Raw genomic sequence first — 121,896 nt, forward strand, 5'->3', positions numbered from 1 at the left:
GTGCGGCAGCCCAGGCCAAGGGAGCCTGACTGAAGGCACTTTTGCTCCTGTCCAAGAGCCACCACTCAACTTCTTGCCAACTTACTGCAAGCCAGCTGGAACAGATGGTGCCTAGATGTCACCATCACCCTTTGTTCACCAGCTTGACAGGGAAGTGAACTTCTGCTCTCCAGCTGCGGAGCAAAGGGCACTGGAAGCACAGGAGGGTAGTTGATGCTTCATGACCACCAAAGCTCAGCCCTCATGTTCCACCCCAGCTCCGAAGTTGAGCTCCCTCTGAGCTGGGCTTTATCACTTCCTCAACACTGGTATCTAGGGAAGGAAGCTGGCTGGTTTCCACAGCAACAAGTGTCTCCTGAAAGCAACCACCACAGGGAAGGGCTCCTGCAGATCACAAACACCATGGAGGCAACCAAGGAGACTCTTTCTCATCCAGGCCCCACTTCCAGGCAAGCTTTTGCTCAGCCAGATTCTTCTTTCCCCTTTGAGCTCTGCACAACCTGTGACCAGGACACCAGACCTGGTGGTGTCTCCAGCTGGCTTCACCCTCAGCCCCAGCACTCCGATGGTCAGAAGCATTTTGGGAGAGTCAAGAGCTTTGCCATCTCCAGCCCCAAAGGGACTGCTCCAGGCCAGCACCTTGGCAAGGCAGCAAACAGCTCCCAGCTCTAGGCTGAACATCTCTCGCTGCTACCTGAACATCTCTCGCTGCTACCTGAACATCTCTCGCTGCTACCTGAACATCTCTCGCTGCTACCTGAACATCTCTCGCTGCTACCTGAACATCTCTCGCTGCTACCTGAACATCTCTCGCTGCTACCTGAACATCTCTCGCTGCTACCTGAACATCTCTCGCTGCTACCTGAACATCTCTCGCTGCTACCTGAACATCTCTCGCTGCTACCTGAACATCTCTCGCTGCTACCTGAACATCTCTCGCTGCTACCTGAACATCTCTCGCTGCTACCTGAACATCTCTCGCTGCTACCTGAACATCTCTCGCTGCTACCTGAACATCTCTCGCTGCTACCTGAACATCTCTCGCTGCTACCTGAACATCTCTCGCTGCTACCTGAACATCTCTCGCTGCTACCTGAACATCTCTCGCTGCTACCTGAACATCTCTCGCTGCTACCTGAACATCTCTCGCTGCTACCTGAACATCTCTCGCTGCTACCTGAACATCTCTCGCTGCTACCTGAACATCTCTCGCTGCTACCTGAACATCTCTCGCTGCTACCTGAACATCTCTCGCTGCTACCTGAACATCTCTCGCTGCTACCTGAACATCTCTCGCTGCTACCTGAACATCTCTCGCTGCTACCTGAACATCTCTCGCTGCTACCTGAACATCTCTCGCTGCTACCTGAACATCTCTCGCTGCTACCTGAACATCTCTCGCTGCTACCTGAACATCTCTCGCTGCTACCTGAACATCTCTCGCTGCTACCTGAACATCTCTCGCTGCTACCTGAACATCTCTCGCTGCTACCTGAACATCTTTTGCTGCTACCTGAACATCTTTCGCTGCTACCTGAACATCTTTCGCTGCTACCTGAACATCTTTCGCTGCTACCTGAACATCTCTCGCTGCTACCTGAACATCTCTCGCTGCTACCTGAACATCTCTCGCTGCTACCTGAACATCTTTTGCTGCTACCTGAACATCTTTTGCTGCTACCTGAACATCTTTTGCTGCTACCTGAACATCTTTTGCTGCTACCTGAACATCTTTTGCTGCTACCTGAACATCTTTTGCTGCTACCTGAACATCTTTTGCTGCTACCTGAACATCTTTTGCTGCTACCTGAACATCTTTTGCTGCTACCTGAACATCTTTTGCTGCTACCTGAACATCTCTTGCTGCTACCTGAACATCTCTTGCTGCTACCTGAACATCTCTTGCTGCTACCTGAACATCTCTTGCTGCTACCTGAACATCTCTTGCTGCTACCTGAACATCTCTTGCTGCTACCTGAACATCTCTTGCTGCTACCTGAACATCTCTTGCTGCTACCTGAACATCTCTTGCTGCTACCTGAACATCTCTTGCTGCTACCTGAACATCTCTTGCTGCTACCTGAACATCTCTTGCTGCTACCTGAACATCTCTTGCTGCTACCTGAACATCTCTTGCTGCTACCTGAACATCTCTTGCTGCTACCTGAACATCTCTTGCTGCTACCTGAACATCTCTTGCTGCTACCTGAACATCTCTTGCTGCTACCTGAACATCTCTTGCTGCTACCTGAACATCTCTTGCTGCTACCTGAACATCTCTTGCTGCTACCTGAACATCTCTTGCTGCTACCTGAACATCTCTTGCTGCTACCTGAACATCTCTTGCTGCTACCTGAACATCTCTTGCTGCTACCTGAACATCTCTTGCTGCTACCTGAACATCTCTTGCTGCTACCTGAACATCTCTTGCTGCTACCTGAACATCTCTTGCTGCTACCTGAACATCTCTTGCTGCTACCTGAACATCTCTTGCTGCTACCTGAACATCTCTTGCTGCTACCTGAACATCTCTTGCTGCTACCTGAACATCTCTTGCTGCTACCTGAACATCTCTTGCTGCTACCTGAACATCTCTTGCTGCTACCTGAACATCTCTTGCTGCTACCTGAACATCTCTTGCTGCTACCTGAACATCTCTTGCTGCTACCTGAACATCTCTTGCTGCTACCTGAACATCTCTTGCTGCTACCTGAACATCTCTTGCTGCTACCTGAACATCTCTTGCTGCTACCTGAACATCTCTTGCTGCTACCTGAACATCTTTGCTGCTACCTGAACATCTCTTGCTGCTACCTGAACATCTTTTGCTGCTACCTGAACATCTTTTGCTGCTACCTGAACATCTCTTGCTGCTACCTGAACATCTCTTGCTGCTACCTGAACATCTCTTGCTGCTACCTGAACATCTCTTGCTGCTACCTGAACATCTCTTGCTGCTACCTGAACATCTCTTGCTGCTACCTGAACATCTCTTGCTGCTACCTGAACATCTCTTGCTGCTACCTGAACATCTCTTGCTGCTACCTGAACATCTTTTGCTGCTACCTGAACATCTTTTGCTGCTACCTGAACATCTTTTGCTGCTACCTGAACATCTCTTGCTGCTACCTGAACATCTCTTGCTGCTACCTGAACATCTTTTGCTGCTACCTGAACATCTCTTGCTGCTACCTGAACATCTCGCTGCTACCTGAACATCTCTTGCTGCTACCTGAACATCTCGCTGCTACCTGAACATCTCTTGCTGCTACCTGAACATCTCTTGCTGCTACCTGAACATCTCTTGCTGCTACCTGAACAGCAACCAAGAGCCTTAAATCCAGTTCCCCTTGGCACACTTCATCTCCTCCACCCACAGCTGTCCCCTGCCAGGTCACAGCTCTGGGTTGTGGTGGTGACTGGAACAAGACTCTTCCTTCTGCCCTCATCAATGAAAGGGGAAACAAAACCCCTTCAGCCAGGTGCTGCTTGGTCCTCCAGGCACAACCAGGCTGGAGGAGAGCTGCAGATTCACAGACTGCATTGGGTTGGAAGGGAGCCTCAAAGGCCATCTTGTCCAACACCCCTGCAGGGACACCTCCAACTAGATCAGGCTCCTCAGGACCACAGCAAGGCAGATCTGGAATGGCTTACTGGCTTCCAGCACAAGCAGCGGCAGGAGAGAAACCTCCACAGCTCTTCTCCACCCATCTCCTGTTCATCTGCATGAGTTTCAGAGAGGTCCACACTCCTCCCTCCCTGCTGCTGGACAGAGGCTGGAGCAATCAGGCTTCTCTGAGGAAGGACACGAACATCTACACCTGCTGAACATCAACATGGAGAAAGACTGGCACAGGTTGCCCAGGGGGGCTGTGGATGCCTCCTCCTTGGAGGTGTTCAAGGCCAGACTGGATGAGGCCTTGAGCAACGTGTGCTGGGGGGAGGTGTCCCCGTGCCTGGCAGGGAGTTGGAGCTGGATGATCTTGAAGGACCATTCCATTCCAACCCAACCCATTCTATGAATCTATGAACATCCCCCTCAGCTGCAGGGGTGAAGATGATGTAATTAAGAAAATTAAATGGAATTTTAACAGATTTGACATCCAACAGGCAGTGGAAAAAAAAAAAAGCTTTATATTTTATTTCTTGTAAAAATCTGTCAACACATGCAGACTAAAACCAGTGTACGAAAGGTAGCCACCATCCTTTAAACAAATAACTCTACTTAAATAGAAGTGTCTGCAGTTGGCTGGTATAAAAATAAGATAAGTTTTGCCTTTTTTCTTTTTTTTTTCTTTTTTTTTTTCTTTTTGGACAGGAATCCATTCTCCAGTTCTCAGCTGGATGAACAAACACAGGACTCTAAACCACAGAGACAACGTGAACCTGATCCTTGTTTTGCCACCAGTTTTGATACTGCTAAGGTAGGATGTGCAAAAAAAGAAACAAAAAAAAAAATCCAGAATGGTTTCTTGATGCTCAAAAAGAGAGAAAAAGGAAAAAAAGAAAAGAAAGGAAGGAAAAAAAGAAAAGAAAGGAAGGAAAAAAAGAAAAGAAAGGAAGGAAAAAAAGAAAAGAAAGGAAGGAAAAAAAGAAAAGAAAGGAAGGAAAAAAAGAAAAGAAAGGAAGGAAAAAAAGAAAAGAAAGGAAGGAAAAAAAGAAAAGAAAGGAAGGAAAAAAAGAAAAGAAAGGAAGGAAAAAAGAAAAGAAAGGAAGGAAAAAAAGAAAAGAAAGGAAGGAAAAAAGAAAAGAAAGGAAGGAAAAAAGAAAAGAAAGGAAGGAAAAAAGAAAAGAAAGGAAGGAAAAAAGAAAAGAAAGGAAGGAAAAAAGAAAAGAAAGGAAGGAAAAAAAGAAAAGAAAGGAAGGAAAAAAGAAAAGAAAGGAAGGAAAAAAAGTAAAACAAGGAAGGAAAAAAGAAAAGAAAGGAAGGAAAAAAAGTAAAACAAGGAAGGAAAAAAAGAAAAGAAAGGAAGGAAAAAAAGTAAAACAGAAAGGAAAGGAAGGGAAAAGGGAAAAAACCCACAAAAAAAACCCCCCACAAAACAAAGAAAACCCCATAAAACAAACAAAAAACCCAACAGAAAACAAACAAAAGCTCCAACCCTCCTCCCCCCCACTGAAAACATACCGAAAACCAACTTATAGAACCAGAAAAAAAAAACCAAACCAAAACAGAACAAAAAACCCAACAGAAACCCAAATCCAGACCCAGAGCAGAGCCCCACAAGCAAGAGAGGAAACAAACCAAACCCAGGCAAAGAAAATAAAAAAAAAAGAAAGAAAGCAGTAACAACAACAGAAAAAAAGCAGGAGGAAAGCAGCCTGCTCGGAGCCTCAGAAATCTGGGGTTGCTTTAATGCCTCAGCTGCTGCTCTGCTGTTGCAGTGCCGTCAGTCCGTGGGGTGCCGGCCCTGTGCCGGCCATGGCTCAGCGGCGGTGCCGGCCGTGCCCCGAGCGGCCGCTGCCATGGTGCTTGCCCTTGTGGGCCCTGTCGAAGGAGCGGGAGCGCTCCCGCCGCTCCCGGTGGTGGCCTCGCTCGTGCCTGTGCTTCTTGGCAGCCTCCGAGTGCTCCCTGGATTTGCTCTGGGAACGGGAACGGGATTTTTTCCTCTTGTGGCCGTGCCTGTTGGTGCTCTTCAGCTCTTCCCTGCCGTGCTTGGCCTTCAGGTGCGGGGAGGAGCCGTGGTTGTGGTGGCGCCGTGGGCTGCCGCTGTGGCTGCGGGACCGGCTCCGCGACCTCGAGCTGTAGGTGCCCGAGAGGCTCCGACGGTTGTTGTAGCTGCCAGAGAGGGGGAGGAAGAAGCTGCAATCAGTGCTCAACAGCTTCCAGGTCCATAATTATTCACCACTGAAGTACCTAAGGGGCCTACGAGGAAGCTGGGGAGGGACCTTCAACAAGGGCTTGCAGTGACTGGGGGAGGAACAATGGCTTTGAGCTGGGAGAGAGGAGATTGAGACTGGAAGTTAGGAAGAAATTCTTGCCAGCGAGGATGGGGAGACACTGGCACAGGTTGCCCAGGCAGGCTGTGGATGCCTCCTCCCTGGAGGTGTTCCAGGCCAGGCTGGATGAGGCCTTGAGCATCCTGGGTTGGTGGGAGGTGTCCCTAGGGGCCCATGGCAGGGGTCGGAACTGAATGATCTTGAAGGTCCCTTCCAACCCAACCCATTCTATGAATCCATCTATCTTGAAGGTCTTTTATCAATGATGAATGATAGTGAGCAGGCCAAAACATGTCTAGGAGTTGATCTCATTTAAAAAAAGCCCAAAGTGTGGTGTCTTTTGCAATGGCTCCTCCACCTGGTCAAAGATCTTCCCCTCGACATCAGACTGCAAACTGGTTATTGCACTTTTGTCCTTTCCAGGGTCAGCAATGCTTCACTGAGATCCAAGTTGGGAACTTCCAACCTCAGATGTCATCCTCAAGACTCTTTGAATATATAAATGTATGTGAAGCCAGCAGCTTCCACTGAGTGACCCTGCACAGCTCCTCCTCTTCCTCAGTCACAGAATCAGAGAATCATTAAGGTTGAATAAGACCTTTAAGATCATCCAGTCCAATGTAACCCAACTACCATGACTACAAGAAGAGCCATCACACCCCACCACATCAGAGACCTCCTCCTATCCATTTGGAAGCTGCAACCCTATGGCACCTGTGCCAAGCACCTACAAGCTACCTGGAGTGGCTCCTTGGAATCACAGAAGGGACCAACCTTCAACATAAGACCACCATGGCCATTAACCCACAAAAAGCCCTGCTGAAGTATCCCAGAAGAAAAAGACAAACCTCCAGAGTCCCTGTTGTCTCCCCACAACCCCCCCAGCAAAAACCAACCCCCACTTACTGCCGCCGGGGAGTGTGAGACCGAGACCTTGACTTTGTCCTTGACCTCGACCGACTCATGCTTCTGCTGCTCCTACTCCTCTTGCTTTCTTTCCTCATGCTTGGGGGGAGGGGAAAAAAAAACCAACAGGGTTACACTTCTGAGGTGCTGGGTGTCCCCAGGAAGTAGCTCAGAAGTCCTCCTTGGCAGGAAGAAGCTTTTACCCACCCGTTGTAGGGGCTCTTTGAAGCCTGCTGCCGCTCCTCTGGCTCCTTTTTAATGGGTTTGGTATTCAGAAACACTGGAGACTTCTCTTCAGTTTTGACTTCTCTTGGGGAAGCTGGGAATTGAATTTGAGTTCCAAATGAGCAGTTTTATTTAGCAGGAACACATTTGTATCCTTTTTCACCTTTGCCAGTCCCTGTCCAAACCCAGACCAGCTCAACAGCTACAGTTTCACCCCAGCTTTCCACTTAGGAGCATACTCCCAGCACCCAGTAAGGTGCCCCTGGGGAGACACAGCTGCCAGCAGTGGGGAGACCACCACAGTGACCTTCACACCAAGCAGCCAGGATCATTTGAGAGCTCCCCCACCACAGCCCAAGTGGCACAGAAGAAAAGCTGCCCTTCTGGTCCTCAAGACTAAGATCTTACAGACCTTTAAGATCAATGAGTCCAACTATCATCTAACCCTACCCAGGGTGCTGCTAACCCACGGCCCTTCACCACCACATCCCTGCCTCTCAGAAACACCTCTGGGGATGGGGATTCAACCTGTGGCAGCATTTGGGAACCCTTTAAGTGATGAAATTCCTTCTAATCTCCAATTTAAACATCCCCTGCTGCAGCTGAGTCATTTCCTCTTGTGCTGCCACTTGTTACTAGGGAGAAGAGACCAACCCCCACCTGACTCCAACCTCCTCTCAGGAAATTGTTAAGTCTCAATGGTCCTATTTTCATTCAAACTCTTCTAACCCAGGCTCCCACCCCACAGGAGTAAGAAAAAGCTCTTGTTCTGACATTTGCCAGCTCAAAAAGTGGCTGCAAACTCAGAGGAATTGCTCTTGAGGAGGAAACTGCTACCAGTATTGCTTTCTCAGAGCATCCCTTAAGCTTCCTGAAGCAGCCATTTAAACAAGGGCCTCTGTTGTCACCTTCAACCACCATCTCTGGACCAATGATCAGAGAATCATTTTGGTTGGAAAAGCTCTCTAAGATCACTGAGTCCAGCCAGCAATCCAACACCACCATCGCCATTAAACCATGTCCCAGAGTGCCATGGCCACACCTTTCTTGAACACCTCCAGATTTACTGGCAGGCTCAAGAGATGCGTGACAGCAGCTGAGTCACTCTAATGCCAAGACAGCACTGAAACCCTCCCTCCTGCATTTCCTGACCACAAACTGTGGAAGGATGGAGTAAATCATCTCTTTTCCCTCTGTCTGCTCTTTCAAGGCATTGAAACTGGTTTTGTTTGAAACTAGTTTTACTCTGTGTTTTACAAGGTAGGTTTTTCTTGCTCCTTAGTTCTGTAAGACTCAACTATCTGGCAGCAAACTTGCCTTTCTTTTTTTTTTTTCCTTCTTTTATGACTTAGAGACAGTGATTTAGAACTTAAATAGTACCATGTGGAGTTTCTGCTTAGAAAGTAAACTTACATGGTTTAGATGCAGGAGAAAAGCCACCCAGGGTTGAAAGTGCTGGAGTTCCATCTGGATTCAAACCTTTTGCCTTCAGCTTAGCTTCCTGTAGTGCCATTTTCCTCTTTTCTACTTCTTTATCCAGAAATTCATAATTGGGCTGTGAAAGTAGCACTGTGGTAAGAAGCTAGACTAACTCAATTCATATTTTCATCTAATTTTTCAAGAATGTTTAATTCTCCTTTGCTCAGCTGCCCAGCAACATGACTAAGTTCTGTTATTTGTTCTCATGCTGCCCTCAGAGGAGTGGCCACAGGGCAGAGCCTTTCCAATTAAGAGATCTACATGAAGAGAGCTGAGGCAGCACTGAGCCTTGCCCAGAAAGAACAAAACAGCTCCTAGTTACCTTCTTTCTGGTGTAAAGCTTGAGAGTTGTTAAGCAGATCTCCTGAATCTCCTCTTCCGTGGTGCCAAAGAGCAAGAACCAGTGAGGACGGGTGGGGAGTGGAATCTGAAAGAGAAACAGGAAGAGAGATTAGGAGGAGATTGCAGAGCAGGCTTTTGTTTGAAAGCCTTGCAGTCATTAGCCAGGTTATCTGGGCTAACAGGCAGGCAGCAATACCCACCTGCAGAGCTCGAGCAGCCAGGTAAATGCAAGCACAAGCTATGGTCTCTGGCTGGAAGCGCACAAAGACATTTGTCCGGAGGCTGTCATTCATGTAATTCCTGAAATAAGGAAAGATGGGAAGGTTGGATCTCAGGTTTGCAGCTGTATTTAGAGGAGAAAAAAGACTGGAGACTCAATTGACTTTATTATTTTTTCTGTTATTAAACACTTGGGTCAGTTTGGATCAACTGCATTGGATCTTTACGTTTCTTGCTTCTGTAACAACCTATCATGGAATTCCAGGTTGGAAGGGACCTCGAGGATCATCTGGTCCAACCTTTCAACTTTTTGCAATGTTGTTGTCTGGACACCCCCATGGCCAAAAAAAAAAAAAAAGCTCTGCCACCCCAAAGCAAGTAGCAGTATGTAACAGTTGCTTTCTAGGCAGGCATGTTAAGTTATACAGAATCCCAGAATCGTTTTGGTTGGAAAAGACCTCTAAGATCATCATGTCCAACCACTGGCCTAGCACCACCATGGCCCTTAGACCACGCACCATGAAGTGTCCAGTGAGTTAAACAAGCACTTTTCATCTGCCCAGTTGTGTTTTAAACACCAATGCTCTTGATATTTAAAGACCAAGACACTTAAAACTCAAATGCAAGCAGGAAAGTGTGGCATAGCTGTAACCTACCAGTGTCCAGAGGCTAGATGCAACCTATGAAGTTCATAAAGACATTGCATTGAAATCCTACATGAGCCTTGAGTCACATTCACTTCATCCAGAGAGAGAGAAGCAGCCCATTTGCTCACTGAGCCTTGGAAAAAGCCCTGCACATTAGTAAAGGGGTCTCCCACTTGGCTAAAGCTACTGCTCTCCCACTAGGGTGGCACTGCCAAGCAGGACATGGCAAGAGCTGCAGGTAAAGAGCAGAGAGCTCCATCCATTTCTAAGTTAAACTGAGCTACAGGAGAGACAGGAAGAGCAGTCAGGAAATATTGACTCGAGAGAAAACCAGGCCAGGTATGGCTTTTAAGTTCAACATGCTGCATGCACTGCAATGGTCTTGTTTGTTTTGCACTCCAGTTTAGCCAAATGCTACATCAGCTACAGAAAAGTGACCCCCAGGTGGCCTTTAAAAAAACCCCACTTCTTACACAGTAGCTAGGCAACAACAAAATAAAAACACACGTAGAGACATTGTCAACAGTTAACTTCTGAAAGCAAATATACAAATCCTGTGGGCACCCCGCCAGAACTAGAAGATGCTGCCCGATGGATATGGACCACTTCAGTGAATCTCGGATGAGAGCTTGCACTGGGTTGGTTGGAGAGAAGGGCAGCCAAACAGGCCATCCCCAGGTCATGGGCTGAGGTGCAGAGGGCAGAGCTCTATGACTTACCATCAGGGACTACCCTTTAATTAAAGAGTAGAAAAAAGAACAAAGTTAAATTGAGTTCTCCGTGGGTGACGTTGGAATCAAGCCACGAAAATAGTAAGCAGAAACAAGCACCAAGATGTTTGCCATCTATTTCCAACTGCAACAACTTACATCTGATTGCTTTGCATAGGGATCAGCAGGCTTCTTATTTCTGCTACTATTTTCCTGGCTAGCAAAGAAATAGAAAATAGCAACTTACCAGGCTGTCTGTACCAGGGTTTGGTTACGTTCACATTCTAGGACTTGTAAATACATAACAATGATCTGAGGAAAAAAAAAGAGGGGGAGAGGGTAATTGTCAGTTTTGCCATAGAAAGCAACAAGGAGGAAGTAAGCACAATCAAACAGCAAGCCAGAGCAATGCTGTTTCCTTTCCTAAGATTCCACTGTAAGCTCACATTATCTAACCCCATTCACACTGCTCATTTTATCACTTCTCCATCATTTTCCAAACCAGGCACCTTTAACGTTGCCCAATTTCTACCACAGTCGGAAGCACTGTGGCAAAGAGCTAAACTACTAAGGAATAAAGAGAAGGATTCAGGTCATTTTGACACCTGTGTTTCCCCTCCCACACCTCACAACGAGGTCATCAAGGCAGAACAACGTTTACAGTTGGATTCTTGTTGACAACTCACCTTGTGTGGATGCTTGACATGAACACAAAATCCCAACTCCTTCAGTACCCTCCTTTCTGCTTTGATTACTTGATTTTTGGTGTTTATGTAGTTCTGATCAAGTATCAGGGGGCTTGGAGTCCTATAGTTTGCAAGAAATAAAATCAAAACTGTTTTGCATATCCAAAAAGAGTGGCATCTCTCTTTTCCCTTCCAACCAACTAATGGCAACAGAAACCGTTTTTTCAACTCCTGCAAGCAAGTTTAAGCATTAATCTTGTGCTGTCCAAGTTTAGATAAACTAGTTTAGCCTCTGCTTCTCACTAACTAGGGATTACATGGCCAAGACAAAACAAAAAATAAAATAAAAAAAAGAACCTTTTGCTATGGTGTGTGCAGACTATGCTGGCTCCAGCTGCTGGGATGAAGATGACAGTGAAGAGCTCAAAGAACCTTTACACTTCAGGAGAGGGGTGTAAAGGTGGAATCAGTGCAACACCTTTGCTAGGTGGTGATATTGAAGTAGCAAGGTTGTGCTTTGTAAGACTGCAGCTTCATGTGCACTGGAAGACAAGATGATTGAGATCTTCAGAGAACAAGACAGCCCTGCTGCTGTGACAGACGGGAAGTAAAGCAAAGATCATCACTTCCAAAACGTTTGACAAGATGCTCTCACTGCTGCACCTGCTAGCCAGAGGCTATCGTGGCACTCCTGCTCTTTGCATTTGCAAACCAAGAGTTCACTGCACAAAGATTCCCAACTCTAGCACTATCAACTCACAATTCCTTCCAAATCCAACACCTCAACTCTCCAAAGTATTTAGAATCATATAATAGCTTTGGTTGGAAAAGCCTTCTAAGATCATCAAGTCCAACCTTCAACCCAACACCACCATGGCCACTAAACCATGTCCCCAAGTGCCACAGCCACAGGTTTCTGGAACTTCTCCAGGGATGGGGACTCCACCACCTGCCTCAGCAGTGCGTTCCAGCACCTGACCACTCTTGCAGCAAAGAAATTTTTCCTGATGTCCACCCTAAACCTCTCCTGGCATAATTTGAGGCTATTTCTTTAACTCCAAGAACTTGCTGTGTGGTCTATGCACAAATCTCACACTGCATTTCAGATTTTCTTTGTCTGTGCTTAGGTTTGACCTTCCAGCACCCCATACTGTGGATTTGATACCATTTCCTCCGAAGACAGACCAGCTTTTGCCTTGTTTGGAACTCCTCACATATTCCATGTGCTTTCCAACACAGAAGAACGTTTGTGCAACCAGCTACACAGCCACAGTTTTGTTTACAAGCTGGATCTAGTCCAGCCCAAGCACTGGTGACCAAGTTATTAATCACCTTCAGAAGAAAAAAAGTACTGCAAAGCGGATTGAAAATCCAGCTTCTCTGCTCAGACAAAAGATTTCACTACTAACTCATCTTTTTGGACTCCATGCAAGTTCCACGAGTGGATCACACTGCCCTGATAGGTAAAGTACACAAAAATCACTCAGAACCCCCAAGTTTCCCCCCTCAGGAAGAAAAAGTTGATTTAATTACAAGCTGAAGGGCTTCCTGACTTCGATAAGCCACAATTCCTGGTATGATGGCTCCAGTCACTTGGAAGGATGCTCGTGGCCATTGGCCAAAGAATACAAGCAGCCACTCACTTCACTCACCAAAGTCTCCTGTTATACATCCCTGCTCTTCCCAAGAGACTGAGAAGCAGCTCCTGAGAGGTCTGAAACGAATCACTGCAGCTTCCTGGTACCAGAGGGTCCTGCAGTCTGAGTACAAGCCTTATTACTTCTGTCTCCTCAAAGATTCCAATGTTTTCCATGTTAACCACAAGTCCCTCCTCTCACTGATTGTTGCTCAGCAGGACAAAGCCTGTGGTTTCAGCTGCCCTAGGTATAACACAGCCACCAAATGGGCTTTGTTGGGTTGGGCCTTGTTCTCTCCACAAATTGCCTGGAAAAGAAAACCTTGTAAAGCCTCTTTCAGGTGACTGCTTCAGCAGAGGCTGTGACTATCTCACCACTCCAGCACTACAAAGTCTGTCTGAACACAATAGCCTGGAGTGACAGAACCAAGCTGAACCTCTTCAGATAAATAAAACTGATTCAATTCCAAATTATTTCAGCTACATTGGGGTTTGTAACAACATTTCCTCCAATACTGCTTTACATTTTACATTCACAGGACCTGAAGGCATCACTCAGAGTGAGTCTAGGCGTCCAGGCTCAGCTTATCTTGTTAGCAGCATACTTCAGAGGTGACAAATCTTGGATCAAACAGGGCAGCTAGGACTTCCAGTCTAAAAAACAAATCAGCAGTGGGACAACATGCGCCAGCAGATCACTATCTCCACACCTCTGCATGCTCTGAAAGCTGCCTACATTCAGTATTATGGAAACACAATAAGGCAGCTGGAAGTGCAAGAGCAAAGACTGTGAGCCTTAGGGCATGTCAAGTTTTCACTGTCCTTCCAAAGGGCCACAGGATCAGCAGAGTCTTTGGATCAGTTCACACTGTGGTTGTACAACTCTGACAGCAAAGCCATAGGAAACTTTCAGTTAAGACACTCTGAAGTGTGCTTTAGTCTCTTGTTCCACCTTACTCTGGTCACTTATGACACACAAATGTAGAGGTCTACACAAGCTGTGAAAACCAACACTCGACCCAGAGAGAATTTCCAGAAATAATGGCAAATACAGCCTTTTAGCCACTTAATGCACAAATAAAAGCCTGCAGAAAGCTTTACTGCACCTTATTGCTGGCAAAGGTCAGGTTCCCCACTGTTTAAGGGTTTATCAAGACAGTACTTTCACCATTAATACAAAATTTTGGTTTGCTTCCTCAGTAGAAGCCTCAGAGATTTCCTTTTGGAAAACTTTCTTATTCAGAATGAAAAATCAAGAGGAACTTTACTACTGCTTTTGCTGTACTAAGTTCTCAATCCAAATAATCATTTTAGGTCCAAAACCCAAACCAGATTAAAAAGCTCCTGAGTTCATTTATGAGCCAGAAGCTTCCAGGCCTGTAGAGCCAAGCAGTTACTAATTCTTAGTTTGAATCTGCTCTTGTAGATCAGCACTAAAGCTCCAGGGGAGACTTTAGAACAGAGGGCACACAGTGCCCATCCTGGTGACCATCCACCACTTAAGTCACAAAACTTCCTTGTCCTTACTGTGTAACACCCCAGACACTGTAACGTGTTTGTAGCAATAATTAAGTTACAAATGTCCTTCTTGTAAGTCCCTCTGGCAACCAAAACCTAAGTTCTCAACACAGCTCCAGCTTTGTTTGAGGCAGTATTAATGTTTGGTGTCTTTGGAATGTCTACCAATTTGGCATAGTGCCCTGTGTGTCATTTTGTTCACACAAAAAAAGTACTTTATATCATCAGTGTCTTGTTTCAAAGAGCAAATCTCTCTGCTGCCAGGCAGTGAGTTCTGTTTGTCTCCAGCATTGTTGAGTACAAGCACCATGGGTTTACAGCACAGTTTGAAGAACTCTTAAGCAGCGTGTGACATTAATTCAGGCCACTTCCCACACAACTGCACCAACCTGTTGGCTGCAAGAGAAGTAACAAGCAGCTGACCGAGCATCTCCAACCCAACCATTTGTGAGATTACATCAGGAGTCACATTTGGTTCCACTCTCAGGACTTCCTGCAGCTTTCAGGCACATTTCAGATCAGTCAAATCAACCACAAGCTACGTTCAACAGTTGCACTTGGCTCAGAACACAGATGTTTTGGCACACAGTGGTTTTGTTTCAAGAGCAGTACGTTCATAATACGAGCTTTTCTCCATGCACACAAATGTTTTACATGCAGTACTACATGAAGACCCAAAACGCTTGTCCAAAACACTTTGATTTCTTGCTTCTCAGCATTCAAAACACCACCTAGCAGTGACCCAGTGACCTGCAGGTCTTACAGATAGAATATTCCAATGCAACAGATACATAGAAGGGGCTTGCTTACATAGTAATTGATATAAATAGCTTTACAAATGCAAGGCTTAGGTCACCCTCATGTTTGGGGTTTTTTTTTTTTTTTTTTTGGTTTGGTTGTTTTTTTTTTTTTTTACTGCATTTAAACTGCAAAATATACAGAAAGTGGAACTAAGAACTCAAAACTTTAAAGAAACACAGTGAGCCTACTCAAGCTACTCAAACTTCATGTGCAGGGTTAAGTTTCGGTTAACAGAAATACTAGACTAGAGGCAAAGAAAAATAAATAAAAAGAAAGGACAGCAGCCTAACTGCTTGTTTCAAGTTCTGGGTTGTGTGTGAGAAACTAACTACAGCCTAAAGTGTTAGCTTCAAGGGGAGAAAACAAAACAAAACAAAAAAAAAATCAAAGAAATTAAAATAAATGAACAAAGATCAAAGCTAGTATTCTAAAATCCTGGACAGCAAAGAAAAAAGCTTATAACAAGATACAGGAGTTCTTCCAAATGGTTCACCAGCGGCCAACCTGTTAGTCCCCCGATTCCAGTGACCTATTCTCAGAGCACTGGCTTCTCCTTGGGGATTTTCCATACTTCACTCACTGTTGCCATGACGACAGCTTCATCTTTATGTACCACTCCACATCACCCAGGCTTTGGTAAATGTAGCTGGTCGCTGTATAGTCGGTTGCAAGGGAAAAAAGAGTTGAAGTTAATAAGGTGTACAGCAGATGGAATTGTAATCTTGTCAAGTACAGAAAAAAAATTAAAAAATGAATGATTTTACATCCTGCTTGTCCAAAAAAAAAAAAAAGAAAAAAAAAGGCAAGTCTGAATGTCAGACTTTTAGCATCTTTTAAGATTAGTTTCATGCAGATTCAAGTCAGAATCTCAGAGCAACAGTACCCATTTCTCCAGAAAATCATGGGTAGGAGCGCACGATTTCTCTGGACATGATGCATTTTAGGCACCATGTAACATGCACAAGTGACATTCTGATTGGGAACAGGCTAGCTGGAAAGATTTAAGTTCACAGGTTAAGTTCAGTCTCTCTGATCCTTCACACAGCACAAAGAAACAACTGATTTGCATCCTGATTGCAGAGAAAAAGCATTGCATGTGATTAATTAACCTTCACTGCCTGGACTGAGGCCAGAACATTACAAATCACTGAAGCAGCTTCACCAGCTCTAATAACCAGACTCCCTCATCATAACTGAGGTGAGAAACAATGCCCCTGAATTCAGGCAGCACAACTTGACCAATTTCAGGGCCACGAGGGAGAAGAACTTTAAAAATCAAAGGACAAAGCTAAGTTCCAAAGCATGGCACTGAATCACTCTTTTCTCTATAGCTACCTGGGAAAACACAAGCACAAGGCAGTAAAAGCAGAAGTTTTAGGTTCATCAGAAACAAAACCAGGATGAAAACACCAAGACACTGCTGATTTCGCTAAGGGATTTCTACTCTGCTCCTCCGAAGAGGTTACACAGCACTAGAGTTTAAATTCCTGCTGTAACCTGGTGAGACAGAGAAATCAAAACGTGAATTTGAGAACTGAGCTGAAGAATCAAGTCCTTTAGCTATTGATTAACTCACACTTGAAGCCATCAGCCAATATGAGCAAAACTACTCCACCACAGCTGACATCACCTCAGGCTGTAACACTATTGCGTGATAAAGTTAAAAGAATTTGGTGTTTAATAGCAACTTGGACAACTCCTTCCCTTCAAGCATCCCTTGACCCTTCCAACAAGTTAATGTGCTTTACAGGTGAACACACACGGCTTCACAGACAAAAACAGCAGCATGAGGCACTCACAACTGAAAGCAGTTCTACAGCTCAGCAGACAACGACCCAGGCCTGCACACGGATCAGGTGGGCTTACACTCCAACTTCACCAGCACAAGCACACAGCTCTCACTGCTGCCAATTAAAGATGCCTCCAGCTTCCAAGCCTCAAATACACATTCCCTGGTGAAGGAGAGTCATTAAAGCTGCAAACGCTGGAGGCCAAACCACACCTTGCTGCAGATACTTCCTAAAATGGCTTTTTCCTAAACGACAATACTAACATCACTCAGAAAAGCTCAGCTGTCATCTGTTAACTGATTCTTTATTACCACATAACTGCGGTTAGACAACTACATAGTAACAAAAAACTACCCAACAGTGTTAAGAGCCTGGAAAACACAGAGCAACCTACTAATTGGCTACTCAAACTAAGACTATCTTTCAAGAACTACAAGGCATTAAACCAAACCAAATCCAAACCAACGAGCAACAGACCTAAAACTACGATCACAGACGTAAAACTAGAGCCAAGACTCACGACTCGTGGCTAAATAACAAAACCAAATCTACCAAGTGAACAAAAGTAACAAGAGAAGAGTTCAGCACTGAGCTGTACTGCCTACATTGCAGCCAATGAGCACTCCCTTCTCAATTTTAGGTCGTTGAACTTAGCCTGGATAAATACTGTGAACTGAAAAGAACTGGCACTGTACATTAATGATAAAGAGTTGCTGATGTTCATTAACGAAGCTGATCTTACCTTTTGGCTCTTAACTGCCGCAAATGATGGAACACGTTGATCACGTCCCTTATACGGCGAGGTGCCTCTTCAATTTTGGATGCGAGATTGATGCAGGCCATAGCAACAATCTGAAAGGAAGCCCCGTTTCCAGAAAAAAAATTAATTTTTTTATCCTGAATTACCCAACTGAAAAACTCAACCCGTGAGCTAAAGGCTCTTAGAGAGCAGCCTGCTTGGCGTCTGGTGGCCCAGAACAGCGCCTAAAACGCTCGCCCCCAGCCCCAGCTCCCCGCCAGGCCGTATCCGCGCTCACCTCAAAACTGTGTTTGACGAAGGACTTCGAATAGAAAAACCGATGAAACAGCACCTGCCCCGTCGCCATCGCCACCTAAGAACGCAAAAGCGAGGAGGAGAAGGCAGAGCAAAGAGGAGCGGGCGTCAGTCCCGGCGGCCTCACCACCGCCGCCGCCATTTTGTGTCAGGCACCAGCTGGCGCCGCTCCCCCCCTCCCCGCCGCCGCCTCACACGCCCTGCCCGCCGCGCCACAATGGCGGCCGCCGCCCGCCCTGCCGCCCTTCCCTCCCGGCCGTGGCACAGCCGCCCCGGGAAGGCTGCGGGGCTCGCACTCACCTGCGGCAAGCGAAGGAGGATCCCAGCCGCCTGGATCAGCTCGCAGCCCAGGATGCGCAGGTCGGTCTCGCACTGCAGGTCCAGGCCGTCTTGCATGGAGGGAGTAGGCGAGAGGCGCTCCTCGGGGATAAGCGAGTGGTCGATCGTCAGCGACACCTCCGAGTAAAGCCGGTCGCCGATAAGAATTCCCGGAGCGACGGGAGGCGGCGGCGGAGGGGCGGCCGTGGTTGCGGCAGCGGTAGCGGTAGCAGCAGCGACTGTAGCGGCGGTAGAGGCAGCAGGCGGGGGGGGCGGCTGTGTAGCAGCGGAGGCCATGATGGCGGAGAACGTCCGCACCCCGAGCCGGCCACGCACAGACTAGCGCGGCCCGGCGCCGTGACGCAGCACACAGCAGCGCCTGCGCGCCGCACCACGGGAAACAAATAGTCCGCCGGCTCCGCCCAGGCCGGGCGCCGCGGCCTTGGAGCAACCGGCCGCAGCGGGTACCGAGAACGAGGAGCTAGGCTTGGGTTTGATCGGTGCTGCCATTCTCCCTTAGATACGGTGGCTGAACCCGATCGCGGGGGCTCTCGGTGAGATGAACGTGGCGGGCGCGGACCGGGCCGCTCGGTTGACGCCGGGAGGGGACCAGGCCCAGGCCCTGGCCTCGGTCGCATCGGTGGTTGCCTCGGGTGGGATGTGCCCTGACTGAAGATTCATAGAATTGTCAGGGTTGGAAGGGGCCTCAAGGATCATCCAGCTCCAACCCCCTGCCATGGGCAGGGACACCTCCCACCAGCACAGCTTGCTCAAGGCCTCATCCAGCCTGGCCTGAAACACCTCCAGGGAGGAGGCTTCTGTGACCTCCCTGGGCAAGATCAGCCGGCGCAGGGGCCCAGGATACGGCTGAGCCTCTGTTTCCCTCCCAGCGGCTCCACTGCAGCCGATCCGGCCCCCGGTGTGCAGAGGCTGGGAGTGGCAGTAGGAAATGGGGCATTAATTCAACATTTTTTCCATTATTTTTCCACTGCAAACCGCATTAAACGGTGAAAAATAACTTGCAGCACTCACAGAAGCAGAAAAAATGGGAAATGTGCTGTTAAAATATGGTTTAAAAAACATAGGGTTTAACTGGTTTGGGCATGGGGGTGTAGTAGGGATTTGGATGTTCATGATATGTCACACTTGGGGGGAAAAATCCTTAAAATGAAGAAAATAATAAAAAACGGTGGCTGTGGTGCAGCAGTGAGAGACAGTGAGCTGTGTGTTTCCAGGCAAGAAGCATACTCCAGGAAAAAAATGACTTCATTTATTAATAAATTAAAAATTAAAGCATTTATGGACATCTTAAGCCTTGTACAGAAATAAAGGTTGTCTCGCACATCACTCCGTGGTTGTCTTGTGTTGCTCAAAGGCATTGAGATCCTGAACCCCACAAAACACCACAGTTTGCAGACCCAGTTCTGGAGGGTTTTGCCTCATTTAGCTACTCAGCAGCACAGAGGATTAGGAGCTGCTTGGGCCACTATTCTCAGCTTTAATTGCTAGAAATGTGTTGTCTTCTCAGTCCTGACAAGTGATTCTTGTGTTTATTTGCTAAGGCTCTGATCTAAATGAACACATTAATTAGGAAAAGAGCTTCTCCCCTTCCACCTTCATACGCTTCATATCTTGAATGTGCCCCCGTAGAAAACTAGAAGACACTGTAAAGATTTTTAAGTTGGTGCACAGGTAAATAGAACCTAATTTCAAACTTGGATTGCCTACTGTGATCTTTTGTGTTGGCTTTATCTCCTAAGCCAAAACCAGATTTTTTTTTCTCACTTCTGATGGAATTGTTTTGGTAGGAACAGACCTTTAAGATCATGGAGTCTGACCATTAACCCAGCACTGCCAGGACATCACTAAACCACATCCTTCAGCACCACATCTCTGCCTCTTTGAAACCCCTCCAGGATGGGGACTCCCTGGGTAGCTTCGTCCAGAGCTTCTTCTGGGAAGAAATTGTTCCTCATAGAATCAGTCAGGGTTGGAAGGGACCACAAGGATCATCCAGTTCCAACCCCCCTGCCATGGGCAGGGACACCTCACACTAGATCAGGCTGGCCAGAGCCTCATCCAGCCTGGCTGCAAACACCTCCAGGGATGGGGCCTCAACCACCTCCCTGCACAACCCATTCCAGGCTCTCACCACTCTCATGGGGAAGAACTTCTTCCTGATATCCAGTCTGAATCTCCCCAATTCCAGCTTTATTCCATTCCCCCCAGTCCTATCACTACCCGATGTTCTAAAATGTCCCTCCCCAGCTTTCTTGGAGCCCCCTTTGGATCCTGGAAGGCCACAAGGTCACCTCAGAGCCTTCTTGTCTCCAGACTGAACAGCCCCAACTCTCTCAGTCTGTCCTCATAGCAGAGCAGCTCCAGCCCTCTGCTCATCCTCATGGCCCTTCTCTGGACACCTTCCAGCATGTCCATATTCCTCTTGTAACAGAGGCTCCAGAACTGGATGCAGTACTCCAGGTGGGGTCTCACCAGAGCTGAGCAGAGAGGGAGAATCACCTCCCTTGCCCTGCTGGCCACACTTCTTCTGATGCAGCCCAGGCTCTGGTTGGCTTTCTGGGCTGCAAGTGCACACTGACAGCTCCTGTTGAGTTTCTCATCCCCCAGCATCCCCAAGTCCCTCTCCTCAGGGCTGCTTTCCAGCCAGTCCCTGCCCAGCCTGGATTTGTGCTTGGGATTGCCTCGACCCAGATGCAGGACCCTGCACTTGGTCTTGTTGAACCTCATGAGGTTGGCTTCTGCCCACCTCTCCAGCCTGTCCAGGTCCCTCTGGATGGTCCAACCTAACCCTCCCTTGGTGCAACAGGAGGCTGTTTCCTCTTGTCCTATCACTTGTTCGTTGCGAGAAGAGACCAACCCCCACCTGGCTCCTTTCAGGGAGCTGTAGAGAGCAAGGTCTCCCCTCAGCCTCCTCCACACTTGCATCACAGGAGAAGCTGCGGTAGCTCAGCTGCTGACGACAGAGATGCCACATGAGATGAGTTTGCTTCCAGTAAAAGAGCTGCAAACAGTCCCCTAGGGCCTTGTCACTGTACTGTTTCCACTACAACCTTCCGTGCTGCCTGAAGATTACTCTGATAAAACTTATATCGCTCGCTTACAAACCGCACAAACGAGGTACCACGTTTTCACAGTGCTCCACTGCCCTCCCCAGCTCCCCTTAGGGATTAAAGCTGTCAGCAGAATGTCCCGACAGGAGCAGCTCGCCTGGGCTCTCCCTCAGGCACCGGCTGCCCTCTCTTCCTATGGGAGCTACTGGAAACGGGCCGGGGCAGTACGGACAGGCAGCAGGAGGGTGCTCTGACCGTCTCCCGCCGAGGAGGACGGCGGGGCGGCCCGGGAATTCCGTAAAGGCCCTGCGAAAGCCGTAGTGCCGGTGGGGCAGCAGCCATTATCTCAGCGCGGTCCCGGCGGAGGGGCACAACGGCCCCGACACGACTCCCCCCCCCCCCCCCCCCCGTAAACCCGGCGACGGTGGCCTCACAGCGCTTCCCGCCAGGCCTGGCCACGGCAGAGCTCTCTCCGCTGCTGCAGCCACGGCTGCGGGAAGCGGGCACCGGGAAATCCCCGGCGGTTGCACCACGTTGGCGTAGACTCTCCTCACTTCTGGGAAGAACCGCACCACACCTCGCTCCTTCCGCAGCCAGGCCGGCACTAACTCCCCACGGCACGCGAGCAGAAAGGAAAATCCCGCCCCGGCTAGCAGCGGCGCAATCCGATTCGCTGGCTCGGGATGAGTGGCAGGTCCTGCTGTCGCACCCCCGTCCGCCATGCTGTGTGGTGGGGCTGGCCGCGACCCCCCGCCCGTGTCCTCAGCTGTCCCCGCAGCGCAGCCGCGGCGCGGAGGTGCCTCCTGCAGCGCTCTGCCGGGCGGGACGGGGCTGGCAGGGATCCTCTTCTGCTGTCGCCGCCCCCGCCTCCACAGGGCCTTGTCTGGAGTCATGAGACTGCGGATGAAGAAAGCTGCAGCAGGGGATAACAGGGAATAGAATCCCAGACTGGTTTGGGTGGGAAGGGACCTGCCGAGGTCGCCCAGGCCGACCCCCTGCAGCCAGCAGGGACTCTGCAACTGGAGCAGGTTGCTCACAGCCCCGAACAACCTGACCTGCAACGGTTTCAGGAATGGGCCTTCAACCACCTCTGTGGGCAACCTGGGCCAGGGTCTCGCTGCCCTCACTCAGCATAAAGCATTTCTGTTGTACATGTAGCACACATCTCCCCTTTTTGAGTTCAAACCACCTCCCCTTGTCCTGTCCTGTCCCAACAGGCCCTGCTCACAACTCTGTCCCCAGCTTTCTGACCAGCCTCTTGAAGCACTGCAAGGCCACAAGCAGGTCTCCCTGGAGCCTTGTGTTCTCCAGGCAGAGCAATCCCAACCCTCAGCCTCTTCTGAGAGGAATCGCACAGAGCATCCCAGACTGCTTTGGCTTGGAAGGGACCTCAAGGCTCATCCAGCTCCAACCCCTGCCTTGGACACCTCCCGCCAGCCCAGGTTGCTCAAGGCCTCATCCAGCCTGGCCCTGAACACCTCCAGGGAGGAGGCAGCCACAGCCTCCCTGGGCAGCCTGTGCCAGGGTCTCATGCTTCAGCCCTGCCAGCATTGCTGTGGCCTCCTCTGGCCCTGCTCCAGCAGGTCCCTGTCTGTGCTGAGGGCTCCAGAGCTGCCCCAGCACTGCAGGGGGGGTCTGAGCAGAGCACAGCAGAGGGGCAGAATCCCCTCCCTGCCCCTGCTGCCCACACTGCTGGGGATCAGCCCAGGCCAGGCTGGGGCTGGGCTGGCAGTGCTCAGTGCTGGCTCCTCTCCAGCTCTGCACCCCCAGCACCCCCAAGTCCTTTTCCATGGGGCTGCTCTCCAGCCCTTTACCCCCAGCCTGGATTGATACCAGGGATTGCCCTGACCCAGGTGCAGCACCTTGCCCTTGGGGATCAGCCCAGAGGAGAGCCCACGGCACAGGGATCTGCTGCAGGGCACATCCTTGCTCCTAGCTAGCCTTGGTCTTCTCCTGCATGCACACAGAACTCTCAATCAGCATCATCAGGGCAGTGTGGACCTTGTGGGACAGGCAAGGAGCTCTGCAGGGGGGTGAGGTTGGAAAGCTGCAGAGAACACAGCAAAGGTATAATCTTTGTTTGTTTGTTTGTTTCCATTGGAGGATGAGCAAAGCTGATGGGAGCAGGAGGCTCACAGGACATGAAGTTACCTAAGCTCCATGCACCCCAGCCAGGCTACAGTCTAATAATTAATTGAGCAAAAGATCAGAGCAGTTCACCACTGCCAGGGTTTGTCTGTGCCAAGAGAACCTCAGATAAAAAGCACTGGTAAGAGAGGTACACATCCAAAATGTTTAAACAGGGACACACACACACAAAAAGAATCATAGACCTGTTGAGGATGGAAGAGACCTTTGAGATCACCAAGTCCAAGCACTCCCCTAGAGCTCACACTCCCACTGCTGCTAAGCCACTGCCACCAAAGCACATCCCTAAGCACCACATCCATGTGGGCTTCCAATCCCTCCAGGAATGGGCACTGCCAGCTGCACCCAGCTGCAGCCCACAGTGGCTGCTCTGAGGAAGAGGAGGCCAGGCCATGTCCACCTGTGAAGATATTAACATTTGAGGCTAGAGCCCTGTGCCTCAGCTGTGTGTGAGGCTGGCTGGAAGAAGCTTGAGAGGCTCTGGTGTCCCACAGGTTGTACTGGATGTGTTCCACCACCTCACAAGGTCACCAGCAGCTAGGGGCTGAGATGAAACTGCGGGCAGGCAGCTCTGGGAGGGGGTGAGGATTGCTTTGTGCCACCCAGAAGGTGTGAGAGCACGCAGAGGATGTCTCTGCTGGCAAGTGGCTCTGAGAAGCAGGTGGCTTCTGCTGTACCTCAGGGCTGACGCAGCACTGCTAGGTCAAACCTCAAACCTCACAGCCATGGAGGACCATCACACCTGCTCCTGAGAGCAGGTTGGAGCCAGGTGGAGGCTGGGCTCTGCTCCCATGGAACAAGAGATAGGACAAGCAGAAACAGCCTCAAGCTGCCCCAGGGGAGGTTTAGGTTGGACATGAAGAACAATTTCTTCCCTGAAAGGATTGCCCAGGCCTGGCCCAGGCTGCCCAGGGCAGTGGTGGAGTCCCCATGCCTGGAGGGGTTTCAAAGCTGTGGATGTGGTGCTGTGGTTCAGTGGTGTCCTGGCAGTGCTGGGGCAAGGCTTGGGCTGGGTGGTCTCAAAGACTTCTTCCAGCCAAAGCAGTTGTAAGGAGCAGGATCAGCTCTGCATGGCAGCCTGTCCAAACCCCAGGGCTGTGCTGGGGAAGCTGCTCTGCTCTGACAACTCCTGGCAGAACCCCACATGGCAGAGTGTGCCATGGGGCAGGCTCCCCAGACCCACAGCACAGCCTCTCCCTCAGCCAGAAGCTCTTGCAGCCTGTGCAGGGAAAGCCCTGACCTGGGAACCTGCTCCCCTTTGTCCTTGATGCTGACCTTCCTTGTCTGGGTCTCACAAACATCACAGCTGAGTGTGCTGGTGGCAGCTGGAGGTGTGTGAAGGAGGAGGAGGAGGAAGAGGAGGAGGTGGGAGTCAAGGTGTGACCTTGGAATAAGTCCCAGCAGAGCTGTTAGCACCAAGTGTGAAGAGGGGATGGGAAAGGAGAAGCTGTGTGCTGGAGGGCACAGAGCAGGGACAGATTTAGCTCTGCTGCACATGTGTCAGCGTGGGGAGAGGCCTGAGTTATTCTTAGGGCTTGCAGCAGGAGTCTGCAGCCCTGAAGGGCAGCAGGAAGGTGAAGCTGGGTGGTGTGGTGAGGACTCACCTCACTGCCAAGGGGCAGAGCCCTTCCCCAGCAGCCCTGGGAAGCTGGGGCGTACCTGGGGGGTACTTGGGGGGGTTCAAAGTGCTGCTGCTGCAAGGGCAGTGGCTCCTTGTGCTCACAGGATCAGAGGATACTAAGGGTTGGAAGGGACCTTCAAAGATCATCTAGTCCAGAGCAGGACCATAGACTCCAGCACAGGTCACACAGGAACACATCCAGATGGGGCTGCAAAGGCTCCAGAGAAGGAGACTCCACAACCTCTCTGGGCAGCCTGCTCCAGGGCTCTGGGACCCTCCCAGTGAAGAAGTTCCTCCTCATGATGAGGTGGAACCTCCTGTGCTGGAGTTTCTATCCACTGCCTCTTTTTCCTACCTCTGATGCTCAAGGTCTGCAAGCCCCAGCACCACACGTGGTGGCCTCACCCTGGGCCAGGCAAGCAGCACTGTGGCCAGCAGAATGAGCCCAGGGGAGTGTGTCCTGCAGAGCCTGCTGAAGGTGGAGAGGTTTTACCTGGGCACTGCTGAGCAGAGCCATGAGCAGAGCACTGGGAGCCTTGGCCTTGGGTGTGTGAAGAAGAGTGTGGCCAGCAGGTCAGAGAGGTTCTCCTCCCCCTTCACTCTGCCCTGCTGAAGCCACAGCTGGAGTCCTGGGTTGGGGTCTGCCATCCCCAGGTCAGAAGAGACAGAGAACCACTGGAGAGGGTCCAGGGGAGGCTCCAGAGCTGTGGGGGGCCTGGAGCAGGTCTGTGAGGAGCAAAGGCTGAGAGCCCTGGGGCTGAGAGCCTGCAGAAGAGCAGCCCCAGAGGGATCTGAGCAATGCTCAGCAAGAGCTAAAGGCTGGGGGGCAAGAGACTGGGGCCAGGCTCTGCTCAGTGGTGCCCAGGGACAGCACAAGGGGCACAAAGTGGACCCCAGGAGGCTCCATGTGAGCAGGAAGAGAAAGTTGTTTGGTGTGAGGGTGCTGGAGGGCTGGAGCAGGCTGTCCAGAGAGGTTGTGGAATGTCCTTGTGTGGAGAGCTTCCAACCCCCCCTGGGCATTGTGCTGCTGGGCAAGCTGCTGTGGGTGCCCTGCTGGAGCAGGGCTTGGACTGGCTGAGCTCCAGAGGTCCCTTCCCACCCCTCCATGCTGGGATTGGGGCATTCTTGTTTTCTGCCCACCCAGGTTGCCTGAGCAGCCCAGGTCTGGCCCCAGCCAGCCACTCCAGCCCCTTTGCTCTGAGCAGGAGGCAGAGGTGACTTTCCCAACCCAACTGCAGCTTTGCCACAAGTCCAGCCTTGGCCATGATCAGGCTGTGGAGCAAGTTTGCAAGCCCAGGAGAGGTTCCATGCTACAGCAGTAAGCATACTGAAGCCACAGGACCACATCCTGCTGCAGGGGATGGGGCTGAGGGGGTGACCACCTCCCAAACCATGATCTGATAGAGGAGAGGAGCAGCTGCAGAGCCTAGAAAACAGTGAGCTGCAAGGGGCTGGTGGTTTCACCAGGTGCTTCCTCTCATGCAAACATCAGGCAAAGCTTTCTCCCCTCCAGCCATTTGCATTTTCGAGTTTGCCAGGCAGGGCTGGCACAAGATGAGTCTGAGCAGGGCTGCTGACAGCAGGGCCTGGCCTCAGGTTCCACAAGAGTCACCAGAAAGGGCTCTTGGGCTCTTCAGGACTTCTCTGAAGTGTGGCTGGAAAGTTGTCCTAGGGAACAGGACCTGGGGCTGGAGATCAGCAGCTGGCTGAAGATGAGCCAAGGTGTGTCCAGGTGGCCAAGAAAGCCACCAGCAGCCTGGCCTGGGTCAGCAGGAGCAGGGAGCTGACTCTCTTCCTCTGCTGGGCACTGGTGAGGTCACACCTCCAGTGCTGGGCTCCTCACTCCAAGAAGGACACTGGGGGGCTGGAGAGGGCCCAGGGAAGGGCAATGAAGCTGGGGAAAGGTCTGGAGAACAGGGCTGGGGAGGAGCAGCTGAGGGAGCTGGGGGTGTGCAGTGTGGAGGAGGCTGAGGGAGACCTCATTGCTCTCTACAGCTCCTGAGAGGAGGCTGGAGCCAGGGGAGCTTGAGCTCTGCTCCCATGGAACAAGAGATAGGACAAGAGGAAATGGCCTCAGGTTGCATCAGGGGAGGTTTAGGTTGGACATGAGGAACAATTTCCTCCCCAAAAGGATTCTCAAGTCCTGACCCAGGCTGCCCAGGGCAGTGGTGGAGTCCCCATGCCTGCAGGGGTCTCAAAGCTGTGGTGCTGAGGGCCATGGTTCGGTGCTGAGCTGGCAGTGCTGGGTTGAGGCTTGGACTTGATCTGAGTGTTTCCTTCCAACAAAATGATTCTATGACTCCATGGAAGTGGTGTGAGGGCTCCCTGGGAGGCTTCTCCCCCTCTCCTGCTCTCCAGCAGAGGTCTGGCAGCACCACCTTGCAGTGCTCTCTGTTAACCTTTGGCTCCACCACCTACAGAGCTGCTTGGGGCAGTGCCCCAAGGGCTGTTCCCAGCAGCACCCAGCTCACAGAGCAGAGACACCACAGTGCTGAGGACAAGGTGGCCTCCTGCTTTCACTGCAGGGACTGAGCTGATGGTCTGTGAGCTCCTCAAGCATTTCTTCCTGCCCCTGCAAGCTTTGCTTCTACCTTTAAAGCCTTTCCAGGTGTCTTATTGCCTTCAAGAGGTCTTTTAGTCTATTTCTTGGTTGTTTTTTTTTAACTTCTCCAAAGGGATGACTCAAAGAACAACAATCAGGTCCACCAGGACCTTGCCTTTTCATCTCTGCTCCTCTGCCAGGAGCATTGTTTCTCTTACAGCATGGAAGTGAAATCTTCTCCTGGGCTCTGAGTCAGTGGCAGGTTTCCCACTGACTGCAGCAGAGTGTGGGCAGCTCAGCCTCTTGGAGCTTCTCCAGCACAGTGCCAGCTGGAACTCACTGCAGAAGGCCTCACCTGCACAAGATGATCCTGGAGATCCCTTCCAACTCTGGATTCTAGGAGTCTGTTAAGTGGAAACTTATTAGAAGGACATCTTCTGCCAGGACAGTAAATCAGGTGGCTGTGCCTGCAGCTCCTGAGCTGTCAGAGAGCTGCTTCTCTACCTCCAGACAGTCAAGTCGAGAGGGTCACAGAATGCACCAGGTTGGGAGAGAGCCTCCAAAAGCATCTTACCCAGCCCCCCTGCAGTGAGCAGGGACACCTCCAGGCTGCTCAGGGCTGCATTGAGTCTGATCCTGAGTGTCTGCAGGGATGGAGCCTCAACCCCCTCCCTGGACAGCCTGCTCCAGTCTCTCCCCACCCTCACTGTGCAGAATTTCCTCCTGATGTCCAACCTAACTCTGCAGTTAGCAGTTCCAAACCACTGCCCCTGCTCCTATCCCCATTGCCCTTTCTGAACAGTCCCTCCTCAGCCTGCCTGCAGCTCCCCAGCAGATACTGAAATGCAGCTCTGAGGTCTCCCTGGAGCCTTCCCCAGGCTGAACAGCCTCAGGTCTCATGGTCTTTCCCCATAGCAGAGCTTCTCCAGCCCTCTGATCAGCTTGGTGGCCTCCTCTGGACCCTCTCCCTCAGGTCCATGTCCTTCCTGTGCTGAGGGCTCCACAGCTGGACACAGTCCCGCTGCTGAGGGCTCTCCAGAGCAGAGCAGAGGGGCAGGATCCCCTCTCTCCATCTGCTGTCCATGCTGCTTCAGATGCAGCCCAGGATCCTGTGGGCTGCAAATGCACTGCAAGGTCCAAGAAGGTGAAAAGAGCTCCTAAGAATAGTTGGTAGTGGCTGTCGGAGAAGCTTTCAGGCTCTGCGTGAGCAGCTGCAAGCAGCGATTTGGCTCCTGCAGCTCTGGAGCAGGGGGAGCCTGAGCTGCGTCTCCTTGGGGCAGGCAGCGGCTCCGAGGGCCTCCGGCGGTGGTCGTTTGCCATCTAGCGGGGGGCTGCGACTCTGCACAGGAGCCTCGGGCTGGAGACTTTGTGTCCTCCAGCGCCGCAGGCGCAGAAGGGAGGCTGAGGCACCAAGACACCAAGACACCAACCTCCACCTCGCCCCAGCCTCCTCCCAGGGAGCTGTACTGAGCCAGAAGGTCTCCCTCAGCCTCCTTTCCTCCAGGCTGCACACCCCCAGCTCCCTCAGCTGCTCCCCCCCAGCCCTGCTCTCCAGACCCTTCCTCTGCTTCGTTGCCCTTCCCTGGCCCTGCTCCAGCTCCTCAGTGTCCTTCTTGGGGTGAGGAGCCCAAACCAGAACACAGTGCTGAAGTTAGTCTCAGCAGTGCTGAGCACAGAGGAACCTCTGGAGCTGACCCGGTCCAAGCCCTGCTCCAGCAGGGCACCCTCAGCAGCTTGCCCAGCAGCACAATGCCCAGGGGGGGTTGGAAGCTCTCCACACAAGGACACTCCACAACCTCTCTGGGCAGCCTGCTCCAGCCCTCCAGCACCCTCACACCAAACAACTTTCTCCTCCTGCTCACATGGAACCTCCTGGGCTCCACTTTGTGCCCCTTGGCCTGTCCCTGGGCACCACTGAGCAGAGCCTGGCCCCAGCCTCTTGCCCCCCACAGCTCCTTTAGCTCTTGCTGAGCATTGCTCAGACCCCCTCTGGGGCTGTTGATCCTGGAGAAGAGCAGTGAAGGTCTCTCAGCCTTTCTCCTTGGGTTTCTTCCATGCCAGGCAGTTTGGGAGCAGATGTCCTATTGCACTGCTGATGGAGCCACTCCTGCAAAGCCCTTTGCTACACTTTGGGTGAAAAAAAAAGCCATTTTCAGTGCCTGACTGCAGGAAGGCTTTGACACAGGGTCCCTCCCCCGGCAGGAGGCAGCACATCACTGCAAAAGCCACCCCAGGCTCCGGAAGAGTTGTTTGGCTTCAGGTAAAACTCGGTGTGGAAACACTCCAGGGGAGCAGGTTGCTCACAGCCACCTCCAGCCTGGCTGCAAAACCCTCCAGGGATGAGGCTTCCACCACCTCCCTGGGTGAAGAACTTCCTTCTAATGTCCAACCTAAACCAGTCCTGGTCTGAGATACCTGGGGGACATCTGAGATCACTCAAGCACTAGAAGCAGGGATCCTCTGGCATGCAGACACTTCCTCCCATGGAAGCTGTGTCCAGCAAGGAGCTGGAAAATTCAAACCACTCTCCCAGGGGGAGCTCCTGGCAGGCTGCTGGCTCACACAAAGTGCCAGCAACAGGTGAGAGCTTCTGCCACAGATGCCACACTGCAGACAGCTGTGACCTCTGCTTGGTGCTGCCCTGGCTGTCATCTGCCTGCTTGGTGGTACCTTCTGGAAAGCTACCTGGCAGCAGCTTGAGGATCTGTCCTGAATGTCATAGAATTGGCTTGGTTGGAAAAGCTCCATCACCCTCAGCCACTGCATTGCCCTTGTCAGAGACAAGCAGAGCAGCAGGAGGCTGTGAGCAAGCAGCTGTGGAGAGCTAACTCAGGGCAGAAAGGGAAAGCCAAGAGCAAAATGAAGCCTTCTGAGGAGGAGGAGAACTCCTCCTCTTCCACTTGGAAACACTCAGCAGAGATGGAAGAGCCTCCAAGAAACAGCTTTGAGTTCTTGGCTTCTCTTCAATTTCATGGAATCAAAGAATTGGTTGGGTTGGAAAAGGCTTCTAAGATCATCCAGTCCAAGCAGCAACCCAACCCCACCATGGCCACCAAACCCTGGCCCCAAGTGCCATGGCCACAGGTTCCTGGAGCACCTCCAAGGGTGGGGACTCCACCACCTCCCTGGGCAGCCTGCTCCAATGTTTGGGGTTTTGTTTGTCCACCTCCCACTAGCTCAGCTTGCTCAGGGCCTCATCCAACCTGGCTTTCAACACTTCCAGGCCTGAAGCCTTCACAACTTCTCTGGACAACCTGTTCCAGTGTCTCACCACCCTCGTGGGGAAGAATTTCCTCCTGATGTCAATAGCACCAACACTGTGGGTCCTAATGAATCCCAGCATGCTAGGGGTTGGTTGGAAGGGACCCCTGAAGATTATCCATTCCAAATCCCACTGCCAGGACAACAGCTCCCAGGGCAGGTCCAACAGGAACACAGCCAGGAGGGTTTTGAAAGCCCCCAGAGAAGGAGTCCAGGAGCTTGAGGAGACAAGGAAAATAAACCAGGTGCATTCCTCCACCTCCAGCTGTGAGTGTTGGAGGAAGAAGAGCAAGGCATCAGCAAGGTCTGGCAGAGGAGAGTGGAGATAAGCAGAGGGGAGAGTGTTCAGCAGCCCTCAGGTGGGACCCTGCAGCCTGGCTGGCCAGGACTCAGCACTGCCCTCAGCCTGGCCCATCCCAAACGAGCCCCTGGGGGCTCTGCCATGTCAGCAGTGAGGCCCAGCTGGACAAACAAACTGCTGCTGCCTGAGCACCACCTGCACAGAGGCAAAGGGCCCTCCCCTGGCCTTCTTCAAAGCACAACCACCACCACCCACCACCAATGTTTGTTCCCTTGAGCTGGGAGCCTCGGGGCTCAGCTCTGCTCTGCACCTCCTGACGCATGGACCTCCTCCTGCTGTTTACTCCTAAGGAAAGAGACTTTCCACTGCCCATGAGGGGAGTGTTTTGTGGTGATGCAGACTCTCCAGATGCAGAGCAAACCCAGAGGAGCTGCTGCAGGCACACAGAGTTTCCAGCAGCTGCTACCAGCAACTAGCGAACAGCACTTTGCCTTTGCCTCCTGACATGGAGGTGTTGCCATCCCTTCTCTGGTGATGGTTTGTAGCCATGGACCCAGGGATTCATGGAGTGCTTTGGGTGGGAAGGGGCCTCAAATATCATCCAGTCCCAAGGGACACCTTCCACTAGCCCAGGAAGCTCAAGGATTCATCCAGCCTGGCTTTGAACACCTCCAGGGACGGGGCAGCCACAACCTGCCTGGGGTCTGCAAAAGGAAGAGGCATCAGCTCAGCACCACCCAGGGGGTGGCCATGGGCTGCAATGCCACCACCTTAGAATCATGGAATTGTTTAGGCTGGAAAAGCTCTCTCAGATTGTTGGGTCCAACCTTCAACCCAACCCCACCATGGCCACCAAACCCTGGCCCCAAGTGCCATGGCCACAGGCTCTTGAACCCCTCCAGGGATGGGGACTCCACCACCTCCCTGGGCAGCCTGTGCCAATCCCTGACCACTCTTTCAGCAAAGAAATTTTTCCTCCTCCCCAACCTAACCCTCCCCTGGCACAATTTCAGGACATTTCCTCTCCTCTGTCACCTGAGACTAGGGAGCAGAGCCCAACCCCCACCTGGCTTCTTTCAGGGAGCTGTAGAGAGCAATGAGGTCTCCCTCAGCCTCCTTTTCCCCAGGCTGAACACCCCCAGCTCCCTCAGCTGCTCCTTCTCTGAGGCTAGCACAAAGCAGTGCCTGGTTTGGAGGCACCTCCTCGGATTCCTGTGTCCCCATGTCTGGCCTGCAGGGCAGGCAGAGGTGGCCTGACCATGTTGAAGAGGATCCAGAAGTGGAGGGCAGAGATCAGGCAGAAGGTGGCTCAGCATGTGCTGTCCTGGAGGAGACAAGTGGCTGCAGTGTGTGCTGGAAGCTGCTGTTGAGGGGCTGCCAGGAGCACCTTCTGAAGTCCTCTGTGCTCAGAAGATGGACAGGGCAGTTGGTGTAGAGGATCTCACTTGTAGGAGCAAATCAATCTGCCTGGTCTGGGGTCCTGAGACTCTGTGGCACTTGTCAGGTCTCCCCAGGGCTGAGATGATTCCCTGGTGGGACCAGGACCAGATTAGACTCACAGATGGCATTGGGTTGGAAGGGACCCTCAAAGGTGATCTTGTCCACCCCCCTGCAGTCACAGGGAGTGAAAGGACTGGGGTGAAGGGAACAAAACTTGAAGTGGAGAGATTCAGGTTGGATGTGAGGAAGAAATTCTTCCCTATGAGGATGGTGAGAGACTGGCACAGGTTGCCCAGGGAGGTGGTGGAAGCCTCATCCCTGGAGGTTTTTGCAGCCAGGCTGGAGGTGGCTGTGAGCAACCTGCTGTGGTGTGAGGTGTCCCTGCCCATGGCAGGGGGGTTGGGACTGGATGAGCCTTGAGGTCCCTTCCAGCCCTGACAGTTCTGTGATTCTTACTTTCCATTTTCCCACTTTTTCCTTGCTTGGTTTGCCTGCCCATAGCTGCCTGGAGAGGAGCAGCAAGGATTGGTTTCTCCTGGCTCCTCTCTGCTGTGTCCAGCCCTGGGCAGGGAGAGCAGACAAACCACAAGCAGCTCACAGGGGACAATCCCTGCCCTGCTCCTGCTGCCCACACTATTGCTGATCCAAACCAGGCTGCTGGTGGCCTTGTTGGCCACCTGGGCACAGAAAGTCCTCCCTGAAGTATTCCTCACTGCAAATCTGCTGCCTGGGGCTTGCTGGTGGGGAGAGAAGAGGTTTGTGTTTGTGCAGCTGGACAAGTCCAGGGCTTGTAGGCTCACAGGGTGTCAGGGGTTGGAAGGGACCTCTGGAGATCTTCCAGTCCAAACCCCCCCTGCCAGAGCAGGACCAGAGAATCCAGCACAGGGCACACAGGAACACATCCAGAGAAGGAGACTCCACAACCTCTCTGGGCAGCCTGCTCCAGGGCTTCCAGAAGCTCTGAAGGTGCCTTTGGAACAGGCAATGCCCCCAGGCAGCTTCTGACCCTGCTGGAGTTAAGAGGAGGGCCAAGGAGTTCACCCAAGGACTATTAGTCACCAGCATCAGGATGAATTAAGTCAACTTGTCAAGGAGAAGCAGGCAAGGTTATTCCCACGGGCTGCTGAGCCTGGAATGGGAAAAGCTGGAAAAATAAGGTCCAGGTTATTCCATGTGCACCCCTCCTGCCCCAGCACTGTGAGAGGTACCTCCAGGATTCTCCCTGGTCCTGAGGAGCACACTGGGGAGTGCTGTGTGCAGGGAAGGGGATTGCAGGGTAGAACTTCCCTGAAAAACTTCCCAGAACTGGGCTCAGCTCTCACAAACAAAGGCTGGGGGGGGCAGGGCTCAGTGTGCAGCCTCGGGGTCATGCTTCTAGGAAATGCAGTCAGGCAGAGTCCTGCTCTGAGCTGGAGCAGCAGCAGTGCTGCTGGGTGCTGGCCCTGCCCAGCTCAGTCCCTGCTCACTCAGGCACTTGCTGAAGCTCAGGGCAGCTTGGCACAGCCAGGGACTGCTGCTAGCAGGGAGAAGCTGATGGGAACAGCTCCTGCCAAGGGCTGGGGGGGCAGAAAGGCTCAGCCTGAGACTTGCTCCTGGGCACACCAAGGGCACTGCCACAGCTTGTGCCACACCTTGGGGGGCACGAAGGCAGAGGGGGCAGCTGTGGGGAGGAGCAGACAGCACAGGGGACCCTCAAGTGCCCACCAAGGGATTGCAGCCCATGGAGGGCATCTTCAGGAGCAAGCTGAGGGATCCTCAGGGTCCAGCCTCTTCCCTGGCTGCTGTCCCAGCAGCACTCTGTCCCTCCTGCCTTCCATCCCCATCCCTGTGTTCCTGAATCCAGTTCCCCTCTGCTGCTGAGTGCAGTCTGGGCCTTGCCCAGTGCCTGCCCCCAGCATCAGTGATGCCAGTGGTGCCATCCTGCCTCAGGGCTTGGGTTCCCTGTTGGTTTGTGGCACCACCATAGCCACTAAGCCCAGATGCCACATCCACACACTGCACAAACACCAGGTAGGGGCTGGGCTCTCCTCCCAAGGCACAAGTGACAGGACAAGAGGAAGTGGGAGTGCCCAGTGGCAGGCCCAGGCAGTGCCCAGGTGGTGCCCAGCAGCAGGCCCAGGCAGTGCCCAGGCAGTGCCCAGCAGCAGGCCCTGCTGTGCTTTGTGGAGGAGGTGCTGGGAGCTACTGATGCATTCGAAGAATTGCTGCTGGAAGGGACCCAGGGAGTGCTCCCAGGGCAGCTCTCCCTCCCAGGGCAGCTCTCCCTCCCAGCAGAGCTTTGCTCCAGTAGATGCCCTTTGGGTTGCAGCAGACAGCACTGGGAGCATCTGCAGAGGGTTGCTGGGATCCAGCTCCTCCCAGCACCACAGGGTCTCCCAGGGTGGTGCTGACCCATGGATGGAGCTGACCCATGGAGAATCAGCAGGGTGGAAGAGACCTCCAAGGTCATCAAGTCCAACTGATCACCCACCCAACCAGAGCATGGCACTGAGTGCCTATCGTGTCCAGTTTGGGCACCTCAATCCAAGAGAGATGTGGAGGTGCTGGAGCCAGGGCAGAGGAAGGCAAGGAAGCTGGGAAGGGCCTGGAGAAAAAAATCTGATGGAGAGAGACTGAAGGAGCTGGGGATGGTTAGTTTGGAAAAGAGGAGGCTGAGGGCAGAGCTCATTGCTGTCTACAGCTACCTGAAAGGAGGTTGTGGAGAGGCTGCTGCTGGTCTCTTCTCACAGCTAATTAGTGACAGAACAAGAGGGAATGGCCTCAAGCTGTCACTGGGTAGGTTTAGACTGGACAATAGGAAACCTTTTTTCCCATCAAGAGTGGTCAGGGCTTGGAATGTGCTGCCCAGGGAGGTGGTGGAGTCCCCAAGCCTGGCTGTGTTTGAAGGTGGTTTGGATGTGGTGCTTGGGGCTGTGGTTCAGGGGTGAGCCTTGTAGAGGAGGGTTCTGGGTTGGACTTGGAGATCCTGAGGGTCTGTTCCAACCTGAGTGTTTGTGTGGTTCTGAGCCCACACTCCTGTCCTCTTTGCAGAAGTGCTGCATGATGAGAGCAGGCTCCAGCCTCGAGGTGTGAGCCAGCCCCTGCCTGCCAAAGGCCTTGGGGTGTTCCTCAGGGTGCCAGGAGGGCGAGGCAGGGATGCTGAGGCACCAATTGTTCTGGGGTGTAACTTGAGGCCACGGACTCCCCCTCCAGGCATGGATTCCTGAGGGATGGATGGGAGGTGACACAGAGCTCAGGGTGGACAGCAGCTCTTCCAGGAAGGGCAGAGCAGTCTTCTCCCACAGAGGGCCAGAGGAGCCCCAGCCAAGATTTTGAAGGATGAGGTTTCCTACAGACCTTGTCCTGAATCCATAAAACTCAGATCTGGGAATTGCAGGATCAGCCAGGGCTGCATTTTGGTTTGGTTTCCCAGCTGTGGGCTCAGCTTTAGATCTTCAAACTCAAATTTATGTGTCCCCCTTTACTCCCAGGTAGAATGAGATTGGAGAGGAGGAAGAAATTCTTGGCAGTGAGGGTGGGGAGACCCTGGCACAGGCTGCCCAGGGAGGCTGGGGATGTCCCTTCCCTGTAGGTGTTCAAGGCCAGGCTGGAGGAGGTCTTGAGCAAGCTGGGCTGGGGGGAGGTGTCCCTGCCCCTGGCAGGGGTTGGAACTGGATGATTTTAAGGTCTCTTCCAACCCAAGCCAACCCAACCCAAGCCAAGCCAACCCAAGCCATTCTGTGACTCTGTGACAGTGTGCAGAGAAGCTTTGGGCTGGGAGCTCTCCTTGATGGCATCCTGGGCCATCTGTTCCTGTGTGACCTGCCCTGGGTGACCTGCTCTGCCAGGGGGCTTGGACTGGAGGATCTCCAGAGGTCCCTGCCATCCCCTGCCATTCTGTGACTCTGTGATGCTATTTTCCCAGCCCTGCTGGACACCCTCACTGCCCAGGGACCTTCCACCACGGCCAGGAGCAGCTCCTGTGCTGATTTCATGGTTGGCTGCAGGGCTTCCTGCCAGGGAGGAAGGAACCAAGCAAGGAATGCAGCTCAGCAGGAGCTACAAACACCTCCTGTGTTCAGAGAGCAGAAGAGAATTCAATCTGGAATCAGAATCACAGAAGGGTAGGGGCTGGAAGGGACCCTGAGGATCATCCCATCCAACCCCCCTGCCAAGGCAGGGCCACCCAGGGCAGGTCCCACAGCAACACAGCCAGGTGGGCCTTGAAAGTCTCCAAAGAAGGAGACTCCACAACCTCTCTGGCCAGCCTGCTCCAGCCCTCCAGCACCCTCACACCAAACAACTTTCTCCTCCTGCTCACATGGAGCCTCCTGGGTTCCAGTTTGTGCCCCTTGGCCTGTCCCTGGGCAGCACTGAGCAGAGCCTGGCCCCAGCCTCTTGCCCCCCAGCCTTTAGCTCTTGCTGAGCATTGCTCAGATCCCTCTGGGGCTGCTCTTCTGAGGCTCTCAGCCTCAGGGCTCTCAGCTTTTGCTCCTCACAGAGCTGCTCCAGGCCCCTCAGCAGCTCTGCAGCCTCCCCTGGACTCTCTCCAGCAGTTCTCTGTCTCTGTGGAACTGGGGAGCCCAGAACTGACCCCAGGACTCCAGCTGTGGCCTCAGCAGGGCAGAGCAGATGGTGAGCAGAACCTGCCCTGCCCTGGGCACACACTCCTCTTGCTGCACCATGGATGCTGTTTCCAACAGGATCAATAAGAAATGGTTTCTATATTTGCTCCAGAAGGAAACATGCAAAAAATGGGATTTATTTCCTTCTTTCTTTCTAAATCTCCCTGCTCTCATCCCAGAGAGGCTGCTGCTTTCTCTCTTTCTCCTTCCAGAGTCAGCTGCCAGGCCAATTTGGCTTTTGTTTGATTCCAAGATTTGATTGGAGGCAGGGGAAGTGTGGCTAAGCTCCTTACAGCACAGAGCTCTGTCCTTGGCCCAGCCCCCAGCCCCTCCCTGACTGCATCACTCTGCTGTGTCTCCATCACGCTGAGACTCAAAGGGAGGTTGTAAGCCATGGGGGAGGGCCATGACTCCACCAGTGCCCCATAAACACAGCCAGAGAACCATTCCAGTTGGGAAAGCCCTCTGAGGTCATCCAGCCCCACCAGCAACCCAACCCCACCATGGCCACCAAACCATGCCCACAAGTGCCATGGCCACAGGTTTCTGTAGCACCTCCAGGCATGGGGACTCCACCACCTCCCTGGGCAGCCTGTGCCAATCCCTGACCACTCTGGCAGCAAAGAAATTGTTCCTCCTCTCCAACCTAATGCTCCCCTGGCACAATTTAAGGCCAGTTGCTCTCCTTCTATCACCTGTTCCTTGGGAGCAGAGCCCAACCCCCCCCTGGCTCCAGCCTCCTCTCAGGAGCTGTAGAGAGCAATGAGGTCTCTCTCAGCCTCCTCTTCTCCAGGCTGCACACCCCCAGCTCCCTCAGCTGCTCCTCCCCAGCCCTGTTCTCCAGACCTTTCCCCAACTTCATTGCCCTTCTCTGGCCCTGCTCCAGCCTCTCAATGTCCTTCTTGCCCAAAACTGATCTGAGGTGCAACCTCCCCATTGCCCAGTGTGGGAGGACAATCCCTGCCCTGCTGCTGCTGCCCAGACCATTGCTGCTCCAGCCCAGGCTGCTGCTGCCCTTCTTGCCCACCTGGGCACCCCCTGACTCATCTCCAGCTGCTGTTGACCTTCACCCCCAGGTCCTTCCCACCTGACAGTTCCCAACCACTCTGCCCCAAGCCTGGAGCCTTCCTGGGGGGTTGTGCCTCAAGTGCAGGACCCAGCCCTTGGCCTTGTTGAGCCTCATCCCTTTGGCCTCTCCCCATGGATCCAGTCTGGCCAGGTCCCTCTGTAGATCCCTCTGCCCCTCCAGCAGGCAGAGCTGTGCTGGGAGGCACAACCCTCGTGGTGAGCACAGAGAACAGGCTGGACTCAGCAGCACCACCACTGCTCAACAGACTTGGATCCCAATTTCTAGTCCAGGTCATTCCTCTTGCTCCCTGTTCCCCAAGAGCTTTCGCAAGTCCCCAGCACCACTGCCCCCTCCCCAGCCCCTGCTGCTCTTCAATAAAGATCATTAAAATTAATTACTCCCCCATTCCCTCCTCCCCCCTTTTCATTCTTTTCCTCCCTCTTAACTTTTTTGGCCACAGAAATCTCACCTTTTGCTAAAGTTCCAGTTTTTCTAGGTAGGAAAATCCCAGCTTTCATTTCTCCTCAGCCTGGGAATGATCTTCAGCTTCATTTCTTCCCTTGCAAGCTGCTTCTTATTTGTTTGTTCATTGTTTTTTTCCTCCTCTCCTCTCCTCTCCTCTCCTCTCCTCTCCTCTCCTCTCCTCTCCTCTCCTCTCCTCTCCTCTCCTCTCCTCTCCTCCTCTCCTCTCCTCTCCTCTCCTCTCCTCTCCTCTCCTCTCCTCTCCTCTCCTCTCCTCTCCTCTCCTCTCCTCTCCTCTCCTCTCCTCTCCTCTCCTCTCCTCTCCTCTCCTCTCCTCTCCTCTCCTCTCCTCTCCTCTCCCTCTCCCCCTCCCCTCCCCCTCCCCTCCCCCTCCCCTTCCTCTCCCCTCCCTCTCCCCTCCCTCTCCTCTCTCCCTTTCAACCTTTTCTTTCAGCTCTTCCTCGATATTGGAATCATTTGAGGGTACAAAGGGAAATGAAACAAACTGGGAACCATTTGGGAGAAGTTTTGGAGAGGACAAAGCAACTTTTTGACTTCCACTCAGTCAGGAAAGGGGAATCAAAAAAAGCAGCAGCAAACAAAGAAAAAAAAAGGAGGAAAAAGAAATCCAAGGAGTTAAAGATCCAAGGAGGTGCCAAGAGCTCCACAGAGATGCTCTGCACCCACGTTTGGTTTGCTGGCACAGCCAAGGAGATGCCAACAGCTCCACAGAGATGCTCTGCACCCACGTTTGGTTTGCTGGCACAGCCAAGGAGGTGCCAGCAGTGGCTCTAGAGGTAGGTGGTGGCCTCTTGGCTCTCCCTCTCTCTGGCCTGTGCCACAGCCAGGCTGATGCACTGCAGCCACTCCTCTGCGTTCCTCTCATCCTTGGCCTTGAAGACGAAGGTCTTGGTGTCGGTGAAGATCTCAAAGGCCCTGGGCAGGCTGCGGTCCCTGCGCTTCTTGGTCACCACTCTGACACTCTGCACGTTGCTGAGCTCGATGGGACACCCCTCAGGGGCCTCCTGCTGCAGCACAAGGGAGAGAGAACCAAGCTGGTCAACCATGGGATGGTTGGGGTCAGAAGGGACCTTCCAAGGTCACCCAGGCCAACCTCCCTGCAGCCAGCATCACCTGGTAGAGCTTCTGCCAGGACAACCAAGCTGGGGAAGGGTCTGGGGAGCAGGGCTGGGGAGGAGCAGCTGAGGGAGCTGGGGGTGTGCAGCCTGGAGCAGAGGAGGCTGAGGGAGACCTCATTGCTCTCTGCAGCTCCTGAGAGGAGGCTGCAGCCAGGTGGGGGTTGGGCTCTGCTCCCTAGTCTCAGGTGATAGAAGGAGAGGAAATGTCCTGAAATGTGCCAGGGTGAGGTTAGGCTGGAGAGGAGGAACAAACTTCTTTGCTGCCAGAGTGGTCAGGGATTGGCTCAGGCTGCCCAGGGAGGAGGTGGAGTCCCCATCCCTGAAGGGGTTCAAGGCCAGCTTGGATGAGTACTTGAGCAACCTGAGCTGGTGGGAGGTGTCCCTGGCCATGGCAGGGGGTGGGGGTGGAACTGGCTGATCCTTGAGGTCCCTTCCAGCCCTGACAAGTCCCTTATTCTCTTATTCTCTGTTTTGTATGTTTATGAATTGTAAATACCTGCAAAGAGCTGTAAGTGTTGGAGGTTTGCTATGCTTACAGATACCTGCAAAGAGCTGTAAGTGTTGGAGAGTTTTTTATGCTTCTAAATTGCAGAGAGCTGTAAATATTGGATAATTTCTAATGCTTCTGAATTGCAGAGAGCTGTAAATAGCTGTAGCTGTTGGATGTTTTGTAGACATCCATTGCATCCCATTGCAGATGGTAGCTTTGCTTGCAAACACAGCTCTCAGCCTGAGCTGGGCACAGAAAGAATCATAGAGTCAGAGAATCAGAGAGAGAATCATAGAGTCATGGAATCAGGGAATCATAGAGTCATGGAATCAGGGAATCATAGAGTCATGGAATCAGAGAGAGAATCATAGGGTCAGAGAATCATAGAGAGAATCATAGAGTCATGGAATCAGAGAATCATAGAGTCAGAGAATCAGAGAGAGAATCATAGAGTCATGGAATCAGAGAGAGAATCATAGGGTCAGAGAATCATAGAGAGAATCATAGAGTCATGGAATCAGAGAATCATAGAGTCAGAGAATCAGAGAGAGAATCATAGAGTCATGGAATCAGAGAATCATAGAGTCAGAGAATCAGAGAGAGAATCATAGAGTCATGGAATCAGAGAGAGAATCATAGAGTCATGGAATCAGAGAGAGAATCATAGAGTCAGAGAATCAGAGAGAGAATCATAGAGTCAGAGAATCATAGAGTCATGAAATCAGAGAGAGAATCATAGGGTCAGAGAATCAGAGAGAGAATCAGAGTCATGGAATCAGAGAGAGAATCATAGGGTCAGAGAATCAGAGAGAGAATCAGAGTCATGGAATCAGAGAGAGAATCATAGAGTCAGAGAATCAGAGAGAGAATCAGAGTCATGGAATCAGAGAGAGAATCATAGGGTCAGAGAATCAGAGAGAGAATCAGAGTCATGGAATCAGAGAGAGAATCATAGAGTCAGAGAATCAGAGAGAGAATCATAGAGTCAGAGAATCATAGAGTCATGGAATCAGAGAGAGAATCATAGGGTCAGAGAATCAGAGAGAGAATCAGAGTCATGGAATCAGAGAGAGAATCACAGAGTCAGAGAATCACAGAGTCATGGAATCAAAGAGTCATGGAATCAAAGAGTCATGGAATCAAAGAGTCATGGAATCAAAGAGTCATGGAGTCAGAGTCATAGAGTCATAGAGTCATAGAATCAGTCAGGGTTGGAAGGGACCACAAGCATCATTCTAGCTCCAACCTCCCTGCCATGCTCACCAGAGCAATTAGCTACTGGAATGTGCTGCCCAGGGAGGTGGTGGAGTCCCCATCCCTGAAGGTGTTCAGACAAAGCTTGGATGTGGCCCCTGGAGCTGTGGTTTAGTTGCAGGAGGTGTTAGGTGTTGGACTTGCTGATCTCTGAGGTCTTTTCCCAGCTGGTTGGTGGATTCTGTGATTCTGTGTGCTCTGGCAATTTAATGCTGGGGGGTGGGGTGGTAATTTTCTAACCCATCCCAGGTGCCTTGGGGAGGGGGCTGGCAGGGGGGAGCCCAGGCTGCTGCTGTGACTCACAGATTTGCCTTTCCTGAAGAGCAGCTGGTTGCCAGCCAGGGTGAAGTAGCGAGTCCTCCAGCGCTTGATGAACTTCCAGCGGACCTGCTTCTCCTTCAGCTTGCCCTCCATCAGGGGCTGCCCTGCCTGGTTGACCTCTGGGGAGGGGAACACACAGCCAGGAGGTTATCTCTGCCCTCCCTCCCTAGAATCTTACAGCTTTGGAGGCTGGAAGAGATCTTTGAGTGGTTCGGAGAAAGAGTTGTGGCTGTGGTCAGTTCACCTTCAAACCACAGCAAGAGGATCACTATAACCTCCAAACCACAGCAAGGGGATCACTATAACCTCCAAACCACAGCAAGGGGATCACTATAACCTCCAAACCACAGCAAGGGGATCACTATAACCTCCAAACCACAGCAAGGGGATCACTATAACCTCCAAACCACAGCAAGGGGATCACTATAACCTCCAAACCACAGCAAGGGGATCACTATAACCTCCAAACCACAGCAAGGGGATCACCACCACCCTCAAACCACAGCAAGGGGATCACTATAACCTCCAAACCACAGCAAGGGGATCACTATAACCTCCAAACCACAGCAAGGGGATCACTATAACCTCCAAACCACAGCAAGGGGATCACTATAACCTCCAAACCACAGCAAGGGGATCACTATAACCTCCAAACCACAGCAAGGGGATCACTATAACCTCCAAACCACAGCAAGGGGATCACTATAACCTCCAAACCACAGCAAGGGGATCACCACCACCCTCAAACCACAGCAAGGGGATCACTATAACCTCCAAACCACAGCAAGAGGATCACCACCACCCTCAAACCACAGCAAGGGGATCACTATAACCTCCAAACCACAGCAAGAGGATCACTATAACCTCCAAACCACAGCAAGAGGATCACTATAACCTCCAAACCACAGCAAGAGGATCACCACCACCCTCAAACCACAGCAAGAGGATCACTATAACCTCCAAACCACAGCAAGAGGATCACCACCACCCTCAAACCACAGCAAGGGGATCACTATAACCTCCAAACCACAGCAAGAGGATCACCACCACCCTCAAACCACAGCAAGGGGATCACTATAACCTCCAAACCACAGCAAGAGGATCACCACCACCCTCAAACCACAGCAAGAGGATCACCACCACCCTCAAACCACAGCAAGAGGATCACCACCACCCTCAAACCACAGCAAGAGGATCACCACCACCCTCAAACCACAGCAAGGGGCTCAGCACCACCTTTGAAGCCCAGGCAGAGGATCACCTTTAGAGCACAGAGTGACCTCGAGCCACTGCTCTTCACACATGGAGCAAAGGAGGAGTCTCTCAGCCCACAGCTGGGTTTGCTTTTTCCCTTTCTGGTCTGTTTTTGCCCTGCTAAGCCAGGCCTTGGTGGAGCAGATGGACTGGAGAGCAGCCCAAGGTGCAAGCAGTCAGAGCAGTGCTGGGTTGTGATGGGATGGTGGCCTTGGAGCCCTTCCCAGCCTCTGGCAGAGGCTCAGTTGCCTCCTGGCTGGCCAGGCTCACACACTTCACCTGAGAGCTCAACCAGCAAAGAGGGTTTGGGGTTTTTGTTCCTTTTCCTTCTAGTGTTTGCTGCTGCCCGTGGGTGACCCTTTCAGAGGCCAGAGGGTTGTGGTGATGCTGAAGATCAAGGTGGCCAAGAGCAGCCACCAAAAGCAGCACCTGGGGCTTTCCAAGGTTTCCTGACAGCTTTTTTTATGGGGGGGGGCGGGGGGGGGGGCACCTCCTGGCTGGCAGGAGCCAAGCAAAGGAGGCAAACAGAGCTCCTCAGACCTGGGTGGAGAGTGTCCCTCTTCAACAGCCTTGTTTGTGTTGGCAGAGGGACAGGCTGGGGGTGAGGGGGGGCTGCAGCAGCTACTCCAGGAAGATCATAAATATTTCTGTCTCTGCAGGCAGGCAGCTCTTGGAAGGAGGTGGACTGAAGGAAGAGGAAAGTGGCCAAGGTTTAGCTTCCAGAGGGAATTACAACTGGGATTTGCAGGATGGGAAGGGGTCATGCTCTGCTCCTCACTGCTGCTGCAGCCCTAGATCATAGAATCACAGAGTTGTCAGGGTTGGAAGAGACCTCAAGGCTCAGCCAGCTCCAACCCCCCTGCCATGGGCAGGGACACCTCACACCAAAGCAGGTTGCTCACAGCCACCTCCAGCCTGGCTGCAAAAACCTCCAGGGATGAGGCTTCCACAACCTCCCTGGGCAACCTGTGCCAGTCTCTCACCACCCTCCTGGGGAAGAATTTCTTCCTCACATCCAATCTGAATCTCCCCACTTCTAGTTTTGCTCCATTCCCCCCAGTCCTGCACAGCAGCTCTGGGCTGAGGGATTTCATCCAGCCTGGCTGGGACAGAGGGAATCAGAGGCTTGCTTGCTTCCTACAGCATTTGAGGGATCTGCTGGTGGCCTTCCAGTGCTCAAAGGGGACCAGAAGAAAGCTGGGGACTGACTTCTGAGCAGGTCCTGTTGTGACAGGGCAGGGGAGGATGGTTTGAACTGAAAGAGGGAGAGTCAGGCTGAAGGAAGGAATTTGTTATGATGATGGTGGTGAGAGCCTGGCCCAGGCTGCCCAGAGAGGTGGGAGATGCCCAATCCCTACAACCATTCCAGGTGAGGTCAGCTGGGGCTGTGAGCAGCCTGCTCTAGCTGGGGATGTCCCTGTTAGCTGCAGGGGGGGGGTGGGCTGAGTGGGCTTGGAAGGTCCAAGCCTTTCCAGTCCTTTCCAGTCCATTCTCTGATGATTCTCTAATTTTGGTCACTCCACAATGGCTCAGTCCTGGGGGTTTGGGGCTGCAGTGGTATCAGACCCCCCTCAGTTGTGGGACAGAGCCACCTCTGCCAGTGTCCCTGAGCACTCTTGGGCTCTTGGAGGCCCTATCTTCCTGACAGGGGGCACAGACTAACCACCAGCTCAGACTTTTCTAGCTGTGCCTGAGTGGCTGGAATCCAAAGGAACTCAGAAGAACCTGGTTGGCCTTGCTCTGATCCCAGATGCAGAGTCAGGACCTGTCTGAGCAGAGGAGCAGGGTTTGTGGGAATGCTCTTCCTGGGGGGCAGGAAAAGCCAAGTGGAGATGATTCACAGCCCCTGGGGAAGGAAGCCTTTGCAGCCAGAGGAATGGATGAGCAACTTCCCACCCCCCCCAGCTGAATTCCCACCTTGGGTCCCTCCACCACGTTGCTTAAGCCTAACAGCCTCTTGCCTCACAAACTCCACCTCCAAGGATTGTCTGGCACCCAAAATCCTCCCAGCTACACCCAACCCATCCTGGATCTGGCATCCTAAGGGGAGCTGCAGGCTCCAAGGCATGAAGCTTTCCTCAGGCTGGAGGATAAATGGCATCTTGCAACACAGCAGACCAAAAAGTGCAACAAGCCCCAAGTTCAGCAAACAAAAGACAACAGCAGGAGAGGAATTTGCCTCTGAATTACTCCTGGAAGAAGAATTTGGTTGCTAAACAGCATTGCTGAGAGGCAGGAATTCCTTGCTTGTCTTTCAGAAGCATCTCAGATCTCAAAGGCTCTGGAATGCAAAGAGACTTTTGCAGTTCTCACCACTTCAGGGGTGAGAGGGAAAGGATTGGAGCTGGCAGAGGGCAGATTGAGGCTGGAGGTGCACAGTGAGGGTGAGGAGAGCCTGGCACAGGCTGCCCAGGGACGCTGTGGCTGCCTCCTGCCTGCAGGTGTTCAAGGCCAGGCTGGATGAGGCCTTGAGCAGCCTGGGCTGGTGGGAGGTGTCCCTGCAGCCTGGAGAAGAGGAGGCTGAGGGAGACCTCATTGCTCTCTGCAGCTCCCTGAGAGGAGGCTGGAGCCAGGGGGCTTGGGCTCTGCTCCTTAGGAGCAAGTAACAGGAGAAGAGGAAACAGCCTCAAGTGGCCCCAGGAGAGGTTTAAGTTGGCCATGAGGAACAATTTCTTCCCCAAGAGGTTTCCCAATCTGGCCCAGGCTGCCCAGGGCAGTGGTGCAGTCCCCATGCCTGGAGGGGTTTCACAGCTGTGGAGATGTGGTGCTGAGGGCCATGGTTTGGTGCTGAGCTGGCAGTGCTGGGTTGAGGCTTGAACTCCATCCTGAAGGTCTCTTCCAACCAAACCAGTTCTGTGATTCCCCTCATGGCCCTCCCTTATGAGCTCCTCCCCATTCTCAGCCCCACCAGGACCCCCCCAGCCCCAGGCAGAGGCCCCCAGGCTGGCACTCACCTGCTGCCTTCTCTGGGTTGTTGCACATGAAGCACTGCCAGGCTCCTGCTTCCTCACTGTAGCCAAACAAATCAAAGAACCTCACCTCCTCCAGCTGCATCTGCACATGCTCCAGGTCCTGGGCCAACAAGCAGAGAAACCAAACCCCCTCAGGAGCTGAACTGCTGCACCATTAAACCCTAACATCACAGAGGGATGCCCAGGAGGTGCCCACAGGTCCTCTTCTGTGAGGCTCCTGTGGGCACACCACTTGCCAGGGCTGAAGGTGCTAAGCAGGAGGCATCTCCAGCACCATCACAGTCATCAACTACATCAATTACATGGAGGTACAGAAATGCCTGAGCAGGGACTGGCACAGGCTGCCCAGGGAGGTGGTGGAGTCCCCATCCCTGGAGGGGTTCCAGGAACCTGTGGCCATGGCACCTGGGGCCAAGGTGGGGTTGGGTTGCTGGTTGGACTCAATGATCTTGAAGGGATTTTGCAACCCAAACAGTTCCATGATTGATGCATCCTCAGCAAGTTCACCAATGACACCAAGCTGTGTGGTGCAGCAGACAGGCTGGAGGGAAGGGATCCATCCAGAGGGACATGGACAGTCTGGAGAGGTGGGCACAAGCCAACCTCAGGAGGTTCAACAAGACCAAGGGCAAGGTCCTGCAGTTGGGTCAGGGCAATCCCTGATCCAGGCTGGGCAGGGACTGGCTGGAGAGCAGCCCTGAAGGAAAGGCCTTGGGGGTGCTGGTGAAGTAGAAGCTCAGCAGGAGCCAGCAGTGAGCACTTGCAGCCCTCAGAGCCAAGCAGAGCCTGGGCTGCAGCAAGAGAATTGTGGCCAGCAGGGCAGGGAGGGGATTCTTGCCCTCTGCTCCACTCTGCTGAGACCACACCTGGAGCTCTGGGAACAGTTCTGGAGCCTCTGTTCCAGGAAGGATCTGGAGGTGCTGGAAGGTGTCCAGAGAAGGGCCACAAGGATGAGCAGAGGGCTGGAGCTGCTCTGCTCTGGAGACAGAGAGTTGGGGTTGTGCAGGCTGGAGAGGAGAAGGCTCTGAGGAGACCTTCTTGTGGCCTTCCAGGATCTGAAGGGGCTCCAAGAAAGCTGGGGAGGGACTTTTGAGGGTGTCAGGAAGTGATAGGACTGGGGGGAATGGAGCAAAACTGAAAATGGGGAGATTCAGATTGGATGTGAGGAAGAAATTCTTCCCCAGGAGGGTGGTGAGAGACTGGCACAGGTTGCCCAGGGAGGTGGTGGAAGCCTCATCCCTGGAGGTTTTTGCAGCCAGGCTGGAGGTGGCTGTGAGCAACCTGCTTTGGTGTGAGGTGTCCCTGCCCATGGCAGGGGCGCTGGGACTGGCTGAGGTCCCTTCCAGCCCTGCCAGTTCTCTGATTCCATGATTTGATCCACAATGGCCAAGAGCATAGTGGTGCTGCTCTCAGAGGAGGAGAATGACCTGGGAGCTTCTCCAGCCTCTCAAAGAATCTTTCCATGGCCACAATGAGCCAAGTCAAGACTGGCAGGGAACAAAGCCCCTGAAATATCACTGCAGCAATCTTTCTTTCTTACTCTGTGCTCTGTTGTGCTTGCAATCATCCACTTGCTTCAGGAGGGGAAGCAGGGGAAGGAGAGCCAAAAGCCTAACTGGAGAGGAGAGGTTTATCTCATCCCCCCTGCTCCGTCATCCTGAGAGCCTCAGTGACTCTGCAGTATTTCCTTCTGCTCCATAAAGGCAGGCAGCAAAGCAAGGCAAGGCAAGAAGAGAGCCCCCAGTGCCTCCAAAATATGGATTCCTGTCCTGCAGGGCTGCTGAGCAGCCAGGCTGTGCTCAGGCACCAGGGGGGGTTCAGAAAGCAGTCCCCAGCCTGAGTCAAGAGCAGGGATCCACAGCCAGCTCCAGAACATGCCTTGGGCTTTGGGTTTTGCTAATGTGCACTTTGATAAAGAGCTGGGAGGCAACTCAAGGGGATGCTGTGGGGCTGGACATCTGGAAGGGCTTTGCTGCTGGCACTGGTGCCGAGCTGCCTTGGAGAAACATTCCTGGTGGGCAGGAAGAGGCTGCCCAGGGAAAGGCAGAAACGTGCTGGGAGTCAGCTCCACACCACACTGCCTGCCACAGGCATGCAGGGCACAGCCCACAGCCCACAACCTGCTGGGGGCTTGGAAGGGACCTCTGGAGCTCCAACCCCCTGCCAAAGCAGCGCACCCACAGCAGCTTGCCCAGGATGGACTCAAAGAAGGTGTGGGAAGGGACCATAAAGATCATCTGGTTCCAACCTCCCTGCCATGGACCACAGTGTCCAGGTAGCTTTGGAAGCTCTCCACACAAGGACACTCCACAACATCTCTGGCCAGCCTGCTCCAGCTCTCCAGCACCCTCACACCAAACAACTTTCTCCTCCTGCTCACATGGAACCTCCTGGGCTCCACTTTGTGCCCCTTGGCCTGTCCCTGGGCACCACTGAGCAGAGCCTGGCCCCAGCCTCTTGCCCCCCAGCCTTTAGCTCTTGTTGGGCATTGCTCAGATCCCTCTGGGGCTGCTCTTCTGCAGGCTCTCAGCCCCAGGGCTCTCAGCCTTTGCTCCTCACAGAGCTGCTCCAGGCCCCTCAGCAGCTCTGCAGCCTCCCCTGGACTCTCTCCAGCAGTTCTCTGTCCCTTGAACTGGGGAGCCCAGACCTGGACACAATATTCCAGCTGTGCCCTCAGCAGGGCAGAGCAGAGGGGCAGGAGAACCTCCCTTGCCCTGCTGCCCACACTCTTCCTCATCCACCCCAGGACACCACTGCCCTCCTTGCCCCCAAGGGCACACTGCTGGCTCCTGGTGACTTTGCTGTCCCTCAGCACTCCCAGGTCCTTCTCCACAGAGCTGCTCCCCAGCAGCTCCTCCATCCCCAGTCCTGCTGCTCCTCCCCAGCTGCAGGACTCTGCCCTTGCCCTGCTTGAACTTTCTGAGGTTCCTCTGCCCCAGCTCTTAGTCTGGCCAGGTCTGGCTGAAGGCAGCACAGCCTGGGGGGTCTCAGCCACTCCTCCAGTGTGGTCCCATCAGCAATCTGGCCCAGGGTCCACTCAGTCCTTCCATCCAGGTCATTGATGAAGCTGTTGGACAAGACTGGAGCCAGGCCTGACCCCAGGGGACCAGCACCAGCCACAGGTTCCCAGGCAGACCCTGCCCCATTGATCTCAATCCTGACCCCAGGGGGACACCACAGGTCCCCAGGCAGACCCTGCCCCATTGATCACAATCCTGACCCCAGGGGGACACCACAGGTCCCCAGGCAGACCCTGCCCCACTGATCACAACCCTCTGAGCTCTGTCCTTCAGCCAGCTCTCAGCCTACCTCACTCCACCTAGAGCATGGCACCAAGCAGAAAGGCTTGGAAGATGCCAGACCTAAGACCAAGAAGGGGAGGGTGCCTGGCCAGAGGGTTGGTTTTGGTGGTCTGAGCACTGCCAGGACTTGCTGCAGTCATTGGAAAGGTCTTTGCACAGCTGTTCTGGGGGGCAGGACAAAGTTCTGCTGCTGCTTTGTTCCCTGAGGGCAAACCCAAGCTGACCTTCTGGTGTGGAAACGTTGACTGGATCATGGCAGTTTCAAAACTGTGTGTCCCCTTCAGCTGAGTCTTCTCCCACAGGGCCTTCAGGACTTGGACAGAGTGACTCTGGATAGACAGCGGTTCTGCAAACAAGCTCTGCAGGGAAGATGGAGAAGAAGGTCTCAAACATTTTGGACTTCACCAGCAAGAAAGAGCATCCTGAGCTTGCAGCCATGAGTCAGCAGGGAGCAGCTCATCCCCTGGGAGGAGCTAGGAGCCCACAAGGATGCTCCAAGGGCTGGAGCAGCTCTGCTGTGAGGCCAGACTGAGGGAGCTGGGGGTGTGCAGTCTGGAGAGGAGAAGGCTCCAGGGGGACCTCAGAGCTGCCTGCCAGGACCTGAAGGGATCCTGCAGGAAGGCTGCAGAGAGACTTTTGCTGAGGGTGTCTGAGACAGGCCAAGGAGGAATGGTTTGGAGCTGAGGCAGAGCAGGGTTAGAGTGGAGCTGAGGAAGAAGTTCTGCAGTGTGAGGGTGGTGAGAGTCTGCCTGGGGAGGCTGTGGATGCTTCCTGGGGGTGTTCAAGGCCAGGTTGGATGAGTCTTGAGCAGCTGAGCCTGGCTGAGAGGAGTCCCTGCCCATGGTGGGAGGCTGGAGCAGATGAGCTCTGAGGTCCCTTCCACCATGAGTCATTCTGTGACTCTGTGAACACAGCCCCTTAGGGAAAACCTCAAGGATTTCATTTTCTTTGGGATTTTATTGGACAGTTGCATGTCTTGGAGGTCTGGGGCTCACTAAAGGTCATCTCTGCCAATTCCCACTGCAACCTCCCTGTCCTTTCTGTAGGGTGATGCAGGTCCAGCTAAACCTGAGCAGTAATGGCCTCTGGGAATCACAGAATCCTAGAGGGTTTGGAAGGGACCTCTGGACATCATCTAGTTCAATCCTGCTGCTGCCAGCCTGCCACTAGAGCAGCTTGCCCCAAGCTCCTCTTGCCCAGCTTGCCCCAAGCTCCTCTTGCCCAGCCTGCCCCAAGCTCCTCTTGCCCAGCCTCCCCCAAGCTCCCTCCTGCCCAGCCTGCCCCAAGCTCCTCCTGCCCAGCCTGCCCCAAGCTCCTCTTGCCCAGCCTCCCGCAAGCTCCCTCCTGCCCAGCTTGCCCCAAGCTCCCTCCTGCCCAGCCTGCCCCAAGCTCCCTCCTGCCCAGCCTGCCCCAAGCTCCTCTTGCCCAGCCTGCCCCAAGCTCCTCCTGCCCAGCCTGCCCCAAGCTCCTCTTGCCCAGCCTCCCGCAAGCTCCCTCCTGCCCAGCCTGCCCCAAGCTCCTCCTGCCCAGCCTGCCCCAAGCTCCTCCTGCCCAGCCTGCCCCAAGCTCCTCTTGCCCAGCCTGCCCCAAGCTTCTCTTGCCCAGCCTCCCCCAAGCTCCTCCTGCCCAGCCTGCCCCAAGCTTCTCTTGCCCAGCCTCCCCCAAGCTCCCTCCTGCCCAGCCTGCCCCAAGCTCCTCCTGCCCAGCCTGCCCCAAACTCCTCCTGCCCAGCCTGCCCCAAGCTCCTCTTGCCCAGCCTGCCCCAAGCTTCTCTTGCCCAGCCTGCCCCAAGCTCCTCTTGCCCAGCCTGCCCCAAGCTCCCTCCTGCCCAGCCTGCCCCAAGCTCCTCCTGCCCAGCCTGCCCCAAGCTCCTCCTGCCCAGCCTGCCCCAAGCTCCCTCCTGCCCAGCCTGCCCCAAGCTCCTCTTGCCCAGCTTGCCCCAAGCTCCTCCTGCCCAGCCTGCCCCAAGCTCCTCTTGCCCAGCCTGCCCCAAGCTCCTCCTGCCCAGCCTGCCCCAAGCTCCTCCTGCCCAGCCTGCCCCAAGCTCCTCCTGCCCAGCCTCCCCAAGCTCCTCTGCCCAGCCTGCCCAAGCTCCTCCTGCCCAGCCTGCCCCAAGCTCCTCTTGCCCAGCTTGCCCCAAGCTCCTCTTGCCCAGCCTGCCCCAAGCTCCTCTTGCCCAGCCTGCCCCAAGCTCCTCTTGCCCAGCCTGCCCCAAGCTCCTCCTGCCCAGCCTGCCCCAAGCTCCTCTTGCCCAGCCTGCCCCAAGCTCCTCTTGCCCAGCCTGCCCCAAGCTCCTCCTGCCCAGCCTGCCCCAAGCTCCTCTTGCCCAGCCTGCCCCAAGCTCCTCCTGCCCAGCCTGCCCCAAGCTCCTCTTGCCCAGCCTGCCCCAAGCTCCTCCTGCCCAGCCTGCCCCAAACTCCTCTTGCCCAGCCTGCCCCAAGCTCCTCCTGCCCAGCCTGCCCCAAGCTCCTCTTGCCCAGCCTGCCCCAAGCTCCTCCTGCCCAGCCTGCCCCAAGCTCCTCCTGCCCAGCCTGCCCCAAGCTCCTCCTGCCCAGCCTGCCCCAAGCTCCTCCTGCCCAGCCTGCCCCAAGCTCCTCCTGCCCAGCCTGCCCCAAGCTCCTCTTGCCCAGCCTGCCCCAAGCTCCTCCTGCCCAGCCTGCCCCAAGCTCCTCTTGCCCAGCTTGCCCCAAGCTCCTCCTGCCCAGCCTGCCCCAAGCTCCTCCTGCCCAGCCTGCCCCAAGCTCCTCTTGCCCAGCTTGCCCCAAGCTCCTCCTGCCCAGCCTGCCCCAAGCTCCTCTTACCCAGCCTGCCCCAAGCTCCTCTTGCCCAGCCTGCCCCAAACTCCTCCTGCCCAGCCTGCCCCAAGCTCCTCCTGCCCAGCCTGCCCCAAGCTCCCTCCTGCCCAGCCTGCCCCAAGCTCCTCTTGCCCAGCCTGCCCCAAGCTCCCTCTTGCCCAGCCTGCCCCAAGCTCCTCTTGCCCAGCCTGCCCCAAGCTCCTCTTGCCCAGCCTGCCCCAAGCTCCCTCTTGCCCAGCCTGCCCCAAGCTCCCTCCTGCCCAGCCTGCCCCAAGCTCCTCCTGCCCAGCCTGCCCCAAGCTCCTCCTGCCCAGCTTGCCCCAAGCTCCTCCTGCCCAGCCTGCCCCAAGCTCCTCTTGCCCAGCCTGCCCCAAGCTCCTCTTGCCCAGCCTGCCCCAAACTCCTCCTGCCCAGCCTCCCCCAAGCTCCTCCTGCCCAGCCTGCCCCAAGCTCCTCCTGCCCAGCTTGCCCCAAGCTCCTCCTGCCCAGCCTGCCCCAAGCTCCTCCTGCCCAGCCTGCCCCAAGCTCCTCTTGCCCAGCCTCCCCCAAGCTCCTCTTGCCCAGCTTGCCCCAAGCTCCTCCTGCCCAGCCTGCCCCAAGCTCCTCCTGCCCAGCCTGCCCCAAGCTCCTCCTGCCCAGCCTGCCCCAAGCTCCTCTTGCCCAGCCTGCCCCAAACTCCTCCTGCCCAGCCTCCCCCAAGCTCCTCCTGCCCAGCCTGCCCCAAGCTCCTCCTGCCCAGCCTGCCCCAAGCTCCTCCTGCCCAGCCTGCCCCAAGCTCCTCCTGCCCAGCCTGCCCCAAGCTCCTCCTGCCCAGCCTGCCCCAAGCTCCTCCTGCCCAGCCTGCCCCAAGCTCCTCTTGCCCACAGCCAGCCTGGATCTAACATTTCCACAGCACTGAGCTCTCCTTGCACAAGCTCCACACAGTCCCCGTCCCTGGAGCCTGCTGCAGCTGAGGGCACCTCAGCATCTCTGCCCCTCTCCTGTCTGCTCCATGACCTCAGAATTCAGCACTGCAGTTGCAGGAGGATCCAAGACCAGAGGATGGACTTTTCCCTCCTACAAGGCCTGGATTTCACAACAGGAGCAGTGTCCTTCCCAGGCAGGTTTCCTGGATGTGGATGTTCCTTCTCAGCAGACACCCAGAAGGCCTCATCCCACTCTCTGCCATCCAACAGATGTGCTGCACTCACACTCAAGGCAGGAATTTGCTCCTGGCTCAGGGAAGGCATTTTTGCAGCTCAGCTGCCAGACACAGCTTTTCTAAGGGGAGGAGGGGGGTTGTCCAAATGGAGAAGGAGAGGAGGGCAGCTCCAAGCAGCCAAGTGGCACAAGAGAATGGCTCAAGGAGTCCCTCCCTGGGGCATGTGGCTGCAGGGAAGGTGGCAGAAAAGGACAGGCTGGGCAGCCCAGGGATATCATCCTGTCTGGGGAAGGAAATCAAACCAGAAATGTCAGAACCAGAGAATTGTGTGGGTTGGAAAAGGCCTCTGAGGCCATCCAGTCCCAGCAGCAAGCCAGCCCCACCATGGCCACCAAACCATGCCCACAAGTGCCATGGCCACAGGTTCTTGAACCCCTCCAGGGATGGGGACTCCACCACCTCCCTGGGCAGCCTGTGCCAGTCCCTCACCACTCTTGCAACAAAGAAATTTTCCTCCTCTCCAACCTAACCCTCCCCTGGTGCAGCTTGAGGCCATTTCCTCTTGTCCTATCACTTGGTCCCTAGGAGCAGAGCCCAACCCCCACCTGGCTCCAGCCTCCTCTCAGGGAGCTGTAGAGAGCAATGAGGTCTCCCTCAGCCTCCTCTTCTCCAGGCTGCACACCCCCAGCTCCCTCAGCTGCTCCTCCCCAGCCCTCTTCTCCAGACCCTTCCCCAGCTTGGTTGCTCTTCTCTGGACCTGCTCCAGCCCTCAGTGTCCTTCTTAGAGTGAGGAGCCCAAAACTGCACCCAGGATCTGAGGTTTGGCCTCAGCAGTGCCCAGTCCAAAGGGACAATCCCTGCCCTGCTGCTGCTGCCCAGACCATTGCTGCTCCAGCCCAGGCTGCTGCTGCCCTTCTTGCCCACCTGGGCACCCCCTGACTCATCTCCAGCTGCTGCTGGCCAACACCCTCAGGTTCTTTCCCACCAGGCAGTTCCCAACCACTCTGCCCCAAGCCTGGAGCCTTCCTGGGGGGGTTGTGCCCCAAGCACAGCACTCAGCATTTGGCCTTGTTGAGCCTCATCCCACTGAGCTCAGCCCATGGAGCCAGCCTGGGCAGATGCCTCTGCAGAGCCTCCTGACCCTCAGGCAGAGCAACACTGCCACCCAGCTGGGTGCCTGCAGCCTTGAAACCGTTGAAACCAAGCACAAGGTGAGCAAGGGAGCTGCACCTACCTGCTGGAAGAGGAACATGATGTGGATCCACAGTGGAGGCTGCTGGCTGACCAGGGTGAAACTGGATTTGCTGTACAGGCAGTAATGGCCCTTCAGGGGACAGCTGAAGGACAGCTTGACCACACAGCTTCTAACAGTGTCTAGAGAGAAAGGTAGAGAACACCAAAATCAGTACCTGGGTGAAAGACAGGAACCATCAGCAGGCATCCTGGAGGGGCTGGAAGGTGTCCAGAGAGGGCCATGAGAATGAGCAGAGGGCTGGAGCTGCTCTGCCATGGAGACAGACTGAGAGAGTTGGGGTTGTTCAGGCTGGAGAGGAGGAGGCTCTGAGGAGACCTTCTTGTGGCCTTCCAGTGTCTGAAGAGGGCTCCAAGAAAGCTGGGGAGGGACTTTTGAGGATGTCAGGGAGTGATAGGACTGGGGGGAATGGAGCAAAACCAGAAATGGGGAGATTCAGATCGGATGTGAGGAAGAAATTCTTCCCCATGAGGGTGGTGAGAGACTGGCACAGGTTGCCCAGGGAGGTGGTGGAAGCCTCATCCCTGGAGGTTTTTGCAGCCAGGCTGGAGGTGGCTGTGAGCAACCTGCTGTGGTGTGAGGTGTCCCTGCCCATGGCAGGGGGTTGGAGCTGGCTGAGCCTTGAGCTCCCTTCCAGCCCTGACAGTTCTGTGATTCCATGACAGTCTCCCCCACAAGTCCTTGCAGAGGAAGGTGGCAGAGCTCCAGGATCCCAGCCCCTAGGTAGCAGTGAAGAAAGGATGTCCTGTGCTGGTTGGGTTTTGAGGGAGGTTCCTAAATGCTGCAGGCCAGAAAATTCCAAAGGATTTGTGGAGAGACACAAACAGCTCACAAACTGCTCAGCAAGGCATGCGGGATGCCACCAAGGAGAAGGCTGTGGCTGCTGACCTATGGCTAAAGAAATCTCATCTGAGGGCTGGAGCCAACACTCCACAGAATCACAGAGTGTTAGAGGTTGGAAGGGACCTCCAGACCTCAGCCAGTCCAACCCCCCCTGCCAAAAGCACTCAGCAGTGGCCAGGCAAAAAGTTGGTTCCTGGAAGCAGACAACCTTCATTTGTCAGTGACAGCTGCAGAGAGCCTCCTGCTCAGCTCAGCCAACCCTCAGCCCCTGCTGTGAGAGCAGCTCTCACTCACTGCTGCTTCTGCTGGACAGAGCCTGGCTGAGACCCCAGCAGCCCCAGAGGGCATCTGAGCAATGTTCAGCAGGAGCTAAAGGCTCAGAAGAAGAGCATGGGAACAAGGTGAGCAAAGCAAAGAGCAACCAAGCTGGGGAAGGGGCTGGGGAACAGGGCTGGGGAGGAGCAGCTGAGGGAGCTGGGGGTGTGCAGCCTGGTGAAGAGGAGGCTGAGGGAGACCTCATTGCTCTCTGCAGCTCCCTGAGAGGATGCTGGAGCCAGGTGGGGGTTGGGCTCTGCTCCCTAGGAAGAGGCAACAGGACAAGAGGAAACAGCCTCAGGTTGCAGCATTAGGTTTAGGTTGGCCATGAGAAGAAACTTCTTCCCTGAAAGGGTTCTCCAAGCCTGGCCCAGGCTGCCCAGGCAGGGTGCTGAATCCCCATCCCTTGGAGGGATTCCAAAGCCACAGAGCTGTGGTGCTGAGGGCCATGGCTTAGCTTGACAGAGTCAGAGAGTGGTTGGGCTGGATGACCTTCAAGAGCTTTTCCAACCAAACAATTCTGTGATTCTAGGAAGAAAATAAGCAACAAGTTGTTCCTCCTGAAGGAAACCAGAGGATGTGTGTTGCAATTTCAAAGTTCACAGCTGAGTGGTTGTGTCTGGGGGCTGGAAAAGGACAGAACATGAGCAGCAGAATGTCAGCAGAGCTGTTAATTGTGCTTTGTTCCAGCTGAACCTGCTGGCCTGAACCAAGCAGCAGAGGAGGTGCAGGAGTCAGTGGCTCTGGGAAGAATTCCTGCCTGGTTTGATTTCCACTGGTGAGCCTTTACTGCTAAGGCAAAATCTGTTGGTGGGAGTGAAAATCTGCTCATAAATGTCCCAGATGGACTTCAAGCCACCCATAAACATGGGAGTAGGGAGCAAGAAATGGAGACAACTTCCTAACTGGTGTTTCAAGGCCATTTGCAGCTGCCTCAGTTTCCTTTGCCTGATCACAAATGCCTGCACCACATCTCCACAGCTTTGAAACCCCTCCAGGGATGGAGACTCCATCCCTGCCCTGAGCAGCCTGGGCCAGGCTTGGGAACCCTTCTGGGGCAGAAATTATTCCTCATGTCCAACCTGAACCTCCCCTGGGGCAATTGAGGCCATTTTGTCTCATCCTATCACTTGCTCCTTGGGAGAAGAGCCCAACCCCACCTGGCTCCAGCATCCATCCAGGGATCACAAATGCCTGCAAACACTCAAGAGGCTTACAGCAGAAAAGGGTCACCTCTAAAGCCACCAGCTCCAAGGAAGGCTGATCTGTGTTTGCTTCAACACCTCCAGCTTTGCATGGTGCAGCCCAACAGACCTCAGCCCCAGGAGGTTGCACAGAAAGGAGTGGAGAAGGCATCACTGTATGGAGGCACTGCAGTGCTCTTGATAGACCAAGTCCTGATCATAGCTTTGTCTGGGCTGGAAAAGGCCTCCAGGATCATCCAGTCCCAGCAGCAACCCACCCCCACCATGGCCACCAAACCCTGGCCCCAGGTGCCATGGCCACAATTTCTTGACCCCCTCCAGGGATGGGGACTCCACCACCTCCCTGGGCAGCCTGTGCCAATCCCTGACCACTTTGGCAGCAAAGAATTTTTCCTCCTCTCCAACCTAACCCTCCCCTGGCACAATTTCAGGCCAGTTCCTCTCCTTTTATCACCTGAGACTATCACTGAGCAGAGCCCAACCCCCACCTGGCTCCAGCCTCCCCTCAGGAGCTGTAGAGAGCAATGAGGTCTCCCTCAGCCTCCTCTTCTCCAGGCTGCACACCCCCAGCTCCCTCAGCTGCTCCTCCCCAGCCCTGTTCTCCAGACCCTTCCCCAGCTTCTTTGCCCTTCTCTGGAGCTGCTCCAGCTCCTCAGTGTCCTTCTTGGAGTGAGTGGCCCAAGGCTGAACCAAAGCCACATTTTCATCTTCCTTCCCTTTCCCATCAGGGCAACAAAAGGTCCTTGCCCTTTGGGAAGGGCCCACAGCCAAGCAGCTCTGCCACACTGCCCCATCCTCAGAAACAAAAGTGCATTTCCCTCCTGATGCTCTGGGAGGTTTTCTCCAACCAGAATTATTCTGTGGTTCTAAGGACTGAAGTGCAAAGAGCTCATGAAATGTATGCTGGAAAATGAGGTCCTGGAAGAACATCCACAAACCCAGCTGCTGCCTGGCTCCTGGCTGCCCCAGCCACATCCCTGGCTCACCTCTGCCCAGCACTCGCAGCCTGGCAGAGGGCTGCTGGCTCACAGCAGGCACAGGAAGCGCCAGGAGGAACTGTGAGGTCCAGCCTGGGCCAGTTTAGAAGCTCAAAAGACAAAGGTTTGGCTTTTCTCCTAGATCAGTGACTCCACCACTCCATCAGGACCCTCCCAGCCGCCAGGTAGAGTGCACCTGGAACAGACTGCCCAGGGAAGAGCAGCCCCAGAGGGCCCTGCATGGCTGCTGTGGGAGCAAGGACAAAGCCCTGGACACCCTTGAGGGCCAGCTCCCTCTCACAGCCATCACCAAAACCCAACCAGCCCCACACTGGGGAGAGCTGGGCTCAGAGCTGGGCTCAGGGCTGGGCTTGGTCCTGGGTACTGCTGAGCCATGGGGACAGCTCAGGATGGGCTGCACACAGCTGTGAGAGCAGCCCCAGAGGGATCTGAGCAATGCTCAGCAAGAGCTAAAGGCTGGGGGGCAAGAGGCTGGGGCCAGGCTCTGCTCAGTGCTGCCCAGGGACAGGCCAAGGGGCACAAAGTGGACCCCAGGAGGTTGCATGTGAGCAGGAGGAGAAAGTTGTTTGGTGTGAGGGTGCTGGAGGGCTGGAGCAGGCTGGCCAGAGAGGTTGTGGAGTGTCCTTGTGTGGAGAGCTTCCAAACCCCCTGGGCATTGTGCTGCTGGGCAAGCTGCTGGGGGTGCCCTGCTTTAGATGCTCCCCAGAGGTCCCTTCCAGCCCCTGGCAAGCTCTGGGGAGCAGGCTGTTGGAGTGGTGCTTGCAGAGGAGGTGCAAAGCAGGAGGCTTTGCCGTCAGCACAGTGTGAGGGCAGCGCCTCAGGAGCATCTCCACCTTCCCTCATGCCTCCTGCTGTGCTGGGAGCTCCTCAGCACTCTGAGGATGCAGGTGATCAGCACACTGGCAGCTAGCAATCCCATCCCCACTGCCAGCCCTCACCTTTGGGACTTTCCCCCTGGCCCCTGTGAGAGCCCAGCCCTGCACACCCAATGCCAGCTCAGATTGTTGCTGGCTTAGCAGCAGCAGGGCTGATCCTCCTGGAAGGCTGGCCTGAGCTGTGGTAAGTTTGGGATCCCCCTGGAGGAGCAGAGGTCCAGCTGTTCCAAATCAGAGCTTGGCTTGTGGAATGCTGGAATTCATCAGCCTGGTGCAGGGGTGAGCACTGCAGGGGAGCACTGAGTTCCTCCAGCCACACCATCATATGGTACCCATTACCCCCCAGGACAGCAGAGACCTAACAACCACCAGACTTGGGGCCAGCCTCCTGCAGCCTGTTTCTCCTCCTCCTCCTCCTCCTTCACTTCCTCCTCCTCCTCCTCCACCTCCACCTCTTCCTCCTCCTCCTCTTTCAGCATGGTGTCATTCATCCCACAAAATATTTGCTACTTGGCTTTCCTCTTGCAGGCCCTGGAGCAGCCAGCAGTGCCTTCAGTGCTCAGAAAATGGTTGTGGTGTTCTTCACTGAGGGACATCACATCCTGGAACCCAAACCCAGCAGCAACCAAGGACTGACCTGGCCACCACATCTCCCTGGGCTCTGGCCTTCCAAAAGGGAGGCTGGAGGTAAACATAGAACTCTTTGGGTGGGAAAAGGCCTCCAAGGTCATGGAGTCCAAGCAGCAACCCAACCCCACCATGGCCACTCAGCCCTGGCCCCAGGTGCCATGGCCACAGGTTTCTGGAACACCCCCAGGAATGGGGACTCCACCACCTCCCTGGGCAGCCTGTGTCAGTCTCTCCCCACCCTCACTGTGCAGAACTTCCTCCTGGTGTCCAACCTAACTCTGCCCTGCTCCAGCTTCAAACCATTGCTCCTCATCCTATCCCCACAGCCCCTTCTGAGCAGTCCCTCCCCAGCCTGCCTGCAGCTCCCCTGCAAATATTGAAATGCAGCTCTGAGGTCTCCTTGGAGCCTTCTCCAGGCTGAACAACCCCAACTCTCCCAGCCTGTCCCCAGGTGCCATGGCCACAGCTTTCTGGAACACCTCCAGGGATGGGGACTCCACCACCTCCCTGGGCAGCCTGTGCCAATCCCTGAGCAGATGTTCAAACCCTTCAGCACCCCCTGGCATCCATAGCATCAAAGACTTCTTTCCAGCACCTCCCTTGACACTTGATGCTCTGAGCTGTAGGCATCAGTGGTGGCTTTTGATCCCAATTAGCACAGAATTGTCAGGGTTGGAAGGGACCTCAAGGCTCAGCCAGTCCCAACCCCCCTGCCATGGGCAGGGACACCTCACACCACAGCAGGTTGCTCACAGCCACCTCCAGCCTGGCTGCAAAAACCTCCAGGGATGAGGCTTCCACCACCTCCCTGGGCAGCCTGTGCCAGTCTCTCACCACCCTCATGGGGAAGAATTTCTTCCTCACATCCAATCTGAATCTCTCCATTTCTAGTTTTGTTCCATCCCCCCCACTCCTATCACTCCCTGACACCCTCAAAAGTCCCTCCCCAGCTTTCTTGGAGTCCCCTTCAGATCCTGGAAGGCCACAAGAAGGTCTCCTGGGAGCCTTCTCCTCTCCAGACTGCACAACCCCAACTCTCTCAGTCTGTCTCCATCCTGAGGCTGAAGAGTGAGGAGAACAAGAGTGGGAAGCAAGGAGCTGTCCTCAACTGCCCCCCAAAGGCAGCATCCTATAGGCTGTGCCTGGGAACCATCTGATCCCAGCCCCCCCCCTGCAGCAGAGCCACCACATCCACAGGGCCAGGAATCAAGAAGAAGAACTTAAACCCCCCCCAGCACACAGTGCTCCAGGTGGGACCAGCAAAGTGTAGCCCAGCAGCTGCTCAAGGGCCCTGTGCTGCATGCTGGGGTGAGTCAAGGCCACTGCAGGTGACACAGAGCAGACTCAAGCCTCAGCTGGAGGTTGTGGCACTGCCAAAGCCAGTTCTGGCAGAGTCCTCTGGCAGAGTCATAGAATTGGAACTGTTTTGGTTGGAAGAGGCCTTTAAGATCACCCAGTCCAAGCCTTCAGAGAGTCATCTGGGTTGGAGGAGACCTTGCAGCTCCTCGAGTCCCAACTGCCCCAGCCAGGCAGAATGCTCTGAGATTGGCCCTTAGGACGCCTGCTCCAAGGTGCAGAGATCCTGCAGCTTCTCCACCAAGGGGGAGGCAATCAGACAGTCACAGAATCATTTGGAACAGACCTTTGAGGTCATGGAGTCCAACCCTCAACCCAGCACTGCCAGGGCACCACTGAGCCCTGGCCCTGGCCCTCAGCACCACATCCACACAACTTTGAAACCCCTGCAGGGATGGGGACTCCACCACTGCCATGGGCAGCCTGGGTCAGGGCTTGACAACCCTTTTAGGGAAGAAATTGTTCCTCATGGCCAACCTAAACCTCCCCTGGGGCAACTGCTCTTGCTATTAGCATCCCCAGTTGTGGCAGGGGCAGAGCACTAATTCTGGAGGTAGCCAAAGCTGCTTCTGTTCTCACCACCACATCACTGCAGCATCCTTTTGGGGGTGCCCCCCAGCCTCAGTTGGAAGCAGTAAGGAGTTCAGCAGGGTCACAGATGTCCTGCCCAAAGCTCAGACCCCACCCCCCTTGGCAAGGAGCATTTCCATGCTTTACATCTTCAATTTCCAGTTCAAGCTCCAAGGTAACCAAGACAGACCTCATGGAACCATGGAACTGTTTCACTTGGAAGAGACCTCTCAGATCCAGTCCAAACAATCAACCCAACCCCTCCATGGGCATTAAACCCTGTCCCCAAGTGCCATGGCCACATAGAACTCTGCATATTAACATTTTTTCACATTTTCCCCGTTTTTAAAACTCTTTTCTAAAGATCTCCGTTGAAAAGTAACTCAGAGAAGTTTGAATGGACCTTTAGAAGGTGCAGCAACCACCACCAGCCAACAACCTGAAGGTGTTTGATGGATGTTGAATGTGGAGGTGCAGGGAATGGTGCAAAGAATAAGTGAAGGACAGGAGGGGCTGGAGCAGGGCCAGAGAAGGGCAGCAAAGCTGGGGAAGGGTCTGGAGAACAGGGCTGGGGAGGAGCAGCTGAGGGAGCTGGGGGTGTGCAGCCTGGAGAAGAGGAGGCTGAGGGAGACCTCATTGCTCTCTGCAGCTCCTGAGGGGAGGCTGGAGCCAGGTGGGGCTTGGACTCTGCTCCCAGGGAAGAAGCAACAGGACAAGAGGAAATGGCCTCAGGTTGCCCCAGCAGGTTGGCCATGAGGAACAATTTCTTCCCCAAAAGGGTTGCCCAGCCCTGACCCAGGCTGCCCAGGGCAGTAGTGGAATCCCCATCCCTGCAGGGGTTTCAAAGTTGTGTGGATGTGGTGCTGAGGGCCAGGGCCAGGGCTCAGTGGTGCCCTGGCAGTGCTGGGTTGAGGGTTGGACTCCATGACCTCAAAGGTCTGTTCCAAATGATTCTGTGACTGTCTGATTGCCTCCCCCTTGGTGGAGAAGCTGCAGGATCTCTGCACCTTGGAGCAGGCGTCCTAAGGGCCAATCTCAGAGCATTCTGCCTGGCTGGGGCAGTTGGGACTCGAGGAGCTGCAAGGTCTCCTCCAACCCAGATGACTCCATCTGAGGTCTGAAGAAAGCTGCCCCCTGGCTCATGAGCCAGGCTGGATCTCTTCAACCTCTTTGGAATGAGTCACAGAAAGCTCCTGCTCTGCACCTGTGTCCCTGCTCAGAGGATTCCCTTGAGAATGCTGGCTGAGGGTCATCAGGAGATTGCAGGAGTTTGGGAGCTTAGAACCTATCCTAGGAGGGACTTGGGGAAGGAAACTGAGCCACACAGTGACAAATGTTCAAAGAGGCCTGGAAGTGGTGAGGCTGTAGCTGATTAATGCAAGGCAAGAGCACTCAGCCCTCCAAAAGCCACCCTGCTCCCTCAGGTTCCTGCTGCAGTTTCATCAAGCCAGAAGCTTTAGCCTCAATCCTGACATGAAGTGGCAGAGCTGGAATGTGAAGTATGAAGGAAATCCTTCCTTCAGGTGAGAAGGGAAAGGGCTGCATCCCTTGTAGGAGTGGAAGCTGCTCTGCATAGCACCACAGAGTTCTTTGGCTTGGAAAAAGACTTCTAAGGTCCAACCAGCAACCCAACCCCACCACAGCCATAGGTTTCTGGAACCCCTCCAGGGATGGGGACTCCACCACCTCCCTGGACAGCCTGTGCCAGTCCCTGACCTCTCTGGCAGCAAAGAAATTGTTCCACAGCTCCAACCTGAACCTCCCCTGGTGCAGCTGGAGGTCTTTCCCTCTCCTCCTACCACTTGTTCCTTGATACAAGCAACCAACCCCCTCTGGCTCAAGGAGTTGTAGAGAGCAATGAGGTCTCCCTCGCCTCCCCCTGACTGCACACCCCCAGCTCCCTCAGCTGCTCCTCCCCAGCCCTGTTCTCCAGACCCTTCCCCAGCTTGGTGGCTGTCCCTTGACCTCTGAAAAGGTGGAGTCTCCATCCCTGGAGGTGTTCCAGGAACCTGTGTCCCTGGCATGTTGGGGCATGGTTTGATGGCCATGGTGGTGTTGGCTTGATGGCTGGACCTGAGGATCTTGGAGGTCCTTTCCAACCAAAACAACTCTCTGATTCTATGATTTTTAGCCCCCAAAATTGGTGTCTGGTGGCTGTGTGGTGATAGAAGAATTAAATTCAGTGAGGCAGGTGCTTCTTGGCCCACTGAAGGATTGTGAGCAGCTCATGACCACCAGCAAGGGGTTAGCTGCATGAAGGTGCAGGATTGACTGCTGCTCAGGGTAAGCAAGAGGCTCACCACACAGCCTCAGCTAGCTCCTTCAAAGAGGAGCATCAAAGAGCCACCTCAAAGCTTATCCCCCACCTGCCCTGCAGTCTCCCAGCACTTGAAAGCAAACAGCAAACAGCCACCCAGGATGAAAGCAGAAGACATTGAATAGCCCTGGGCAAGTGCTGAGATAGGATCCCACCCAACCCACTGGAGGTCTCATTCTGCAGCACTGCAGCGTCCTTTTGGGGTTGCCCCCAGCCTCAGGTGGAAGCAGAAAGGAGCTCCTCATGTCCAACCTGAACCTCCCCTGGTGCAGCTTGAGGCCATTTCCTCTTGTCCTGTTGCTTGCTCCCTGGGAGCAGTGCCCAACCCCCCACCTGGCTCCAGCCTCCTCTCAGGGAGCTGTAGAGAGCAATGAGGTCTCCCCTCAGCCTCTTTTTCTCTGGGCTGAACACCCCCAGCTCCCTCAGCTGCTCCTCCCCAGCCCTGTTCTCCAGACCCTTCCCCAGCCTCATTGCCCTTCTCTGGACCAGCTCCAACATCTCAGTGTCCTTCTTCACAGACTCAACCAGGTTGGAAGAGACCTCCAAGATCATCTTGCAGTCAGGAGCTCATTTGCTTCCTCAGCCATGAGCTGTGTGCTAGAAGATCTTTGCTACCCATTCCCCTGAGGAGCAGAGTCCAAGCTCTCCTGCCCAGGCAGGCTCAGCCCTCTTACCTTCAATGACACAGTGGTCAGGGATGGGAATCCTCCTCCCCATCTCTGTGACATAGTCTTTGACTTTGCCCAGGTTTGCCTTCAGGTGCAGGTAGAGCTTGTCCTGGTGCTCCACAGGGCTCCTCACTGCCTCTTGCTTTCCTTTGAAGACCTCTCCCTGAGCAGCCTCTGCTGAATTTGCACTGCTGTGGTGTGAAGCCAAAGAACTTCCCAGCTGCATGGCTTCAGCATCCAGCCCCAAAGGCATTTTGTCATTTTCTTGGCTGATGTAGATGTCAGTGAAGGAGACCCCAGCAGGCAGCTCCCTGCTGTCCTCCTCCTCCTCCTCCTCCTCCTCCTGGCCGCTCTCTGAGCTCGCCCCCTTCCCACGCACTGCGTGCAGGGCCAGGCTTCTGGACCTGGCAGGTGAGGAGGGAAGGAAAAGTGCTTTGGAATCGAGGAAGGACACAAAAATCACTCCCCAAAGCACTCTGAGAGTCATCCCTTGCAGCTGGTTGAGGGAGCTGAGCATGGGGCTTTGCTTTGCCAGAGGCAAGGCTCTGCTGGTAGATGTGCACAAGGCAAAAGCAAAGGGCAGGGCACAGCTTTAACAAGCAGAGGAAACTAAATACTATCAACCTCTGCATGCCAGGGGGACAGCTGCTCAGCAGAGCCACCAAAGAACTCACAGCCCCAGGACTGGAGGAGCTGCTTTAGTGGGCACATCATAACAAGGCCAAGAGTCTGCCTCCAGCTCCTCACTGGCCTCTAAGTGGTGAGGCTGAAGTTAAGGCTCCATGAGAGTTACAAAGGTGGAAGTGAAGTGACTGAAAGGACAAAGAGCAGAAGAGGAAGAGAAAACCTCTGCTGTGAAGCTGCTAAGGACACTTTGGGTACACCTAGGAGGAGTGGCTGAGACGCCCCAGGCTGTGCTGCTGTTCAGCCAGAACTGGCCAGGCTGAGAGCTGGGGAGAGGAACCTGAGGAAGTTCAACCAGGACAAGGGCAGAGTCCTGCAGCTGGGGAGGAACAACCTCCTGCAGCAATACAGGTGAGGGGGGACCTGCTGGAGAGAGCTCTGTGGAGAAGGACCTGGGAGTGCTGGGGGACAACAAATCACCAGGAGCCAGCAGTGTGCCCTTGGGGCCAGGACATCCAATGGTCTCCTGGGGTGCATGAAGAAGAGTGTGGGCAGCAGGGCAAGGGAGGTTCTCCTCCTCTTCTACTCTGCCCTGCTGAGGGCACAGCTGGGATATTGTGTCCAGTTCTGCCCTCCCCAGTTGCAGAGAGACAGAGAACTGCTGGAGAGAGTCCAGGGGAGGCTGCAGAGCTGCTGAGGGGCCTGGAGCAGCTCTGTGAGGAGCAAAGGCTGAGAGCCCTGGGGCTGAGAGCCTGCAGAAGAGCAGCCCCAGAGGGATCTGAGCAATGCTCAGCAAGAGCTAAAGGAGCTGTGGGGGGCAAGAGGCTGGGGCCAGGCTCTGCTCAGTGGTGCCCAGGGACAGCACAAGGGGCACAAAGTGGAGCCCAGGAGGCTCCATGTGAGCAGGAGGAGAAAGTTGTTTGGTGTGAGGGTGCTGGAGGGCTGGAGCAGGCTGGCCAGAGAGGTTGTGGAGTGTCCTTGTGTGGAGAGCTTCCAACCCCCCTGGGCATTGTGCTGCTGGGGGTGCCCTGCTGGAGCAGGGGCTTGGATTGGCTGAGCTCCAGAGGTCCCTTCCAACCCCTCCATGCTGGGATTCTGGGATTATCTGAGCCCTTGTCTCACCCAGGTTCCCAGGAGAGTGCCAGGCAACATCTGACTCCAACATTTGCTAAGTATCATCAGCCAGAACACCCAAGCAAGGACTCTGTCCCTTCCTTTCTGGTTCCATTCCTCTGGCATTGTTGTCCTGTCCCCTGTGCTCTTCTGGGGCACAGAGGAGATAAATTAAATAACTTACAAAGATTTTTCTCCAGCTTTTCAATTCCTGCAGGTGAGATTTGGTTGAAGTCAGAGTTGTGATGCCTGGAGGCACCATGCCAATGGAAGCAGCTCTCAGTGGGTGGACAAAGAGCTGCCTCCTGTGAGAACCTCTCCCACCTTCTGCAGAGCCATACCTGTTGAACCTCAGGTCCTTCCTCTCCTCTTTAGAGACCTGGCCTAAGCTGTACCTCCTCACTGAGCCAGGAGTGCTGCTGTCCATGTGCAGCTTCTCTTCAAAAGCTTGTCTCCTCACTTGCAGGTTCTCATCCTCTTCCTTTCCATCCACAACAGCTTTGAAGTCATCCAGTGGCACAGCAGATTCGGTTTCAGCCTCATTTTCCATCCTGAGGAAGCAGAAAGCAGAGCTCTGACTCTGGCACACTGTGCTGGTGGCAGCCCTGGTGCTGCATCTCTGCCTGGGACCTGTGTTCTGGAGCTGGGAAGATAAATCTAGAATCGCAGAAAAGCTCAGGTTGGGAGGGACCTCAGAGCTCATCTGCTGCACCCCCCTGGTGGGTGGTGGGTGTCCCATGGGCAGGGACTCCTCTCAGCCAGGCTCAGCCTCATCCAGCCTGGCCTTGAACACCCCCAGGCAGGAGGCAGCCACAGCCTCCCTGGGCAGCCTGTGCCAGACTCTCACCACCCTCACACTGCAGAACTTCTTCCTCAGCTCCACTCTAACCCTGCTCTGCCTCAGCTCCAAACCATTCGCCCTTGGCCTGTCTCAGACACCCTCAGCAAAAGTCTCTCTGCAGCCTTCCTGCAGGATCCCTTCAGGTCCTGGCAGGCAGCTCTGAGGTCCCCCTGGAGCCTTCTCCTCTCCAGGCTGCACAACCCCAGCTCCCTCAGTCTGGCCTCACAGCAGAGCTGCTCCAGTCCTCTGCTTCAGCAGAGATTCTCTTGGGGGTTAGCTCAGCATCTCCAGAAACATCTTCTGGGTCACTGTCTCTGGTGGAACATCTCTGACTACACTGAGTTAGAAACTGCTGCTGTGGAGTCATTGAATGTTTGGGTTGGAGAGGACCTTTTAAGGTCACTGGGGGGTCACGGAGTGATAGGACTGGGGGGAGAATGGAGCAAAACCAGAAATGGGGAGATTCAGATTGGATGTGAGGAAGAAATTCTTCCCCATGAGGGTGGTGAGACACTGGCACAGGTTGCCCAGGGAGGTGGTGGAAGCCTCATCCCTGGAGGTTTTTGCAGCCAGGCTGGAAGTGGCTGTGAGCAACCTGCTGTAGTGTGAGGTGTCCCTGCCCATGGCAGGGGGTTGGATCTGGCTGAGCCTTGAGGTCCCTTCCTGCCCTGACAGTTCTCTGATTCTACCCCCAGAGACATCCCCAATTCACGTAGGTTGCTCAGAGCCCCAAGCAACCTGGCCTGGCATGGTGTCAGGGGGGGAGCATCTCCTACATCCCTGGGCAGCCTGGGCCAGGGTGTCACCACTCCCAGCATCAAAAATATCTTCCTCCTCTCCAGCCTTATTCTCCCCACTTTTAGAATCATGGAATCTCACAATCATTAAGGTTGGAAAAGATCTCTAATGATCTCCAGAGGTGTTCAAGGCCAGGTTGGACAGGACCTGAAGCAAGCTGCTCTGGTGGAAGGTGCCCTTGTCCCTTCCAGGGGGCAGGGGGATTGGAACCAGATAATCTCCAAAGGTGGTCAAGGCCAGACTGGATGAGGCCCATGCGCAAGCTGGGCTGGTGGGAGGTGTCCCTGGCCATGGCAGTGGGGTTGGAGCTGGATGAGCTTTGACGTCCCTTCCAACCCAACCCATTCTGTGATTTCTCCCTGAGGAGCAAACACCTGAAGAGCCTCAATCTGTAGACTATGGATGTGAAAAGCCACAAGGGAGGCTTCTCAGCACAGCACTTCCAAAGCCACAGAGTCTCCAGGAGGTCACAGATGGGAAGCCCATTTGGAATCTCCCCAATCCTGCAGGTTACCAACTGTGGAAACAACAACAACAACTAAAAACATGTTAAAAAACCCAACCCAACAAAAAAAAACAGCCCCAACCAACCCCCCCAAATCCCCAACCAGCCCCAAATCCCTCCTCACAAAAGCACTTCTCCATCTCTTTGGCTAAAGGCAGCTGAAGCTGCTTCTCAGGGGGTGTTGCTAGGTTGTGCCTGGGGTTGTCTTTCACTGCTGGTAACTTAACCCTACAGAGCAGGGGGAAGGAAAATATTCTCCTGTAATGCAGGACCTTGGGGTGACCCTTGCCTGACAAATCTTCCTGGAGCTGTGGGACAAGAGGTAATTTAGTAGGAAGCTGCCACTCTGCCTCAGCTCCCCACACTGTTCCCTCTGGGGAAAGGGCCAGAGCTGAGTAACCACACCAAGAGCCTCTGGCTGCAGACAAGGGGTGGGCAGGGGGGGGCTGAGTGGGTTCCTGAAGGGCAGACCCCCACCAGCAAACCTGGAGGAGATGGGGAAAGAAAAATGGCCTTTGGCAGCATCCCCTTTTGGTCCTGTCTTCTCCTGTTGAGCTTTGATGGCATTGGGAAGGAAACAGAGGGAAATGTTTCTGCATTGAAGTTCAAGCAGGGCAAGGGCAGAGTCCTGCAGCTGGGGAGGAACAACCTCCTGCAGCAGGACAGGTGAGAGGGGACCTGCTGGAGAGAGCTCTGTGGAGAAGGACCTGGGGGTGCTGGGGGACAATAAAGTCACCAGGAGCCAGCAGTGTGCCCTTGGGGCCAGGACATCCAATGGTCTCCTGGGGTGCATGAAGAAGAGTGTGGGCAGCAGGGCAAGGGGGGACTCCTACCCCTCTAATCTGCCTTAGTAAGGCCACAGCTGGAGTCCTGGGGTCAGTTCTGGGCTCCCCAGTTCAGGAGGGACAGAGAACTGCTGGAGAGAGTCCAGGGGAGGCTGTAGAGCTGCTGAGGGGCCTGGAGCAGCTCTGTGAGGAGCAAAGGCTGAGAGCCCTGGGGCTGAGAGCCTCAGAAGAGCAGCCCCAGAGGGATCTGAGCAATGCTCAGCAAGAGCTAAAGGCTGGGGGGCAAGAGGCTGGGGCCAGGCTCTGCTCAGTGGTGCCCAGGGACAGCACAAGGGGCACAAAGTGGACCCCAGGAAGTTCCATTTGAGCAGGAGGAGAAAGTTGTTTGGTGTGAGGGTGCTGGAGGGCTGGAGCAGGCTGGCCAGAGAGGTTGTGGAGTGTCCTTGTGTGGAGAGCTTCCAAATCTTTGGAGAGCAGCAAGCTGCTGGGGGTGCCCTGCTGGAGCAGGGGCTTGGGCTGGGTGAGCTCCAGAGGTCCCTTCCAACCCTCACCATGCTGGGATTCCACAGCTCCCAGCAGAGGCTGATTCCCAGAGCACCACTGCCTCTCACATGTGCCCACCTCAGCCTCACACCAACTCCCAGGAGGCAAAAGCAGAGCCCCCAAGTGAAACGCTTGGTGCAGCCTCTGCCCTGCAGGCAATGGGGGCCTGGCAGCCTGTCCTGCTGCCTCCCCTGCCAGCAGCAGTGAAGCAAACTATTGTTTGAGCTCTTGGCAGGAGGTGCTGGGTACATTGCTGAGGTTGCTGGAGCAGGATCAGCTTCCACCACAGCTCAGACTGTTTGTGAGGGGAAATCAGAAGGACCTTGGCTTGCAGAGACAAAGCTCCTCCTCAGGTCACTGCTTTTAAATGCTCCAGAGGCAGAGAGCTAAGCATCCAGGTCAGGAAGGGAAGAGGGAGGCAGCAATCTCCAGACCATCAGCACCATTATCAACATCACCAGCCAGGGGATTCCAAGGGGAAAAGAGCACGCAGGAATAGAAAGGGATGAAAATAGACTTGGGATGGGGATGATTTCAAGCCTCCAGCTCCCTGCTGATGGAAGCAGCAGGAACAGATCAAGTGTAGGTCCTGGTGGTTAGTGACTGCAGAGAGAATCAGCTCCCCAGCTGGGATGGATGGGCAGGTTGGAAGCAGGGAGGTGGTGGATGGCAACCTCAAAATGGGAAGGGAAAAGGGGGAGAGGGAAGGGAAAAGGGGGAGAGGGAAGGGAAAAGGGGGAGAGGGAAGAAGGGGGGAGAGGGAAGAAGGGGGGAGAGGGAAGAAGGGGGAGGGAAGAAGGGGGGAGAGGGAAGAAGGGGGGAGAGGGAAGAAGGGGGGAGAGGGAAGAAGGGGGAGAGGGAAGAAGGGGGAGAGGGAAGAAGGGGGAGAGGGAAGGGGGGAGGGAAGAGGGGGAGAGGGAAGAGGGGGAGAGGGAAGAGGGGGAGAGGGAAGAGGGGGAGAGGGAAGAGGGGGAGAGGGAAGAGGGGGAGAGGAAAGAGGGGGAGAGGGAAGAGGGGGAGAGGGGAAAACAGAAGAAGAAAAAAGGAAGAAGCAGAGACAAGTCAGGCAGGAGGTGAGACTGAGAGAGCCTTTCAGCAAGGTTGGTTTGAGGAGGTGCAGGCCCTGCCTGAGGTGTCACACTCAGCATGGCAGGAGACATCCCAGGACACTGGTCCTTACCCAGAGGAGCATCAGGAAGAGCTTTCCCTTCCCATTGCTTCTGGCTATGCTCAAGGCCACCTCAGGCTGACACAGCTGCATCCCAGGGACTGGCCTGTCCCATGCAAGCTCCAGATCATCCACAGGACTGTCAGAAACTGATACCAGCAAGAGAACCAGCATGGAGCAAGTCTGGCTCAGGTCCTGCCACTGCAGGCAGCAGGTCAGACTCTGTCCTTCCTTCACCCAGAGCAAACCCTGAGCAGCTACACCCAGAGCCTGCTCCCCTGGCAGGCTTCAGCCTCCAAGGACAACAGCCACAGAGCCCCAGCAGGGTGGGGATGGAAGGGACCCCTGGAGGTGATCCAGACTGCTCTACCCATGGTCAGACTGCTGCTGGCTTCTGACAGCTGCAGAGGTACAGGACAGCAGTGTGCATCCTCCCACTCCTGCTGTATGCTTTTAGATATCCCAGCATGGCAGGGGTGGGAAGGGACCTCTGGAGCTCAGCCAGTCCAAGCCCTGCTCCAGCAGGGCACCCCCAGCAGCTTGCCCAGCAGCACAATGCCCAGGGGGGGTTGGAAGCTCTCCACACAAGGACACTCCACAACCTCTCTGGCCAGCCTGCTCCAGCCCTCCAGCACCCTCACACCAAACAACTTTCTCCTCCTGCTCACAAGGAACCTCCTGAGCTCCACTTTGTGCCCCTTGGCCTGTCCCTGGGCAGCACTGAGCAGAGCCTGGCCCCAGCCTCTGGATCAGCACGGAGAAGATTCCTCTCCCAGCCTGGTTTCAGGGGGGGCTCTGTCAGGATCCTTGTCCCCTTTCATGTTTAACTGTCTCCAGGACACTCAGTGACTGTTTCTCCAATGACCTCAATGTTTTGGCTCCCACCCCCCAGCCTGTCTCCCAGGCTCTCTGCCTCACAGTCAGGAGCTCTCTGACATCTGTGTTATGTTCCTGCAAAGCATCCCTGCTCCCTTCTGCCCTCCTGACCCAGACCAGCACAACCAAAGCTAATTAGAAGCCTCTCCCTAATAAGAAGTGACTGCCTCCCTTCATTAAACAACAGCCAGAGGCTGACTGTGCTGAAGGCAGGGAGGCTGCCAAGGTTTGAACCTTTGGATCCACCTTTGACAGCAGCTGAGGGAGCAGAACAACTTTTTATTTTTTTTGGGGGGTGTTTTTTTTGTTTTTGTTTTTTTTTTTTTTTTTGCTCAACCTTCCTCCCAAGAAGAGGATTTCAGCCTTTATTTTGGAGCCAGTTTTTTATCTGTGAGCTGGCTCAGCCATGGTTCTCTGCAGCCAGCCTGCTGGAACAGCCTCCCTCTGATAATGCTGGAGCCTGGCTCCACTGATTTGTTTGGAAGTGCAGCTTTGAAGGTGGCTGGGGATCACTTACCTCACACATGGCTTTCTTCCTAGCTTCAAGGGTGAAGAGCTGAGCAGTTTCTTTAGTCAGGCACTGGAAGAGGGGAGCCCGGGGAGGTGGTGGAGTCACCATCCCTGGAGGTGCTCAAGAAATGCCTGGGCATGGCACTCAGGGCTGCAGCTCAATGGCCACAGAGGGCTCAGGCTGAGGGCTGGGCTCAGTGCTCTTAATGGTCTTTTCCAAGAAAATTCCCTGCTCCCATGAATCTTCACTGCCCAGGGAGGCAATTTCTGTTGTGGGGTGTTCAGAGCTATCATGAAGTAGGTGTCTGTAGGGCATCTACAGCGCTTCCAGCCACCTTTTGTTACAGATTTCTTCTTCCTAGCACAGAATCCCAGCCTGATCTCTGGAGCTCACCCAGTCCAAGCCCTGCTCCAGCAGGGCACCCCCAGCAGCTTGCCCAGCAGCACAATGTCCAGGGGGGGTTGGAAGCTCTCCACACAAGGACACTCCACAACCTCTCTGGCCAGCCTGCTCCAGCCCTCCAGCACCCTCACACCAAACAACTTTCTCCTCCTGCTCACATGGAACCTCCTGGGCTCCACTTTGTGCCCCTTGGCCTGTCCCTGGGCACCACTGAGCAGAGCCTGGCCCCAGCCTCTTGCCCCCCAGCCTTTAGCTCTTGCTGAGCATTACTCAGATCCCTCTGGGGCTGCTCTTCTGCAGGCTCTCAGCCCCAGGGCTCTCAGCCATTGCTCCTCACAGAGCTGCTCCAAGGCCCCTCAGCAGCTCTGCAGCCTCTGGAACTGGGGAGCCCAGAACTGACCCCAGGACTCCAGATGTGGCCTCAGCAGAGCAGAGTAAAGGGGGAGGAGAACCTTCCTTGCCTTGCTGGCCACACTCACATAAGTTTCTACTGCCTCAGACAGTCACATAGATAGTCATGGCTCCAGCACACCACAGCCAGCTTCAGCACCCCAGGAGCAGCTCCAGCACCCCAGAAGCAGCCTCACTTGGCTGCAGAATCAGCTCCAGCACCCCAGGAGCAGCTCCAGCACCCCAGAGGCAGCTCTAACACCCCAGGAGCAGCTCACCTGGCTGCAGAGGCGCTGCCATTCTCCAGGTGCTGCAGCAGGAGCTTGGCTATGGCAGTGAAGCTGTTGCTCATGCGGTAGATGTCTCTGCTCTGGGTGCCCAGGATGCTGGAGAAGGTGTCAGTGAGGCTCTTAATTTCCAGCAGGAGCAGGTGGTGGGAAGAGTGTTCCATGTTGGCCAGCTGGCTCACCAGGTAGAGCAGACAGGTCCTGGCTCGCTCCTGAAGGTGAGGAGATAAGGAGAGGAGTTCCAGCAGCTCAGTTCCTCCTCTGCTCCTGGGGTCTGTGGGATGCAGCTGCTGGGATGATGGTCAGTGGGGGCCAGGGGCCACCCCACCATCACAAAAAGGCAACCTGCATCAAGCTCAGAGCTTGCTTTTGTGTGCTGCTGGGGTCAGACTCCTTCCCCATGGTGCTACCTAAGCCAAGGCAGCTTCAGCACATCTCATCTCCTCCTCCAACCCAGAGTCACAGTCCCTAAAGGGCCCTGCACTGCTCCAGGGTGGTAGGTCCCCATCACCCCTGGAGGGGTGTCAAAGGCATGCAGAGGTCAGAGGTAGTGCTGAGGGACCTGGCTGAGTGGTGAGCTGGCAGTGCTGGCTTAAGGCTTAGACTCAGTCTTTAAGCTCTCTTCCAACCAAAGGGATTCCATGACTCCATTAGCCTGGCTCAGAGCCCCAGCAGCAGACCCAGGTCCCCTTCCAGCTGTGATGAGCCCTGGGAGCCTGGCCAAGCTCCTTCAGAGAATCACAGGTTCCTTGGGGCTGGACAAGACCTCCAAGGCCATTGAGTCCAACCATGGCTGTTGAATGTTGCCCTGAGGTGCCACCTCCCCACCCCCAGGCTCCAGGCCCCTTCCTTGCTGTGTTCCATGCTGGTTATCACAGCATCACACAAACACTCAGGGTGCTTGGAACAGACCCTCAGGGTCACCAAGTCCAACCCAGAACCCTCCTCTACAAGGCTCACCCCTGAACCACAGCCCCAAGCACCACATCCAAACCACCTTCAAACACAGCCAGGCCTGGGGACTCCACCACCTCCCTGGGCAAAGCCTTGCAAGGGGCCAGTTGCTCAGCCACACTGCTCCAGTTCCCAGGGTCTTCTCCTCCAAGGTGTGTCCACAGCCAGCCTGTTGCTCACTCAAACATCACCAAGGACACAAACACTTCAGAACCTGCCAGCAGAGCTCAGCTTAGCAGCCCCTGTGGCTCTGCACCGGTGCCACACTGCTCTGTGGCACAGGATGACCCCAGGATTGGTCCTGGAAGAAAGCTGCTGAGCTGCTTTCTTCAGCAGTGCCACCTAAGAACCTCTCATCACCAGGGACACCAGAGTGGGACTCCATGGAGGGACAGGAGGTGCAGCAGGTGCAGCAGGTTCCTACCTCAGCACAAGAAGGTCATGGTCCTGTTGAGACAGGTCCAGAGGAGACCAAACCCACAAATGCTGGCAGGGCTGGAAGCTCTCTGCTGTGAGACCAGGCAGAGAGAGTTGAGGTTGTCCAGCCTGGAGAGGAGAAGGCTCCAGGGAAAAAGGAGCTGATCAGAAATGTGGGGACAGGCTCCTGAGCAGGGCCTCAAGGGGAGATGGTTTGGAACTAAGAGAAGGAGACTCAGACTGAAGAGAAGGAAGAATTGTTTGAGGCTGAGAGTGCTGAGACCCTGCCCCAGGCTGCCCAGAGAGGTGGGAGGTGCCCAATCCCTGCCAGGTGCCCAATCCCTGCCACATTCCAGGTCAGGTATTTGGGGCTCAGCAGCAGAGGTCCCTGGGTTGGACTGGATGAGCTTGGAAGCTGCTTTCCAACCCAACCCATTCCACAATTCCAACAGCAAGGGGTTAAAGCACCTCCCCCCCAGGGGGTTGTCTCCTCCCAGAGCAATTCACTCAGGAGCCATGCTGAGCTGAGACTCCCACCCTGCCAAGGAGGAGCTCAGAGGGAGATCTGCTTTCAGCATCTCATCCCCCTTGATAAGCAGCAGCCTGGCAGCTGGATCCATCCCTGCCAGCAGGCTGAAGTCTGATATGCCCTCTGCAGCCAAACTTTCACTGTCCCATCTGTCAGGGGGGGTGAGCCCTCCACTTTATCAGCAGGACCACATTCCCCCAGCCGCAGCCCCAGCCAGGACTCAGGGGGCTGCTCTGGAGCATCACATGCAACATGCAAACATTTTCTAAGCAAAGATGCTTTATCACCTCCCTTTGGCAGGGGAATGCAGCTCCAGTTCCAACTCCTTCTCTACAGACACAGAGAAATTCACATCCTAAGGCAAAAACCCCAAAGGTGAAGAAACTGAGTGAGGTTCCTCTGCTTTGATTGTTCCAAGTGGATCAGGTTCCACAGCCCTAAAAGTATCTAAGAGGGAGAAGCAGCAGAGAAAGCAGCAAACAACTTAGGGGCTCAGATCAGATCCTCCAGTGGAGCAAGCAAGGAGCAGAGACTGCTTGGGGGGGAAGGGGAAAGGACCTTTAAAAGTCACCTACTCCCCTGCACTGAGCAGGGAATCATCATCCTGGGCTGATCCCCAGCAGTGTGGGCAGCAGGGGCAGGGAGGGGATTCTGCCCCTCTGCTGTGCTCTGCTCAGACCCCCCCTGCAGTGCTGGGGTAGCTCTGGAGCCCTCAGCACAGACAGGGACCTGCTGGAGCAGGGCCAGAGGAGGCCACAGCAATGCTGGCAGGGCTGGAAGCTCTCTGCTGTGGGACCAGGCTGAGAGAGTTGAGGTTGTTCAGCCTGGAGAAGAGAAGGCTCCAGGGAGACCTTCTGGTGGCCTTGCAGTGCCTCAAGGGCTGAGCAGAAGGCTGGGGACAGAAATGTGGAAGCCTATGTCCCAGAGATGGGGAGGAGGATTCCCATCCCTGACCACTGTGTCATTGAAGGTAAGAGGGCTGAGCCTGCCTGGGCAGGAGAGCTTGGACTCTGCTCCTCAGGGGAATGGGTAGCAAAGATCTTCTAGCACACAGCTCATGGCTGGGGAAGCAAATGAGCTCCTGACTGCAAGATGATCTTGGAGGTCTCTTCCAACCTGGTTGAGTCTGTGAAGAAGGACACTGAGATGTTGGAGCTGGTCCAGAGAAGGGCAATGAGGCTGGGGAAGGGTCTGGAGAAGAGGGCTGGGGAGGAGCAGAGAAAGGAAGGTTGAGGGGAGACCTTCTGGCTCTCTACAGCTCCCTGAGAGGAGGCTGGAGCCAGGCAGGAGGTGGTCTCTGCTCCCAAGCAACAGGACAAGAGGACATGGCCTCAAGCTGCACCAGGGGAGGTGTAGGTTGAACATGAGGAACAATTTCTTCCCCAAAAGGGTTCTCAAGGCCTGGCCCAGGCTGCCCAGGGCAGTGGTAGAGTCCCCATCCCTGGAGGGGTTTCACAGCTGTGGAGATGTGGTGCTGAGGGCCATGGTTTGGTGCTGAGCTGGCAGTGCTGGGGTAAGGCTTGGACTGGATGATCTTAAAGGTCTCTTCCAAGCAAACCCATCCTGTGTCTCTCTGTCCTGCTTTGTGTTGCTGGAGCTAAAGCTGCTGCTCCTCACCACACACAGTCCTGCTCTCCAGACCCTTCACCACACACCCCCCAGGCTCTCTGAACTAATTCTGCCACCCAGCTGCTCCCAGACACACACTTACTAGGGGAAGAAAAAACAAAACCAAACCCCAAACCCCAACCTAAAGCCTTCTGAAATCCTTCCCTTGGCCTGAGCCCCAAGAGGCTGTTTTGCTTTGCACAGCTTTCTGGGGAAGGGACAGGTTCTGATTTCCAGCTCCCCCCTGAGACCATTGCTGACATCAGGAGCTGTGCTGTGGATAAACAAGGGGCAACCTTGCAAATGAAGGCATCCCTTTCCAGCCAGACCTCTCATCTCTCCAGGGGTCTGTCTGCACTGCCAAGGTGGGGAGGGCAGGGCAGGGAAAGCTCAAGGAGTTGCTTCTAGAAGCCAGCAGAAAACAAACTTCCCTCTCACGTCGCAATCTGCACCTAAAGGCTCAATCTGTGCCAGCTCTTTGCTCCAAGTGATGCCCTGGGCTGGGCACTGCTGAGGCTGCACCTTCAATCCTGGGCTCACTTTTGGGTCCATCACTCCCAGAAGGACACTGAGGGGCTGCAGAGGGTCCAGAGGAGGACAACCAAGCTGGGGAAGGGTCTGGAGAACAGGGCTGGGGAGGAGCAGCTGAGGGAGCTGGGGGTGTGCAGCCTGGAGAAGAGGAGGCTGAGGGAGACCTCATTGCTCTCTGCAGCTCCTGAGGGGAGGCTGGAGCCAGGGCGGGGGTTGGGCTCCAAAGAAAAGAAGGCTCTGAGGTGACCTTCTTGTGGCCTTCCAGGATCTGAAGGGGGCTCCAAGAAAGCTGGGGAGGGACTTTTGAGGCTGTCAGGGAGTGATAGGACTGGGGGGAATGGATTAAAGCTGGAAGTGGGGCGATTCAGGCTGGATGTGAGGAAGAAGTTCTTCCCCATGAGAGTGGTGAGAGCCTGGAATGGGTTGTGCAGGGAGGTGGTTGAGGCCCCATCCCTGGAGGTGTTTGCAGCCAGGCTGGATGAGGCTCTGGCCAGCCTGATCTAGTGTGAGGTGTCCCTGCCCATGGCAGGGGGGTTGGAACTGGATGATCCTTGTGGTCCCTTCCAACCCTGACTGATTCTATGATTCTATGGGCTCTGCTCCCAAGCATCAGCCTCAAGCAGCACCAGGGTAAGGTTAGGTTGGAGATGAGGAAAAATTTTTGCTGCCAGAGTGGTCAGGGATTGGCACAAGCTGCCCAGGGAGGTGGTGGAGTCCCCATCCCTGGTGGTGTTCCAGAAACCTGTAGCCATGGCTTGGTGGCCATGGTGGGGTTGGGTTGATGTTGGACTCAAGGATCTTGGAGGTCTTTTGCAGAGAAAACAATTAATTCTCTGTTTCTCTGCAAATGCAAGGAATGGGCCTGGAAAACCCCAACAGCCAAGCCCTGCCTGCCTGGCTTAAGGGTGGTTCAAAGGCACCACAGGGTTGTGTACCCAAAAAGGTGCTTTGTGGCTGGAAGGCAGGGGCAGGGCCTGATGCCTGCTTACATCTGGGGCTGTGGCTGTGCTGTGTGTGGCACTTCCATGCTCCCTTACTCAGAGTTTGTTGTTCTTTTACCTCACTCCAGGCGAGTAGGAGCACAGCTGGAGCCACTCCAGCTGGATCAAAGTGACAGGAGAAAGGGTCACCAGCAAGCTCTCTTCCAGCTGATGTCTGCTGCACAGTTTGTTTAGGAAATACAAATGTGTTTTAAATGTTAATTGAGCCTCTGTTTACCTCTTGGAGGGAGGATCGTCTTCCACAGCAGCCAGCCCAGGGTGTACCAGGGAGTCATAGAATCACACAGCTCTCAGGGGTGGAAGGGACCTCAAGGCTCAGCCAGTCCCAACCCCCTGCCATGGGCAGGGACACCTCACACCACAGCAGGTTGCTCACAGCCACCTCCAGCCTGGCTGCAAAACCCTCCAGGGATGAGGCTTCCACCACCTCCCTGGGCAACCTGTGCCAGTCTCTCACCACCCCATGGGGAAGAATTTCTTCCTCACATCCAATCTGAATCTCCCCACTTCTCGTTTTGCTCCATCCCCCCCAGTCCTATCACTCCCTGACACCCTCAAAAGTCCCTCCCCAGCTTTCTTGTAGCCCCCCTCAGATCCTGGCAGGCCACCAGAAGGTCTCCTGGGAGCCTTCTCCTCTCCAGCCTGCACAGCCCCAGCTCTCTCAGGCTGTCTCCATAGGAGACTTCTCACACTGGAGTCATGTTCTTCCAAGGCACTGAGGGAAAGGCTGCTCTGCCTCCAGCACCACACAGAACTGTTTTGATTGGAAAAGACCTCTCAGATCAGCAAATCCATCCTAGGGTTGGTTTTCTCCCCCCCTCCCCCTCTCCCCATGGCTGAAGGGAAGCAGTTTGTCAGCCCAGCTTCTCTCCTTTGCCTCTGCCATGGCACAGGGCAGCAGATCATCTCTCCTCTGGAAAAAGTTGACTTTTTCTTCACCAGATGTCCTACTTGTGATGCTTGAGCCACGTTCTGCTGAGGTCCCCCTGGGTCTTTTTATGGCCCAGCTGTGCTTGGAATCAAACTATCAGCAATTTTTTTCCCCCTCTCCTGTTATGAGATTCCAGAAGAGAAGAGGCAATAAAGCTGCTGCCCTGTGGTGCTTGGAGGCTGTGTCCAGCACAAGACTCCCTGCTGCCTTTGGAAATTCTCTGTTTGTGCTTCTCTCACCTTTCAGCACAGGCTTGGAAAGCAAAAGCTCCCCCCAGGTCCTGTGACAATCTGCTGAGTGCCAAGTGGGGGTCAGTGCACAGAGCCATGGGAGCAGAGAAGTGACTCTCATGGAGGCACAGCAGGGAACTGGACAGACCAAGTCCAAATCAGAGACCCAGAGCATTGGTTGGGTAGGAAAAGGCCTCTGAGCTCATCCAGTCCAACCAGCAGCACAGCACCACCATGGCCACCAAACCCTGGCCCCAAGTGCCATGGCCACAGGTTTCTGGAACACCTCCAGGGATGGGGACTCCACCACCTCCCTGGGCAGCTTATTCCAATGCCATGATCCAGTTGGACACCACAGACTGGTTTGGGTTGGAAGGAACCTTGCAAGCTCACCCAGTCCAACCCCCCTGCAGCCAGCAGGGACAGCTGCAACTGGAGCAGGCTGCTGACAGCCCCAAGCAACCTGACCTGCAGTGGTTCCAGCCATGGAGCAGCTCCCACCTCTCTGGGCAACCTGGGACAGGGTCTCAATACCCATAGGTTAAAAAAATTCTTCTTTCTGTCCACTCTGAATCTTGTTCTTTCAGTTCAAACCATCCCCCCTTGTCCTGTCACAGCAGGCCCTGCTCACAAGTCTGTCCACAACTTTCTTCTGACTCCCTGAAGCACTTCCTCATGTCCAACCTACACCTCCCCTGGTGCAGCTTGAGGCCATGTCCTCTTGTCCTGTTGCTTGGGAGCAGAGACCACCTCCTGCCTGGCTCCAGCCTCCTCTCAGGGAGCTGTAGAGAGCCAGAAGGTCTCCCCTCAACCTTCCTTTCTCTGCTCCTCCCCAGCCCTCTTCTCCAGACCCTTCCCCAGCCTCATTGCCCTTCTCTGGACCAGCTCCAACATCTCAGTGTCCTTCTTCACAGACTCAACCAGGTTGGAAGAGACCTCCAAGATCATCTTGCAGTCAGGAGCTCATTTGCTTCCTCAGCCATGAGCTGTGTGCTAGAAGATCTTTGCTACCCATTCCCCTGAGGAGCAGAGTCCAAGCTCTCCTGCCCAGGCAGGCTCAGCCCTCTTACCTTCAATGACACAGTGGTCAGGGATGGGAATCCTCCTCCCCATCTCTGGGACATAGGCTTCCACATTTCTGTCCCCAGCCTTCTGCTCAGCCCTTGAGGCACTGCAAGGCCACCAGAAGGTCTCCCTGGAGCCTTCTCTTCTCCAGGCTGAACAACCTCAACTCTCTCAGCCTGGTCCCACAGCAGAGAGCTTCCAGCCCTGCCAGCATTGCTGTGGCCTCCTCTGGCCCTGCTCCAGCAGGTCCCTGTCTGTGCTGAGGGCTCCAGAGCTACCCCAGCACTGCAGGGGGGGTCTGAGCAGAGCACAGCAGAGGGGCAGAATCCCCTCCCTGCCCCTGCTGCCCACACTGCTGGGGATCAGCCCAGGCCAGGCTGGGGCTGGGCTGGCAGCACTCAGTGCTGGCTCCTCTCCAGCTCTGCACCCCCAGCACCCCCAAATCCTTCTCCATGGGGCTGCTCTCCAGCTTTTCATCCACCCTCTTGTATTACTTCAGCCAACATTCATTACAAAAATAAATCAATCCAGCAAACAACCCAAGCCCAAACCCACCCAACCTCTCTGGTTTTCCAGCTCACCTCATCAATATGTCCAACAGCTCCAAAGATCTTTGCTGTTTGCCCAATCAGACTTGGAGAGTTCTCCCCAATTTCTTTCAGCATGGGAAGGAAAGTGGCCAAAGCTGTTGGTTCATAGCTGGATATTTCTAGAAGTATGTTCAGAATGAGGTCACTGTGGTTTGGGTCTCTCAGGTGTCCAAAGAGGCATGGGATGCACTCTTTCAGCACCTAGTAAAAAGCAGACAAACAAAATGAGGAATATTTATCATCTCTCTATCTGTACTTTTGTAAGTGGGAACACAGAAAACCCCAACTTTGGTTTGGGGAGGGGAAAAAGAAAAAAAGAGAGAGAGTTTTGCAGCCTTGCTGCCCTTTGCACAGAGCTATTATTGCTGAGGTCAAGGGAAGTTCAGCTCAACATATGGATGGAGCAAGGCTGAGCTGGAGGCTTGAAATATGGCAGTTATGCATAAATAAGGGAAGAAATTCACATGGTGAAAAGGGACCAAAAAAAAAAGAGCTTCCCCTCCCCAGATATTTCCCTTGCTCTGGGCCACTCTGGGCTTTATTGATTAAATCAACAGAAGATTTCTGTCTGCCCCAGTCAGGCAGTAAAGTGAAGGAGGAGTTGCTGGGTTCCCAGAATCCCAGCAGAGAGAGGGTTGGAAGGGACCTCTGGAGCTGATCCAGTCCAAGCCCCTGCTCCAGCAGGGCACCCCCAGCAGCTTGCCCAGCAGCACAATGCCCAGGGGGGGTTGGAAGCTCTCCAGAGAAAGAGACTCTACAACCTCTCTGGCCAGCCTGCTCCATGGTCTAGTGCTCAGGGGGTGCTGGGTAGAAAGTTGGAGTTGCTGATCAGGGAAGTCTCTTCCAAGCTAAAGGATTCTATGATCCCAGGGCCCCAGCACCTTGAGAGCCCTGGGGCTGAAAGCCTGCAGAAGAGCAGCCCCAGAGGGCAGCTGATCAATGCTCAGCAAGAGCTAAAGGCTGGGGGGCAAGAGGCTGGGGCCAGGCTCTGCTCAGGGGTGCCCAGGGACAGCACAAGGGGCACAAAGTGGAGCCCAGGAGGTTGCATGTGAGCAGGAGGAGAAAGTTGTTTGGTGTGAGGGTGCTGGAGGGCTGGAGCAGGCTGGCCAGAGAGGTTGTGGAGTGTCCTTGTGTGGAGAGCTTCCAACCCCCCCTGGGCATTGTGCTGCTGGGCAAGCTGCTGGGGGTGCCCTGCTGGAGCAGGGCTTGGACTGGGTGAGTTCCAGAGGTCCCTTCCAGTCCCTGCCATGCTGAGAGTCTGTAATAGCCAACACCACAGCCCAGGTCCTAACAAAAGGAGCTGCAGTTCCTTTGGGAATGTCTATTCCCATGAATTTTCCCTGCCTGCCTGAGGGGAGATGTTAACTCCTGTTGGTTCTTCTCTCCCAGAGCTTTTATCAGCTCCACACAGTGCCAGAGCAGGGAGCTCTGTGCCTTGTTCTAAGCCCTGGGTGCTGCTCATGACACACACTTTCTACAGCATGAGGGATTGCTGCCTTGGATAATTAATCTCCAGCTCACTTCTTGTGAATTCCTGACTCATTTTCCCTTTCCTGGCTGTGCAATGTCCTCTAGTTGATAGATTCCAGCAGGAACATGGTGCTGGGAACTCAGGCTCAGCTGGCAGGGTAAGAACAAAGGAGCTGAGCTCAGTTTCTGCCTTCCACAGGGTTTCAACAGCTCTGGGTTTAACACCAACTTTTTTTTTTTTGGCCCAGCAGAGTCATTGTTGTGCTTCTCTTTATGATGAGATGGAGAGTGTGGAATGGAATGAAGGAATTTGTGGGGAATTAGGGTAGGGAAGCACTGTCATGGTTGCTCTGGGACTCCTCACTCTTTGGAGAGCAGCTAGCAGAGGAAACTTGCCAAGACATCTGAAAGAAATCAGCTCCCTCCAAAAGGAGGTGCAGGAGCTAGCAGGCAGGCAGGCAGGCCATGTTTTACCCCCAGCTCTTTGCTCCTAGCCACAGTCTGGAGGAGCCTGAGGAGGTGATGCTGTTCAGCTTGGTCCAGCTGGGCCATCAGTGCCACCAGCTCCCTCAGGTGGAGGTTGATCAGCTGTGGTTGCTGCTCGTAGAGGGCAGGCAGGACCCGCAGCAGCAGAGAGTTCCCTGAGGAGAGAGCAGACAGAGGTCAGTGACTGGCTGGGAGTCCATCCTAAAACAGCAGCACAGTCCCAGGGGCACCAGCACCAAACCCAGGGAGGCACAAAACACACTGCAGAAAAATACAGAATGCACCAAAGAGGCAAATAAGTAACCAAAGGCAGAACAAACCCTTGGGGGTGTGACAAGGGAAGTGAAAAGGAAAAAGTCAAAAAACTATTCTTTGTCAGCTTTGTTCTCAAGATGTACAGCAGCAGCAGGCTGCTTAAGGAGCTCACAGGTTGGGAAGGGGCTCTGTGGGGTCTTGGGGCAAGCTTAGAGAGGACAGGGAGAGGGAGAGAGGAGTTTGGGAGAAAAAAGGACAGAGGAGTTAAAAAAAGAAGAGAGGGGAGGGCAGGGGGAAAGGAGGAGAGGGGAGGGCAGGCTAGCAAGCAGATAAAAGCTTTGTTTCTGCTCTGTTGGGGTTCAGCCTTCCAGATGAAATGAGCAGCAGCTGGAAGGAATAGCTGCTTGTGAAGGGAACCAAACACAGATGGCAGCAAACTGGCACAGGGATAGTTAAGGATGCTGCTTCCAGGCATAGAAGGGAGCCAGAGAGAGTCAACTGCAGCCAGCCACAGCTATGCAAGCCCCTCTCTCACCCAGCCCCTAAAATGTCTGAGCATAATTCAATCTGAAGGGCCTGCTCCCAGCAGCACACAGACCCTCCCAGCCCACTACATGCCTGCCTCCATCTATTTAAGTTCCCCTTGCACAACATCTGGAACACATCTGCCTGTTGCCATGCAGCATGGCTCCTGTCTCCAAACCCCTGCAAGTCCTGAAGGTCTCTGGATTTGTTTTCCAATGGGCACTAACTCTCCAGCCTGCTGCTTTTTCTCCTGTTTCAAGCCCAGCCTTTTAGCCCTGGAAGATAAGCAGGTCACTTCAGAGACGGGAGGGAAAGGTTCAGGCTGGACCTCATCACCTCCTTGCCAGACACAGAAAGTGCACCCCAAGGTCCTGCAGCACCACCTCTGAGCCAAGCAACTAACACAGGTTCAGAGATGGCTGAGTCAAACAGCTTGTAAGGGCTTTGGGGAGACCTCAGAGCAGCTTCCAGGACCTGAAGGGGCTCCAGGAGAGCTGGGGAGGGACTTTGGACAAGGGCTGGGAGTGCCAGGATGAGGGACAATGGCTTTGAGCTGGGAGAGGGAGACTGAGACTGGAGATGAGGAAGAAATTCTTGGCAGTGAGGGTGAGGAGAGACTGGAACAGGTTGCCCAGGGAGGCTGTGGATGCCTCCTGCCTGGAGGTGTCCAAGGCCAGGCTGGATGAGGCCTTGAGCAGCCTGGGCTGGTGGGAGGTGTCCCTGCCCATGGCAGGGGGTTGGGACTGGATGATCTTGAAGGTCCCTTCCAACCCAAACCATTCTATGATGCCCAAGAGGTCCTTATGGACCTCATGGAGGAATTCCTCTGCACTACCCCCAGCCAGCCACACTTCTGCAGCCTGCCCTGAAGGGTTTATTCAGCCTGAAGAATCAGTGGCTTCTACCTGAAGGCAGCTCAGAGCTGTAAAGATGAGATTCAGACCCCAGTGCCATGGCAAGGTTTCACAGCTTCACAGACTCTGTGCCATCCCAGCTGCAAAAGCTTAGCAGAGAGCAACACCACCCAGCAGCTTGACACAAGGCTGGAGAGCCTGCAGGAAAGCTAGGGAGGGACTTCTGAGGGTGTCAGGGAGTGATAGGACTGGGGGGAGTGGAACAAAACTAGAAGCGAGGAGATTCAGGTTGGATGTGAGGAAGAAATTCTTCCCCATGAGGGTGGTGAGAGACTGGCACAGGTTGCCCAGGGAGGTGGTGGAAGCCTCATCCCTGGAGGGTTTTGCAGCCAGGCTGGAGGTGGCTGTGAGCAACCTGCTGTGGTGTGAGGTGTCCCTGCCCATGGCAGGGGGTTGGAGCTGGCTGAGCCTTGAGGTCCCTTCCAGCCCTAACAGTTGTGTGATTCTATGATCTCAGCTGGGATGTCACAGGGAGGAGAGGCTCTGGCAATTAATCATTCAGAGAACAGCAGGTTGGGTGCAGAGGATTGGTGCCACTGGACAGGACACACCAGGGTGGATGGCAGCTGCCAACCTTCTCTGGGCACAAAACCCCTTCAGCCAAAGCCATGTTTGGGCACTTCCCTACAGCAAACCTTGTGGCTTTCTCTTCACCAAGCAAAAAGACCCTCTGGAAGCACCCCCATTGCTTTGGGGTGGTGTTGAAGTCACCTCACTGCCAGAGAATTGCTTTCCAGGGCATAACCTTGTGCAGGAAGTCAAACCCAACACAAGCAGGCACCACAGCTCCTGTCTGTTCCTCCTGTCACTAAGGAAGGGGCAGGAAGCAGAACGCACCTCACTGTGTTCTTGCTTTTCCAGCTTTTGCCTTAGCTCCAGGTCCCTCTTGCCCTTTGCTGCTCCCTCCTGTTTAGCTTCTAAAGAATCTGCACACACAGCTCCCCAGCCTTTTGATTTTATGCCCATTCCTGAGCAATTCATAGATCCATGGAATGGTTTGAGCTGGAGGAGACCTTCAAGACCATGGAGTTCCAGCCCCACCCTGCCACAGGCAGGGACACCTTCCTTTTTTTCCATCCTGCTTTGTTTGTCTCAGTCCAAACTAAGAGCCTGAAAAGTGCTTTTGTTGCCTGAGAATGGAAAGCCCTTAGACCCAGCTCCTTAATCACCTCCTTCCCCTACCACTCTTACCCCCATACTTTCCAGATCAGATTTTCTCAGTCTTTCCAAGCAGACCACACACTGGGAATTGTGCAACCCAGGCAGGAGCTAATGTACAGCTGGGGACACTCGGTGGCTTCACTCCTCTGGCTGCAGCTCAGGCAGGGAGGAGAAGGGTGAGGAGGAGGCTCTGTACCACAGAACCAACCACAGCTATGTGCTGAGATGGTGCCAGCCCCCCACAGCTGATCCAGGACCATGCTCTGGCTATGCTTTGGCTTTGCTCCCAGCACACATTGATGAGCAGCAGAGATTGCCTTGAGCTCAGTCTCTACCCTGACCAACCCAGCAGCACAAAGAGCTTTGTGAAGAGCCTGCTAGCACCCTGCAAACATAACATGGGCAGAAGGAGCTCTTGAAGCTCAGTGGTGTTCTGACATTCACTCCAAGCTGAGCATTCAAAGAGCACCAAGAGAAGTTATCTTCCCCAGGATGACTCAGGTGAGACAGGAGGTCCTTGACACACTGCTGTGCAGAGTGACACAGGGCTAGAGCTGAGCCTCAGATGGAAAGAGAGCACAGACTGCAAGTTAGCTGTGGTTGTAGAACCACTGAAGGCTTTTGGGAGGACAAGATCTTTGAGATGACTGAGTCCAACCATTCTCTAATGCTGCCAAGGCTGGGGCTAAGCCATGGCCCTCAGCACCACAGCTCTGCCTCTTGGAAACACCTCCAGGGATGGGGACTCAGCCACCTCCCTGGGCAGCCTGGGCCAGGCTTTGAGAACCCTTTCAGTGAAGAAGTTTCTTCTAATGTCCAACCTAAACCTCTCCTGGTGCAACTTGAGGCTGCTTCCTCTTACCCTGTCACTTGTTCCTTGGGAGAAGGGACCAAGCCCCACCTGGCTCCAGTTTCTTTCAGGGAGCTGTAGAGAGCCAGAAGGTTTCAGCTCAGCCTCCTTTTTCTCCAGACTCAACACCCCTAGCTCCCTCAGCTGCTCCTCCCCAGCCCTGTTCTCCAGACCCTTCCCCAGCTTTGTTGCCCTTCTCTGGACCTTCTCCAGCCCCTGACTGTCCTTGGAGTGAGAGGCCCAAATATGAACCCAGGATTTGAGGTGTGGTTTTGTGCTATTCTCTGAATACCCCATGGCCAATACCTCCCTGGTACCATCAGCCCTCACCTCACCTGAGCAAAGCATCCCTGAACTAATGAACTGTTCAACTGAGAAGCTTCCCAGAATTAAAAACAAAGACCAATAACTAGAATCAGAGAACTGGGTGGGTTGGAAAAGCTCATCCAGTCCAATCATCAACCTGACCCCACCATGGCCACCAAACCCTTGTCCCCAAGTGCCATGACCACAGATTTCTTCAACACCTCCAGGGATGGGGACTCCACCACCTCCCTGGGCAGCCTGTGCCAATCCCTGACCACTGTGGCAGCAAAGAAACTGCTCCTCACCTCCAACCTAACCCTCCCCTGGAGCAAATTCAGACCAAAGATTCCTACACCAGACTGATGCCCAGTCCAGGAGTGCCTCATTTTGTTGTCCCAACCTGAGCAGAACCAACTCCAGTGGTGCAGCTGCTGAGCTCCACATCCCCCACACAGGACACCAGCAGTGCTGTGTTATCCACGGAGTTCTGATGTTGTTATTGGTAACTGGGGCTGGAAAAGCACAAAACTCGAACACAAGCTGCCTTTGTGAGTGCCCTCAAGCAGGGACCTGAGCCTGCAGCAGAGGTTTTTGCACAGAACTCTCTCAGAGAGCTGCACTACATCGCTCCAACCTCACGCTGTATCCAAACCAGCCCCAGGCAGTTTGTCGTTCCACCAACCCCCTCCAGAGCCCTGCCATCTATCAGCCACAAGATGAATCTGCAGAAAAACATTTCCTTTTCCACAGCCGACCCCAAGGAACACCCCCGAGGCAGCCAGCTCCGAGCGATTTCATCCCTCCCTCATCCTCGCCTCGCAGCACATTCCCGCAAGCAGCTTTCCCCATTCCTTCCCCTCCCCGGTGCAAGGCTGGGAGGCTGGAGCTGAGCGAGCTGCCCGCCCCCTTCTCCTCCCAGCCAAAACCAACAAGCAGCAGAGCTCTTATTACAAGCCTGGCAGCAGCGCTGCTCATTCATTCAGGGCTTCGTCAGGGGCTCGCTCGCAGCCTGCGCTCCGCTCGGCTCAGCTCAGCCCTCAGCCGTCCTCAGGAAGCAGCACGAGAATGCTGCTCCGAGAAGGATTTGCTCTGCTTACCCTCTGCTGTGTTTTCAGGGCTTCTCTGGCTGCGCTGGATGAAGAGGATGACTATGACCTCATGTACGTCAATCTGGATAATGAAATTGAAGGTCCGGTTCAGGGCCCCGAGGAAAGTAAGTAGGATTTAAACTGAACTGGTGCTGAGTGCAGCGTTTCAGCCTTTGTTGTCTGCTCTCTGTGACTTGTTACTTTTAAAGCCATAAATATTTGGGGATTGGGTTTGGTTTTGTTTCCAGAGGAAGCAGAATGTTTAGGTTGGCAAAAATCTCCTTGCAGCTACCTGGAGGGAGGTTGTAGCCAGGTGGGGATTGGTCTTTTCTATGCAAGGAGACAAGCCTCGAGTTGCACCAAGGGAGCTTGAGGTTGGCCAGGAGGAACAATCTCTGCCCCAAAAGGGTTGTCCAGCCCTGTCCCAGGCTGCCCAGGGCAGTGGTAGAGTCCCCATCCTTGGAGGGGTTTAAAAGCTGTGGAGATGTGGCGCTGGGGGCCAGGGTTCGGTGGTGGAATGGGCAGTGCAGGGGTAAGGCTTGGATCTGATGATCTCGGAGGTGTTTTCCAACCTTTGATGTTAGGTTTGTGTGTGCTTGCACCCGGAGCTATATAGGCAACAAGTGCTACACAGCCCTTGGGTGCTGTGCTTTAGAATCTGCTGCAGGCTCCATTCCTCACTTTTGCTGCAGAAAGCTGTGGCTGAGCCTTAGCTTTGCATTCCTGTGGCACACACTCCCTTCCTTTTCTCCCCTGGTGAGGGGCTGGAGCACACAAACCTCGCACAGAGCCAGCCTTGGTCCTCCTGTTTGAAGATCTAAGCCCAAAGCAATGCCAACATCTGTGTCTCCTGTTCCAGCCGCTGCCTGTGACTGCCAGCAGGAGCACACCAAGTGGGACAAGCTCTTCACCATGCTTGAGAACTCCCAGATGAAGGAGAACATGATGCTGCAGGCAGTGGAGGAGATCCTGAAGGTGGACTTGCAGATGCTGAAGGCAGAGCTGAGCCAGCTCACCACCAGCCTCACCAACACCTTTGCCACCACGCTGGAGGAAGTCACCTCCCACCTCTCGTTCCAGGTGGAGCAGGTGCTGGTGAGGAGCAGTAGCCAAGCTGAAGAAGCCAAGAGGCTTCAAGAGGCTGAGCAAGGAAAGGTTCTTGAACACATTCTGCTGCTGAGCCACAATGTGTCCAGCAGGCTTGGCCATCTGGAGAGCATTTGGCTGGGGAGATCTGAGGTGGAAGCTCAGGAGACAGCCTTGCAGCAGGATAAATTCAGCCCCACTGGAGCAGACAATCTCGTTTTGAACTCCCTGTGGAAAGAGCTACAGCAAACCAGAGCTGAACTGAAGACATCACAGCAATGGGCAGCTCAGCACCTCCTGCCAGCAGGTAAGTCCATGTGTGCTGTCCTTCAGCAGAGAGCTCTCCTTGGTGGGTCTGTCCAGACAGACATCCCCTGGCCATCCTTCTTCAGCTCCTTCCTCTGCAGCTGAATGCAAAGCAAAGCTGAGAACAGCACAACAGCTCTCTGCTGGAGCCTGTGGATGGCTCCTCCTTGGAGGTGTTCAAGGGCAGGTTGGATGAAGCCTTGATGTGTCCCTGCCCATGGCAGGGGCTTGGAACTGGAGGATCTTTAAGGTCCCTTCCAACCCAACTCATTCTATGAAAATCTTTAAGGGAGTGAAACTCATCAGCTCCTCTCAAAGAGGCAGCACTGAGCTTTCCAAAGGAAGGATCAAAGAAGGGTTCAATCCAAGCCCTTACCCAGGGCAAACCCAGCCAAGATCCCATAGAAAGATAAGCTCACAGCTCAAGTTTCAGGGCTGTTTTTCTGCCCACTCTAACAGGAAGACATGAAAGGAGGTAGGGGTGGTCTCTGCTCCCAAGGAACAAGCAACAGGAGAAGAGAAAACAGCCTCAAGTTGCACCAGGGGAGGTTTAGGTTGGACATGAGGAGTAATTTCTGCCCCAAAAGGGTTGTCAAGGCCTGGCCCAGGCTGCTCAGGGCAGTGGTGGAGTCCCCATCCCTGGAAGGGTTTCAAAGCTGAGGGCCATTGGCTAGTGGTGAGCTGGCAGTGCTGGGGTGAGGGTTGGACTCCCTGATCTTGAAGATCATTTCCAACCAAAGCAATTCTATGACACCCAAAAAGCAGCTGCAGCAGCTTGGGTTACGGCAGTGCAGGCCTCCATCTCTTCACAGTGTGGGTACAAACCTCCTACATGATCAAAACAACCTCCTCAGATAGAGCTCTGCCCACCATATGTCTTCTGCACGCTGCCATGTCTTGAACAACCATTTACTGATTTTTTTTTTCCCTCCACAAATCTAAGTTCCCGTAGCTTCTAAACCCCACAGAAATCTCCCCCCGGGGGTGTGTGTGAACAGAAAGGCAGAGGTGCAGCTACACCAGCCTTCCCTACAACCCTGAGCAGCCCCAGGGAGGGGGCGAGGAGGAGCAGAGGTACTTCCACAAGCTCCTTCCAACCCAAACACAGAATGCTGCTGACTCACATCAAATCACTTCACACTCTAGCATGGAGCTAGGGAGGGCACAGAGTCAGTCTTGCAAGGAAAATTGCAGCTTCTCCTCCTGTATTTATCACAACACTTCAGTCACCTCTGCAGGCTCACAGGATGTTAGGGCTTGGAAGGGACCCCCAGAGATCATCAAGTCCAACCCCCCTGCCAGAGCAGGACCATAGAATCACCTGCAGGTCACACAGGACCACCCACATCCAGATGGGTCTTGAAAGGCTCCAGAGAAGGAGACTCCACAACCTCTCTGGGCAGCCTGCTCCAGGGCTCTCTGACCCTCCCAATGAAGAAGTTCCTCCTCATGTTGGGGTGGAACCTCCTGTGCTGGAGTTTCTATCCATTGCCCCTTGTCCTGTCCCAGGGTGCAACTGAGCAGAGCCTGTCCCCTCCCTCTTGACCCCCAGCCCTCAGATATTGATAGACATTGACTAAATCCCATCTCAGTCTTCTCTTCTCCAGACCACCACTGCAGAGTAGATCTTCCAGCAGACTCCTGTTTGCCCCCAAACACATGAAGACTGCCTTCCAGCAGGCATCATCTCAACTCCTCCTTTCACTCCCCTGTTTCACAGCCAGCCAGCAGAACACTCAGTTGTTCGGCTCTAGGTGAGAGCAAAATCTTGGTCATCAGTGAGGGTATCAGCCTCATCCCAGATTCACAGAATTATTGAGGCTGGAAAAGACCTCTGAGATCATCAAGTCCGGCCTGTGACCTACCACCACCACTTCAGCTAAACCCTGGCACCAAGTGCCACATCCAAGCTTTTCTTGGAGACCTCCAGCGATGGAGACTCTACCACCTCCCTGGCAGTCCATGCCAGGGCACATCCAGCTTATTGCAGAGAATCACAGAGGTGTTTTGGTTGGAAGAGAGCTTTCAAATCAGCCAGTCCAGCCTTCAGCCCAACCCCACCATGGCCATCAAACCCTGGCCCCAAGTGCCATGGCTAAGCTTTTCTTGAACCCCTCCAGGGATGGGGACTCCCCAGGCAGGCTGTTCCAACCCCTGACCACATTTCCACTGCTTCCTACATGGCTTTGGAAAAAAATACTCTTATTTTTCTTTTATTTTCTTACATTAAGTCCTTTCCAGAGCCTCTTTCTCTGGAAACTATATTTATTTATTTCCGCCCCCTCCCCCCCCAAAGGGAACTTTTAGCAACTGCCTTTAATTCCTCACATCTTGACCCACTGCCAGCTGTGCTCCCCAGGGATTTTCCAATCACACTTTCTGTTCTTTGGGGAGGCTGCTTTGAATTTTGTTGAGGCTGTGATAACAAAGCCTGAAAGCTCACTAATTAAAAGCTTTTGGGTATTTTTTCTTTCTACTTTACCATAACATTCCTAAAGTAGCATTTGAAGGGAGTCTCCCCAAACAGTTGCTCCCTGCTCCTGAAAAGGGCCAAGGAAGAAAGGCTAAGAACTGCTGGGAGCTGAGAGGAAGCAGCCTGTGAAATAACACAGGAGCTGAATGCTGGAGGACACAAAGAGTTCTTCATTCACTGCAGCAGAAGTTTCAACACAGTTTTTGAGACATTTCTGATCCTCCAGCTTGTTTCAACAGGAAAAAAACCAGTTTTGTTAGAGAGGGTGGGGGGACTGCTGTTGGCCCCCCTCAGCACCTGGAACAGGAACTTCCATGCAACCAGGAAAGAAAAGTGGCTTGAGTTTGGTGGGGATCAGAGCAGTTCCTTTGCCAGCTGTCATAAACCTCTGCTTGTGGTTTTAATTCCTTTAATTTCTGCTGCTAACATCCTGAGTAACTGGAGGTGAGGAATGAGCTGGGTTTAAAATAACCAGTTGCCTCAGGGCAAGGGGGGGGATAGTTGCAGCTGAAAGAGGAAGATTCAGGGTGGAGAGAAAGATGACATTTTTTAACCTGAGGGTGGTGAGGCACTGGCCCAGGCTGCCCACAGAGGTGGGAGCTGCCCCAGCCCTGTCACCAGTGCAGGTCAGGTTGTTTGGGGCTCTGAGCAGCCTGCTCCAGTTGCAGATGTCCCTGCTGAGTGCAGGGGTGGACTAGATGACCTTTAAAAGCCTTTTCCAACCCAATCCATTCTATGTTTTCTATGCTCAACCAGCACACAGGACAGTCACTGATCAACAGCCCTACAGAAGGGCCAGAAAAAGAAGTTGTAGCTAGAGGTTGGACTTCTGGAGTTCACCCAGTCCAAGCCCCTGCTCCAGCAGGGCACCCAAGGCAGCTTGCCCAGCAGCACAATGCCCAGGGGGGGTTGGAAGCTCTCCAGAGGAGTCTCCACAACCTCCCAGGACAGCCTGTTCTAGTTCTGTCACCCTGTTCCCTTCTCCTCTGCTGCCTGCTTATCCATGGGATCACCCCAGGACATTCCTCATGGCACATCTCCACAGCAGCCCTAAACACCCCAGGATCCCCCAGATAGCTAAACTTTCCTTGTGATTGATCACTGAACTCACCCTGTTGGTTCTTCCATCAATCCATAGTGAGCAAGAGCACAGAGGCTAAACCCAGAGAGAGAGGTGGAACAGAGAGAGGTCTACCTGACAACATGAGCCAGTGTCAGGTGTAGCTTCTCTCACAGGCCCAGCAAGGAGAAGCTCTCCCAGGAGACGCATCAGAGCAGAAGGCATCTGTCCTGCAGAGCCCTGGGGAAGATCAGGTTCCCAAAGCAAGCACCAGGCAGACAAGCAGCAGAGGTGGTGGAGTCTCCTTCTCTGGAGACTTCCAAGACCCAGCTGGCTGTGTTCCTGTGTGCCCTGCCCTGGGTGACCCTGCTCTGGCAGGGCAGCTGGACTGGCTGATCTCTAGAGGTCTGTTCCAACTGCTTCATTCCATGATTCTGTCAAACCCCAACATCCCTTCACAGGACTCAGGACCTAGGGGCTGGCTGAGTCACCCACCAGATCTGACCTGCATCATGCATGAGCTGAGACCTCAGCTGCCTTTGACAAGCCCAGCAGTGAGCATCAGTCAGGAGTCCTAATTCTGCATGAACCAACAGAGTTATAGAAGGGGTTGGGTTGGAAGGGACCTTCCAAGGTTGTCTGTTCAGCAGGGACAGCTGCAGCTAGAGCAGGTTGCTCACAGCCCCCAGACAACCTGGCCTGGAATGGTTCCAGGGATGGGACATCTCCCACCTCTCTGGGCAGCCTGGGTTAGGGTCTCACCACCCTCAGTGTGAAAAGTTTCACTCTAGAGAGAAGGAAGAATCTCCCTCTTCTGGCATCTTAGAGTCATTCAGGTTGGAAAAGACCTCTAAGATCAAGTCCATCAACCCACCACCACCTTATGTCTGGTCTAAAACTCCCTCTTTTCACTTGAAACCCTCCCCCCTTGTCCTGTCACAGCAGGCCCTGCTCAGAAGTCTATCCCCAACTCAGCAGAGACTTTGGGTGGTGTAAGCAGCACAGAGGATCCCCTGGTGCAGGGACCCTCGAGCACATACCATGAGCTGCATCTTGAAGGACCTCCTGCCCTCCAGTGCTAAGCAGCTCCAAAGGAGCTAAGTGATGCCTAGCTTCTCCAAGACTGACCCAAGTTTTCCTCACGCCAGTGCTCAGCAGCTGAGCAGGAAGGTGACTGACCTCACTGATCAGGACTGCAAACCACCTTGCTGTGGTCAGCAGCAGAGTGGAGCTGCAGTTCGGTGAAGCCACTTCCTTTGTCTTCTGGTTATGGCTCCAAAAGCACAACTCTTAGCAAGGTGGAGATGAGGATTGATTGCTCACAGCCCCAGACAGCCTGACCTGGAGTGCTTCCAGCCACAGGGCATCTACCACATCTCTGGGCAACCTGGGCCAGGCTCTCTCCACCCCTAGGGTAAAACATTTCTCCCTTCTCTCCACTCTGACCCTCCCTCTCCAGTTCAAACCGTCCCCCCTTGTCCTGTCCCAACAGGCCCTGCTCACAACTCTGTCCCCACCTTCTGCTCAGCCTCTTGAAGCACTGCAAGGCCACAAGGAGGTCTCCCTGGAGCCTTCTTGGCTCCAAAGCCTGGGAGCCTGCTCCACCTACCATTGGTTCACCTGACCATCTCTCTGCCTCTTTCAGGGTGTGAAACAGCAATTCTCTTTCCCATGCGTTCCAAAAAGATCTTTGGGAGCGTTCACCCAGCCTCTGGGATAACCTTTTCCTCCTTCACTGCTTGCATTTGGATCAAGGTGACTGAAGCTCTGGACAAAACTGTTGTCTTCTCCTACGGAACCAAGTTCAACCCCTACGAGATGCAGCTCTACCTCAGCAGAGACTCTGCAGTGCTCCTGGTAGGTGGGAGCCAGCACAAGCTGACTGTTAGAGGTGTGGTTGTTCCTGGCAGATGGCTCCATCTCTGTGGTTCCTGGAGCTCAGAGAATGGATCTGCAGCCCTGTGGGTGAAGGGAGAGCTCCTGGCCACCGCCTTGGACCTTGCTGCTGGTCACACCGTTCCAGAGGGAGGGATTTTGCAGCTAGGTCAAGAAAAGAATGGCTGCTGTGTTGGAGGTGGTTTTGATGAAGCTTTGGCCTTCTCTGGCAAACTAACTGCCTTCAACCTGTGGGACAGAGTGCTCAGTGCCAAGGAGATAGCAGCCCAGAGCAGGGAGGACACCTGCAGTACCAGGGGCAATGTCGTCGGCTGGGGAGTCACAGAGGTTCTGCTGCATGGAGGGGCTCAGTATATCTCTTAAATTCTTGAAGGCAGCTTCTGGAGCAGAGAAGATGTTTGATGAAGAGCTGAGAGCAGATCTGTAGAAGAAAACAAAGCCCAGGAGCTCGTGCCCCTCAAGTTTCCAAGGAAGATTAGTGTTGGGGACCTGTGGAGATGGGCTTGGACCTCTGCCTGATGATTTGGCAAAGCACTGAAAATCAAAACACATCAAGGCACTGGGAAAGCTGCTCCTGGGGCCAGGCCACTGCTGACTCTAGTTTGGGGTTCTCTGCTGCACAACAGTGAGTGCCATCATGGGTGTCTCAGAGCTGAAGGGTGCTCCTGGCATCCCCTGCTGAAGCAAAGAACCATAGAAAGGCTTGGGCTGGAAGGCGACTTGTTCCAACCACCTCACCCCAGGCAGGGACACCTCCTGCTAGACCAGCTCATGGCCCCATCCAACCAGTGGCTTTCAACACTTCCAGGCTTGGAGCCTCCACAGCTTCTCTGGGCAACCTGTTCCAGTGCCTCAGCACCCTCATGGGGAAGAATTTCTTCCTAATGTCCAATCTTCAATTCATCTGCTTCCAGTTGAAGCCATCAGCCTCATGCTGTCACTCCATGCCTTGGTCAAAGATCCTTCTCCACCTCCAGGCTGAACAACTCCCTCAGCCTATCTTCAGAGGAGATTTGCTCCAGCCCTCAGATCACCTTCATGGCCTCCTCTAGACAACTCTCTGCCTTTCCTGGGTTGAGAGACCAAGCTCTGCAGAAGAGGTTGTGTATCTTCCAGGCTCCTCCAAGACCTTGGTGTCCACAGTGCTGATGTGAATTGTGCAGAGGAACCAGAGAAGCCCAGGAAGGTGTTGTCTGACTAATCCTTGCTAGTCATTTGTAGACTGTACCCAACCTAGGCTCTTGTGGAAAGCCTTCTTGACATGCCATGTCCCAGTGCTAGCCCCCACCATAACCTGCTGTCACATCTGGAGAAGGCACAGCTGTATCATATTGTAAATTGACTCAGTGAGAATTTTTATTGGAGATTATTTTTGTAAATAAAGATCTTTGACCAAACCAGAGCTTCTCCTGGGCCAAAACTCTGAAAGGCAGTTGGCAGCCCAGGGTTTGAGTCATGCAGTTTGGGCTGCTCATAGAAAATGGCATCAATGTCAACAACCAGAGGGAGTTTCAGGGGACTGACCTCCAGAGACAGCTTTAAAGACTTATCATAGAGTCAGAGAATTGTTCTGCTTGAAAAAGACCTCTGAGATCATTGAGTCCAAAGGTTGACATAACACCACAGAGCCACACAAACATTCAGCTTTCTGAATCACTCAGGATCTCCAAGTCCAACCCACAACCCTACTCTGTAAGGCTCACCCCTGAACCACAGCCCCAAGCACCACAGCCAAACCACCTTCAAACACAGCCACCCACTCCCTAGGCAGCACATTCCAATCCCTGACCACTCTTGATGGGAAAAAGGGCTCCTAATGTCCAGCCTAAAGCTACTCAGTGGCAGCTTGAGGCCATTCCCTCTTCTTCTGTCACTGATTAGCTGTGAGAAGAGACCAGCAGCAGCCTCTCCACAACCTCCTTTCAGGTAGCTGTAGACAGCAATGAGCTCTGCCCTCAGCCTCCTCTGTTCCACAATAACCATCCCCAGCTCCTGCGGTCTCTCTCCATCAGATTTCTTCTCCATGGTAATCCCTCCTGTGAGCACTGCCACATGCAAGGATCTTCCACCCTAGGAGTTCTCCCACGTGGACATGGCTGCTTGCACAAAGGAGATGCTTCAGGGAGGTGGTGGAGTCCCCACCCCTGGAGGTGTTCATGAAACCTGTGGCCATGGCTTGATGGCCATGGTGATGTTGGGTTGCTGCTTGGACTCAATGATCTCAGAGAGCTTTTCCAACCACCACAGTTCTCTGACTCTCTAAATGACCAATGCTCAGGAGCAAGCACAACAGAAATCCCTTGCTAAACAACCTTAACCTCCCCACCAAAGAAAGATTATAGCTTCCATTCAGCTGCTGTCAGCCAGAACACAGCCCCCTCAGGCTTACAGAAACCACTTGAGGTCCATTGTGCAAGGGGAAAACCACTTTCAAATCCTCTTTCTACACTGTGCCCTCAATTAAATGAAAATTAATGTCCATGAAATGTAGCAGGGGAAAAAAAAAAAAAAAAGGAAGATGATGATGATAAATCCTCAAAAAGATTATAGGAAAGTCCTTCCTGGCTGCTTTTCCTTACTGTGCCACATACCTGATATGCTTTGGCTTGGAAGCAGCCTGCTCCTATCTCTATCCTGGCTTGCAGAGGACCAAAAGCAAAGCCAATCCTTTCCTTCTCACTGACTCAGCTCTTCCCAACTGCTTTGCTCTTCCTTTATCACCTCTGTGGACTGACAAAGCTTTAGTCCCACAGTCTAGACCCCTCCTGCCTAGCACAAGTCACCTCCTGTATTTCCTTCCTTGCTTAACTCTGGGGTTTTGTCCACACTTACTTTGCCTGTCTGGAGTATGTGGGGGGAGGTTGGGCTCCAGATACAGTAAAGCCAAAGAGACCCTGCTCTAAATGGTTGGGCTAAAGCTTGGGCTCCAGGACCTCTCAGAGGCTGGGCTCCAGGACCCCTCAGAGGTTTTTTCCAACCAAAACAATTCAAGGATTCTCTGATTCTTGCACTGCAGACACAGAAAGGAAGGAGCAAGCACAAGATCTGCATGCCAGCAGTAGGTTGCTGAGCCCAGTCCTGCTCTCTCACCAGCCTCTGCTGGGTGCTTCATCCACATCCTTTGTCTGAGCTCCTCTGGAAGGCAGAGCAGCTGTGGGACTCTCAGAGTAGAGGGTAGCTGTGCTGCTGCCCCCTGGGAATGAGAATCAATCTGCCAGGTCTACACTGATGGAAGGTGCCAGGACAGGGCTCACCAGCATCACGGGCAGGGTATGGACATCTGCATGTTTAGCAGGTGAGTTCACCCTAACTGGAACAGAGTGCTTAAATACTCTTTTTAGCTAATAAGGTAAGAGATTGATTAAACAGCCAAACAGATGCCCCTGGCCATCAAAAAACCCAAATCCAGTTAGCTCTCAAAGACTGGCAGGCAAGAGGCCAAGCTCTGCTATCAGTCTCCCTGGAGCCATTAGGCTGAGCCCTGTCTGCAGCACCAGAACAAGGCCCTTTGTCCCCAGCTCTGCTCCATAAATCCATCCTGGGCAGCTTATCCTCTTCCCTTCTCCCTTCAGCAAACACTCAGCCTTCAAGCTGTGCTCTTAGCCTGCTGCAGGCCACCCTCTGCATGCCCCAAACACAAACCATGCTCAGTGCACTGCAGCCACAGCTCCAAACAAAGCACTCAGCCTATTCCCAGTGCCCTCTTCCAGGCTGGAATAGCATCCAAACCTGATGTCCACAGCAACATCTGCTGGTGGAACATCATCAAGACACAAAACCAAGCAGGCACAGTCATGATGAGACCTTCAGTGCTGGGAGTGCATAGAACAGACTGGGAGGGACCTCCAAGGGTCACCCAGCCCAACCCCCTGCACTCAGCAGGGACATCCTGCACTAGAGCAGGTTGCTCACAGCCCTGTCCAGCCTCACCTTGAACATCTCCAGGGAGAGGACACCAACCACCTCCCTGGGCAACCTGTTGCAGTGTTCCAGGAGCCTCCTGGTGCAGAACTTGTTCCTCACATCCAATCTCAACCTGCTCTGCTCTAGTTTGAAGCCATTGCCCCTGGTCTTGTCCCTGCAGGCCTTTGCACACAGTCTTCTTGTAGCCCCTTCAGGTGCTGGAAGGCTGCTCTTAGGTCTCCCCAGAGCCTTCTCTTCTCCAGGCTGAACACCTCCAGCTCCCTCAAGCCTGTCCTCATAGCAGAGGGACTCCAGCCCCCTGAGCATTTTCATGACCTCCTCTGGACCTGCCCCATCAGCTCCATGTCCTTTCTGTGTTGAGGACTCCACACCTGGACAGAGCACTCCTTTCCCACTCCTCTGCCTGCACCATGGAAGATGTTTGAATCAGTTTCTACTCACAGCAACGAGTTACAAGTGGTGATGAAAAGGCTGAGCAGAAAAATCCACACCACAAGCCTTGAAAGAGTTCTCCCTGTGGCCTTGTAAGCTGTTAGCAGTCCTGGACCCCACTCAGTCTTATCACATAGCTCACACCTACATGGAGCCAGGGGGGACTTGCTCTCTTCTCCCAAAGGAACAAGCAATAGGATGAGAGGAAATGGCCTCAAGTTGCACCAAGAGAGGTTTAGGTTGGACATGAGGAACAATTCCTTCCCTAAAAGGGTGGTCCATGCTGCCCAGGGCACATTCATTGCCTGTCAGGACAGGACATTTCCTCCAGCATGGAAAAAAATAGCAGCACTGTGGTGGTGGTGCTGCTGTTGTGGGTGTTCTTCCTTCCCCTTCCAAAGATGTTTGTGTTGGTCAACAAGAGAGGTGGCCATAGACAGATGAGCTCACAGCTCAAGTTTCAGGGCTGTTTTTCTGCCCACTCTAACAGGAGGACATGAAAGGAGGTAGGGGTGGTCTCTGCTCCCAAGGAACAAGCAACAGGAGAAGAGAAAACAGCCTCAAGTTGCACCAGGGGAGGTTTAGGTTGGACATGAGGAGTAACTTCTGCCCCAAAAGGGTTGTCAAGGCCTGGCCCAGGCTGCCCAGGGCCATGGTGGAGTCCCCATCCCTGGAAGGGTTTCAAAGCTGTGGTGCTGAGGGCCATGGTTTGGTGGTGAGCTGGCAGTGCTGGGTTGAGGCTTGGGCTGGGTGGACTCTTCCCACCAAAACAGTGGCATGGTTCCACGTTGTGCACATCTAACACAGCCTCACTAGTGGTGAGCACATGGCAGGGGGAACTCCAAGCTCCCAGCACCTTCCTACCTTGAAGGACACTCTTGACAATGATGTCTGTGTGATCAGCCAGCAGCTCTGCCTTGGCAATGGCAGCCAAGGAGAGGTAACTTGACATATTCCTGCACAGCTCCTTGTTGCCCCTCTGAAGAAATTTGACTGCCACTGGGACAGCCAAAGCCATCACTGGGGGTTGATTGTAATTCTGTAATGAAAAAAAAAAAAAAAAAGCCACAAAGTAGTGAAAAATGAAAGAGAGAGGCAGAGAGAGGGGCAGAGAGAAAAGGTTAAGCTAAAGTCTCACAGGCAAGGTTGTGTTTTGGAAGCACCACTGAAAGAAGACTTCAGAGAAAGAGCAAATGAAGAAATGGAATACTGCTGCCCCAGGAAGTGCCCAGATGCAGTATTTGGCATCCTCAGGAGCAAGCTGAGGGATCCCCAGGGTCCAGCCTCTTCTTCCCTGGCTGCTGTCCCAGGAGGACTCTGTCGCTTCTGCCTTCCATCCCCATCCCTGTGTTCCTGAATCCAGCTCCTGAATCTGGTTCCCCTCTGCTGCTGAGTGCAGTCTGTGCCTTGCCCAGTGCCTGCCCCCAGCATCAGTGGTGCCATCCTTGCCATCAGGGCTTGGGTTCCCTGTTGGTTTGTGTCTCTATCCCATGGCATTGTTCTTTTTCCCATCCCAGTTGGGTTTGTTTCTTTCCCAGCCCATCAATCTCTCTCCCTTCTTCCCTTTGGGAAGCAGAGGGGCTCCTGGAGAGCCTCTGGCACTCATCTGGTGGCCAGCCCAGCCCTGTCCCTTGACAAGACTTTAAACACTTCCAGCTAAATTAGATGAAGACTGTTAAAACCTTTATGGAACAACAGATCCAAGGAGGGGCTAAGCAGGACCCTTCATGGGACAGTGACCTACTTTTGCCACTTCTGCTTGAGTGTTAAGCAGTGAAGAGCAAAGAAAAGCCCACAGAAAGCAGCTGTGCCATGGATGTGCTGCATGCAGCAGCCCAGGGGTTACCTGCAAGATACAGCTGGTGATGTCAGAAGCAATTTTGGCATGTGGAGTGTCCTCATCTTTTCCAGAGGGCTTCAGGTTGTGCTCCAGGCAGGACTCCCAGAGAGCCACCAGGGATTTCCCATGTTTCTGGATGGATGAAGTCTCCCTGATGGCTGTGGTGATTCTGGTGATGCAGATCTCCACCACAGCCTGGTCGTTGTCATTGCTCTGGTAGTCCTGGGGCAAAGGCAAAGACATTTCCCAAGGAGTGCTGCTGCCTGCCAGGGACCCCAACCCAAGGCCTTAAAGCCGCCCCGGGGGTGTCTGCTCACTTCCACCTTTACAACAAATGAGACTTAAATACCTTTTACAGACCTGGTGTGTTGGTGTGAGCTGAAATTCCCCCCCCACCAACAATAACCAGGCTAGCTCAGTCTGGAAGCAAATGAAAAGCTGTATTTACAAGCAGAGTCTAAAATCTACAATGAAATGCAATGAATATATACAAATATACAAAATTCACAACATTCACAAATATATACAATCAACAGAAAAGCACAACCGATCTCCCTTTGCTTCCCCCCAAGGGGACCCTCCCAAAGGGGCCTCCCTCTCCCAGGAGCTTCCCCCCCCAGACCCCCCTGGACAGAGAAGCAGAGTTAGTTAAGCAGAAAGTTGTTAACTTAGCTGCCAAGGTCAGTGTGTTATCTTCAGCCAGAAGAGAAGAAGAAACAGCAGCCAGACAGCCCAGCAACTGCCCCCACTGCCGAACGCAGAATGTGCAGAGTGCCTACTTTGTTTTGGGTAATAGTTCTTAAACATTTCTATCTATCCAATGGAAGTGTTTAGAACAATCGTTATTTTGCTTTCTTACACCCAATAGTGACTTATTTACATTCTTTCACTTTCTCTGTTCTGAACTTTGCAAGGAAAAATTAAAAAGACAGTTTCAAACCACCACAGTCCACCCCTTCTAAACAATTCCATTGGCTGCTACTATCAGTTATCTAATCTAAAATAATATCTACAACAATAGGTGAATAAAGACCATAGTCCATTCCGGCTATTTCAGATGTAGATGATTCAAAAGAGTCAAATCACAGGAAAAACAGCAAACAGCTTGTTTCCTCGCAGATGGAGCAAAGAAAGGAACAGGGACTCTCAGGTGACTCAGGGCTCTCAGGGCTCGTGCACCGTAGATCTCATGGACTCTCCTCTTGGGCGCGATGCTGTATCTGTGCAACACTCTGAATTTAACCTCTTTCAGCCAAAGTTAGATTTCTTTGTGGAATACACTGAATTTCACCATTTTCTTGCATCACCCAATAGGTGTGACCAGGACCTTCAGCAGAAACCACCCCTCGGACAGGTTTGGCCTCTCCTGAAGGAGAAAATACCCAAACAGTTTTGCCTAACAGATTCTTTTCTCTGATAACAGGAACTCTATCACCTTCTTCCTTTCGCAACAAATCTGATTGGGCAGGTCCAGCTCGATTCACTGAACCTCTACTATTCACCAACCAGGTTGCTTGTGCTAAATGTTTCTCCCAGTTTTTCAAAGATCCACCCCCCATGGCTTTGAGAGTGGTTTTCAGCAAACCGTTGTAGCGTTCGATCTTCCCTGCAGCTGGTGCATAGTAGGGAATGTGGAATATCCACTCGATGCCGTGCTCTTTGGCCCAGTTTTTTACAAGATTGTTCTTGAAATGAGTTCCGTTGTCTGACTCAATCCTCTCTGGAGTTCCATGTCTCCACAGGATTTGTCTCTCCAGACCAAGAATGGTGTTACGTGCAGTTGCATGAGGAACTGGATAAGTTTCCAGCCATCCAGTGCTTGCCTCTACCATAGTCAGCACATACTGCTTACCAGATGGAGAACGAGGTAGAGTGATGTAGTCAATCTGCCAGGCTTCACCATACTTGTACTTGGACCATCGGTCACCGTACCACAAGGACTTGATCCGCTTTGCCTGCTTAATAGCAGCACAAATGTCACAGTCATGGATGACTTGTGTGATAGCATCCATGGAAATGTCAATGGATCTGTCACGAGCCCATCGGTAGGTTGCATCTCTGCCTTGATGTCCTGACGAGTCATGGGCCCACCGGGCTAAGAACAGCTCACCTCGGTGTTTCCAGTCAAGATCAGGATCAGGATCAGAGTTTGTGTCCACCTGGGAAACTCTTGCAGCTAGATCTGCCTGATGGTTGTGGTGTTGTTCCTCAGTAGTTCTGCTCTTAGGAATGTGAGCATCAATGTGTCTCACTTTCACTGGGATTCTCTCAATGCGAGCAGCAATGTCTTGCCACAGATCTGCAGCCCAGATTGACTTTCCTTTCCTCTGCCAGCCATTCTTCTTCCAGTTTTTCAGCCAACCCCACAAGGCATTGGCTACCATCCATGAGTCGGTGTAGAGATAAAGCTTTGGCCATCTCTCACGTTCAGCTATGTTAAGAGCTAGCTGGACAGCTTTTACCTCTGCACATTGACTGGATTCTCCTTCTCCATCTCTCGCTTCTGCAACTCTGTGCGTTGGACTCCACACTGCAGATTTCCATCTCCGCTTGTTCCCAACAAGACGACAGGAACCGTCTGTGAACAAAGCATATCTCTTGTCATCATCAGACAGATCACTGTAAGGAGGAGCTTCCTCAGCACGAGTTAGTCTCTCCTCTGGAGGCTTAGCACAGCTTGTGCCTTCTGGCCAGTTTGTGATCACCTCCACCAAACCAGGCCTTTCGAGATTTCCCATTCGAGCTCTCTGTGTTATCAGAGCCATCCACTTAGACCAGGTAGCATCTGTTGCATGATGTGGTGAAGAACCTTTGCCTTTGAACATCCAATTCAGAACTGGCAATCTAGGAGCTAGAAGAAGTTGTGACTCAGTTCCGATCACTTCAGAAGCAGCTTTCACTCCTTCATAAGCAGCTAAAATCTCTTTCTCTGTTGGAGTGTAGTTTGCCTCTGAGCCTCTGTAGCCACGACCCCAGAAACCAAGAGGACGTCCTCGTTTCTCCCCTGGAGCTCTTTGCCATAAGCACCAGGTTGGACCATTGTCACTCGCGGCCGTGTACAGAATGTTCTTAATGTCTGGACCAGTTCGGACAGGTCCCAGACCCATCGCTTGGACTACCTCTCGCTTGATCTGGTCAAAGGCTGCTTGTTGCTCAGGACCCCATTGGAAACTGTTTCTCTTTCGAGTCACATCATAGAGAGGTTTCACAATCTGACTGTATCCAGGAATGTGCAGTCTCCAAAATCCCACTATGCCTAAGAAACGCAGAGTTTCTTTCTTGTTGATGGGATTTGCCATGGTGGAGACTCTGTTTATCACATCCATTGGGATGTGACGGCGACCATCTTGCCACCGCACTCCCAGAAACTGGATTTCTCTGGCAGGTCCTTTCACCTTGTCTCGCTTGATAGTGAAACCAGCTTGCAAGAGAATGTCAAGGATTTTATTACCTTTCTCGAAGACTTCTTCAGCAGTCTCACCCCAGACGATGATGTCATCGATGAACTGAACGTGTTCTGGAGCTCCACCTTTCTCCAAAGCATCATGGATCACTGCATGGCAGATGGTTGAACTGTGAATCCACCCCTGGGGCAAACGATTGAATGTGTACTGAATGCCTCTCCAGGTGAAAGCAAACTGAGGCCTGCATTCCTCTGCTATGGGAATAGAGAAGAAAGCATTAGCAATGTCTATGGTAGCATACCATTTGGCCTGCTTGGATTCCAGCTCATATTGGAGTTCCATCATGTCTGGTACAGCTGCACTCATGGGTGGAGTTACTTCATTCAAGGCATGGAAATCAACTGTCAGACGCCACTCTCCATTCTGCTTTCACACAGGCCAGATTGGACTGTTGAAAGGTGAATGAGTTTTGCTGATGACCTTCTGACTCTCCAACTGACGAATCAAGTTTTGAATGGGCACCAAAGAGTCACGGTTGGTTCTGTATTGTCTGTGATGCACAGTTTGAGAAGCAACCGGCAGCTTTACATCCTCTATCTCATGTTGTCCCACAACTGCAGATTCATCTGAAAGCTCAGGTCTGATAGACAACTTCAATTTTCCTCCATCAATTTCTACAGTTGCTATTCCAAAAGCCCATTTGTAACCCTTAGGGTCTTTAAAACGCCCTTCTCTCAGAAAGTCAATTCCCAAAATACAAGGTGCATTAGGACCTGTTACAATAGTATGTTTCTTCCACTGCTTCCCAGTTAAACTTATATCAACCTCTATCTTAAACAACTCTTGAGATCCAGCAGTGACTCCCTGAATAGTTATAGATTCTCCCCCTTGATAATTTGATGGTATTATGGTGCACTGAGCTCCTGTGTCAACCAAGGCCCTATACTTCTGAAATTTTGAAGTGCCAGGCCACTGGATGTACACATCCCAATAGATTCTGTTATCTCCATTATCCCTTACCTCCCCCTGGCGGAAGGCAGGGCACCCCTAATGGTGGGGATTACCTCCACATGTACAGCTGGCACAATGTCCAGCATCAGAATTAGGATCACTGTTGGAGCTATCAGAGTTGTTCTGGGAAACTGAGGAAGCGACAGCTACCCTCCTGGTATTGCTACCTCGAGATCTGCCCCTCTGCAGGTCCCGTAACCTCTTGAAAAGATCAGAAGTTGGTTGACCATCCCATCTGTTCATGTTCTCACCAAACTGATCACGCAGAGTTATCCAGATACTGCCACGTGATTGCCTCTGCTGTCTGTTTTGGTTTGACCTATTCTGGAATGGCCTTCTTGGAGCACGTCTGTTTCTGACAGCTGAAACTTGTATCCATCTGGAGGAAGAGGAATTAGAATCATCCCCCTTCATCAAGTTGGATATGGAGGTTTTAAGTTCCTCCTTCAGCTCTTTCATGCAATTCTCCATCTTTCCAGACAGAGTTTCAATGGCTGAAACCAAAGAAGTACGTGCAAGACTATCCTCCAACTGCCTCATTTGGTCAGTGAAATGGCCAACAGTAGGAGGTGCTCCACCATAATTTCTTGCCACAATCCTGCTTGCCAGAATAGTGGCATAATTAGGAGGAGCAAGCTTAATGAGCTTTTTGGCAAGGCCTGTTCCAACAGGAATTTCATCAGGATTCAGAGTCTTATGATCTCCATACATTACTTCTCTCACAGCAAACTCTCTCAGACGCTTGATTCCCTCAGCTATTGTGGTCCAAGGCTTAGGGTTCCATGGTAAATCATCTCTGCTGGGGTACCTCAGCGAGACTGCCAGTAGGAGGCGTGCCCACAGAGAAACTTTACCAATGCACTTGCCTAGGTGCCTGTCTATGCCTGTATCCTTTGAGAGCATCCCCAACTGAGAGGCCGACTTGTCACCTACCACCAATGTTGGGGCTCCCATATCAAAACACCTGGCTAGCCAAGACAGGACTGGCTCATTATCTCCTCTGATGTAATCCTTCCTCACATGTCTAATTTCCTGTCTGGGTGCATTAGCTGACTGTATGTCATCCTCATCATCATCATCATCATCATCATCCTGAGGTCGCTGTCCCCATAATCCTATTTTAATCCTCCGTTGAATTTCTTTGAGTTCAGAGGCACTACCAGCAGTTGCTAATCTACTAGGGTCTACATCCTGACCTACATCTCCATCATCCATGTGGGGTCTCAAGAGGTCTACCAGAGTTTTAAGGCTAACCCTCTCTTCCTCATCGGAAGGATCTTTCTTAAGAGAGGGACCCTGAGTAGAAGGACCCTCATCTCCATCTGCACCATCTCCTGCAGCATCTGCATCTCCTCCTGCAGCTCCTTTACGCTTTCTGGTTACAGTGGCCACCAAATTTACTGGCTTGGTTTTCACATTCACAGCAGAGTTGGAAGAGCAAGTAGCCTTATGTCTTTCTTGACACAGTGCTATCAGTAGCCATATGATTATTCCAAGAAGCAACAAATTTAAGATTAAGGCTAGTACAAGATATCTAGGGTACCACTGGTTACAAAGACCCTCTGTAGTTGTAAGAGGAGTAACAAACTCATATGTGTCTGCTAGCAGATCCATAGTTGAGTTACCATAGCTTCTTAGCCCAATAAGACCACAACAGAATTCACCAACATTCAGTAACTTGTTCTTAACCCAAAGAAACGACTTATATGCCACGTATCTCACAATCTTGTCTATCATGCAGGAAAAGCCCATCTGTAGACAATCACACTGATAACAGAGGAAATAAAATTACTCAAAATCCAAAACAGCTTCATTTTGCTTCCTAATCTGAGCAGAAATAAATCACAAGCAATCGAGCCCCACGTTGGGCGCCAAAAATAAAAAGTGTGTCGGTGTGAGCTGAAATTCTCCCCCCACCAACAATAACCAGGCTAGCTCAGTCTGGAAGCAAATGAAAAGCTGTATTTACAAGCAGAGTCTAAAATCTACAATGAAATGCAATGAATATGTACAAATATACAAAATTCACAACATTCACAAATATATACAATCAACAGAAAAAGCACAATCGATCTCCCTTTGCTTCCCCCCAAGGGGACCCTCCCAAAGGGGCCTCCCTCTCCCAGGAGCTTCCCCCCCCCAGACCCCCCTGGACAGAGAAGCAGAGTTAGTTAAGCAGAAAGTTGTTAACTTAGCTGCCAAGGTCAGTACGTGTTATCTTCAGCCAGAAGAGAAGAAGAAACAGCAGCCAGACAGCCCAGCAACTGCCCCCACTGCCGAACGCAGAATGTGCCGAATGCCTACTTTGTTTTGGGTAATAGTTCTTAAACATTTCTATCTATCCAATGGAAGTGTTTAGAACAATCGTTATTTTGCTTTCTTACACCCAGTAGTGACTTATTTACATTCTTTCACTTTCTCTGTTCTGAACTTTGCAAGGAAAAATTAAAAAGACAGTTTCAAACCACCACACCTGGGGATGGTCCAAGCTTTACCCCAACACTGCCAGCTCAGCACCAAAACATGGCCCTCAGCACCGCAGCTGACAGCATTGAAACCCCTCCAGGGATGGAGACTCCACCACTGCCCTGGGCAGCCTGGGCCAGGGCTTGACGACCCTTTGGGGGAAGAAATTATTCCTCATGAGCAACAGAAACCTCCCCTGGGGCAACTTGAGGCCATTTCCTCTCATCCTGTTGCTCATTCCTCGGGAGACTAATCCCCGCCTGGCTCCAGCCTCCTTCCAGGGAGCAATGAGGTCTCCCTCAGCCTCCTCTTCTCCAGGCTGCACACCCCCAGCTCCCTCAGCTGCTCCTCCCCAGCCCTCTTCTCCAGACCCTTCCCCTGCTTGGTTGCTCTTCTCTGGACCTGCTCCAGCCTCTCAGTGTCCCTTTTGGAGTGAGGGGCCCAAAACTGAACACACTGGAACAGGATGCACAGGGTTGCCCCCTCCCTGGAGGACCTTGATGAAGTTTCTCCTGTCCAACCTGGTCTTGAACACCTCCAGGGAGGGAGACATCCACAACCTCCCTGGGCAACACCCTGGAGGTACTCAAGGCTAGGCTGGATGAGGTCTTGAGCAACTGGGCTGGTGGGAGGTGTCCCTGTCCATAGCAGGGGGTTGGAGCTGGATGAGCTCTCAGGTCTCTTCCAACCCAACCCCTTCTGTGACTCTATGAGTGTGTGAAGTGGGAGCTGCTGGCTGGGCTGGCAGAGGAACAAATGCCTGGTGCCAGCCATGGTCCCTGACTGTGTGTGGACACAGAGCAGAGTGATCCTGTCCACGCTGCTGTGACATGAACAAACCCAGAGGTCAAATGCAGCCTGAAGGCAGGACTGGGAAATGCTGCAGCAAGTCTCTGATCTCCAGAGCCCTCTGGTGGGAACTGCTGCCGAGTAGCAGGAGATGGCTCCAGCTGCTTCCTGCAGCCTCCTGTCTTTGCACAGACCTTTTACAGCGAATTGAAGACCTTTTCTCCCCCTCTTATCAGGAGCAATCTGTGACAAATTCTTGAGAGCCTGCACTGAGGTGAGTCAAAGCAGAGGCAAGAGCCAACAAGCACTTGCTGAAGGCCATGCAGAGGGAAGCGTGACAGAGAAGTGACCAAAGAGCAGAGCCAGCACTCTGTGGCTGCCCTGATGGCTGAGTCCCTCCTCCTTGCAAGCAGCAGGCCCATGATCAGTGCTGGGAGACTCAGAGGTCTGCACCTTGCCAGGGCTGACTTCTGAGACCACAAGCTCTGGGAAGTGCCATTGAGTGCACCCTCAGCAAGTTTGCTGATGACACCAAGCTGTGTGGTGCAGCAGACAGGCTGGAGGGAAGGGATCCATCCAGAGGGACCTGGACAGGCTGGAGAGGTGGGCAGAAGCCAACCTCAGGAGGTTCAACAAGACCAAGGGCAAGGTCCTGCATCAGGGTCGAGGCAATCCCAAGCACAAATCCAGGCTGGGCAGGGACTGGCTGGAAAGCAGCCCTGAGGAGAGGGACTTGGGGGTGCTGGGGGATGAGAAGCTCAACATGAGCTGTCAGTGTGCACTTGCAGCCCAGAAAGCCAACCAGATCCTGGGCTGCATCAGGAGAATTGTGGCCAGCAGGTCAAGGGAGGTGATTCTCCCCTTCTACTCAGCTCTGGTGAGACCCCACCTGGAGTACTGCATCCAGTTCTGGAGCCTCTGTTACAAGAGGGATCTGGACATGCTGGAAGGTGTCCAGAGAAGGGCCACCAGGATGAGCAGAGGGCTGGAGCTGCTCTGCTGTGAGGACAGACTGAAAGAGTTGGGGCTGTTCAGTCTGGAGACAAGAAGGCTCTGAGGTGACCTTGTGGCCTTCCAAGATCTGAAGGGGGCTCCAAGAAAGCTGGGGAGGGACATTTTAGGCTATCAGGTAGTGATAGAACTGGGGGAAATAGAATGAAGCTGGAATTGGGGAGATTCAGGCTGGATGTGAGGAAGAAGTTCTTCCCCATGAGAGTGGTGAGAGCCTGGAATGGGTTGTCCAGGGAGGTGGTTGAGGCCCCATCCCTGGAGGTGTTTGCAGCCAGGCTGGATGAGGCTCTGGCCAGCCTGCTGTAGTGTGAGGTGTCCCTGGGCATGGCAGGGGGGTTGGAACTGGCTGATCCTTGTGGTCCCTTCCAACCCTGACTGATTCTATGATTCTAAGTGCAGTGGTGAGGACATGGCCCTGCTCCTCCTTCAACCTCCTAAGGCTCAGGAAAGGTTTTGCCCCTCCCTTCAGCAGACTGGAAGCAGGAAGAGCTTTCTGTTTTTATTTATTTAGACAGCACTCTGGAAAGGTTTAACCCAAATCCATGAGCCTGCCATGGCTCCCAGCCCCTTCTGCTGCAAACTACATACAGGGCACCTTCACCCTCCTGCTGATCTTAAATGGGACTGAAATGTCTCTTCTGGGCAAGGGGGGATGGCCAACAGTCAACTGAAGATGAGCCAGGGGGTGCCCAGGAAGGCCACCAGCAGCCTGGGCTGGAGCAGCTGTGGTGTGACCAGCAGGAGCAGGGCAGGGATTGTGCCCCTGTATGCAGCACTGCTGAGGGCACACCTGGAATCCTGGGTTCAGCTTCAGGCTCCTCACTCCAAGAAGGACACTGAGGAGCTGGAGCAGGGCCAGAGAAGGGCAATGAGGCTGGGGAAGGGTCTGGAGAACAGGGCTGGGAAGGAGCAGCTGAGGGAGCTGGGGGTGTGCAGCCTGGAGAAGAGGAGGCTGAGAGAGACCTCATTGCTCTCTACAGCTCCCTGAGAGGAGGCTGGAGCCAGGTGGGGGTTGGGCTCTGCTCCCAAGGAACAAATGACAGGACAAGAGGAAAGGGCCTTAGGGGAGGTTTAGGTTGGCCATGAGGAACAATTTCTGCCCTGGAAGGATTCCCAAGCCTGGCCCAGGCTGCCCAGGGCAGTGATGGAGTCTCCATCCCTGGAGGGGTTTCAAAGCTGTGCAGATGTGGTGCTGAGGTCCAGGGCTTAGCAGGGAACTGGCAGTGCTGGGTTGAGGGCAGGGCTTGGAGGTCTTTTCCGGTTGTAATGATTCTATTATTCTCAATAACTGCTTAATATACATTGATAAAGGTGAACTTGGAAGGCCTTTGAAGGAAACCCAGCTGGGTTTGGTTGCCACATTTTCACAGCCTCCCCTGGGCTCAGCACATTTGAGTGTTGTTAAAAACTCCCCCTTGCCTTTGTCCTCATCTTCCATATTTTCATCATCCACCTAACCTCACCCAAACTGAGCCAGGACAGTGTTTCACTTACTGCAGATGAACTGATTATCCTTATCTGCTCCAGAGCTTCTGAGAGGCTTCCTTCAATTTCAGCATCCTCCAGGGAGAAAAGATCCCCTGCACGAGAGAGGTCCTTCTGTGCCAAAACCAGCCCAAAGAGGGGATGCATGGCTGTTCCACCTCACCATGGGCATGGAGGGTTCAGATGAGGCCAGATGGGAAATGATCCTGAGGGCTATTGATCAGTTCAAGATGAAGAAGAAATCTGGGGCATGTTTCAAGGCTTCCTTGGCCCCAATCTAAAAGGAAAAGGAGGGGGTGGGGATTAGGGAAATTAGCAAACAGAATCCCAGAATGGTAGGGGTTGGATGGGACCTCTGAAGCTCATCCAGTCCAACCCCCCTGCCCAGGCAGGGTCAGCCACAGAAGGTCACACAGGAACTCATCCAGGTGGGTTTGGAATGACTCCAGAGATGGAGACTCCACCACCTCTCTGGGCAGCCTGCTCCAGGGCTACAGCACCCTTAAAGAAGTTCCTCCTCCTGCCCAGATGAACTTCTGATGTTGCACTTTGTGCCCTTGTCCTGTCCCTGGGCACCACTGAACAAAGCCTGGTGCCATCCCCCTGACCCCTACCCTGGAGGTATTGATCAGCATTGATGAGATCCCCCCCAGGCTGCTCTGCTCTACACTCCCCAGCCCCAATCCTCTCAGCCTTTGCTCCTCACAGAGATGTTTCAGCCCCCTCAGCATCTTTGGAGACCTTTGCTGTGCCCTCTCCAGCAAGTCCCTGTCCTCCTTGAACTGGGGAGCCCAGAACTGGCCCCAGCAGGGCAAAGTAGAGGGGGAGGAGAACCTCCCTTGACCTGCTGGCCACACTCTTCTTGCTCCACCCCAATTTAGCAGAGATTTTAGTGGAGCTGTAGAGTTCGGTGAAGCCACTTCCTTTGTCTTCTGGTTATGGCTCCAAAAGCACAACTCTTAGCAAGGTGGAGATGAGGATTGATTGCTCACAGCCCCAGACAGCCTGACCTGGAGTGCTTCCAGCCACAGGGCATCTACCACATCTCTGGGCAACCTGGGCCAGGCTCTCTCCACCCCTAGGGTAAAACATTTCTCCCTTCTCTCCACTCTGACCCTCTCTCTCCAGTTCAAACCGTCCCCCCTTGTCCTGTCCCAACAGGCCCTGCTCACAACTCTGTCCCCACCTTCTGCTCAGCCTCTTGAAGCACTGCAAGGCCACAAGGAGGTCTCCCTGGTCTCTTCTCCAGGCTGAGCAATCCCAAATCTTTCAGTCAGTTCTTGCATCACTGTTGTGATCTCCTCTCCTGTCATGAGGTCCCAGAAAAGGCAATAAAGCTGCTGCCCTGTGGTGCTTGGAGGCTGTGTCCAGCACAAGACTCCCTGCTGCCTTTGGGAATTCTCTGTTTGTGCTTCTCTCACCTTTCAGCACAGGCTTGGAAAGCAAAAGCTCCCCCCAGGTCCTGTGACAATCTGCTGAGTGCCAAGTGGGGGTCAGTGCACAGAGCCATGGGAGCAGAGAAGTGACTCTCATGGAGGCACAGCAGGGAACTGGACAGACCAAGTCCAGATCAGAGACCCAGAGCATTGGTTGGGTAGGAAAAGGCCTCTGAGCTCATCCAGTCCAACCAGCAGCCCAGCACCACCATGGCCACCAAACCCTGGCCCCAAGTGCCATGGCCACAGGTTTCTGGAACACCTCCAGGGATGGGGACTCCACCACCTCCCTGGGCAGCTTATTCCAATGCCATGATCCAGTTGGACACCACAGACTGGTTTGGGTTGGAAGCAACCTTGCAAGCTCACCCAGTCCAACCCCCCTGCAGCCAGCAGGGACAGCTGCAACTGGAGCAGGCTGCTGACAGCCCCAAATAACCTGACCTGCAGTGGTTCCAGTGCTGGGGCTTCTGCCAGCTCTCTGCAACCTGGTCCAGTGCCTCACCACCCTGAGGGCAAAACATTTCCTCCTCCTCCTCCTCTCCAGTCTGAATCTCCCTCTTTTAGCTTCAAACCATCACCTCTTGTCCTGCCCCAAAAGCCTCACACACCACAAACCGATTTGGTTTTACCTGTTCAGGACTCCACAGTGACATCCTCACAGCTGCTGCAAAGTTTGCTCTTGGAAGCAAAGCCTGAACCTTGACTTTGCTCTCCTGCTGTCCCAGGCAGCATCCAAGGGTCCAGCAAGCAGAAAGCTGGGAACAGGGTGGCAAGCAGTGAACCTGAAGCAGTTAGCAGCAGTGCCAGGAGGAAGGCATCTGAGGAATGCAGCCTAAAGCAGCCTAAAAGTTACCAAGGGCTCTGTCAGGTGACTGTAGGAAGCTAAAGGCAGAGAGGTTCTTATCTCTGAATGAACAGCTCTGTTTCTAGGACAGAAAAAAAAACAACACAAAGCCTGCTCCACTTGAGGGCAGTTGTTTTGAATAGAGAAAACAGAACCCTCTGTGTTTGTGGAAAGCTATCCCTGCCCTGGGAAGGAAGGGAAAAACCCAACCCCTCCCTCAGGAGGCTCACTCTGTTTGAACAAACTTGATGCTGAAGAGATTTTCTGGCCAAAAGAATCAATGCTCTGGCTCTGGAACACTTCACCCTGAGGACAAAAGAGAGGCTGGAGCTGGCTTTGGCCTTGAATTGTAAATAGCAGGACAAAAACAAGGTAAGAAAGAAGATCCATCTGAACCCTGCCTTTGATCAGCTGCACTGAAGCACAGCAGCTCCCCGGAGGAGGACACCTGGGAGTGCCAGAGGACAATGCACAGGACAGCAGTGAGCCCTTGGGGCCAAGCAGGACAACAGTTCCCTGGGGCGCATCAAAGCAGAGTGTGGCCAGCAGGTCAAGGGAGGTTCTCCTCCCTTCCTCCCTTCTCTGTCCTGCCTTAGTGAGGCCACATCTGGAGTACTGGCTCCAGACCTGAGCTACCCAGTTGAAGAAGGGCAGGGATCACTGCGGAAGGAGGCTTTTTCAGAGAGGTTTCTCTTCTCTACCTGATGCCCAGACATTTTCTGTAGGTCTGCCAGACAACAGCACTGAAAAGCATTTACTGACTCTAAGCCCTTTGAATTGGAATTAAAACAAATCTCCTCAATACTTAGGTTACATAACAGGGCTGCAAATACTTCCCTTGCACAGGTCTCCAAAGGAGAAAATTGGCTTCTAAGCGTCTCCTTGCTCAGGACCAGATCATGGCTGTGCCCTATGAAGCAAGAGCTGGCCCTGAGGAAAAGGGGGAAATGTAAAACCTGTGTCTCCTACAATATCTGGGGTTGGGGTGGTGGCAATTTCTTCCCTAGAAAGGGTCAGGTTGGATGATAAAATTGCTTCCAAGAATGGTTCTCAAAGTGTCTCATCAGCTTGAGTGCACATCACCCATCTGAACCACCCCCAGGAGCCTGGGGAGGCACTGGGACAGGATTTCCAGGTGAGTTCTGGAAACTCCAAGTCTGGCAGAGTTCAAAGCCAGGTTGGATGGAGCTTTGAGCAAACTGGTCAGGTAGGACATGTCCCTGCCTGTGTCAGGGGGTTGGGAACTGGTTTGGACCTTAAAGAGCACCCAGTCTGTGCCTTCTGATCTTCTCATTCAGACAGAACAGAGAATACAGGACAGGATGAAAGCATTGGAGCATCCCTGTGAGAAGCAAAGGCTGAGAGCCCTGGGGCTGAGAGCCTGCAGAAGAGCAGCCCCAGAGGGCAGCTGAGCAATGCTCAGCAAGAGCTAAAGGCTGGGGGGCAAGAGGCTGGGGCCAGGCTCTGCTCAGTGCTGCCCAGGGACAGCACAAGGGGCACAAAGTGGACCCCAGGAGGTTGCATGTGAGCAGGAGGAGAAAGTTGTTTGGTGTGAGGGTGCTGGAGGGCTGGAGCAGGCTGGCCAGAGAGGTTGTGGAGTGTCCTTGTGTGGAGAGCTTCCAACCCCCCCTGGGCATTGTGCTGCTGGGCAAGCTGCTGGGGGTGCCCTGCTGGAGCAGGGCTTGGACTGGGTCAGCTCCAGAGGTCCCTTCCAACCCCTATCATGCTGGAATTCTGGGATATTTTATCTGTTAAATCAGCATTTGAGACAGATCAGGCTTAAAAGCACCAGAAAAGAGCCTGAGGGTCTTGCCACACTTTGCACACCCTGCCAGTGCCACATCCATACCTCCAGATGGTCAAAACATGGGCGAGAAAGTGTCCTCAGCCCTTGCAACGAGCCTCAGGTCCCCACTCTGCAGGGAACAAAAGCCCCAGCTCCTCACACAGGCTCCTGCTGCACTCCCACATCCAGTTCAAAGGTTTGCTTCTGATTTTCAACTCCTACTTTTCCCTTTTCTTGAGGAGCTGAAAGAGTCCTACAGCTCCCTGGGTCCTTGAAGCTGTTCCCCTCCCAGGTGAGTGAGCTCTCTGCTTGCTGGAGACACAGCAGTCTTACCAAAGCTCCTTATCAGAAGCAATCAGAATAAAAGGTAGCCTGACAGGTTTCAGAGCTGGAACTGGCCTGTTTGCAAAATAATTCCCCCAATAACAGAAGATTAACAACAAAAGTTCCATGTAAAAGGGACAGCTGGACCTAAGGGCATCCAAAAGCCAATTGAACTTTGAGCTGAAAGGCTGAGCCTTGCAGTTTTATCAGGGACTTGGATTCTGCAGAATGACATTAGAAGGACAAAGTAAAAGAAAAAAAAAAAAACACAACACAAAACCTTCTCTGAAGAGGAAGGGGAGAGGAGTCTTTTTTTTTTTCCCCATTTACTATGAAGGAAACTCTCCAAGAAATGAGAATAAAATTTTCTTAACCTTCAAGCGATTTGAAATGTAAATATGGGTGTTTGATTCATAGATTGGTTTAGGTGGGACGGGACCTCAGAGGTCATCCACGGACACCTCTCAACTAGACTCAGCCTCATCCAGCCTGGCCTTGAACACCCCCAGGCAGGAAGCAGCCAGGGGCTGTGTTCACAGAGTCACAGAATGGCTCATGGTGGAAGAGACCTCAGAGCTCATCTGCTCCAGCCTCCCACCATGGGCAGGGACTCCTCTCAGCCAGGCTCAGCTGCTCAAGGCTCATCCAGCCTGGCCTTGAACACCCCCAGGAAGCATCCACAGCCTCCCCAGGCAGACTCTCACCACCCTCACACTGCAGAACTTCTTCCTCAGCTCCACTCTAACCCTGCTCTGCCTCAGCTCCAAACCATTGCCCCTTGGTCTGTCTCAGACACCTTCAGGAAAAGTCCCTCTGCAGCCCTCCTGTAGGATCCCTTCAGGTCTTGGCAGGCAGCTCTGAGGTCCCCCTGGAGCCTTCTCCTCTCCAGGCTGCACACCCCCAGCTCCCTCAGTCTGGCCTCACAGCAGAGCTGCTCCAGCCCTTGGATCATCTTTGTGCCCTCGCTCCACAGCTCTGTCCCTGCTGGGGACACCAGAGCTGGAGGCAGGATTGGAGGTGAGGTCTGAGCAGAGCAGAGCCCAGGGGCAGAATCCCCTCTCCTGCCCTGCTGCCCACACTCCTCTGGCTGCAGCCCAGCACACAGGTGCCTGAGGGCTGCAGGAGGGCACTGCTGGCTCCTGGGGAGCTGCTCAGCACCCAGCACCCCCAAGGAACTTTCTTCAAGTCCTGAGCCAACTCATCCCTGCAGCAAAATCCACAACCCACCCCCGTTGAGGACAGTCCCTGCAGGCTCTCCAAACCAGCTGAATACATCAAGAGACAAGAGGCTGTGAGCACAAAGCATTCCCTTGCTGCACCAAGGGCAGAGGAAGCCTCCAAAACCAATTCTCAAGGGATTCCTCCAACCCTTCCATCCCTCACTCTCCCTCCAGCACTCTGTTTGCCACAGGTACTATTCATGGCTCTCCTCCCTTGCTGCAGCACAGCTCCCAACTGGAGCACTTCCAGTTGGTCTTTCCCATTCTGTTTTGAAGCACCAAGGTTTCACAGGTGCCAAAACCCTTTGATGATTGAAAGGTAGAGTTCATTTTTTCTGATATATTGAAAGAAAGAAATCTAAGAGGTGGGAAATGAGTTTTAAAAAAAAAAAAAGAAAGGTAATTAGAATTGTGTAAAGTAAATTACACAGGAGAGGAAGGGGATCCAAAGAGGGGAGGCTGGGGGGCAGCACTTTTGCTTTGCCGTGGTGACCTTGGGCAAACCCCAGCCCAAGGCTTTGACACTGGCACAGGTTGCCCAGGGAGGTGGTGGAAGCCTCATCCCTGGAGGGTTTTGCAGCCAGGCTGGAGGTGGCTGTGAGCAACCTGCTGTGGTGTGAGGTGTCCCTGCCCATGGCAGGGGGGTTGGGACTGGATGAGCCTTGAGGTCCCTTCCAACCCTGACCATTCTGTGATTCTATGATGAAAAGGAAAAGACTAAAAAAAAAAAAAAAAAAAAAAAAAAGGCAGAAATCAGTTTCCTTACCTGGCAGCCATGCTGCCATACTTCATAACCTGCCTTGTGTGAAGTGCTTGGGAGGCTGTGGATGAAAGATGCTAGAGGAAAGCAAAAGCGTATTAGGAACTCTTTGCCCTTTCAGCACTCTGTATACAGAGTGTAAAGCACTTGCAGCATGTTGTAGCTCCAGGGATACAACTGAGCATGGCAGGGCTTGGTATTTAGGATGTGGTTCCATAAATCCCACAGGAGTTTGGGATGTTATGCACGCAGCCAGGTTTAGCTCTCCATGCTCTGGGAATGAGGAGAAAATGGTTTCCACAACTGCATGTTTAGGTTTACTTTTTTGTTTTTCTGTGGCTAGGAGAAAGATTAGAATCAGAGAATTGGTTGGGTTGGAAAAGATCTCCGAGATCATCCAGTCCAACCTTCAACCCAGCACCACCATGGCCACAGGTTTCTGGAACACCTCCAGGGATGGGGACTCCACCACCTCCCTGGGCAGCCTGTGCCAATCCCTGACCACTCTTGCAGCAAAGAAATTTTTCCTCCTCTCCAACCTAACCCTCCCCTGGCACAATTTCAGACCATTTCCTCTGGTTCTGCCGCCTGGCTCCAGCCTTGTTTCAGGGAGCTGTAGAGAGCAATGAGGTCTCCCTTCAGTCTTCTTATATCCACATTAAACTCCCCCAGGTCCCTCAGCTGCTCCTCCCCAGCACTGTTCTCCAGACCCTTCCCCAGCTTCACTGTCCTTCATCTGCAAAGCAAACTTTCATCCTGTGCACATGATAAATGCTTAAGCATTGCTGAGATTCCCACCTCAGCCTCTGAGCAGCCTGGGCTGGTGGGAGGTGTCCCTGCCCATGGCAGTAGGGTTGGAACTGGATGATCTCAAAAGGTCCTTTCCAACCCAAACCATTCACTGACTCTATGCTAGGATTCCCTTCCCTTGAAATCCTTCTCCCTCATCTCACAGGAAATCAATCAATCTATCAATCAGGTTTGTTACAACAGTTGCAGAAGTTTGCAATAATCCAAGACTGCTGAATTCTTCCTTCCCCTCCTCCAGGAGAAAAAAAAAAATCCAAACAAACAGAAAGTTTGGAATTGTTTCCTGGTTATTTTCAGCCTGTATTCTTCCCAAGGAGATTTGTGTCTATAATTTATGTCCAGAATATCCCAAGGGATTTCATAGAATTGTCAGGGCTGGAAGGGACCTCAAGTATCATCCTGTCCCAACCCCCTGCCATGGGCAGGGACACCTCACACCACAGCAGGTTGCTCACAGCCACATCCAGCCTGACCTTAAAAACCTCCAGGGATGAGGCTTCCACCACCCCCCTGGGCAACCTGTGCCAGTGTCTCAGAGAGCTTTTCCCCCCTCCAGGTTACCCTCAGCATTTAATGTAATGAATTTATTTATTTTAATGTTTGACAAGAATTTGCTCACTCCAGTCCAGTGGAGAACTTTTTCAAAACCCTTTAAATACAGTCCTCACACTTAGTTATTTATTTCCTCCCTCCCAAGGGAAAGAAAAGGCTTAAAGATAATCTTAAAAGAGCACCATTTTCACACAGGGTGAGCAGACTACAGCAGCTCCCCTGGGGGTCAGCTGCATACATGTTAAACTCTTGCCACAAGTCAACCTTTGTTTCCTACATCCCTCTCTGGTGGTTTGGATGTCCCTTGTCCACCACAGGTTTCCACACTTCATGTCACCTAGAAACCCAATGGAGGCTGGGCCAGAGGATGAAACAAGGAGTGAAGAAGTCTACTAATGAAGATAAGGTTTTTAAAATGGTTGGGGTTCCCTTTTTTGTTTGTTTTTGCTAATGAAACAACCTTGCTGCAGTCCTGGCAGCTGTGAGCTGACTTGTCCTCAACATCCAGTTCCTAGGCACAGAGCAGCTGTGTTCCTACTGGAGTCAGCTGCAAAATCATCAGAGGTGTTCCACAGCCTCTCAAGACTCTTCTCTCCTAGCAGAGCTACAGTAGTCTATCCTCAGCCTCTTTCAGGACCTCTCTCTCTCCTAGCAGAGCTGCTTGGGACTATCCTCAGCCTCTTTCAGGACCCTTCTCTGGTAGCAGAGCTGCCGGGAACTATCCACAGCCTCTTTTAAGGCCTCTCTCTCCTGGCAGAGCTGCAGGGGTCTATCCTCAGCCTCTTTTCAGATCCTTCTCTCTTAGAGCTGCAGGAGACTATCCACAACCTCTTTCATGACCTCTCTCTCCTGGCAGAGCTGCAAGGGACTGTCCTCAGCCTCTTTTCAGATCCCTCTCCCCTAGCAGAGCTGCAGGAGTCTATCCTCAGCCTTTTTCATGACCTTTCTCCTGGCAGAGCTGCAGGGGACTATCCTCAGCCTCTTTTAGGACCCCTCTCTCCTAGCAGAGCTGCAGGGGTCTATCCTCAGCCTCTTTTCACACCCTTCTCTCCTAGCAAAGCTGCAGGGGACTATTCACAACCTATTTTAAGAGCCCTCTATCCTAGCAGAGCTGCAAGAATCTACCCTCAACCTCTTTTAAGACCTCTCTCTCTCCTGGCAGAGCTGCAGGGGACTGTCCTCAGTTTGAAGCTGAGTGTTATTCTCTAGATGTATAAACCCAGACGTAAATAACTTCTCCCCAGTGTTCAAGTGGCTTAATCTGTAAGTTTTCCACGTCAGATGGTGCTTGGAGTGAAACAGATTTCACAGATCTGAAGCAATTTTGGCTGCAGAGAGCAGCAAGAAGAGAGTCATAAACTTTTAAAGTGCTGCTTTTGCAGCCAGTTTATACTTTGACCGAATTTTTATGCATCTCTCTCTATTTTTATGCCTCTCTGTCCATCTGCTCCACGATCTACACGCCCTGGAAGCAGGGTTCTACAATTTGCAGTACAAAAGGCATCCCCAAGGTTTCTGTTTGACTGCTGGTCCATAACAATCCAATCCTAAGTGGTAAGACTTAGCTGTTTTCTTAACATCAGAAGGCAGATCCATGAGGATTTCATCTCTTAAACAGCTTCATGAGCTTGAAACCTCATGTTAAAAAAGAAACAAAACCAGGGCTAATGTGGCATAGATGGCTTCACTCCTCAAATACCAAACAGACTCATTGTCATGGTGATGCTGTCAGAAGCCGCTCCTTTCAAAGTGCTGCTTAATCAGCTTTCAGAGCTGTGACAGATTCTCCTGACTGTGGGGATGTTGAAGAGGAAAAGAAGTTGTTAGAGACACAAAGAGGTTGTTAGAACACATTACTGGAGGCTTAAGTGTCTATTTCTGTTCAAAAAGAGAGGCTGAAGGCAACAGAGCAGGTGAGGTTACAAGGTGGGGGGCGGGGGGGTGTCTCTGGAAGTCGAAAGTTGGACTTGACAAGAAATCAACAGCAAGTCACTGTCCCCTCGAGGTCTCCTGAAATCCTTGAGCGTCATAAGATTGCCCCCAGCTGCCTGACAGTCCACTCCACAAGCTTTAACACATCCAACAGCTTCCCTCTCCTGCACTTCCAAAGCTTCCCTATCAGAGACAAATCAGAGGGGGGGTGGGGAAGGGAAATCAGCCAGTGGGGGAAAGAAAAAAAACAACCCACAACCACAAAAATTAGAGATTAAAAAAACCTCAACAAAACAGCCAAGGGGGGGGGGGGGGGCGGGGAGAAAACAGAGTGGGGGAAAAAAAAAAAACCACACAAACAAACAGCTGGAGAAAGAAAATCACAGAATTAAAATCAGCTGAAAAAGAAAATCAGCCGGGGGGAGAAAAATCACAGGGGCGGGGGGGGGGGGGGGGGGGGAGGCGGAGATCAGCCAGGAAGAAAAAAATCAAAAGGAGGGGAAAGAAAGAAAGAAAAAAACCAACAACAACTCCAACCCCCAAAACCCCCACCACAGCCAGGAGGGAAAAAAGAAAATCACAGCAAATCACAGGTTGGAAGGGACCTCTAGAGACCATCCAGTCCAACCCCCCTGCCAAAGCAGGGACACCCAGGGCAGGTCTAGGTGACCCCAGGCACTCTGAGCAGCTGTTCCCCAGGCAATCATTCCTCAGCACAAGGCAATCATTGCTCAGCGTTTCCTGAGCACAGGGAGGGAAGGGGAAAGATGTTTGAGCCCTGAAGTGAGTGAGGAGCATGGCAGGA

The 121,896-nt window shown here is 53.5% G+C and overlaps 3 protein-coding genes across 4 annotated transcripts; 1 reads left to right on the top strand and 2 right to left on the bottom strand.

The window, feature by feature from the left end:
• Positions 1–5,427: 5,427 nt before the first annotated feature.
• On the bottom strand, positions 5,428–18,364 carry CCNL1 (cyclin L1). The gene is made up of 11 exons (XM_054385783.1): positions 18,254–18,364; positions 17,937–18,011; positions 17,642–17,751; positions 11,155–11,275; positions 10,716–10,780; positions 9,093–9,192; positions 8,873–8,977; positions 8,485–8,626; positions 7,054–7,165; positions 6,847–6,945; positions 5,428–5,779 (listed from the first exon to the last, which is right to left on the bottom strand). Exons 1-11 carry the CDS (start codon positions 18,347–18,349, stop codon positions 5,428–5,430), a joined length of 1,377 nt encoding a protein of 458 aa, XP_054241758.1. The 5' UTR covers positions 18,350–18,364.
• A 21,217-nt stretch (positions 18,365–39,581) lies between these two features.
• VEPH1 (ventricular zone expressed PH domain containing 1) lies at positions 39,582–111,571 on the bottom strand. Of its 2 annotated transcripts, XM_054386079.1 has the most exons (13): positions 111,434–111,571; positions 101,265–101,480; positions 100,283–100,457; positions 83,131–83,297; positions 81,178–81,387; positions 73,322–73,542; positions 66,566–66,775; positions 64,494–64,891; positions 54,693–54,832; positions 49,747–49,881; positions 46,203–46,320; positions 41,977–42,113; positions 39,582–39,818 (listed from the first exon to the last, which is right to left on the bottom strand). In XM_054386079.1, the coding sequence occupies exons 1-13, from the start codon at positions 111,569–111,571 to the stop codon at positions 39,582–39,584; spliced, it is 2,502 nt and encodes an 833-aa protein (XP_054242054.1). The 2 variants fall into 2 exon arrangements, with proteins under 2 accessions (XP_054242054.1, XP_054242055.1); XM_054386080.1 differs by lacking the exon at positions 49,747–49,881.
• Positions 88,219–95,425, top strand: PTX3 (pentraxin 3). The gene is made up of 3 exons (XM_054386081.1): positions 88,219–88,366; positions 89,101–89,634; positions 94,812–95,425. Exons 1-3 carry the CDS (start codon positions 88,219–88,221, stop codon positions 95,423–95,425), a joined length of 1,296 nt encoding a protein of 431 aa, XP_054242056.1.
• Positions 111,572–121,896: the final 10,325 nt, after the last annotated feature.

The sequence above is a fragment of the Indicator indicator genome, chromosome 13, assembly GCF_027791375.1.
Source record: "Indicator indicator isolate 239-I01 chromosome 13, UM_Iind_1.1, whole genome shotgun sequence".
Taxonomy (NCBI): domain Eukaryota; kingdom Metazoa; phylum Chordata; class Aves; order Piciformes; family Indicatoridae; genus Indicator; species Indicator indicator.

What these genes read in the sequence shown, in the direction of transcription:
- PTX3 (XM_054386081.1), top strand. Translation starts at nt 88,219, where the DNA reads ATGCTGCTCCGAGAAGGATTTGCTCTGCTTACCCTCTGCTGTGTTTTC. An exon ending in GGTTCAGGGCCCCGAGGAAA is followed by an intron (nt 88,367 to 89,100) that starts GTAAGTAGGATT and finishes CTCCTGTTCCAG; the next exon opens with CCGCTGCCTGTGACTGCCAG. An exon ending in TCAGCACCTCCTGCCAGCAG is followed by an intron (nt 89,635 to 94,811) that starts GTAAGTCCATGT and finishes TGCCTCTTTCAG; the next exon opens with GGTGTGAAACAGCAATTCTC.
- CCNL1 (XM_054385783.1), bottom strand. Translation starts at nt 18,349, where the DNA reads ATGCAAGACGGCCTGGACCTGCAGTGCGAGACCGACCTGCGCATCCTG. An exon ending in AGCTTTACACCAGAAAGAAG is followed by an intron (nt 8,627 to 8,872) that starts GTAACTAGGAGC and finishes CTACTTTCACAG; the next exon opens with CCCAATTATGAATTTCTGGA. An exon ending in TCAAAGAGCCCCTACAACGG is followed by an intron (nt 6,946 to 7,053) that starts GTGGGTAAAAGC and finishes CCTCCCCCCAAG; the next exon opens with CATGAGGAAAGAAAGCAAGA.
- VEPH1 (XM_054386079.1), bottom strand. Translation starts at nt 111,571, where the DNA reads ATGCATCCCCTCTTTGGGCTGGTTTTGGCACAGAAGGACCTCTCTCGT. An exon ending in TCACCAGCTGTATCTTGCAG is followed by an intron (nt 100,458 to 101,264) that starts GTAACCCCTGGG and finishes TTTTCATTACAG; the next exon opens with AATTACAATCAACCCCCAGT. An exon ending in CTAGGAGCAAAGAGCTGGGG is followed by an intron (nt 81,388 to 83,130) that starts GTAAAACATGGC and finishes GCTTTTTACTAG; the next exon opens with GTGCTGAAAGAGTGCATCCC.